Source organism: Pholcus phalangioides, unplaced genomic scaffold, assembly GCF_987345545.1.
Source record: "Pholcus phalangioides strain wild (caught in Gottingen) unplaced genomic scaffold, Ppha-v1.0 ptg000015l_1, whole genome shotgun sequence".
In the NCBI taxonomy this organism is placed as follows: domain Eukaryota; kingdom Metazoa; phylum Arthropoda; class Arachnida; order Araneae; family Pholcidae; genus Pholcus; species Pholcus phalangioides.
Genome location: NW_028301608.1, coordinates 82,110,257 through 82,224,113, shown reverse-complemented (window position 1 = coordinate 82,224,113; position 113,857 = coordinate 82,110,257). Strand labels below are relative to the sequence as shown.

General features: G+C 37.2%; 4 protein-coding genes across 5 annotated transcripts; all 4 read right to left on the bottom strand.

Annotated features, from left to right (window-relative positions):
• Positions 1 to 237: 237 nt before the first annotated feature.
• On the bottom strand, positions 238 to 1,100 carry LOC149076823 (uncharacterized). Its single transcript, XM_089244524.1, has one exon. The coding sequence runs from the start codon at positions 990 to 992 to the stop codon at positions 351 to 353; it is 642 nt and encodes a 213-aa protein (XP_089100650.1). The 5' UTR covers positions 993 to 1,100; the 3' UTR covers positions 238 to 350.
• Positions 1,101 to 4,491: 3,391 nt separating this feature from the next.
• LOC149076822 (VIP36-like protein) lies at positions 4,492 to 37,229 on the bottom strand. 2 transcript variants are annotated; one of them, XM_089244520.1, is made up of 9 exons: positions 36,959 to 37,229; positions 27,302 to 27,417; positions 24,586 to 24,700; positions 23,156 to 23,238; positions 22,892 to 23,059; positions 21,013 to 21,127; positions 20,842 to 20,894; positions 19,009 to 19,072; positions 4,492 to 5,008 (listed from the first exon to the last, which is right to left on the bottom strand). In XM_089244520.1, exons 1-9 carry the CDS (start codon positions 37,068 to 37,070, stop codon positions 4,563 to 4,565), a joined length of 1,272 nt encoding a protein of 423 aa, XP_089100646.1. In that variant the 5' UTR covers positions 37,071 to 37,229; the 3' UTR covers positions 4,492 to 4,562. The 2 variants fall into 2 exon arrangements, with proteins under 2 accessions (XP_089100646.1, XP_089100647.1); XM_089244521.1 differs by having other exon boundaries at positions 19,009 to 19,069; positions 36,959 to 37,210.
• A 7,119-nt stretch (positions 37,230 to 44,348) lies between these two features.
• Positions 44,349 to 76,837, bottom strand: LOC149076821 (uncharacterized). Its single transcript, XM_089244519.1, has 14 exons — positions 76,689 to 76,837; positions 68,761 to 68,849; positions 67,102 to 67,135; positions 65,262 to 65,368; positions 64,321 to 64,389; positions 62,158 to 62,223; positions 58,922 to 58,940; positions 57,785 to 57,868; positions 56,402 to 56,541; positions 55,763 to 55,916; positions 51,970 to 51,994; positions 49,182 to 49,272; positions 47,040 to 47,180; positions 44,349 to 44,596 (listed from the first exon to the last, which is right to left on the bottom strand). Exons 1-14 carry the CDS (start codon positions 76,702 to 76,704, stop codon positions 44,471 to 44,473), a joined length of 1,161 nt encoding a protein of 386 aa, XP_089100645.1. The 5' UTR covers positions 76,705 to 76,837; the 3' UTR covers positions 44,349 to 44,470.
• An 8,927-nt stretch (positions 76,838 to 85,764) lies between these two features.
• LOC149076820 (uncharacterized) lies at positions 85,765 to 113,570 on the bottom strand. Its single transcript, XM_089244518.1, has 11 exons — positions 113,284 to 113,570; positions 110,221 to 110,301; positions 109,234 to 109,327; positions 108,212 to 108,284; positions 104,454 to 104,568; positions 100,119 to 100,266; positions 98,564 to 98,663; positions 97,025 to 97,146; positions 88,084 to 88,232; positions 87,171 to 87,472; positions 85,765 to 85,941 (listed from the first exon to the last, which is right to left on the bottom strand). The coding sequence occupies exons 1-11, from the start codon at positions 113,302 to 113,304 to the stop codon at positions 85,857 to 85,859; spliced, it is 1,290 nt and encodes a 429-aa protein (XP_089100644.1). The 5' UTR covers positions 113,305 to 113,570; the 3' UTR covers positions 85,765 to 85,856.
• Positions 113,571 to 113,857: the final 287 nt, after the last annotated feature.

Sequence of the window (113,857 nt, the reverse complement as noted above, 5' to 3'; positions counted from 1 at the left end):
GATTATCCTGTATTTTACAAGACAGACAATTTTCTCCCATATTACTCAGCTATTGGGAGGGGTGATCACCCCTCTGGATCCACACTTGGGTATAGGCCATTCACTAATTATTGGGGGGGGTGAGGCTAAGCCCCTTCGCAAAATATATTGGGGTGGGGCTCAAAATAGTCCCCCTGGTTCTGGCGGCAATAGGGGGTCCCAAACGGAATTCACAAGTAAAATAGACAATAGAGCTGGTAAGGCAAATAAGGATTTTTATAACCTTTTCGCAATCCAAGAAAAATTTGTTATACTCTTGAGGGAATTATTTATAATCTACACAAACAGCAGCGAGAAAGCATATGAGATCCTCACACGAAGAATCCAATCTTATAACCGCCAGCTTTCTCAGCTGTTTCCACTATCTCCGGAGAAATGAGTTTAGCGATGACCACCAAGATACAAAACAGGATGGTGACCATTCTCCTGTAAGGGTCGTTTATGTCCGGGTAAGGATTCTCGGACACTGGCTTCTTCCTGTATCGCTTGGCGCTGTCGAAGTATTCGTCGTCGAACCTCTTCTTGGCTCCCCTCGGAAGATCCCCGCCAGCGGCGGAGAAGTCGACCGTCGCGAGCCTGCTTTCGAAGAACTTGTGGTACTTGAGCTCCCGGACGGTGACGTCTCCCGGCGGCTTGTGGCCCCGGATCGTGTGCAGAGGGATGTTCATGTCGTACTTCTGTCGGAGGAACGTGTTGCCCAGGATCTCGTAGGCTTCCGACACCTCGCGGAATCGGCGAGCTGCTTCCTGGTCGCCCATGTTCTTGTCCGGGTGGTATCTCAGCGACAGGCCGTAGTAGGCTCTCTTGATGTCCGACTGCGACGACGACTTTCCGACTCCCAGGGTGCTGTACAAATCCTGCTGCGACGGGATGACCACCGCCGTGCAGAAGTGCTTCCCGGCGAGCAGTCGGGCGAAACCAGCCGCTCGTTTCACAAGCAGAAACTTGTTCATTTTCCCATTCACAAATCACAACACAAGTCCTGAAATATTGCGTTTTTCTATCGTATGGAAAAACTTTGTACACAACACACAGAGGTCAACATCAGCAAGTTCAAGTTATATCAGGAGAAGGGCTGATAATCAGTAAATAACTTGATAATTACCGTAAATCATCGAATATTTCTTTTAATTGCAGCATTCAATTTTCGATATGTTTTGAATGCATAATTATATGTATGAATTTTCATATTATTACTTTTACATTTAAAATACAATAAAGAGCAAATACTCTTATTTGAAGTATCAAGTGAGCTGACCATATTTTTTCGCAAAATAAATGGGCAATTGAGATTTCAAATACGTGACATCGCCAATTATTGCCAAGAAGGATGCCAAAAGTAAGCAAATTGTCATCAAGGGTTGCACGAAGCGGCTTTGTAACTATCAATGGTTGGAAACCCCTGATCTAGTGCTGCGTCTGATTTTTCAGTGATTCCATCTATATTTCAGAAGGGAAGTGTAACGATTGAATATTTATACCGTTTGTAGGCCTGTGACGAGATGGAGGTTTAAAGGGAAGATCGGCTCGCATTCGTGCCTCGAAGTTGGGAACCACGGAAAACCAATTTCAGCCCAACCACCACCATGGTGATGGCGGGGCTCGAACTCGGTGTTGGCACATGAACTTGTACCACGAATTCCGAATCATCTTGCATGACGGAAGGCTGTGGCGATGCGGTCGTGGGTAGAGAAAGAAAAGAAGCAGAAGCCACAAGCGTATATATTTTCTCCACCGAGGAACCCGAGTACGTGTAGTGTGAAGGCACCTTCTTCGATGAATAAAACAAATGGTATATATATAAAAGGGTGATGTTATCCACCCTTCCAATTTTTTTGCATCAAGACCAACAGTACAGTCAATCGATTTTGTGAGGCCCTCGACAAGGGTGAAAATATTGTGTATTAGATTAAATTTGTGATCATCACTTGAGCTTTTGGGTCCAATAGCAGACTTCCTGATTAATGAACTACTTACATTTATTATTTTCTGGTGACAAAAACCATGGCCCCCACATCCTAGAGCCCTTAGGCTGGGATCCCCGACAAGACTTTCACGGGGGCCCCTTTATGATGAATTTATAGCGTGAAAAAGCAAAAAAAATTGTGAAAATTGTCCCGGGGCTGGAGCCTTTTCAGCCCACCCCTTGGGGGGGGGGGGCCATGACAAAAACCATTTACAATGTTTTCACCATATAACTTTTTCGAGCACACAAATCGGTCATAAAGTTTGTTATTGGCATTTTTTTTCCCTACCCCTCGTTGGGCAAGTTGGATGTTGGCACGCCTTTTATCTCAATAAAGCTCCTCTCGAAATCTACCGGTGCGCAAATCGATTCATCGAAATAACCCATGCGGTCACTCAAGGTGACGCTGTAGGGAGGGTGCCAGATCATTTTCTTCATAAGAAAAAAAATTGCAGGGGAATTCGGAAGAAAAATTTTGTAATTTTCCGTATTTTCCGGAATTTTCCGTAAAATTCAAACTATGAATGTAGTAGATGGAATAATTTCCAGAAGAAACTGAAATTTCTGATGCAGAACCAGATAAATATTAATTAAGTGTCAGTTTAAGAAGTGGGAGTGAACAAAAAAAAGCCTATAGGGTAAAAGTTTAACGACTTAATTTTCCGTGTTTCTCCATGTTAATTACTTCATTTACAAATTAATCTATAAGTTTTCCGGGTCATCTTACTAGCGTGGCTTATACGCCAGAAGGAAAAGTAAGGCCCGCGACGCTGCAGCTGACCACTATGTTGACCCTCAAACAGAAGGAAGTTGACAACCCCTGCTCTTTAGGCGTTCCATGTTTTCCATGTTGACAAGCGATGTTCCCGTCCTGTAAAAATTTTTTCTCTCATATCCACAATAGAAGTTCTTGGGGATGGGGATGGTAGGGGTGGTCCGGGGGTCTCCCTTCGCGGGGCGTGTTGGGGCGCTGTGGACCGCGCCGGCGGGGTCTTGTCACGGGTGTCGGAACCATAGGCGGAGATAGACTTGGAAGTCTGGGGGGGGCATTATTGCCGGGGGGGGGGCACGATGATGATGATGATGTCAATTCATATATAGATATAAACATTAGATCTGTCCACTCCACTTTTGACGCTGGGTGGGGGGGGGGGGAGAGGGAAATGCCCCCCCCCCCCCCGTATCTCCGCCCATGGTCGGAACAGAGGGGAATCGCACTCGCGGTGCTGTGCTAACTTTGTCGAGTGGTGATGCGCCCGGGGATTGGGGGTTTGGTGTGGTTGTGCTGCTTGGGGGGTTGGCGGGATGTTGGTCCGAACCGGGTGTGCTTTCCCGGCCGGCTTGCCAGTTTGAGTTTTCTCCGGCACACCCACGATCTCACGATCAATGAGCTTATATCGCAAAAGTGACAGAGCCTGGGCGTGCTCGGTTCTAAACTAAACTAAACCCATACTCTGTAGGAATCGGAAAAGCGAAACTTGGAAACATGTCCAACAAGCACTAAAATCCGAAGTAGGGATATAGTTCAGTGAAATATAAACGCCTTTTATAGACACCTTAACAAGCGCAAGTCCTCACTTCTGACGTCATTTCTCCTTTACCGCAAAAGCAACACTCATTTGCAGTGCCGTATGAAAATAGTAAACGAACACCCTATATTGTAGTAGCATCAGTAATTTCGAAAGTCAGTAATTTCGGTTTTGTAACCGAAACGTTGTCATTCGGTCTTCCTAAGCTAACCAAACCGCAGGCGATGAAAGCCTTAGGAAAATATTTGAAAACAGGAATTTTTATGAAATAACACATTGAATACTTAAAAGTCATATGAATTGTACGTAGAATGAATTACGTAGTAAGAATTGAGTAATTAGTAGTAAGAATTGAGAGAGTAATTAGTAGTAAGAATTGAGTAATTAGTAGTAAGAATTGAGTAATTAGTAGTAAGAATTGAGTAATTAGTAGTAAGAATTGAGTAATTAGTAGTAAGAATTGAGTAATTAGTAGTAAGAATTGAGTAATTAGTAGTAAGAATTGAGTAATTAGTAGTAAGAATTGAGTAATTAGTAGTAAGAATTGAGTAATTAGTAGTAAGAATTGAGTAATTAGTAGTAAGAATTGAGTAATGAATACTTACGTAACTACATTACTCATCTTAAACGAAAATGAACCTCTTTGATAGCTCAACGCGAGTACTAACACATTTTTTTCGGTTCTGACTTAAACTTTAGAAACGTATTGATGGTTCAAATCTCCGTCACGTAGAAGGTTATATGATCAATTTCCTACCGTTTCAACCCCACCCCTCCCACTTTCTGTAGGATCTAAGTTGTTTGTATACGAGCTTACCTATCTGATGGTGCATGTGAAGGTAGTGCGGACATCTATGTTCTGAATTTTGAGTGTAGGGTTCGAATATTCGTACCATTTGGGGGGGGGGGGGGTCTGTTGCTTTCTGACAAAAAAATATACAATGAAACACAGGGAAGTAGAAAATGTCCATTTTTAATAAGAAAATTAATAATATATTGGTTACAAATATTAATGATAGTGGCACCGCTCAGTATAGCCGCTTCCTGAGTCTTTCCTTCCTTCTTGCGTTATAGCCGGCAAACCATCGTATGGCGAAGAAACCGATGGTCGTTATCATCGCGGTGTACATGATCAATTTCAACCAGGACATTTTTGCTGTTGGTTCCTCTTGGGTCACCTTTTCTTGGTGTTTCTCTTCGGTGAAGACTCTCTGTCGCTGCTGCTGCTGCTGCTGCTGTTGATGAAGGTGCTGTTGTTGGTGATGGTGATCTTCGTCTCTCTTTTGCCTGTCAAGCACATTTTCCATTCTGCCGAAGTCTTGGTCCATGTGCTGTTGTTGATGTTGGTCGCGTCTCTCTTCTCGGAAGAGCTGTTCCTCGGGTGTCTGGTGTTGTTGTTGTTGTTGTTGTTGCGGCACCTCCTGCATTATTCTGTCCACTTCTCCAGGAACAACTAAATCTTCTGCTACTTGTGCTGTTGAGAGTAAGTAAAAAGAGTAATGAATGTTTACGTTATAGAACGTGAGAAAAACATACGTGAAAAACGTGTAAACATGATACGCACCCGAAAATAACCTCACCCTATGAACTCATTTTTGACTGACGTTGCATTTGCGCAACGCTTCGTTTAAAATTTTCTTCAAATTTTTGCATAAAATGAACATTTTTGGGGAACTAGAAGGTTGAATCCTAATGACGCACAGTAGTGGTCGGCTGAAGTTGGTCTTCTGAGGTTTTTCCAATTTCAAGGCGTGAATGCGAACCAATCTCCCGTTTAAGTACTCAAATGTCTATATAAAAGTCTCTCCGCTTACAGCAGGCAGACCTACAAGACGATACTGACAAAACATGAAAATTCAAGCATTAACCATCGTTCCTTCAAAATATGGAAGAGAGAGATGGTAGCACCAACACGAACACGAAACAAGCCCAGCTCTGATAACATCAATATGTTATGGGGCCACACACACTCAGAACGCACATTCCGGCATGAACCAGTCCGTTAAAAATTCGAATGTGCACTAGGTGCATGTACAGTTAAGTAGTAGCTTCCCTCAACTACAGCAATTTCCACCCCAGGTGGCGATAGTATTAATTGATGTTTTTCCAGCTCGAAATATGCGTATTTAACCGTACATGCAGATGGTACACATTCATTTGTGGAATTTCTAACGCATTGGTACATGCTGGAATATGTGTTCTTGCTGGCGCTGCCATCTGCCTTGCATATTGCGAAATACAGATGGGAAATGCTTGAAGCTTGAATTTTCATGTAATGAAAAGCCTCTCTGCGGGAGACTTTTGAATTGGAGACCGGCTCGCAATCACGCTGTGAAGTTGAAAAACTGCAGAAAACCAACTTCAGCTGACCACCACTGTACCGCCAACGGGGTTTGAACCTGGATCCTCAAGATGAGAGACCAGCACGATGCCCACAAGACCGCACAGTGGTTCCGAAATATACTGAGAAATGTGATTTTCTGAATATTATGCCGAAACGAATCTTTGGAAAGAAAAGTGATTTTTAACCTCCTGGATTCGAACCCACGAACCCTTACATATCGGTTCCGATATAAAATCCAAAAAATCCTATTTTTCAATATAACCTATCCTATTTCTTCAAGGGAAAAAAAACTGAGACACATCGGGATCCTAAAGAAATTGATCGCCAAAAAAGTTGCCAAGTATCAGCAAAACTGCCAATTATTGCTAAAGTCAGTAAAATTTTAACCAGTAACGGGAAATGAACGGCTGCTGCGAATCTGCAGCAAATGAAACTGTATTTCACCAGTTCAAAAAATGCTGAAGGTTAACAAATGAAAAATATATATAGGCCTACACAGTGAAATATTACTTAGCTGGGATCTTTTGCGGGGCCCCCGACGAAACTTCCACGGGCCCCCTTTATGATGAATTTATAGTGTAAAGAAACAAAAAATGGTGAAAATCGTCCCGGGCTCCAGGGCTGGAGCCTTGCCAGCCTACCCCTTGTGGGGGGCCATGATTACTACAACGATACTCGAAAAAACGATAAATCCCTCTACAACGTTATGTTTTTTTAGATCTTGCTTAGAATCGCCTATAGTCTAATGTTAAACTCCTCTCGATACAACGATAAAATCCTCCCTCTATAGCGATATTTTTAGGAGATATTAGAAATCGCTGTGTGTGTTGTATGTGCAAAACGATATTTTTTTTATATTTCGCTCGAAGATATCCTACAATGTACTGTATTTTCAAACTCATATATTTTAGTTCTTCCGAAGACGTCTAATAATATCGGTGAGTAGAACAACCTCATCACCGGAAGTGTTGTTGAAGTTTTCGGTATCGCTACTATTTGAGTGATACACCAAAGTGTGTTGTGATAAATACACTTAACCCACAGGGACAATACATATGACAATCTTTTTCATCAACTAATAAATTATAATTATTATTGTTATTTATTTCCGCTTTTTCGAGGCTTAGTTCGTCCTGGACTGGAGTATGCTGTAAGGTTTTGGAGACCATACCTACAGAGGGACATAGACTTGGTTGAAGGGGTGCAGAGAAGAGCTACGCGTGTCCTTATTGGCACACAGGGCTTGAGTTATGAAGAAAGACTTCATTTTTTGAATATGTTTACATTGGATGAACGCAGGTGTCGAGGAGATATGATCGAAGTGTTCAAAATTTTCAATGGGATGGATAGGATGGACCATGAACTTTTAGTACACCGCCAATCGACTGCTTTTACAAGGGGACACCAGTATCGATTGGTGAGGGACAATGCAAGGTTATGGTGTCGCAGGGAATTTTTCTCCAATAGGGTTGTTAATAAATGGAATAGCTTACCCCCGGAGGTAGTAAATTGTAACACAATTGACACGTTTAAAAAGAAATACGATAAACATGTTGGGGTAAATCGGGAAGCTATCCATTCTTAGAATAAGACAACCATAAGTATTCTTTATGGGCATTGTATAATATTTTATCATGTGTATATATTGTTTGTAATTTGTGTTAATTGCATTTTTAATTGGGTTGCTGTATTTTTGAAACATATGACAACCATATTTTTATGGGCATCTTTTTATCAGCCACCTCGTTGGGCATTTTGCCTGTTGTGGTGTTGTATTTGTATTTGTATTTGTATTTGTATTTTTTTGTGGCGAATGAATACTCAAAAGCACATTTTTTTGGTGATACTAACAGCGCCAATTCAGAAGAGTTTTGCCCATGGGCGGAGATACGGGGGATCATGGGGCCCCAGTGTCGAAGGTAAAGCTAACTGATATAATGTATTTGCGTATATATGATTTGACATCATCATGTCCCCCCCAACAATCATCGTGCCCCCCTCCCAGACTTTCAAGTCTATCTCCACTTATGGTTTTGCCAAAAATTTCATAAATTTGGTGGCGCGAGATGATAATGGACTTCTCTTCGCGCTAATGCTCTCTTCCCATTCTCATAGTCATTTTTCCGCTTTTTTGGGGCTTAGTTCGTCTTGGCCTGGAATATGCTGTTCAGTCGTACATGCCAAGTCAACCTAGGGACCAAGTCTCTTTCCGTAGTTGTACTATTCGCCGACGGTATGAGGAGGGCGGGGGGGCGTATGATTGAAGTGTTTAATATTTTCAACGGGATGAAGAATGCAAAGGTTTCTAACAGCTGGCTGATGCGAAGATATATTTTTGAAAAAAGGGGGAAAAAAGATATGATGGAGGAGAGACAGAAGAATAGAATGAATGATGATGCGAACTTTCAAACCAATTCCGGGACGGAGTGTCATCAAAGAGGAGCGATACGAACTGCCAATGTAGCTTTATTATTAGTGTCGATAGCAGGTTTCCGCTAACGATGCGCGTACAAAAGTAGATGACACTTCTTAAAACAAGCCCGGAAGTGGTCATCCAGGCACGCAATCGGAAGGGTGTTCGTGCAGGCTGGAGGAGGAAAGGCCTGGCACGATATGGAAGAGGTCCGTGCAGGTACCAGGTGGTGGAAGGTTACAGCTTTTGACACGATGAGGAAGAAGGCCGCCCTGGCACGAAAGTAAATAACGCCAATTTAGACCTGAAGTTTCAATACAATAAAAGTAAATTACATCCACTGATTAGCGTGTATTTAATCCGGTTGGAATACTCCCCAATCACCTGAAACTGCTTTGTCATTTTCTCCAAGTTACTGGTTGCCGTGGTCCTCCGTTTTTGAAAATAACTAGCCTTGAAATTTTTGGTCTTTCTTCCAGTACCACAGAAGACGCAAAAATGTCACGCCGAATTGAAATGATAGTTTTTTGCAAATTATTGGTTTGCGTGGTCCTCCGTTCTTACAAAAAAAATTAAACGAATTTTCTTTAAAATTTTTCATTTTGTGAATTCCAACGAGAATGGGAAAATATTTCTGAAGTCGATAGCGCACACTTCCGACAAGTGCCGCTAATTTTCGCTGTGGATAGCCAGAATGAGTTTCAAAATAAAAATCGATTGGAAATTATCTTATGGCAACTAAAAAGGGGATGATGGAGCAGTGACAAAAAATAGAATGGATGATGATGCGAACTTTGACACTAATTGCGGGGCGTAGTGTTAATAAAGAGGTGTCAGACGAACTGGTAATGCAGTATTAGTGTCCGGTATGTTATTTGCGCTAACAATGCGCGTACCAAAGTGGAAGCCGATCACTTCTAAAAACAATCCCGGAACTGTGAACAATAGCTGCTGCCCTTGCACGGGATGGGATTCGTGCAGGGCGAAAGTAGGGTGCCGCCCTGTCACGAGACCGGAAGGGGTCCATGCTGGTTGGGCAAAAGTGGCGCCTTGGCACGAGATCGCAAGGTTGTCCCAGCAACCCGAAGTGGTGGGTTGCTGTAGGCCTCGCCTTACCGTGGCACGAGATCGAAGGCATCAGCGCGAGGTGGTGGAAGGCTGCAGCCCGGGCACGAAAGTAAATAACGCCGATTAAAACATTAACTTTCAATACAGTGGTGGCAAATAACCCCTGGTTTGCGTGTATTTGATCCAGTCGGAGTACTCAATCTGCTTTATCGTTTTCGCAAGTTATTGGCTAGCGTGCTCCGCCGTTTTTAAAATAACTGTCCTTGAGAATTTTTATATCTTTGTGGTTTTTAGAATATCCAGAACACAAATGTGTCACGTCGAATTGAGTGATCGTTTTTGCGAATTACTGGTTACCGTGGTCCTCCATTTCTACAAAACAAAAATATTTAAACGAATTTCCCTTAAAATATCTGATTTTGTGGTCTCACGAAAATGGGGAAATATTTCGGAAACCGATATTACACTTCGGGGAAGTGCCGCCAATTTTCGCGGAGAGTCAGAATGCATATTTAAAAATGAATAAGTTAACTTCCGGCAACTAAAAAGAGTAACGGAGGAGACACAGAAGAATAGAATGGATGATGATGCGAACTTTCAAACCAGTTATGGGACGGAGTATCATTAAAGAGAAGTGAGAATGTAGCTTTATTAGGGTCTGATACCAGGTTTAGCGTTCTAGCGGTGGGCGTACTAAAGCAACTACTGAGTGGGTGTCTTAAAGCAACCCCGTAAATGGCGTACACACATCCGACAAATGCCACCCGTTTTCGCGGTGAAAAGCAAGAATGAATATCAAAATAAAAATCGATAGGAAGTTGGCTTCTGGCGACTAAAAAGTGTATGATGGAGGAGAGAAGAATAGAATGGATGATGATGCGAACTTTCAAACCAATTACGGGACGGAGTGTCATTAAAGAGGAGTGATACGAACTGCCAATGTAGCTTTACTAGTGTCCGATACCAGGTTTCCGCTAGCGATGCGTGTAGGAAAGTATATTACGAGCACTTTAAAAAACATGGAAGTGGCCATCCAGGAACGCAACCAGAAGGATTAGGCACGAGGAGGAACTATGTCTGTACAGGCGGGAGGAAGAAGGACCTGGCAGGATATGTAAGAGGTCCGCGCAGGCACCAGGTGATGGAAGGTTACAGCCCTGCCACGATGAGGAAGGTCGCCCTGGTCCAATATCGAAGGCATCCGTGCAGGCCCGAGGTGGCAGAAGGTCGTCCTGGTACGCGAACGCAGGCGGAAGGCTGCAACCCTGGTACGAAAGTAACAGATTTAAGCCAGAAGTTTAATGCTAGTAGATAATATCTGATGTTCATATTTTTAATCCAGCTGGAATGCCGCCTAAAGCTGCTTCGTCGTTTTCGTATATTGTTGGTTACCGTGGTCCGCCGTTGTTTTAAATAACTAGCCTTAAAATATTTGATGTACTGTGGTTTTTCCCCAATATCACAATTATCGTTTTTGCAAATTACTGGTTACCGTGGTCCTCCATTTCTTGCAAAAAAAAAAAAATATATATATATATATATATTACACGAATTTTCCTTAAAATTTTGAATTTTGTGAAGTCCCACGAAAATGGGAAAATATTTTTGAAATCAGATTCTGAAAAACACTTCCGACAAGTGCCGCCGATTTTCTGTCAATACACAGAATGCGTTTCAAAATAAAAATGGGGCGCGGTAGTCCAGGTCGATAAGATAATCGCCTAAAGTACCGAAGGATGTTGAGGTGTCGCGAGTTCGATACTCGGTTCGTCCTTGTCAGAAAACTTTCCTAACACAGGGGTACAACAAACGGCGACTTGACCGCAGCAAAAAATTGCTACCGTAGGGAGTTCCCCATCGAGGGGTTAGCGCACCAACCTCTCGATGAGTATAAAAAACAGGTCTGCCGTTCGGAATCGGCAATAAATTGCAGGTCCCGGTCTAATTAGCTCTCGTGTGCAGAAAATAACCGTGGTGCGACAAAATGATCAAATGATCAAAATAAAAATCGATTGGAAGTTCACTTATGGCAACTAAAATGGGGATGATGGAGGAAAGACAAAGAATATATAGAATGGATGATGATGCGAACTTTGACACTAATTACGGGGCGGAGTGTCAATAAAGAGGAGTGAGACGAAGTGTCAATGCGGCTTCAGTATTAGTGTCCATTATATGACTTGTGCTGACCATGCGCCTACCAAAGTGTAAGCCGAACACTTCTAAATGCAATCCCGGAACTGACCGTCTAGGCTTGTGAACGAAAGCTGCCACCTTTGCACGAGATGTGATCCGTACAGGGAGGAGGTATAATGGCGCACTGCACGAGATTGAAAAGGGTGCCGCCTTGGCACGAGATCGGAAGGGTGACTGTACCTTTACGAAGTTGTGGGTGGCGGCAGCACTGGCATAATAATGATGAAGGTAACACTAAATCGAAGGCGTTCGTTCAGGCACTAGGTGGTGGAATGGTACAGCCTTGGCATGAGGAAGAAGATCGCGCGAGATCGAAGCAGGCATGAGGCGGTAGAGTGCTGCAGCCCTAGCACGGAAGTAAATAACGATAATTTTAACTTGAAGTTTCAATACAATAAAAGCAATTTGTATTGCATTTCCGTATATGCAATAGTGTTGGAATACTGAATCTGCGTTGCCTTTCCCAAGTTATTGGTTACCGTGGTCCTCCGCTTCTTGTAGAATTCGTTCAAATATTAGTTTTTCTTTTCAATTTTGTGAAGTCCCACGAGAGGGGAAATATTTCTGAAATCGATAGCACACATTTTCGATGTGCCGCCGATTTTCGCGGTGGATAGCCAGAATGAGTTTCAAAATAAAAATCGATTGAAAATTGACTTATGGCAACTAAAAGGGTATGATAGAGAAGTGACAAAAAATAGAATGGATGATAATGTGAACTTTGACACTAATTATGGGGCGTGGTGTCTATAAAGAGGGGTGAGGAGGAACTGGCAGTGCAGCATTATTAGTGTCCGGTATATGATTTGCGCTAACAATGCGCGTATCAAAGTGGAAGCCCGACACTTTTAGAAACAATCTCGGAACTGATCATCCAGGCATTAAATAAAAGCTGCCGCCATTGCACGGGATGCGATCCGTGCATGGATGATGCCGCACTAGATCGGAAGGGGTGCTGGTGAGGTAAGGGTGTAGCTTTGCCACGAGATCGAAGGGGATCATAGAGGCATGAGGTGGAAGACTGCAGCCCTGCTACGATGAGGCTGTCACCTTGTGGCAAGAGATCGAAGACATCCGTGCAGCCATGAAATGGTGGAAGGCTACAGCCCTGATATGAAAGTAAATAACGCCAATTCTGAAGTTTCAATGCTCTAAACGCGAATTATATATACTATTTTGCGTGTGCTTAATTGGGGTGGAATGCTTCACCCAAAACTGTGTTTAAAACGCTTAATGTGTGAAGTCGAATTAGATTTGCTGTTATTGCAAATTATTGGTTACTAGCTATAATACCCGGCGTTGCCCGGGTTTTTTTCAATGAGGCTTTTTTGGATCACCTGATATCTCCCTCTTTCTTTGAGGGACATGCAAACCGTGTCCAAGTTCACCAATATGGCGACTTCCTACGCGACTCATGAAATAAACAAATCTAGATTTAAAGTAACGCAAAAAAAAAATATTTTTTTTTTCTTTTTTTAAAGGGTGCCAGGTATTTCGATCCCCCTCCCCTTTTTGAACTTCAAGTTATCCATCTCTGCCTGTTTCTGCTTCAAAAAATGCTTACTTAAAGCTGTGGAATTTTTTCGATGTACTTTACGGACCCATAATTCATTTTCAAATATCTTAATCCACATGAATTTATGCAGTTCAATATTAAAAGAAAATACGGAGACATTAATTTTCATGCTTGAGAAGATATAAATAAAAAGTTGAAATCAATGTTATTGCATGAATGTCCAACTCAAAAGTAGTTCCGGCTAATTGCTTCATATTTAAACTCCTGGGCTTCGTATATCTCTAAGCGAACTCAATATTTCAAAAATCGAGTATTTAATACAATTTTTAAAATCATTGATGTGACAGAAAACCTAACCAAATTTCCTCATTTCTACAGTAAAATCGGCAATTTTAACATTGATTTCTATAGGGGATCACCCTTTGCCTTACCATCAAAGTGATGCTGATGATGGCGTCTATTCAAAAAGCTCTCATTACTGGGAGGATTGAATAAAGTGGCAGACCATTATAAAGGCATAAATATTATACATATACTGACAGCGTTGAAGAAATGACAAACCATTGTAAAGGCATATACACGTTTTAAACGCATTGCTAGGGAACCACGGTAACCAAAGTAAACGTTCGGAAAGTGATTGTTGAGGCCCGAAAACCATTGTTGCCCGACAGTGTTTTGCCCATTTGGGGCACTTGCCCTACCCTGACGAAATTTTAAAGTAGCCTATCGTTTAAGTTGGGTCCCATTTAGTATATATGCACAATTTGGCGACGATCGATCTAAAATTGTAGATTTGTATAGAGAACATACACACACACAGACACACAGACACACAGAAAATCAATTTTATATATAAGATTGGTCCTCCGTTTTCCAAAATGGCTAGCCTCGAAATTTTTGGTACTTTTTTTTTTTTTAAATATCGTAGACGCAAAAATGTCACGTTGAATTATCGTTTTTGAGAAGTACTGGTTACCGTGGTCCTCCGTTTCTTAAACAAAATATATATGTATAATATTTACACGAATTTTCCTGAAAATTAATCTAAATTCAGTATTTAATCCGGTCGGAATACTGAATCACATAAATGTGCTTTATCATTTTCGCAAGTCATTGGTTACCGTGGTCCTCCGTTTTTAAACTAGCCTTGAGAATTTTGGTATGTGGTTTTTTTCAAATATCGAGAAGACGCAAATGTGTCGCGTCGAATTGGAATTATCGTTTTTTGCGAATTACTGGTTACCGTGGTCCTCCGTTCCTTGCAACAAAAAAATATTTAAACGAAATTTCCTTAAAATCTTTGGTCCTACGAGAATGGGAAAATATTTGTGAAATCGATAGCACACACTTCCGACAAGTACCGCTAATATTCGCGGTGAAGAGCCAGAATGCATATCAAAATAAAAATCAATAGGAAGTTGGCTTCTGGCAACTAAAAAGGTTATGATAGAGGAGAGACAATGCAGCTTTATTACTAGTGTCTGCTACCAGGTTTGCGATAGCGGTGCGCGTACTAATGTGGATGCCGAACGCTTCTTAAAGAAACCCCGGAAGTGGCCATTTAGGCGCGCTATCGGAAGGTTGTCCGTGCAGGCGCGAGGTGATGAACGGCCGCTTTAGAAATCGAAGTGGTCCGTGCAGGCACGACGAGGTGGTAGGCTGCAGCCGTGTCACGACAGTAAATAACACCGACTTAAATCTGAGGTTTCCATACAGTGCTTGCTAGCTGATAGAACCGATTAAATGCGTGTATTCATTCCGACTGGAATACCTAATCATCAAAAATTGCTGAAGGATTTTTCCAAATTATCAGTTACCGTGGTCCTAATTTTTTCAAAACTTGGCTTAAAAATTTTGGTATTTTGTGGTTTTTCCAATTACACAGACGAAAACATGTCACGTCGATTGAAATTAGTTTTTGCAAATTTTTGATTACCGTGGTCCTCCATTTCTAACAACAACGACGGCGACGATGACAACAGTAATAATATTTGAACGAATTTTACATTTTGTGAAGTTCCCACGAGAATGGGAAAATATTTGAGAATCGATAGCACACACTTCCGACAAGTGCCGCCAATTTTCGCGGTGAATAGTCAGAATGAGTTTAAAAATAAGCGATTGGAAGTTTGCTTATGGCAACTAAAAAGGGGATGATGGAGGAGTGGCAAAGAATAGAATGGATAATGATGCGAACTTTGACACTAATGACGGGGCGGAGTGTCAATAAAGAGTAATGCTACGAGCTGGCAATGCAGCTTTAATATTATTGTCCGCTATGCGATTTGCGCTGACAATGCGCGTATCAAAGTTGAAGCCGAACATTTCTAAAAACAATTCCGGAACTAATCACCCGGACTTTTGAACAAAAGCTACCGCCCTTGAACGGAATGGGATCCGTGCATCGCGGATGTAGGATGTCGCACTAGATCGGAAGGGGTCCCTGCATGCTGGTGGGACAAGGGTGCCACCTTGCCACGAGATCGAATGCGATCGTAGAAAAAGGATACCGCCCTGACATGAGATCGAAAGGGGCCCCTGCATGCTGGGGGGGGGGCAGTGTGCCACGAGATCGATTGGGCTCGTCGAGCAAGGGTGCCACCCTGGCACGAGATTGTAGTGGCGCGTGCAGGGAGGTGGTGGAAGGATGCAGCCCTGACACGATGCGGACAAGAGGTCGAAGGCATTCGCGGATGTGCGACGTGGTGGAAGGCTGCAGCCCTACCGCGAAAGTAAACGCCAATTTACACCCAAAGTTTCAATACAATGAAAGATTATATCCGCTTATTTGCGTGCATTTAATCCCGTTGGAATACTGAAATTGCTTTGTCATTTTCCCAAGATTTTTCCCATGGAACTTGTAACATAAACGGAATGTTCTTCCGTTTTTAAAGCCTTCGGAGCCTTAATAAGCTTCGGAGTTTTTTATCATTGTGGTTTTTTTTCAATATCGCAGAAGACGCAAGTGTGTCACTTCGAATTGTAATAATTGTTTTTGCAAATTATTGGTTGCCGTGGTCCTCCGTTTCTCGCAGAAAAAAATTACCTAAACGAAATTTCCTCAAAATTTTTGTCTAGTCCTACGAGGATGGGAAAAATATTTCTGAAATCCATAACACACTTCCAAGTGTCGCCAATTTTCGCGGTAAAAAGTCAGAATGCGTATCAAAATAAATGGATAAGAACTTGGCTTCTCGGCAATTAAGAAGGGAAATGGTGGGGACAGGAATGGACGATGATGCGATTTTTGATACTAAATACTGGACGGAGTGACCACTAAGAGTGAGAAAACGAACGCTTCCATACCGGCACAGGAAGGCAGCCGAACCGTCACGAGGATCGAAGGTGACCCTGCAGGTATGAGAAGAAAGACTACTGGCCCGTCACGAGGATCGAAAGGATACGAGAAAATCTCGGTTTTCTTAAAACTGAATTTTTTGGGAAACGTCAGCATAGCACCGTAATTCGATTCCCGAAAGCGCCTTTCGATTTCGAAGACTGACATTCTCGCTGAAGTTACTCTTTTTTCGAAATTATTGGTTACCGTGATCCTTCGTTTCTCCAATAAGAAAAAAAATGAATTTGCATTAAAATTTTTGGTTTCGTAAAATCCAGTGAGAATGAGAAAAATATTTCTGAAATCGAAAGCACACACTTCCGACAAGTACCGCCAATTTTTCGCGGTGAATAGCCAGAATGTGTATCAAAATAAAAATCGATAGGAATTTGGCTTCTGGCAACTAAAAAGGGGGGTGGTGGTGGAGGAGAGACAGAAGAATAGAATGGATGATAATGTGAACTTTGAAACTAATTACGGGGCGGAGTGAATACAGAGTTCGACGAAATGTCAATGCAGTTTCAGAATTTGTATCCACAGGTATTTGAGCTAACTGGGAGGGGTAGTCGCAAGGATGCAGGCCTGACACGCAATTGACTGTCTGTGCTGGTACGAGAAAGTCTCTTTATATTTATAAGAACGTATCCTTGCACGAAAAGGGGCTGTCGTCTTGGCACCAAATCGAAGGGGCACGAGAAGGAAGGCTTCCGCCCTGGTACTAGATGGAAGAGGTCCGCGTATTCACGAGAAGGGGAACTACCGTTCTTTAATGAAGGTGAATAAGTGTTTCTTAAAGCTAAAATTTTCATAGCTCGGTAATATCCAATGAAGTATGTCTTACACTAAAACATCACATTAAACTAAAATATGATTTTTAAATTGTTGGTTACCGTGGTACCCCGTTTTATTCAAAAATTTTCAAAATTTACCTTAATTTTTGTATCTGGGTTTTGTGGTTCATTGCCTTTGCAAATTATTGGTTGACGTGGTCCTTCGTTTCTTCACAAATTTTAAGGAAAATTCGTTTAAACATTTTTTTTCTTATTGGTTTCGTAAAATGATCCGTGTAAGCACGATCTCAAGAGCAATCGGACACTAAAAATGAGGAGGGTGGAGGAGAACTCAAAGGAATAGACTGGATGATGATGCGAACTTTGAAACTGATCACTGGGCGAAGTGTCTCAAGAGGAGTGAGATGAACGGTCGAAGCTTTAGTATGTGTTCGCTAATAGTGCACGTACTGAAGTGGAAGCTGAACATTTCTAAAAACAAGCCCGGAAGTTACTATCTAGGCACACGAACGAAAACTGCCGCCCTGGTCTGAGATAGGAAGGGGTCAGTAGAACCCCGAACAACCGCCCTGCCTCCTTGAACGAACTGCCTCCCACTCACGGATCGAAGGAGTCCGTACGATCTGCGAGAATGAAGAGGTGGAGGCTATGAAAATAACCCCGATTTTTAAACCTGAAGTTTTCAGAAAACGCTAGCCCGGAAAGTAATGTCCAGTGGAGAGTGCGTGTGCTTTTCCCATTAGAGAGCATTATTACCTCAAGCTGCAGTTACCGTTTTTGGAAATTATTGGTTACCGTGGTCCTCTGTTATTTCAAAAATAATTTACCTTAAAATTTTTGGTATCTGGCTTTGTGGTTAGTTTTTCCGGTATCACAGACGACTCAAAAATGACACGTCGAGTCGAACTGAAATTGTTTTTGCGAATAATTGATTACCGTGGATTCCCGTTTCTTACAAAAAAAGTAGTATTTGAACGAATTTTCTCCTTAAAAGCCGTCGCCCTGGCACGATCTCGAGAGGGTCCGTGCATGTACGAGATGGGAGGCTGCTGCACTGGCACGGTCTTACGAAAAAATAAAACCAGTATTTGAACGGAATTACTTTCAAATTTTTGACTTTGTGATATCCCACGAGAATGAGAAAATTATATTTGAAATCGACTGGACAGACTTCCGACAAGTGCTGCCAATATTCGCCGTCAAGGAAAGAATAAAGTCGATCTGAATTTGGCTTTTCGGGAACTAAAATGGGGGGATGGTGGAGGAGCGACGGAAGTTCGTTGGGAAGAGTGAGAACAGCGCATGAAATAGCGCAAAGAGGCGAACTGTTAATACAGTATTAATGTCCGCTGTGAAATTTGCGCTAACAACGTACGTAGTGAAGTGAAAGCCCAACACTTTCTAAAAACACGCCTGAAAGTGACCATCCAGACACGTGATCGGAAGCAGGGCCGTCTTAAGAGTATCATGGACCCCCGGACCAAGTGGGTTTTTGGAGGCTCTACCCGGTAAATCCTAGAAAATTTCAAACGGATCTCATTTTTGTGAGGCCCATCTTCCCTTGAGGCTCCCGGGCCCATGCGTTAAGACGGCACTGATCGGGAGGGCTCGTGTATCGCCAGGGTTGTTTTGTAACCCACAATGTATGTATATTTTAATCGGTGGTACATGTTTTAATGGTGTACCGTTTGATTTGTATCCCGGGGGGGGGGGAATCCCCAACGAGTTCACGTGAACGTAAATGAAACTGCTAATAATGATACAATAACAATGAAATAAATATTAGAAACATGAGGTGACGTGAAATACCGTCGAGATCGTCACTGGATTGCTCAGCCTCTGCGTAGACGTTGCTGCCATCACTGATAGTCTGCTGAGAGATCAATCAAAAATGAGCTAAGGTTAAAACCAAAAATAAAAACAAAATACAAGGTAATGAGAAATTGAATTCTCTGGATGTTATGCCGAAACTAAATATTTGGAAAGAAAAGTGATTTTTGTCTCTTCCGCGAATAGAACCCGGGTCTTTTTACATTCCGGGCAAGTGCGGTAACCAATACACCAGAGAGACACTTTCCGATTCCTTATACGTGTCTCTGGTGGTTAGCGCACTTGCCGGGTATGCAAGGGGACTCTGGTTCGATTCCCGGAGGAGACAAAAATCACTTTTCTTTCCAAATATTAGTTTCGGCATAAATCCAGAAAATTCAATTTCTCAGTATATTTCCGGGCTGAAAAAATCTACTATCTCTTAGTACAAAATACAGGATGTCCCATAAATTCGTAAATAGTTTAAAAATTCATGAAAAATTGAGGGAATTAATAGATATTTGAGCGTGATTTGCAAAAAAGTTATTCTCAAGAAAAGGGAATTTTTTTTCACTTAGTTCAGATTTTTGAGGGAGCTGCACGAAAGCACAAATCAATGGAAATATGTAAATCAGAGTCCTACAAAATTCAAGGTGTGCTATTTAACACTTCATTTCTGAAAATTTTCCTGTTACTACTACTTCATCGCACACCAACTCTGGTCACACACATCGCCATATAGCAATTTACTACTGATAGAGTAGAACCGGAAATGAATGCGTCATCCATCGGTGGTCACCTCAGACTTATCGGGAAAGAACATGTTCTACCCAAGGATCGAATCCGCGGACCTGACGAAAGCCTTCATGTTGGCAGACGAGCATCTAACAACTTAATAATTTTCCTTTTCCTCCTCCTAACCAGATCATGTCTCCCTTCCCTCGCTCTGTCTCAATGAAGAGATATAAGCAGGTTGTCGAAGAAGACCTGGGCCATGCTGGAAGCTGTGCGTGCATGTGTTGTGAACCTAATGTGAAGTTTGCTTCCGTGTAATGTTTGTTATGTGTAGTCCTGCCATCAAGTTTTCTATGAGTGAAGTGTAATTATTGAACCGTTGAAGAGGCAGTTCCGTAACCAGTCATTCCTCTGCTCTGTGCAAGAATTTGCATTTATGCCCCTTCTAGTCATTTCTTGGGTCCAGAATGCCCCCCTCCTTCCAAATGGGACCTGTTCGGGTGCACCTGCCTAGTTACAGCACTGGTTGTAGACCTGTTGCTCTCAGTGGCGAGCCTTTTTAACGGGGTGATCAGATCTCATTCGTGCCTCGAAGTTGGAAACGCACAGGAAAACCAACTTCAGCCGATCACCACTATGATAGGATTCGAACCCGGGTTCTCGCCATGCGAGTCCGTCATTATTACCACTCGACCACCACAGCGGCTTCTCCTATCACCTACCTTCTTTTCAGAAGGTTTTTCCCTTATGATATTGACATTGGTGGATGAAGAACTACTGGTAAAGTTGTTATACCTCAGCCACGAATCACAAGCTTTTGAACATTTTGAACACAGAAGATACTAAAAAAAAGTTCAGGTCCAATCACTTCTGCCGGACTGATTTACCAGTGTCCCCCTATCGACACAAGTTTGAACGAAATTTTTTCTGTACCAAAAAAATTCCCATTTCGCGAAAATATTTTTTTCGCAAAACAAACATTCAAGTATACAAATTCCTTCAATTTTTATGAATTTTTAAACCATTCACAAATTTACGGGACACCCTGAATATTTACAACAAAAACAATAATAACAATAATTGAATTGAATGTTTTACCGTTTCCAGTTCAGTCATGTCCAAGGTAGATATCGTCATGATGTCGTGAAAATCTGTCAAATAATGGGGGGTGGGGGGAGAAATAACAAGAAAATTAGTATCTCGGAAAAAAGGGTCATCATCATCATCTCATACAATAAAGTGGAATTGGTTTTTCCGAACGTTGCTCACCCGTGAGCCAACTCGTGCTCGCCGAAACGCCGAAGAAGTATCCGTTTGGTAGATGCACGTTCTCGACTCTGAAGCAGGGCACCCATTGCATCAAACCCTCTGTATCCGTGAACACCTTGATGGGAGAAACAAGATATATTTTCACATTTCATGTGTGAACTCATCGAATGTTTGAAAGATATGTCATTGTAAACAGGGACGGGCTCAAGTATTTTGCAGCCCGGTGCGAAAACAGCTTTGCGGCTCTCTAAAAAAAGTATTTTTCCTGGTCCTTCAGTGTCCTCGGCATGGTCCCCACATCTTTCAGTAGGGCTCCTAGGATGAAATCTTTAGCGGCCTTCACCAAACCAAACTTTTCACGGGGCCCTTCTATAGTGAATATATCACTTTTTCATGAAAAAACAAAAAAAATGATAGTAATTGTCCCGGGCCACACTCTTGCGGGGGTGGGGGGGGGGGGGGGTCATGATAATCGGCCAACACCATCTACAGCAAAAAGGCCTCCGCGCGAAGCTCGTCACTGAAGAAGGTCATCTCACCTATAGCCATCGGATATAGGGGACCAACGCATGCTCCATCTTTACCCATTTTTTACAATATATCCAATGACTATAGGTGAGATGACCTTCAGTGACGTCACGAGCTTCGCGCGGAAGCCTTCTGTTACAGATAGTGTTGTTTTGGCACCCTGGCACGAGTCGGGTTTATATTAGCATCCGACACTATCAAACTAAACTGTATGTCCTACGTACTATTTGTGTGATTACGAAAACCCACTTCACCCAGCGATAAAAATTGTAATTGTGGCCCACTTGAATGTTGAAAACTACTACATTGTAATCCCAGCCCAGTAACCCCGGAGTGATTTTTATTAATTTTGTTTCTCACTTTTTAATTCACTATAGGGCGGTTGGTGAAAAATATCTGTCCTGGGGGTCTGCCAAAGATCTCAGCCTGGAGACCCTGCTGCAAAATGCGAGGGGGGGAGGCATGTGTGTGTGTTGTATAACGTATTTGTACACAGCGCACCACAATGGAAGGGCTGTCAGGGATTGACGACGTGTTATATCTCACTCCCTATACCCAGAACTTCAACTAAATACTTTTTCATCCGGAACATAGCCCATCGGTTTGTTCCATCACCACCTTCTTCAAAAAATCACCTTCTCATTGTTCCCCCCTCCCAACTCAATCCATAGGTTCTTATAATAAATCCAAAGCTTGTAATGCCCCGGTGGCGATATTGCACCCTTTGGCAAACACTGAGCTAGAACAAGAATGCATTTTTACCGCCATCCCCCACCCCGTGTGTTGTACATCCACGCTAAGTTGGCCTCTGGCTACGTCATGAAACGTCACGATGGGCGATTCTATTTATCTTTTTTTAGGTAAGAAGGTCGTCGGAGAAAGGAGCAGGTTTTGTGGCATTTTCCATTGGCGTCTGTTGCATTATTTTAGCGAGTTTTATCCCCCCCCCCTGGAAAATTAACCCTCCCTTCGCGCGTCAAGGTCAGAGTCCAACTCAGTATGTGTATACAATAATTTTAAACGAGTCGTTAAAGGGAGAACTCAAGCACTCTTTCGGGTCCAGTTCCAGGAGCGTCAAACCCACGTGCACTCTTGGCTCGGAGAACACGTGCCCAGGGCCACGAAATTGACTGCTTTTTGCATTACAAACATAGGACTCTCCCCACGCCTCTGCCTCCAAGAACACTGCATACATAATAGTGGGGGGGGGGGGTTTCTCCGAGAACTCCCATGATGCACTTTGGACGGACCAGTCTGGGCCTGTGACACAGGCCCATATGTCACAACATCATATATTTTTTGTATTAATTTACTGATTCTTTAATTTCAACAATAATAACGTCATACTCACAGTAAGAACGTTCTGGATGTAAGAGATGGCAATGGCCGTCGGAATATGTGGTGGCTGATTCCTTGCGGTGATGGAGCATCCTCCCAGCTGATGGGACGTCCCTTGCTCGTCGTGCTCGTAGTTCAACGTCCCGTCATTCACCATCGCCGATACGTACGGATGTTGGTGCTGAAACGAGGTTAAAAACACAGGGTTTCTAACACCGTACGACTCTCTCATCTATAAATAAGGTTACACTTATACGTAATTCGATTCGTTTCTTACTTCGTGGGGATGAGTCTCGTTATTTTGAGTGTCGATGAATATTCCCAATCCGGTGAATTGGTCCTTGTTTCCAAAAACAGGGCCTGCAATGCAAAGTAAAATCGAAATTTTACGATCTCCAACTCTCTCGCGAGTTGATCTCCGCGAGAGCAGGCTTACAAACAGAGCAAATATTCAATCATTCCACTTCACTCACTTAACTTCTGAAATATAGATGGCAGCACTGAAAAATCACACACACAACACTAGATACGCACTCAGACTGTTAGGTACACGCACACGTACACTTCCGGCACAAAACTCACTAGGTAGTAAATTGCCCAAGGCGATACCTGAGTTGTGTTTGGTATGAACAAAGAAGTACATAATCGAGAATCACAAGGCAAAGAAGAGGAAGATGCCACTCAACGAGAGGTGCGAGATTTGAACAAAAAAAAATTACCTAAAATTAGTAGTAATAATTGTATTAGTAGTATAATTGTTTTAATTTCAATCTGCTGACTTTCGCTATCTGCTAATATTGATGCGTTTATCCCTTTTTTTTTATTTCCCTCTTTTGTGGAGAGGTCGTCATCATCATCACACCCTTACATTTCACAACCCATCCTGCCATTTTCTCTATCCTCCTCCCAGTGCCGTCTTAAGAGCATCATGGGGCCCCCGGGCCAAGTAATTTTTCTGAGGCTCTACCTGGAAAATTCTCGAAAAATCCAACTACTTCTCGTCTTTTCGAGGCCCCTCTTCTCTTGAATCTCCCGGCCGTGCCCGGGTGGACCCATGCGTTGAGATGGCACTGCCTCCTCCTCTTTAACTATGTGCGGTCATCTCTTCCTACCAGAACCAGAATTAGAATTTTGCGGGGATGCCTGCCCCTTAAAGCGGGCCATCTATCACCATACAGGCTGGGGGCCCTTGCGTCCCCCCGATGAAGAGAAAGACAAGGGAGTAATGCATGTGCATGTAATACGCTGGAAAGTTTTTTTTTCGTCACAATCAGGAAGAAGTCATTAAATGGTTCTTGACTTACGATTAATTTAATTTTAACGATGGTAAAATGCCGCCACTGCCTTACGTGGTTACTATTATTATTATTAGCTTCGCTGTGTGAAGAAGCCCGGTCGGGCAACGTTTTGATCTCGTTGCTGCTCGTCATCTCTTTTAAACACCTATGCATATTTTTCTTCCCAGTCGTAATTCTTGTAACTCGTACCGCTTCGCTCCACTATGAGCGCAGCCTAACGCCTTTGCTATTGCGATTCGACCACACATTGCTAACCAAAAATGCTTCTTTTGGTGCCTTATATCATCTCTTAAAACGACCGACCACCTTTTTTTTCATAAAAAACAGGTGGTTGATCGTCCTATGAATTTTGAATCGTCCTGTAGAGATTATGAGAATACAGTAAATAATCAGCAATAATGATGGTGACCTGAATGCAAGGCTTCTTTGGTGTACCAAATGGCGATTCCATCTCCGCTTTTAGCCGTCTCTTTCCCGAATATCCTAAAGTGAACTTGGATCTCCCAATCCTTCATGTAAGTTGCCTAAAAAAAAAAGAAATACGTCCATGTAATCGTCGACTTACGACAGGTCGTTAATCGATCTTCGTTTCAGGCCGGTCGTCCACTGGAAGCGACAACACGCGGCAAGTAACGCGAGCGACAACAGCCGACTAGGGTGTCGGACTGCCTTTACACGCTATTGAATTTGCGACTGCACTTTGTGCCGACGAGTGTGTTCGTTAATAAACTTGAAGGAATATTGAAAAACTGAAATATTTGAGAAATACCATCCAGAGAACCTATACTTAAGTCCATACTTAATGAAAAAGCTCACACAAACTCGGAGAAGGCGTTCGTAATGTGAATAAATAATATTATTTACAATCGATTACTATTTGCCGTAGCGATTCGTTAGTGGCAATTATCAAATTTCAGCTTCCTTGTTCACGCGGGAAAGGAGGGAGAGAGAGGACTTACCAAAGGAGAAAATAAAAACAGGTGATCGGTTGCAACACCAACTATAGAGAAGTATGTATGTATCTATGCTATAGAGGAGAGTGTTGCCGATCGTCTACTGCTGTCGCTGGGAAAGGTCATTTCTAGTGGACGACGATCTCGTCCTCTCTGTACAATGGGATCAGTCCTGGGAATACAGAAAGTTTCCCGCGACTTGTTTATCGCTTCCAGTGGACGACCGGCTTTATACGAGCACTCTGCGTCGCCAGTTGATTTTTCTACTTTATAACAGAAATATGTGACATAAAATGATCAACATTCGCATAAATTACATAAAAATGAAAATGAGAGCATGAAAAGACAAGTTTGTGTAGTTTGTGGTGCCAAAGGACAGACTATGTCACTTCGTTATTTCATGCAGTGCCCCACCACTTATCTACTAAAACTACTAAAACTACATTTATCCTGACGATTTTGATTTCATTAAACGGCTGATTTTTATAACGAGCGAATCAAAAACTAAAATTTTCGAAATATATATATATATATTTTACAGTATTTCCAGAGAAAAATTCTACCATGTAAAAATATAATGTACTCTATATTGATGAATTTACACTCGTGTTAGTAAGTAATTTATTGAATTTTTTCCCCCACAAACGTTTGCAGTTCCCTTTACGGTAGATAATAATGCAAAATATTCCGGCCCGCGGGCAAAATGCGGCCGTATCACTAGTAAAAGCTTACCCCCATTTCCTTCATAAAACACAGAAAATCAAGATCCATATCCGTCGTTAGTTATTTGTCGCCAAAAACTGACAAAAGCAATTAAAGTTGCCATTTATGACCAAAAAAATTTTCAAAAACAGGGTAAAGGCAGGGGCGCTTATGCGACGGTTGCAAGGGGTGGGTGTGACCGGATGGCAGCTTAGGCTTTTTAGTTGGGCATCAAAATTTTTAAAATTTTCCTATAGTAAAAATTCAATGACATCAATAATTTCAGCCGCACCTTGACGACAGGGATGTTGAGAAAACTTGAAGGAACAGACACAGGGCCTGGAATTTACAGACCAACACTGTGCCGCCTGTGTGGATCAATTACGGGTTCTCGCGATACTCACACGGCCGCATACCACATCGGCCGCAGAAAATGTGGTTGTTTGTTTTACCAGTGAATATTTTCTTTTCTGAATGGTGGACCAAAGGGAAACTCTGCTGGATCTGAACCTAGCTTCCCTCTCCAATTAACATAGTCTATAGATATCGATAGCTCCAGTAGAGTTTAAACAGGAGATACGTCTATATACAGTGCAAAGCTAACTCCCCCTTGCCGCAAATTCCTTTGTTCCAAACCGTTGATCCTAGAAACATACTTCCAATTAGAAAAAGTATCCAAATAACGCGTAGACCTCAAATACGTCATTCATATTTCAAGGGGTTGCATAGTTATTAAAATAAAAATGTTAACTTTCTATACGGGTACCCTGTGTTCAAAAACCCAATTAAAAAGTTGTTGCCCTGTCCCTCCTGACCCAAACAAAAAAAATTCAGTTTCTAGGTGCAATATTCGCTGAGATATTTGAATTCAAAATTTGGAGAGAAAAATTGGGAAAGAACAGCATAAATGAGGGAAAGAAGCGTTGTCCATTAGTTTACGCTGTTTTGCCAAATTTTCTGATTGGGATTTTTCGAACATGGTGTCCGTATGAAAAGTTAATTTTAATAACTATACAACCCCTCGCAATACGAACGAGGTATCTTAAGTCCACACGTTATTTGAATTTAAAAATTGCTACCGCAGGGAGTCCCCCATCGAGAGGTTAGTGCACCAACCTCTCGATGAGTAAAAAACAAGCCTGCCATTCGGAATCGGCAATAAATTGTAGGTCCCGGGGGTCTAATTAGCCCTCGTGTGCAGAAAATGACCATGGTGCGACAAAAATGATCAAATACTATTTGAATTCTTTTTTCGAAGTTGAAGTATTCCTCCAGGATCAAAGGTTCGCCACGGGAAATTCATAATTTAATTTACGGCAAGAGGAGTTAGCAATGTACCCTGGAATATATTCGACCTCAATGCTCACCATGGTGGGGGTGGGGGGGGGGGGGGGGGGAATACAGAGAGAGAGACAAGGAGCCTTAAAAATATGAATAAGTGATAAAAGTTAGTTTTCGAGAGGCACTTACGTGTGAGCACCAAATGGCACCCTGCGTCATTGGTTCTTCAGCCGTCAACCTGACAAAACCCTCGTGCAAAGTAGCGGATCCCGTGAAATACCAGTTTCGGAAGATGTCAGTTTGACCTGAAAAAAATCCAAATTATTTGTTTATTCACAAGAGGGAAAAAATAGACATATGGTATGTGCATGCATTGTTTGTTGATTTGGAATTATTTTGATTTATCGATAACATCATATGTACGGTGTACCTGGCTCAACAGTTTTCTTTGTTTGAAACAAAAAAAAAGAAACAAAATTATCACCTTTACTCCACTAACTGTTTACAAATTTTGGATGACCATAAAACCCGTATTTCTCGGGACATTTCAGTACATTCATGTATTCTTTCTTCGCCAAGAACAGTTAGTCAGTTTATTATTCGATCTGCACAATAGCAAAGGATCCCGAACTGTGAAAAGATGGGGGGGGGGGGTTCTTTAGAAACAAATACAGTATAGTCTCGTATATCCGACATAAACGGGCTGCTGGAACGTCGGATAAGTCAAAATATCGGATAATAGGAGGCTGTTGAGAAAAAGCTTATTAAATGTCAAACTATATATGTTATAATTTTACATATTACAAACCTAATGATCATGTTTTACAACAAAACAACAGAAAAAATGAACTTACAATTACAGAATATTCTGAAGTTAAACACAGTTCTTAAAACGTTCAGTCCTGTGATGATTTTTTACGATCGAGGACGTAATACTGCGTCCAAACGCCAGTGGAATAAATTCAATCGAGTTCTCTGTTTTACTTCCTCTCTCCCCATCATCGCGAGGCTTTGCTGTAACCCTATGAAGTTGTTCTTTTTACCTTACGTTTCCTTCTATACTCCTATTAGTAAATTTTTTTCCGCATATGATGCATCCTTCTACTGTATACGCATAAGAGCGAAAGAGAACAGGTAGGGTGAGGGTGGAAAGAGATCTACTTCGTATATACACGCCTACTCTATTATCTCTATCCTCTCTCTTATCTGGACTTAACTATTGTACTGTTTTCCTTTCATTTGTTATTTGTTGTTGTTTTTTGCTTTTCTTCTTTATTTTCCTTCACCTCCTCTTCCTTTTTATAACGTGCGGATAGGTTAGGACAAGGTTACCATATTTATCGCCAATTCGTCAAACAGATATAATCCGAATTTCTCGCCAATAGCTTGTACGTAAAGGAGTTAAAGAAATTTTCGATTGTAGCCTGCTTTCATGACGAGTGCCGTTTCTTCGCGGAGAAGTCTCGCCATCTTTGCAGTATCATTATGTCAATTCCTGTAGCTTCTTTTTGTAGCTCAATGTATTTAGTTATAACAGTTGGCGCTTGATCTTGATCTTCAATTTCACTGTCATCGTAATTTACAAGAGCGACAATTTCTTAATCAGTTATTTCATACCGATTCTCATCCTTCATCAAACTTTCAATTTCTGGTAAAGCTGCGTCCTCACATCCAGGGATGCGTTGCGCTAAAGATAGAATGGTTTCTTCGGTTTCATCTGTACTTTCCGTTTCCACACTTCCATTATCGCCTAGCACAGATATCTCCAACCTGTTGCTCCCCGAAGTACCCAGAGTGCTCGATGTTGGTATTCAATTTCGTGCTCTCGAGCACTTGGTCAACGTTCCAATTAAAACAACTGGTAAAAATTGCATTCAATTATTGAAATCATCTTGACTTTTCATGCATTCCTATGTTAAACTTAAGGGTGCTTTTCTTTTGCTGACGGGTACAGGCAGCGCTCGCGACTGGTCAAAGTTTAAAGACCTTCAGCCAAGACAGCTTCTTCCATGATTTGACAATTGTCGGAGCCCTTTATGTCAATCCAGGCCCTTGCAATCCAATAAACAACATCCTTTACATTGATGCATTTCAATTTTTCCGTCAAGTTTTGTCCTTCTTCAATTTCGATACATGAATTCCTTCTTCAATCTTGACACATGCGAATGACAAACACATGAGTCATAGTGTGGAAGGGCGCGCCACTGTATAGTCGTAGTAACTAATTAGCTGCGGTGGAGTCGAGAGCAACAAAAAAAAAAGACTACGCTCGCAACTTTCAGTTCTTGTTGCCGATTAATGCCTTTTTTTTTTTTTTTTTTTTTTTGCGATGGGACGTTGGATAAAACATAATGTCGGATAAGCGAAGGTCGGATAACGGGACTCTACTGTAATTGAAAGTCTCTTTCCTTCAATCTGAGCTCAACTCCGGATTATAGCCATTGGGCAATTTACTACCGAATGAGCAGGCAATGTGCACGTGCACCAACACGCAGAGTGCGTATCTAGTGTTGTACGTGGATTTTCATTGCTGCCATCTATATTTCAAAATACGAGTGAAGTGTAACGAGTGAATATTTGTACTGTTTTAAGCCCGATGCTCTCTGTGGTGAGACTTTTTAACGAGAAGATCGGCTCGCATTCGAGACTCAAAGTGGGGAACCACAGAAATTTGAAGTCCATGCTTTAAGAAGTTGGCGCTAATTAATTGAATTCATGAATTACGGAGCACAACCTCGTTCTGTTCCCCAAAAAATCTCAGTCCCTCCAACGTTTTTGACGCAGTGTTACGTCGGAAATTTCATGGGAGAAATATAAAACACCGTTCGTTGGCATGTCGAGTGTATGTGCCGATTTGAGAAATAACAAAGTAAACCTAGACATCTCTCCTTCACTCATTTCATTGTGGTAACCGTGCGTAGATTCCATTTTTGGCGAATTTCTGCAACGAAAAAAATGAAATGCATTTCACCGAAAAATGTTGAAGAAATTAAAACAGGGGTTGAGAAAAATTCTTCTGATCTTGAGAAATTTACCTTCAAAATATTTATCCTTAAATTTCGAATGGGATCAAATGGCGTTTGTGATTTACGCGCGGTAATGTCGGTTCCACCTATCGCGTAACTTTGCGGTATCGCTGCGATTCCCCTGGTCACATGATAAATCAATGAAAAAGAATCAGGAAAATCTCGACCCGAATATTTGCACCTGCCGATTGAACACACACGCATCTTGCGATCAAAGACATCAGCACACACTTATAAGGAAGTACTGGTTAAGCCAATAACTGAATCACTCGCATACGTATGTGCAGCAATTCGTCACGTTGGCAAAAATGACGTTATCAGCCGAGAGTTATGGCAATAAAATTCACCCAACATGCCGAGTGCCAAAAACTGAAAGAGAAGAAATTGAACTCACTCAATTGAATTCACTCACTCAGGGACAGACTAACTTTCATTTTATCCTCATGCAATATATGATTCCCGCAACGACTTGAAGAAATAGAAGAAAGCCACGAGACATTATTACCGGGTGTCCTGCAAGTCTTAATTCGGCCTTTATATCATCAACCGTTAGTCGCAGAGGTATGGTTCCAATTTAAAAAATGCTCTAAATGTGCTCAGAAATCACGCTGTACCAGTTCCAAGGATGAAAATACAGTATAATGTACAATACAGCGAATATTGTACTTAAATACGTGGAATTTTTTTTTTTTTTTTTGGCCTCATCAGAGACGGGGCAACAACTTCCTAATTGGAAGGTAGAGAACGGGGGACTGGTTTCTGAACCCATTTTGAGCATTTTTAAATTGAAGCCATACCTCTACGACAGCGGTTCTCAACCAGCGCTCCGTGGAGCCCTTGGGGCTCCGTGTGCACTTCCCAAGGGCTCCGCGGACACTCGAGAATAATAAAATAAATCAAACAAAATAAAAATTTGATAAACAAACAAAAAAAGGGGGCCTGATGGGTACCGCCATATAAATAATATACTAGAAAGGGCTCCTCGAGTTAAACAGGGCTCCGCTATAGAAATTATACACTTGAAAGTGCTCCGCGAGTCAGAAAAGGTTGGGAACCGCTGCTCTACGACGAACAATTGATGAGATAAAGACCACATTTGGACTTACAGGACACCCTGTTTAGCTTGAGTATGCACTTTACGAGGATTGCTCCCCTATACCCCTATAGTTTATGGCAAGGGTGCTCACCCTTTAGGGAAGTGCGGGAGACTTTGTTAGTTTGAAAACAGGTCGCGGGCCACTTCAACAGTACTGCTGGTCACTTAAACCCTTCAAGCGGTTTTTAAAATTTCCCTAATCCGCATAATAACTGCCACAGTAGAAATATCACTAAACCTTCTAGAAATTGCCACCTATATTCAATAAGAAATATTTTTTCAATTGGGCGCGTGAGCTGATAAACAATTGAGCCGATAGATGTCCCCCTACTCACACCGAAACTAATAATAATAATAAACTATGGTTTTCTGTTATTTATGCTGTCCCCAATAATACAATGCTTCCCCGAAAGGGAAAAAAGAAAAACATCGTCTCTCTCCCCTTCTGTTATCAGACTTCGGTCAAAAGCTGACTCCGCCCACTGAAGGTTGATTGACAGGACGGGGGGGGAAGAAAAATGTGTTATCAATGAAAGACTGTTGTACAGAACTAGTTGGGCTCGTCGATGCCGAAATAAGAGCGTTTTAAGAACCCGAGATATCTCGGGATTGCCAATGCAAAGGTTAAATGACCTGGGAATGTGCCACGGGCCATTCAAGTGATCTGAAACTGTGCCGTGAGTAACATAAGCGATGTGGAACTTCACTCGGGGCCGCTTAAATGCACTGTGCTGCAGATTCCCTTAACTAATCTGTAAATATGTCACGGATCACTTATTTAAGTGATCTGTGAATGTGTCGCCCCACACACACACACACACAGCTGCTTGAGTGACCTGGAGCTGTGTTGCAAGTGATTTGAGTGACGTTGAACTTCACGACAGGCCGCCTAAGTGCTCTGTAACTTTTCGCGGGTTACTCGAGTGATCTGTGACTATGTCGCGAATCACTTTAGTGATCTGAGAATGTGCCGCAATCCACTGAAGTTATGTGAAATTGCACCATAGGTCACTTAAGGGATCTGCAAATGTGCCGCGAGTGCCGCTTAAGTGCTCTGGAATTATGCCACCAGTCACTCAAGTGATATGTAAATATGCCGCTGGTTCTTCAAGTGATCTAGAACTGTTCAGTGGATCACTCAGGTTATTTGTGAATATATTCCTTAAAAGATCTGGAAATGTGCCGCTGGGCCACTTCAGTGATGTGGAACTGTATCGCACAAGTCATCTGTAAAAATGTGCAACTTAGTTCATTTTTACAAAATTTAGATTTGTAGCTTTTAATGGGAGGGGAGCCGATATGGATATGCGGATAGGTATATGCCTCGTAGGTGTGAACCTGATTTTTGATTTTTTTCACACTTCAATTTAGAAAGAGCCCGTAAGAAATATGAGCATGGTAGGGTCCCCCAACTATTTGTGGGCCCTCGTTATGCTGATTAATTTCGAATACGCATGCGTACCTGTCTGAGACGGAATCAAAACCAGTCGACATTTATACCACGTTAAAATCAATCTTTAGCCATTGCCTGGAATTTGATCGGATTCGATCTAGATTCACATATTTGCACGTGGCTACCTCAGGGGCTTCCAAAATTTGCACGTGCAGTCAGTCCTATGCCCAGGGGCGTCGAAAACATTTCAGAGCTATGTTGAGCTTCAACCACCTCACGAAGCTTTGGCAATAAATTTGGATTATCTCTATGTGGCGAATCTTTATTTGGTGATAAATTTGATCCTAACCTGGAATGCACGTTAGGAAAAGGAAGAAGGGCAGAAAATATAGATAGAGAAGAAAAGAATATAAAAGGAGAAACAGCATAATATAGAATAAAAGTAGGTGAGAGAGTATACAGTTGATTTCTCTTTCACCTTCATCCTAAGTGTGTTCTCTTTCCCTCTTACGTGTATACAATTTTTATGAGAGAAAAAAATCACTAAAACAGGAGTATAAAAAAAACGGGGTCGAACAAAAAACAGCCTCGGTTCATAGGGTTGCAATAAATCTTCGCGATGATGAGGAGAGAGGAAAGAAAACACAAAGAACTTGATTGAATTTATTCCATTGGCGTTTGGACGAAATATTTCGTCCGTGATCGTAAACGGGTTAAAAGGGAGATTTTCTGATATAAATTCCGTGGGTGTTCGGCAGCTAGAGACTACTTCATACATTACTACTATAATACTTTTACTAGAAACTCTCACTTCTTAACCGTACGTGCTGCACCTCGTACACATTCCTCTACAGAATTTCTAACGAATCGGTCCACGACGAAATGAATGTGTGTTCTGAATGTAAGTGTAGTGTGGTCCTAAAGTATTTACGTTATTGGAATTTTGCTTGTTTTGTGTTCTTGCTGGTGCTGCCATCAAGTTCCATATTTTGAGGTAAAGATGGTAAATGTGCTTGAATTTTCATGTTATGCCAGTGTCGTGTGGTAGGTCTGCCTGCTCTCTGCGGAGAGGCTTCTTTTAAGTGGAAGAAGTATTCCACGTCTCGAAGTTGGAAAACAGCAGGAAAGCAACTCCAACCGACCACAACTTTGGCGTCAATGGGGTTTGAACCGGGATTCTCACGAGAGTCTAGCACGATACTTGTGTGTATACAAGGTGTAACTAAACTGATGCTCAGAACTGTAAGGGGTGATGGAACTCGCCAAAACAAACAACTTTCACTATAAAATGTGGGTTTGGAAAGCAAGCGACGAGCCACAAGAGGGCGTTTAGGCAGTGAGTGAAACGTCTCATTTCGCAGAGCCCATCATTCAGCTGCTATCCGTCGCCGATGTGACGCCTGCATCACAGCTCCCTTTCTTTCTAACCGAGCACAACTCGGGTCTATTGCCATGGACAATTTACTACCTAGTGCGTCGTACCGAAAATATAAGTGTGCGTACCTAACGTCTGAGTGCGTATCTAGTTTTGTGTCTGATTTTCTAGTGCTGCCATCTATATTTCAGAAGTGAAGTGAGAAAAACAACTATCACTGTATAACAGCTGGCATATTAGAGCATTCGTTGTAAAGTTTTCAATTATAAACTCTTTTTATGCTTCATTTATTCGTCTTTACTGGCCCTCCATTTTTACAACGCAGGCGACCTCTCGCGGCTCGCCGCTTGCTTTCCGACCCCACATTGTAAGGTGAAAATTGTTTGTTTTGGCGAGTTAAGGCTATGACCCCTTACAGTTCTGACCATCAGCCGCTAGGGTGGTCGAGTGGTCGTAGTGACGGACTCGCATCGCGAAGACCCGGGTTCGAATCCCACAGTCGCCATAGTGGTGGTCGGCTGAAGTTCGTTTTCTGTGGTTCCCAACTTCAAGGCGCGAACGCGAGCCGTTCTCCCCTTTAAAAGTCTCGCCACAGAGAACAACAGACCTACAAACCGCACAAATGTAATTCAATCATACCACATCACTCACTTCCCTTCTGAAATATAGATGGCAGCACTGAAAAATCAAACACAACACTTCATATGCATTAGGTACACACACAGTTACACCTCCGGCACAACTCACTAGGTAGTAAATCGCTCATAAATGGCGATAGACCTGAGTTGTGCTCGGTTTGAAAGAAAGAAAAGTTCTGACCATCAATTTAGTTACACCCTGTATAGGCGTGGCCCGTACGTATTTATGTTGTCAGAGTTTTGTTTTGTGTGGTGCTGCCATCTGTCTTGCATATTTTGAAGTGCTAGAATTTTTTTATTTTTTTTTTACGTTGTTTTAGTATCATGTTGAATGTATAACTTCTCTTCTGAGGACAGACTTTTTCAAATAAGAGGAGACCGGGTATGAACTACTGCAACACCTCCGGCTCACCCAACGAACGCCACCTGCCCCACTCATGCTCTACTTTTTATCAATATGGCGTCAAGAAAAATTTCTCAGATTTCAAAAATCTTGCGGCTCTCAGGAAGGAACGCCTCACAATCTAGAGACCCATGAATCTGATCCTCACTCCAGACGAATCCCCTCCCACCCCTAACAAATTCAAACATCGAATGACAAAGAATTTTTATGCATGCAATTCCCTACTTTTTAGCGAAGTGTTTTTAGGCCAGGTATTTTGGTAGGCCCCCGGACTACTTTTTTAATGGGATCTTATTTTATTTTTTTAGTGGATTTATATAGACTTGAAAAAATTAAATTGTATTTGGTGGATTCTAAGGTTTTTCCAAACTAGAGCTGCCCCAGCCTCTTCCTTGAGGTGGTATATTGTATTGTAGTTCTGGTAATGTTTCAGAGATTCCTCTACGTAATGGTGGGTTCCCTAATTATTTTAGTTGAATTATTTCATGTATTCCGCAAACATAGAAAGAGAGATGCTGCTCCTGTCAGTGGGGTTGTCTTAACACATGGACCAAGACATAAGCATTAGTGGATACAAACTCCTCGACAGGAGGGGGGGGGGGGATGTCCACCTCCGCCGTCCCACCTATGCCAAGAACACTACTTTTCACTGAACGGGCAGGAGCTTTTGTCCCCCTTCGTATAACCCCCCCCCCCCCAGGACCGAAATTAGGTGAAGGAGCAGGCGGATCTCGTGCCCCGGGCGCTGGACCAGAGGGGGGGCCCAAATTTTATTCCCAAACCTCTCCTTCAACATTACAAGGGGGCGCAAAAATGCGCACTTGCCCCGGGTGACCAAGCATCTCGTTGCGGCCCCCCCCCCCCCCCCGCCAGTAAATGCCTGTCGGCATGGGCTGGTGACCTTTTCCCTCACAAAATCATAGGGAGCCTTGTGATAATTAGATTTGGTGTGGTATAGGTTTTTTAGAGTAAGTATTTATTTAAATTGGTAGGACTTTTCAGCACGATACGTACATAACACGGAAAATTATAAGGAAAATTTCTCATTTTTACTTCAAATTAAGGAAGACAGATGGCTGCACTGCCACAACATGAAATACTTATAATCCTGACAACATAAATACGTTAGATCCACGCATACACACTCACACAAACACGTTCCGGCATACAATCAATTCCCCAGATAAATCAAGGAAGGAAACAAGGGGAGAGGTTTCCCCCCCCCCAACTCCCCACATATTTTGTTCATGAGGTACATGTGTACGGTTGAGAAGTGGTAGACAGACATTTTCAGTCTAGTAAGGGCCCCCAGAACTTCCTTCTGGCCTAGAGCTCATTAGGCTGTTGAGACGGCCCAAGACATAAAAAACTTAATAATGCATCGAAAATTTGATAATAATGATCCTTCAGTTCCCTATGTTTATCATGTAAACCTGAGGCTCAATATATGGGTCGCGACCTAAACTTGGGCAGCATGTGGCTTCCGGAATCAGTCATTCAAATTCACTAGCAACCAAGGGCTCTTAAAGTAGGGTCCCTACCATAACTTGATTCGCAGGGGCTTCCGAGAAGGAGCTTACGAATCATTTCTTGGGCAGGAATTCTCGAGCTATAGGTCACAACCGAAACTTGATTCCCACGGGCTTCTGAAAAGTGTCGTGCGATTCCCCCTTACAACTATGGATATTTGAGCTGTTTGTCACGACCCAAACTTGATTCGCAGGGACTTCCAAGATGGGTCATACGAATCCACTTGCAGTGATGTTGTAAATGCACTTATTGCGTCATTAGTTTTTCTACTTTCGAAAAACAAACAGTCCCGTTGGTCACGAAGCTTCATTGACGCGGTTGGAAAAATGGTTAAGAACCCTCCCTCCCCCACGATGTAAACAAATTTCACATGGGTGCAACTCACCTTCGAAAGGAGCAGCGAAAGAATGCTCTTTCTTGAAGACGATGGATTCGCTGGTGGATGCGCACAAAATCAGAGCCAGCAATGATACGGCGGCAGAACTGCTGCTCCCCATGTTTCTGTTGTTATTCTTCTCGGGTTTTCCCAAGTCGAAGAGTTTCCGTCGTGTTCCGTCCGTCCGTTTTCCTCAGCGCAGAAATAGAGAAAGAAGAAAGGCAACACACCATCCAAGTCGAACAGAATCGGAAGAAAGGAGACAACACAGACGAAGATAGAGATGAGATATTAAAGGGAGTGGCTTCGACGACGATTCCACGTTGATATTCGCCATGTGTACTCAGCTGTACACCCTGCTAAGCTACGAACGCAAAAGAAGAAAAGCCCGTACACAGTAATCTACAGGTGTCGTGTTATACCCGCCGCTCAGCTTACCTACAACCGAAGGCGAGATTTTCCTCCGGCTAAACGTAATTAAATCTAGAGGCTATGAACATATTAAGAAAAAAAATGGGGTTTTTTTTCTTTCCCGCATATATATGTACACTACCTAGATACACGTTTCGTGTACATAACGTGCAGGTTTCACGGAAAAAATTTCCATCGAGGTGATGAAACTTGCCCGAGACAAGATCTCTCGAATTCGTAATAAAAAGCTGAAAGAAGTCCACGATGTGTGAGATATTGAAGAACGAAATGTGAAAGAAAGCGCCGTTACATAAAAAAGAGAAAACGTTTCCAGACCGGACCAGAATTAAATTTTTGAGTCTTTGCGAAAAAAAATGCCTGTGTAGACTGTCTGACGACTTACGGGCTGCAGGGAGAGGTCTGTGAAGAAAGATAGACGAGTCTGTGCATGTGTGTGTATATTTGTGTGAGGTACGTGCAGGTATGATTACGAAAAACGTGAAGCGCGATTATCAGGGGGTGCACAACCTTCGGCACGGGGGCCAAATGCGGCCCGTCAAGGTTTTCCATCCGGCCCACGAATGGTGTGTTCCGGTAAAAACGTATCAGTAGTAAAAGGCTCTCTGATCGTATTACCTTAAGGTACCGAAAATATGGGAAATTAGGGTTCAAACGCACCATTGCCAATTATCGCCAAAAAAACTGCAAAGGAAAAATAATGTTGCTAATTGTAGTTATAATAAGGAGCTAAAACTCCATGTCTTTGGGCTATGGGTTTTAGCTAAAACCTATAGCTTAAAGTTTTTAATTTTCTCTCGTTTGACGGGAAGGAAAGTTTTTAATTATAGCCAAAAAAAAATTTCAAAGTTGAGTGAAGTTGCCAACTATCGTTAAAATTACTGAAAAATCGCTAGTGGGGGGGGGGGGATGGTCTACTGCAACTCACTATTTTGGTTAACCCCTTAACTGCTGAATATGTTTCGGAAAAATGCATCAAAACTGGAAGTCTTCCCCCGTTTAATATCGTGCATTATATCAATAACTGCTTTTGGCAACAAATTTGGCCAAATCTCTATTTGACGAATTGACGATAATTGGTAACCTTGTACTAACCTAACCAAACTTTAGGAAAGGAAGAAAAATAATAGAGAAAAGAGAAAAACAATAAATAGAAAAAAAAGGAAGAAACAGTAATATATTACAGACAGGTAGATAATAGCGTATACCGGGGTTCTCAAACTGTGTGTTGCGGAGCGGTGACCCTGAAAAAGGTTTTTCGAAAATATTCTTTGTTAAACATCGATCTCTGGGGAGCCGGCGGAAGCTCACGGATGCGCATTAAATGGGGGGGGGGGGGAGGAAGGGGCACCGTAAGTAGAAAAAGTTTGAGAATCCCTGATAGATTTCTCTTTTACCCTTACCCTACGCGTGTTCTCTTTCACTCTTACAAGATACATTATAGCCCCCGTTCACATGTGCAATGAAACATCCCGGGAAGTTCCCGTTAACGGGGATTTTCGCTACAAACCATTCACATGAGGTTTAGTTTATGCCGGTAATCCTCCCCCCCCCTTCTTGCCAGAAGGCGTCACTGGTTACGTGGGTTTAACGGAAGTGGTTGATTCAAGATGGCTGATTGGCTGATGAAGGAGCTTACAGTAGTTTTCGCGCCGAAAATGATTATAGGAGAGAAGGTCGGTGTCGACCACCAATTCACCCCAAGAAAGATGGGGTTTTTTTTGTGATAACAGGGCTTATATGTGAGGGGGAAATCACTAACAGAAGTATAGAAAAAACAGACAGGAAAAAACACCTTTGGGGTTATAAGGTCACAATAAAACTTCGCGATAGCGAGGGGAAGAGGGAAAAAAACAGATATAAAAGGATTGAATTTATTCCAATGGCGTTAGAACGAAATATTTCGTCCGTAATCGCAAAGGGGGTTAAGGTGGAAAAAAATGCCAATTTTCATCGCTGCAAAAAAAAAAAAAAAAAAGAACCTGGAATCACAAACATTAAACTTTTCAGATTCCCGCACCCAGTTCAGTTGATACGAATAAGGGGGTTAAACTTATAATTCATTAAAAAATAATATGTTCAATAAAAATATGTGAAATGAAACGATTGATAATTATCATCATAATCGATTTCATTAAAAAACAGAAATCACAAATCTACAATTTTAGATCTATCGTCACCAAATTTTGCATATATACCAAATGGGACCCGACTTGAACGATAGGCTACTTTAAAATTTCGTCAGAGCAGGGCAAACGCCCCAAACGGGCAAAAAACTGTCCTGCAACAATGGTTTTTTGACCTCAACAATCACTTTCGGAACGTATACTTTGGTTATCGTGGTTCCCTAGCAATGCGTTTCAGACGTGTATATGCCTTTACAATGGTTTGTCACTTCTCTAATCCTGTTTAGTATTTGTATATATGTATAACAGTTTATGCCTTTATAATGGTTTGCCACATTTACTCTCAGTAATGAGACTTTTTGAATAGACGTCATAATCATCATCAGCATCGCTTTGAGGGTAAGGAAAAGGGTGATCCCCATAGAAACCAGTGTTAAAATTCTCTTAGATTTTGATACCGTCGTGAACACGACTCGGGGAAAACGTCAAAAAATTTAGACAAGTGTCAAAGAAACATTTATAGTTGTTGTGGGTGGAGTCAAATAGTGAAGTTGAATGAATGAAGTTGCAATGTGAATCTTTTTTCTTCCAAATATCAAAAAATGTTGAAAATAACTTTTTCTTTTGGTTGTTTTTGAATAATTCACCAGAAAAATAAATAAATAAAGCCAAGATTAAATATTAGCCACAGCCTAAAAACGCATTAAATAAGTAATAGAATTTATATTAATTAATTAATTACATGAAAAAAATGAATTTTCTAATATTAAAACATTATCCAAGGGGATGCGAGAAGGTAATTCGCATTGCATTGGGGGTGCAGGAAGAAAAAGGTTAAGAACCACTGGTCTACGTTAGACTCTAATATAAAATACCTCTTGATCAACGATAAATCCCTCTAAAGAGCCGTCTTCAGAGCACCATGGGCCAAGTGATTTTTTTTCTGAAGCCCTATAATAATACACGAAAAATTTCAACTATATCTCACTTTTGTGAGGACCCTCTTCTCTTGAGGCCCCCGGGCCGTGCCTGGGTAAGCCCAGTTAAGACGGCACTGTACCTCTATAACGATATTTTTTAAGAGATTCTGAAATTACTACAACGATATTTATTATATTTCGCGCAAAATCGTCTTGAATTTAATTTCTTTTACTCTTTTCGTCACTTGTTTTCATTCTTCCAATAACATCGGTGTTTTGCACCACATGACCACCGAAAATGTTTATAAAAAGCTGTTGATATTGTCTCTTTGTTGTAAGACACAATAGTGCGATATGGTAAACTTCTTTACAGGGGCAACGCATCTCAAATTAATTTGATTAACCAACTTGATTAGTTTTTCGCGCGCACCCTCAGTGACGTCACTTTTCCCAATTTTCACCACAGATGGTGCTACTGTTCTGACCAATAAAACCGGTCACAACAATTTTTTCCCAACTAAAACAAAAAATTCTGGGAATTTCGACGTTATTGGTCAATGGAAAAAAACCACAAAACACTCATGCATCTCCTGAAGAGATAAATGTTTCAAAGTTGGAAAAAAACAATTCCCAAGTAAAAAATAACAATTCCAGAAACCTGAAAAGAGCACAAACGGGCGAATTTTGTGAAACGTAGAAGAACGCTTGAAATGACATCAGGTCCTCCACATGACTCAGGTCCACATCTGACTGGTAACCCTAACCAGACGTGAAGTTTGTTTCTGTGTAATGTTTGTTAACGTGCTGTCATCTATTTTTCGAAGAACTTTCGAGAGACTACTGTACAGTAATTTTTGCAGATGCTAACAACCACTGAAATACCCTACCGCAAATTAAAATGCAACACCTTGAACATGTTGCGCTATATGTTTGAAATTTTTACTAGAAATGGGGTAAACGTAGATGAGTAAATGATCACAAAATTAAGAGAATGTGCTTTGTTTCATGTTTTACAGAGCGCTCATTCCGTAACAAATAGACAATAAAAAGTTGAAAATGAGTTGTATGATTGAATCAGTTTTTTTCGGGTTTTTTTTCTTCAATAGCTGTGATGTGTTGTTAAATTTTTTTTTTTAAATTCATGCAGTTCCACAAATACGCGAGTAGGGCATTGAAAGTTTGGATATTTCATATCTCAGCAGCACCAGTAAAAGCAGAGGCGGATCTATGGAGGGGGGTGATCACTTTCCCCCCCCCCAAGCGAAATGCGATAATTTATTAACTTTTCGGAACTTCTATATGATAATATTACAAAAAATTCAAGAAAACTTCAACTAAAAAACTTGTAAAACCGTTTTTTAGACTAAGTTTTTTCATCAAACTTTTTTTTCAAAAAAGGATGAAGAGAAAAAGGGGTCTACCAAGGAAAATATGAGACAAAATGCGGGACATATGACCACCAAATACAAATACAACGCCACAACAGGCAAAATGCCCAACGAGGTGGCTGGGAAAAAGACGGATCTCCTATATTTCCAAAAAAAATATAGCAACCCAATTAAAAATGCAATTAACAAAAATTATAATCAATATATACACATTATAAAATACTATACAATGCCCATAAAGAATATTATGGTTGTCTTATTCTAAGTATGGATAGCTTCTCGATTTACCCCAATATGTTTATCGTATTTCTTTTTAAACGTGTCAATTGTGTTACAGTTTACTACCCCCGGGTGAGACTGACTGAGCCCTCTGTGAAACATAAGGTTAAGCAGATTTCCTTTTGATTTTGTGATCATTTTTTTCATCTACATGTTTACTATCTCTGGTAAAAATTTCAAACATATAACACAACACGTTCAAGATGTTGCATTTTCCGGTAGCGTAGTTTTCATTAAACAAATTGTCCTTGCAAATGCCATAAAATCTTGCTTGATATGCATCAAAGAAACTTACTGGATATTAATGCTGAGGTGAACTTTGGGTAGAAAAGTTTGCTGTCTCCTCCTGGATGTGGACTCTGCAATACGGGCAAGTGCACTAACCAGTATGCCACAGAGACACAACTAATTCTTTCCTCATTATAAAATAGTATATCACTAATAGAAACATAATATTATCACAAAAATTAGAAACTTTGCCTGGTTCTAATTTATACAAAAATTGCCACGGTTTGAAGACAAATAAAATTCAATTGGTCGAATGGTCGGCGCATTTCTGCTCTTCAATGGAGAGCCGTCATCAGGACCTCATGGTCAGAATTCACACGAATGAGTCGTGGATCATGTTTAAGTCTGGTCGTCCAAAGAGTTCACCTTCGTATTTGTTGCATCCAAGTAGTCTTTGGATGCGAATTGGAGAGCCATCTGTTGCAAAGTGTTGAAAATTTTGCCTCGACTGAGGTTAATAAAGCCTGTCCAAGCTGAAACATAATAGCCTTCCTTCAACTCAGCAATAGGCTTTCAGGAGGCAACAGTAAAAAGGAAGATTTTTCTTTTTTCTCAGCAACTTGGCATTACAGCACAAGGGGACCTGGGTTCAATTCCTAGTGGAGACAACAAATATTTCATTCCAAAGTTCATCTCGGCATTAAAACCTAGAAAGTCTTTATTTCATGTACTGTAATGCTAAGTTGCTGAGAAAACATCTCTTTCTGGAGTGATTGGTGACAAATACGAAAACAGGCTTGTAGAACCTGTTGATGACTGTTTTAGAATGGACATACTCATGTGACAATTGCTTGTCTCTGAGAATTTAGCAAACACAGATTTTGATCATTATTCAAATGTGACCATGTGTGCGTACTATTTTTTTTTCTTTCCAATGTCTATGGCAGAATTCTGTCGAATAAGAAAGTGACATCATTCGGAAGGGTGTAGGTCTGCTAATAAGAAATGTGAATATTTTTATTGGCTCTTTTACAAAACTTTTAATGAACCCCTAAATTAGTTTTGAAATTTTAATGAATTCAATGCATTGTCTGCTTAGATATAGAAAAACAAATGGACGATAAGATACCATAATGAAAATACATGTTTTTTTTAAAAAATCTTGAAAGGAAATAGTACAAGAATCTTCAAAGAAGAATCTTTTCATGAAGAATGATCCAGGTTTAGGCAACAGTAGTACAAGGTGGACGAGAAATCCTAGGCACATTTTAAAAATGAATAACAAGTCAAGCAATTGGCATAAAAAGGTAGGGGTGTGTGTGGTTTGCACTTAAATACTTGCCATGGCCTAGATTTTTTTTCATCAATTTGAAGAAAATTATCAAATTTTACTCACAGGTGGTGCTGTAAAATGAAAAACTCAACATAACACAAACAGTGCATAATTAATGTTTATGATCATTTGTGTAACATAAAACTCTCACATTAGCACCCCTTTTTAGCTCAGGCTACATCTAAACGGGTGGAAGAGTGCTCATATTGAAGTATGATAGTTTTATGTAATGCAAATTGTCATAAACATTAATTACGCACTGTTTGTGCTGTATTTCATGTGTTATGTCAAGTTTTTCATTTTACAGTGCTACCTGAGTAAAAATGAAATTTTTTTTCCTTCAAATTTATCAAATAAAAAAAAACTTTAAGCCACGATAGGTATTTTAGTGCAACCACACCATCTTATGTCAATTGGTTGGTTTTATAAATTTTTAAAAAATGTCCACCCTGTATTAAAGATAAACAAAAGAATTTAAAAAAAATTACCATTTCAGTGCGCCCGTGATGAACTAGTAATTATCAGTGGTCCCAAATATCTCTCCAGATAAGCATGATTTATTTTGTACAATGATACAAGAGGATTCATTTCAGCAATCGATCAATGTATATGTAAATTCCACTGCAATTACTATAAAATTCTGGTAACACCTCAAACACGCACACACACAAAAAATTAAAGTAAATAATCATCACACCATTTTTATAATAATATTTAATGAAAAACTTCAAGGACAAATACTTCAGCTGAAAATTAAAACAGCTTTGGAAGGTGGCAGTTAATTTATGTAACACTGGGGAAAGACAACAAGAATGTTCTTAATCCAACTGGAATTCACCTTTTTGAACCAGTTTACCTATCACTTGATTAAGAGGTGTACCAATTCTCATGGAACCAAATTTGAAGAGCTCATCAGCAAAAGAATGATCCCCATCAATTATTTTCTGTGAAAGATTATAAATAATAGATGCAAATATAAATACTGTAAATATTATATATATTCAAGTTATAAAACATCAAAAAGGTAAACAAAAATATGACCACAGATAATAGAGGGCAGACTCCAGATTTGGTTTAAAAGAAAATTTGCCACTGAGGATCGACAAATCAAAAAATAATTTAAAAGCCAATTGACCAGATTCATGGTTTTTGGGCTAAGATTTTCTCAAGGAATCTATGCTATGTATGTACATTAAAAATATAACATAATCTACACTAAGCAGTTCTATTCTAACTTTTCTGAAATTAAAAAAAAACATGATCTTAAGCTAAAAGGAAAAAAAATCCAGTTTTAGAACACTCAGTGGAATGCAGCTGCACAATTAAATATTTTGTGTAAAAAAGAATTGGAGCTGGTCAACACTTATTTGCATCTGGGTTTGTTTCTGTTATTGCTATCAATCCATTTTCGTTATCAAACCCCCAGAGTCCTGATGTGATCACACTAAGTGGCATGCACTGTATATACCATCCCACTTATGCCAGACACATGAATGCGCAAATTTTTACTTTTTGGGTTTACCAGCAGGTCAGATAACTTATTTTGCAATCAAAGTTTTTCCAGAAGCGTCAATATGTATTCCCCTTTTGAAGAACATGTTACAAAACATTTTAGGAAATGGCATTCATAGAGAAGTGTGGGTAGAGTAAACTTCACACTAACATCATTTCCAAAGTTTTTGTAATTAGCACATTCATGTTTCTGGCATAAGGGAGAAGATATATTAATTGCGTGAATTCCTTTTTTTTTTTTTGTAATAAGAAAACAATGTGGCTTTACTTTATCTGTAAAAACATTTATAAAAATCTAAAGAAATCAGCCAAAATTATCTGTCCCACAAAAGGGTCCAGCAGTTATTTTCATAACAGGCTTCAAGTCATAACTGGGTCCAAGTAAAAATGGACCCGGTTAGCAATGAATGAATTCGCCATTTCACAAAAAGCAATTGGAAAAGACACAAAAGGAACTCATTCATGGGTTCCCTTCCCAGAAGAAGGAAAAAGTATTCCATTAGAGATAAATATAACTCTTGTTCTACTTTCACATGAAATATTTTACATTGAAACTGGTTCCATTTTCTGGGGAAAAAGCATTCAATATTTTCCAAAATATAACTGTTAATATAACTATTAAATTACGGAAAAATCGCCATTAAATAAGAATTTAATGATGGTTTGGATTTTGATATCAAATGCCACAAGTATCTTTAGAGATGAATATAACGAGAAATGTATGAGTGCAATAAACATTATGCCATAGGTGTAACACAACAATCCCCTTAAAACAAACTCATGTATTCCCATCGTTTCCATATTTTATCATTTAAAAAAATCCTTCCTGACATTATCTAGACCAGAGGTCTTCAGCGCATGGCCTGCGAGACAAATGTGACTCACCGATCATTTTAAGGAAATGACTAAAAAAACATTGACAGATGATTTTTTTAAAAATTGATTCTATGAAGCTTGTATTTCACCATTATTAACACTATGCATCTGATACAGTAGCGGAGCCATATTAACAAGTTGAGAGAGAGAAAATCCAATACACTTTTTGAGGCCCTTAATTTTATTATCTCTGGAGAGGGACAGGCATCTAAGAAAAGGAATATGTAATTACTTAATTTACAGAAATGCTTGAAACCTATTGATGAAAATAATAATTTCAAGATTACTGAAAGACATCATTTCAGAATTGAAAAAAGAAAGCATGATATTTTATATAAGAATTAATAACAAATAATTTCAGAATTGGAGACAGAAATATTTTCAGAATGTGAAAGGAAAATTTTCAGAATTAGCAACAAAAATAATTTCAGAATTGGTGGCAGAAACATATTTAGCATTACTGAAAGGAAGAATTGCAGAATTAGTCAAAGAAATTACTTCAAAAATTTATGAAAAAAATAATTTCAGAATTGAAAAAATTATTTCAGAATTGATGAAAAAATAATTTCAGAATTAGTTACAGAAATATTTTCATAATTAGTGACAAACAATTTCAGAATTGATGGAAGAAATGATGTCAGAATAAATAAAAATCAATCTCACACACATTCGGGTCCTTGTTTTTACTTGAGGTCATTATGGGCAATTTGATAAAACACCACTATACAAGTCCTTGTCGATATGGATTCCACCATACAATTTTGAATGCACAACTTAATGTAGTGGTCTGCGGGCATCATGGAAAGTTCAAATTTGGCCCGCAATGTCTAAAAGGGTGAAGACCCCTGATCTAGACCTTATCCAGGCCACATGCTTAAGGTTAACATTAACCTTAGTACTACATTGACCTTAACATTAACCTACTTCCTACGAGTTACTAAAATTGATAGAAAAGTATCAGATTCTTCATGTGAATGAGACAAAGCTAATACATCTCACCTTGTGAGTATCTTGCTGAACATGGGCCATGGCTCCATTGACACATGCTCGCTTCACATCAGAGCGCATTTTTTTTACATTTTTCACGTGGCTTGCTTCAAATGCAGGCTTATGCAATTCATTCGCAAAAATATCTTCAAACTGCAAAGAAGAGATAAATTAAATCTTTAATATTAGAAAAATATAATGCTCCAATCAAGAAATCTACTTATCCATTATTAACTATTTCTGATTATACAGCAAAAATCAGTTGTACAGCAGAAACAGATATAATGATGGCACAATTTTTTTCTCCATGACTTGGGGGAGGGGGGGGGGGAAATCAAATTTTATAAATGTTGCGGCTAATGTATGAAGTCTGGCCAGTCTCTTATGCACATCAGCCAGACTTCAAGCGCTGGCCACTTAATGAAAATCTTACATTTCAGGCATTGGCCATAACATACATATGGTAGCTTTTAATGATGACCACATCGAAGACCAATGGAGTCTGATCTCGCTCAATAATAACAAAAAAAACCCCTTTTTAAATAAAATACTAAAGCATAGAGTCCAGCTACAGACTTTTATCAACCTTCTCCAAAGAATCCATACCAAGCACTGCTAATGTCAGAATCAAAATTCTCCAAACTCTCTCATTTTTTGAGCACTCATATTTCAGGATCTATTTGCATATCTTTCTCCTTTCTTAAAACTGCTCTATAAATTCCCACTCTTAGTAAGATCCATATTTTAGCTAGGAGCTCATTATCAACGAAAATGCTAGTAAAAACCATCACTCACTAAATATGTTTTTAAGTAAAAAAAAATTGAATTTCAGAAATTAAATACCTATAGTAAGCATGAGTAGCAGTATATTGTTACAAATAACCATTAACCCCATGCATTCATTCCCATTCGAATGACAACAAAAGTATGAGAGACCTTTTTGTTAGACCATTTGATTGGCATACACCTCTTGCTTAAGGACATCTACTTATTGTAAAAATATTGAAAGAAATTCAAAAAGTTCTACAGTTGTTTTTGCATTTACTCGTTAAATCCAAGATATTGAGAAAAACTTGCTTGCTAAAATCAACAGGGTAAATGCAATTAACATGATACCAAAACAAAATACATTAAAAAAAATCCTATGAAAGATGTGTGACCGATTAATCTGAGATTGATCATGTGTCTCGGTTACTAGAGGCTGTTAAAATTCAGGTTTTACTGTGGCTCTAGGCAACAATATGGCCTTGCAAAGTAATAACTGGGATTACATAATACAGTGATACCTCGGCTAACGAAGCTGATTTGTTCCAGAATCCCATTTGTTAGCTGAAACAAGATTTCTCAGAGATTTCTATGAAAAATAATTTAATTTGTTGCAGATACTGCCCAAATTTTAAAGATAATTTTTTTGAAACTGCAGAGGAGCGCTATAAAAAATACGAAAACTGATTGAAATGAAGAGCTTCAAAATTGGATGAATGAGAATTTACAGGTAGATGAGATACTGAAAAGATCTTTTTATTTTACACTGTACATCCACCAACACCAGCTTCAGTCTTTTGAAGGTGGTGTTAACACAACCCAGTCAATTTCGTAGGTGTCCCCATCCATTTTTGATTTGGTCAGATCATTTCAGAGCTGATACATGCAGATGGAAAAGATAAACTCCTACAATGTCCAGACTGCTCAGTTTGATGCTGAGTCTTTCGCTGAAAAAATGTGTGCTCTGAAAACAAGGGCTTTTTTCAATGTATTTTCTACTACATAATAGTTCAATTTCACATGCAATAGTTCAAAACTTTCAGAAAAAATAGGTAAGGTAAGAAAAAAAGGTACATCTGGAAAAAATTCTGAGAAGGGCACGAGTTAATCAGGCTCAAGTGACAGTAATTCTGATGATCATCAGTGCTCACTACACATCTGTTTTATGTTAGCAAATACATCCATATCAACAAAAATATTTGTTAGCCTAATCCGCATTAATCAGCCAAGTCAGAAAAATCATGAAAAAAGCTTTGTTAGACAAAAAATTCACAAGTAAAGACATTCGTTAGCTGAGGTACCACTGTATTACGATATACATGTTCAAATGTTCAAACCTCAATTTATATAATTTGTTCAACTGTACCAGAGCAAAATAAATACACTCACATGCATTTGTAACACTTCCATTTTATTAACTCCTGACCATGTCTTGATATTGTCCACCACATACTTAAATTCCTCTTCAGTCATTGAAACACTAAATATAATCAGATAAATTTCATAGGTATTTATTATTAAAAAAAAAATCCATCAATGAATCATGGGGAAAGAAAAAGAATCACTTGAATCAATTTTGAAATAAAATACAAATTTAGAATTCAGGGTAATCCTAAACTTAAGACACTTTTTGCCCCAACTTTTTCAATTACATTTCAATCAAAAATTAATCACAGATTTTAGTAATTTATATTCTTGATATTCATTTAAGAATCCAAAAAAACTCTTCTCTAGCACAATATCCACATGACCTGCACATTTCAATTTCTCAATTACTATTTTTTTAGAAGACAATAACAAAATCAATACAAAACTAAACTTGAATGTAATACATTTAATTTATATACATGAATAATTTGAATTTAAAATATTAGTGCCCCGAAAAGATGACAGACAATTAGAAGTGATTTGCTCCAAAAACATTGTTTTTCCGAATTCAATCAAATTTTTTTGTTCATTTTACATTTTTTTTGGTTCTATACCAAAATTGGTCAAACCTCTTTAATGAGTCACTCTCAGGAGAGCAAAAATATGACTTAGTAAGCGGAGTGACTCGTTAAACGGAGTAAGCCATAGCTGTGTTAGTTCCTGCCTGAGAACAATTGGGACTTCCAAAAAGCGACCCGGTAAGCGGAGTGCCGTGTTAACTGGGTGACGCACTAATGAGGTTTGAATGTATATATAACATTTTTAAGCATTTAGAACAACTTTTTTACTGCAAACTAAACAATGTTTTTCCTCGAAGTTGTCTTTTCTTCCTACATGTGTGCTATAGATGGCAGTAGTTGTCCACTAAATGGTAGTTTGCAATGGTAATAATTGCAATTTTTCACATGCACAACCATAATGTAAAGCCTGTATGACGCACGTATGATCAGGCACCCACAGTATTTTGTAGCACATCTGAGCATCCCCCCATATTTATTCAGAAATCAAAATCCCCCATGTGAAGGTCAAGTCAAGCACCCACAGGTGTAAAACACTTCAGACAACTCTGATCAATACTATGTTTGCTGTAAATGATTAGCATTCAAAAATATTTGATTACAATTTAATTAATCAATTAAAAAAATTTTTGATTAAACAATATCTCTCACACATCAGCCAGATTTCATGCCCTGGTCACTTTGTGAAGAGCCTATACAGGGCGATTCATAAAAGATGGGGAAAACTTTAAGTGGTGATAGTACACACCAATACAAACAGTTGTCATCAAAGAATGCATGGTCTAAAATGAAATTCAAACAGCCGCTTCGCAAATGTTAAAACGGCATTCCTGTTGAAATTTATCAGGAGAAAAAGAACACAATGCATACAAATGTAACCTGGAGAAGAAGAAGAAATCGTATGCAAATCTGCGTCACAGTGAATGAAAGGTGCGGACTCAACATTATTAAAGTGCACCATTATCTCATTCGTTACAACTGTTAGAACAGTTGCACGTTGGAATAACTTCATAGGGCTGGTATCCGTGCCTTTTATTCACTGTGACACCGATTTGCATATGGTTTCTTCTTCTTCCCCTTCTTTGCATGCACTGTGTTCTCTTTCTCCTGATAAATTTTCAACAGCAGTGCTGTTTTAACATTTGTGGAGCGCCCATTTCGAAACGTGCTAGCGCATTTGCATTTCATGTTAGACCATGTATTCTTTGATGACAATTGTTTGTCCCATCTTTTCTGAATCACCCTGTATTTCAAACATTGGCCACAACATACATAGTTACCACATCCTACATAGTAGGATCTACATTTTAGCAAAGACCTCCTTATCAATGAAAATGCTAATGATAAGTGTCTCACTAAATTCTTTTTTCTTTTTTTTTTTCAGAAAATTAAGTACATAAGTAAAATTTGTAAATAAATTTGTAAAAAAATTATTTTTGAAAGATTTATAGATGACATGTAGATGCTATAGCAGCAAAATCAACACTTTTTCTACAAAAAATACAACCAAAACCCTCTTCCATTCCTTCATATTTCAACATTGGTGAATGAAATTATATGATGAAATTTTTTTTCTTAAAATAGTGAAAATTACATCTGCAGATTACAATCTGCTGCAAATTATGTGCAGGAAATAATGGTGGTAAACAATAATTTGAGAAGGGTTATAACACTTATTACCTTCATAGTGATAATTGATAATCTTAATTCAATTTGTAATTGCAAAGAGAAAATAGTACAAGATCTACCATTTAGAAACAAGAATATTTAATTAATACGCACCTGATAGCAAAAACACTTTTTATAGTTCAATATGCCACCAACTTATCAATTAAAATCGATTTTAGAAACTGCTTTCAACAGAATTTTAATGAATATGTTAGCAGTATATAGAAAAATTTCTGGAATGATTATAGTCAATTAGTCATCAGTCATTGTTATTATTATAGGAATTTTGAAAAGCCATATGGAATCAAAGTTCAGAATTTGATACAAAATACTGTGTTTGAATTGCAACACTATTAAAAGAAAAATAATTTTTGCACTAGCTTAAATAAAAAATCAAATTATTTAAGAGTAACATGTAATGAAACTGTCAGATTAAAAAATTTATCTTGCCTCAAATCAAGAGAAAATTGGAAGAAAAGATAATAAAAAAAAACTAACATAAAAGAGAAAAATACCCGATAACAATGACAGAGGGAAAACCAAAAAAAAGCAGCAATACTTACGCTTCTCCATCTTCTACATCCATTTCTGTGGAAAGAATGAAAAGATTATAACATTATGAACAAGTATGTATGGGACTAATTTAAATTCTTTTACATCAGTAAAAATGTACCCTTATGTTTGATTGGTTATCCATCGAACAGACTAATAAATAATATTACAACCAACTTTGAATATTAACTGAAAAAAAAATTATTCTATTATAAATTTGCTTTTACATTTTGCTGCAATGTACAAAAAAAAAACCTGAAACTTTTGCTGGGAATTTTTTGAAAAATGTCATTTGTTAAAACTCATTGCATTTTCATGCTTGCCAACATAAACCAAGCAAATTTTGTTTATTTAAAAAAATAGTGCTTCAACATATCTTATTCCCACAAAGCACAGAGTTTCACATTTTTCTAAAATGTGCCCTCAGCTAACTAAAAAAATGTCCAGTGGAAAAAAACTAAGTTTTCTGCACACAGAAAACTTTCTTTTTCCTCTTTTCTTAAAACCCTTTCCAAGATCATTTTGCAGCAGGACTGGACACATTCTGCCTGTGATGTATATATGCAGTGAAACCTGACGGACACTGTATGAGACGGCAATCTGTCTTAAACGGAACAAATGTGAATAATTAATGCTTTTTCAATCATAGGAAACCTCTTTAAAACAAAAACTGTCTAATGCTGAAATGAAGGGCACATTTAGTCTATTTGTAGATACAACATCTGCTAAAATGGAGACTTTTTGGCCAAGTGCAGTTTTTGTCCTTTGGATGGGAGGAAAGTTAAGTCATTCTGATCCCCTTTTTGTTAGGCGAACCCTCACTTCTTGCAAAAACGATGAATGGTTATTATCTTTCTGAACTGGTTCTGGGGGTCAGGCTTGAGAGGAAGATGATTTACGATTCAAAATTTAGTAAAAGCTTTCTTAGCATTTCATTTATGATGGAAATGGTGACTTTTGTTAGAAAATACTCCTATTTCTTCAAAAAACGTTTCATAATTTCGGAAGAGTGTAAAACGCGAGGAAGACTGATTTATTGTTCAAAATTCAGTAGTACTATGTTTTGGATACTGCAGAGATTTTCATTCAATGCAGAGATGGCCACCAGCCACTAGAAAAACGAGTATTGAATTTGAACACAAAAATGTAGAATCTTTCTTTTACAAACGTTATTGGTTGTTGATCTCATTGTCACTGTTTTTTCAAGAGGTATGCAATTTCTCAATTTTAATTTTAAATACAGTGAAACCTCACTACAACGATACTCTTTATAACAATATCCTTTACTACGCTTTTTATATTTTTCTCAAAATCACTTTGAATTTAATTTTAACTTTGTTACTTGTTTTCCTTCTTCTGAAGGCATTTGATAACATCAATATTTTGCACTAAAAATCACAGAAAGCTAAAGTTATTGGTATTGCTACTTTCTGTGCATGACAAGTACAATGCAGTAAACTCCTTTACAGGGGCAAAGCATCTTAGTGAAGTTTTATAGTAAATTAATCAATTACAATTTTTTGAGATGAATAAATACATAAAAGTGCATTTCTGATGGTATTAACAATGTTGATGTAGAAAAGATGACAACAACAGCATAAATTTAATCACACGTAAGAACAATTTTGCCTCTCGAGGTTTTACTGTATTAAAAAAAATTTCATTTTTGACAAAAGTAAGAGTTCATTCTATTGCTATTCAGGAGAACGTTTTATATTGAAGTTTAACTATTAGCGAATTAAATAAATTTCAAATGTGTAGTTATTTGAAACAGCAAACATGAAAAAATTCAAAATAATGATATGCATATCTCTGTTTAACATTCGTTGGTTTATAGAAATTAGGGGTTATGTTCTCAAAACTTAAGTTTTGTAAACGATAGAAATAAATCACTGCATATATTTTTATATGCAAATTCTATGAAACGGAAACCTGTCTAGAACGGAAAATAGTTTGCCTCCTAACCTTTCGATACAGGTTTCACTGTATATATTCATATTCTGCATTACAATCATACCATCATAAACCCATTTTAGAATATTCTTGTTTTTTAATGCCATTTACCTCAATTCGGAACAAAATTTCTTGTTAATTCGTCGTTATTATACATGATATACACACATTTCAAAAACACCTCAACAGAACATCTCGAACAGACTGACTAAACTGAATAAGTTGATATGAGCCATATGCTACGGCAGTGGTTCTTAAACTTTTGTCACCTGAAGCTTCCTTGCCCTTGCATCCCCAAAAATAGTCTAAGAAAGTATTGAACCGGCACACATCAATATCACCAACTGACCATGATGCCCCTAGGAGCCAAGATGCACACGCTAAGATATATACGATATAACATGTCACATAATGATAATTTGTTCCCCGGGATTCCCCCACTTAGAAAATGATCAGCAGCACCATTTTCACTGTTTTTATTTTTCTATCTTACCTTAAATCAGTGGTTCTCAAACTTTTGTCACCTGCGGCTCAATAGAATATGGTTTAGTAGATATTTTCACTTATAAAAGAACCATTTCAAAGCACAGATAGGCACAAAAATCTTCAGCTTGCCATAATGCCCGACAAAAGTTGGCAACACTTTAGAGAAACACTGTTACACGTTACACCTTGAGAAAAACAGCCTTAATGCATGATGAAATGTAAAGCTTCTATATTTAAAAACAAACAGCACAAAAAAATTATAGTCTATGCTCGTTATAGCGACCATTCCATTATAATGACCGGTAGGAAAATTTCTTCATAGAATGACTATGATATATATCAGTGTTTCCCAAAGTGAGCAATATCACCCACTGGTGGCTGAAAGAATAGTTGGGGGGAGGGGGGGGGAAAGGTAATAGAAGCTATGGATTTAACATAGGGTCCTATAGATTCACTTGAGCTGGGGGGTGATGAGAGGAAAAATTTTCTGATGAAGGGGCGATGGAATAAAAAGTTTGGGAAACTATGATATACATGTTTTACTTTCGATATAACGACCCTCCAAATATAATGCCCGTTTCGAAAGTACAGAGAGGGGTGTCATTATATCGAGCATCAACTGTATTTTGAATTTGAGAAATGGATAAAAGTTGGTATTTAAAAAAGCCACCATAGGAAATCTTGTTTGCTAATCAGCTAAGGCTACATTAAAGAGAAGTTTCCTCCTCAACAACAAAGAAAATTATTACAAAAAGTTTAAAATTTGAAGAAAAAAAAACTACAATAAAATTTCCTCTAACAGCTAAATTTTGTTCGAACCGAACACGTCTCATAGACCTAACATTACAAGAAACCTCTGAACAACGATTTCCAAATAACGGCCACTTTGGACATGGATTTGGGACAAAATACACATATTGCGATGAGAAAAATAATTTTTGAGCTGAGTTTTAAGAGAGTTTTCCCACTCCCCAAACTGTAGGGGAAAAAAGATTGTGTATGCTTTCTTTTCCTGGGTAGAAATGTTTGATAAGTATATTGAAGACAGTGGAGAGGAAAAAATTAAACCTGAGCACTGCAAGCCTGAATTTTTAGATGTCATAATAGCACTGTAGATCGACTAATCAATTATTATAAAATATAATCATATATTTTAATATAATCGATTATATAACTATCGTAATCAGTTACAAAATGGATTGTCATTTCACATGCTATGTACATAGATTGCAAAAATTTCAGTTGGTTTTTTTTTTTCAGAAATAAAACTATCACTCCAAATAATGGCCATATCCCAATAGTGGCAACATTTTTCGCGGCCCCATTAGTGGCTATTGTTGGGAGATTTTAATGTACTTAGATCACCTTCCGATGGATCCATTTCTTCTTCTACAATCATAGTTCCACGGCCGTGTTCCCTTTCAACACGTGTAGCATAATACTCTGCCCTATCAGATTGGCTGCTCCGCTTCTCTGCACAATTGCTTATAGACGTAAACACATCAGGCACATTTAGTTTCTGCAAGCATAGCAAACAAAATTAAGCATTAACAGTTACCAACATGCAAAGATATTTTTAAAAGGATTCTTCATATATCCTGTGTGACCACACAATCTTTTTCAATGCATGTGTTACTTAAGAGTGCATGTTATGCATAGTAATGGTTTATTCATACAAGTTTGAGAATTCCTTCCAGAAAGAAAGGAAAAAATATTTTCACTCTTGTTATACCATCAAGTTGAATTTGTATTTATTCTTTAAACTGCACAAATAATTGGAGATGTACCTCTTCATTTGTGCAGAGAAAATTTTCACCTTTCTTTCCCATATAAAGCAAATAGTCAATAAGCGAATAAGCAGTCTACTATGCTCATCACTTATGAACAATGGGAGCAGTTTAAAGTAATTAAATGAATACTTGCATTGTCTTGTCGTGCCTGATTTGAAAAGGTTTTTTTTACCATACCACATAAACAAAACGATGTAATGAAAATAAAACTTACCATATATGACATCCTGTGTTTCAAGCCTGTGACATGCCCAATAATACTAGACAGCTGACAGTCCGCGGGGCATAAAGAGCAATGATACACTGGATCTTGTTTCTTATCAAGACGCAATATTTCAGTAACATAGGTTAGACCTACAGATGTATAAAAACATAAATCTCATTTTAAAAAAATCTATACATATTGGGAGAAACTGAAAACATTGTGAAAAAAAATGGAACAAACTTTTTGTGGAGCTTGGCTCAAACACATAATTAAACACTGAAGTCCATATAGGAATCAAAGTTCACATTAAATTCCCAAGGCTCATAATATACAGTAAAACTTCTCTAAGATGGCCACTCAGTATTCAGCAAAAAAGTGGCTGTCTGCAGAGGTGACTGTCAAATAGAGGTTGTTATATGACAGGAAAAACACATTTCAGGGAGCATATCGAAACAACAGTTTTCAATGTTACAAAAAATAAATCTCATGCTCAATCTATTCACAATGCCAAAAAAACAGATACATACACAGTGAAACTTCGCTACAATTGCACTCAATATAGCAATAAATCCTACAATGGTATTTTTTCAAATCTTGTTTGTAATAACCATCTCTTGGAATAACCATATGTCTGCAATATCCTCTCAATACAACAATATCCTTTACTACATATGATAAACCCCATTGTAACAATATTTTTTAGAAGGATTTTGAAATTGCTATGTTTATAATTTTTATTTTTCACTGAAAATATTCTTTGGTACATTTTTACCTCATCTCAGTTTCAGTTCTTCCAAGGACGCCCAATAATATTGGTATTGGGCATCACCTAATCACAGAAAGTGTCCGGAATCACTACTTTTTGTGTGATACACCAAACTGTTTTATGATAAATCCCTAAATGGGGCAATACATATAACTGAATTTCTTTTTCAGCTAATCAATTAAAATATTTTGCATCAAATGAACCGTCAACAGAATACATTTTTTGGTGATACTAAGAACATCGATTTAGAAAAGTTAAAAACAGCAGCATAAATTTCATGACAAAATCCTAAAAGGTATTTACGCTTATTTATAAGGATCATAAAGTTATACAAAGAGAACTACCAGCTCTAAATGCATTGGGAAGAAAAAAAAATGCCCTAAAACTTGTATTTTTAAACTCTCAGCTATAAGGAAATGGCCGCGGACAGGTTGGCCACTGACCACATACAGAGGTGGCCACAGAATAGGGATAATAGGGTTTCATTATGTCGATGGAGCCTATTGTCCGTTCTGAGAAAAACAGGCCGCATAGGGAAGTTGGCCAGGGAATAGAAGTGGTCACCTAAGGAAGTTTCCCTGTATATTTAAAAAGAATAATCAATAGTATGAAAAATATTTGTTCACCTATAATTGGCTGTTTCTCTTTATCAATAGCTTGCTGAATCTTTGGCGGTTGTGTCAGCTGTTTAGTTGCCAGAACTTTATGTTCTGCAAAACAAAAAAAGATCAAATGCTATGGTATGAAAAGACAGGCACATAAACACAACCGATAATTCAACCATACACACGAGAGCAGCTCAAGATACGTTGGATGGGGATGAATTCATTTCCTTGAAACTCATCAATCTACTGCAGCAGTTCCCAATTAGGGGTGCCTGGACTCCCCGGGGTTCTCATCTTTTTTATTGCGGGGCCATGGCCTAATCGTAAAATTAGAAAAAAAATTAATGCTAAGTGGAAGAAAACTAAAAAATATAAATAAATTACAATGTTAAATTAATGTGCAAAAGTACTATTACAACATTGGTAGACTGCAGTAGTAATAGGGTTGATTTCACAAAAATTGTTCGTGTGCGGACATCTATAGTTAGGAATGTGAAACACTGTTTTAGTTCTTTTGCAGTCCAGTAGATGGTATTGCTATTGCATCACATTTACTAGTAGTGGATAGTATGTCTTTCATCATTCGAGAACATTCTCGCTTGTAGATGACTAGTTTTTGCTGCTATAAATGGGGGGACCATGGCAAACACCAGGATTTTCAGGGGGGGTTCACACACGACTAAAATTATTCGGGAACTGCTGAAACACTAAACAATAAATTTTAGTCTAGATCTATCCAAAACTATCTCGATCAAGTAATATTTATGTATTCGTAGGCAAAATTATACAGACTTGCACAATTACCATCAGTCCAACTATTAATGTAACTTTTGGGTGTTGCTGTATTAATATATTGCTTTACCAGATAGGTTTATTGCTCTTGTTTGAAATGCTCTTGTTTCATGTTCATTGCTTGTTTTAGTTTCAGTGTTTTACATGTAAAATTTTGTTTTTGTTCAGGCAAATTTCATTCTAAGCATGCAATAACTATGCAAGCCAAATAAAGTAAATATTATAAAATTTAAATATCAGTTAATTTTACCTACAAAAAAATATATGAATAACTATTGATATCACTGTTCAATGTGCTGAATTTGAAAATTCATTAGTGCTGCTCTATCTAAAAATCCATTTTAATTCTCAAACAAAGTCACTTACCACCTCCGACCCTTATTTCCTGAAAAGAAAAATATATATTTTTATTACACACACATATAAACATCATATCAAAAATCTTGTACCCATTTAACACATTGTGATGTGCAAGGAATGATCATAAATATTGAGACTAAATATTACACCCCTCTTTATGCGATGAAATCAGAAAAGAAAAATTCACTGGGCTTACATTTTGCCATAGTCCAAGTTGAAAAAAATTATTACTTCTGGTAATTTGCAGGAGGTTTACTGTACAAATAATATGTGCATGCTGATATTTTTTTCCCCTCAAATTAAGAAAGAGTATGTTCTGTCATGTATATGAAATGCACTAAAACTGTGTTGCTAACTAGTGTTTCTGTAAAGGAAAGTCAGCTAGTATTTGAGTCATGAATTTCGGAATAATAGAAAACTATTTTCAGCAAGTTGCCATAAAAGAACTCTTACTTTAGTGCACTAGTAAATCAATATATAGTTGCACTAAGTTATATCTAACTGTATATAATCCTTCACCATGTGAAGCCAGCACACTTATCATGTTCCTGAACAGCACTGCCACCAATGAACTTGTTCATCATGGCTAGTATTTTAAATAATACAATAAATCTCATCTTGTTAGATGAATTTCTCCATTGAGAATTGTGGTTCATTAAGAAAAAAATATTCTTGATTTACACAAGTATTTCTGGTTTTTCTGGGAATCATAAGAACTAGACATATATGGGTGGGTGGTTCCATGGAACTTAGAACTGTGACCCCAGAGGTCTATTGTACTACTATCCCTTCCCCCCAAAAGTCCTTAGTAGCCAGGGTTGTAAAAAACACTGGTTTTTTGGGAAAATTGGGGAAAATTGAATTTCCTATTTCCCCCACAACCTATAAATATCTAATTTAAACATGTATGTACGTCCTTTATGGGTACATCTTACATTATGTCTAAATATACACTTTTGGTCACGATAAACTATGTATTTGATTAATAAAATTTACCATACAACAGGGGAATAATTGTTCACACACAAACACACCCACTTCTGCATAATTGCATCTGAACCTCGAGTTGTATGCAGAACTACAGCAAGAAAATTGTTTGTGGTAAAATGAATGAATTTAGATAATGAAAATTCTGAGAAACCAGGATGGTGCCTGAATTTTTTTTCTCCAAATTTTTCAAACTCAGCAGAAAATGTATCCAAAAGTGTTCAGATACATCAAAAATAAAAACTTTAGCTATGTAACAGAACCATCGTTTTTTTTTTTTTCTTTTTAAATCGAACCCAAACATTCAGGAGCTAAAGTCACATGCTTCTCTTTTTCTTGAATTCCTCACTGTTGAAGAATATCCCTGCTTCATTAAATTAAATTCTGAAATATTTTTAAAAGAGCACAGTAACAATTAAAAAATGATCTGGTTAAGAGGAGGATTAAGAGGAGGAGATAGCAGTGATTCTGAGGATTCATTACTCTGGAGGTTTTTCCCACTTGTCCAAATTAGTCATTTTTGGGAACTTAAAATTACAGAGTAACTTGAATTATCATTAAATACAAATGTCAGTAATATTGTTGTCAGGGTTGTAAAAAACCCGGGTTTTTAAAAAAAAACCCCAGCCCGGGTGGGTTTTTCTAAAAAACCCGGGTTTTTTTGGGCAAAATGGGGAAAATCAAATTTTCTTTTTCCACAACCACAAAATATCTAATTTAAACATGTGTACATCTTACATTATGCCTAAATGTATATTTTTAGCGCATGTTGAACTATGTATTTGATTAATAAAATTGGGAATAATAAAATAAGAAAATAATTGTTCACTTACAGCCCAGGCAGGATTTTTGGGCAAAATGGGAGGAAAATTGAATTTTCTTTTTCCACAACTTCAAAATATGTAACTTAAACATGTATGTACAACAGGGTGGGTTGAAAAAAAAAATGAAGTTTCATTTTCAAATTGCTATAGTGCAGAAAAGTTGCCTCTTTTAATAAGAAGAAAAACAACATAAAAAATTTTAAAATCAGTTGATATCTTCCGGTCGTACATAGTACTTGAAGATTATGAAAATTGATCAAATTGAACATTTTCTTAATTTTTTATTACTTAAAATTTGACGAGACATGCAAAAGTTTGTTATGCTTATTTTATGGTTCAATAAAGTAAAATAAATTAAAACATCATTGATATTTCAATGTTTATCGGTCGCGTAATGTGTTCGAAAAACTGGAATTGACCAAATTTTTGCAAGTTTCATTGTGCAAAAGTTCGACTTTAAACATGAACACTTGGAAAAGAAACAATAGAAGAAACTGTAAACCAGTAAATCATAGTCAATTTTGGTAACTATAATGTAAAGTACATACACTCTCCTACTTTGGATGGTTGATTGGATAGAGTGTAGGTGGAACTCAATGTGCAGCCACCTCTTCATGGTTAATTCTGGGTCATTTTGTTCTGACAAAGTATGCGAAGAGCTGTACAACGAAACTTGCAAAAATCTGGTGCAGAATACATTTCATATTCACAAAGAAAGTGAGTAGCTGTTTCTTTCTTATATAAAAAACCTCTACAGGTTGAATCACTACTAACTCCTACGACATTAAGGTTTAAGGTGCTTTTTAAGAGTACAGTGACCAGTAAGTAGACCAACAGCTCAACGAATACCATTTTTGCTGAGCTTCATCAGATCCTTCTGCCTAAAACTAGGGTAGTCATAATTTATCTCTTTTGCCTGTCGCTGACCATCAATGTTCAGCCAATCTTGGCACTTTTTTTTCCTGAATGAGTTGAAAACAGTATCAATTCCAGTGAAATGCCCAAAGCTGGTTCAGAAACAATGAACAGAATCCCAGAACCCCTTCTAGACAGTGTGTCAGCCGATTCATTACCTGAGATACCTGAATGACCAAGCACCCAGCAAAGCTTAGCTCTGTTGTTGTTGGATAGATTACAGAGTGCAGTGTAACACCCCCAGACCACATGATAAGTAATCAGACTTCTGAAGAGCCAATCGTAAGAACGAACATAATACTTATAGTCCAGGGGTGGTCAAACTATGAAGTATACCTCCTAAATATTTACTCTTTTCCAGTATTATTTCGGTAGAAGCTGAGCCTAAGGAATATGGACACAGAATTTATGAGCTTGGAGGGAAGCTGCAACAGCAACAAGTTTAAACTTCTGTTATAGACAATATAACTTAACAGGGCAGAATTAAAAAACTTGTTTAAGAAAATAATAGCAAACCTGCATATTGGCATGACGTGGGACTTCCACTTGAACATCGGCAACAAGACGAACAGTAGCCAATTTCTGTGCACATAAAATGAAAGAAATCTAGTTTATTCAAAGAATCTAATTCATTCAAATTTTAACTTAAGTGAGTTCAGTCCTGATTTCATAGCGCACACATAATCTTTGAAATCAGGAATGAAGTCCAAGAGGTCAAAAAAAAGAATATCTAAAGCAAGAAAAAGCAAACCCTCCCCAATTTGTACGGGCAGGGTCTGAAAGGGTTAATGTTGTAATCAAGTTTGAATCACAATAAAAGCATTACTTAGCAACTAAGATTTTTCAAAATCACTGTTTTGGATATTTACCAATACTATTATAAAATCTCCCCCCCCCCTTCACATGGGTTCCTTTATTTTCAAATATTTATACAAAATTCATCACTACAACCTAAATTCCTTTATCATTCAACCACAGAGGATGCCCAAGATGAAGTACATCCCAACTAAAACAACTAAAAATGTAAAATTTTTTGTAAGAATTTTTTGGAGAATAGTCCCCTGGAAGAGCTACAATAACAAAATAGCTTTAACTTCTTTAACTTGTGAATTAATACATAAAAAAATACTTTGTTACATGCTTAGGAATAAATCAAAAAATAATTAATAGTAATAATTACACTACAAGAAAAATTAACCGCACAAAGCATAACATTACAAACATTAGTTGAACATTGCTAGTCTCATAGCAATGTTCAACTCATTCATCCAGCTCATTAGCATTGTTCAACTCAATGTATTCAGCAGTGCTCTCAATGTGTTAAGATACAATTTTGCTGCGTATCTGAAAAATTCATGATTTGCTGAGTCTTATTGTGATATGATATATATTAGAATACAGTGAAACCCCTCTTAACTGACACCCCTCAGATGCAGTCACCCCCTCTTTTAGAGCCAGATAATAATTTCCCCTCGTATAATAAAAGTGTGTGTATTTCAAACCCCCTTATTAACTGTCACTCTTCTTTTACAGGCAAATTTTTTTGTACTGCCGGCGTCTGCAAAACACAGGTTTTGCTATATCAGAATCTGACAATCAATATGGCTGTCAAAGCATATTTTCTGAAACCAACAAAAGCATGCAAAATCTTTCATTAACTTTACTCCTGAAAAATGAAGAGGAAAGTAATACTTTGTATAAAATCAATAAGAGCTCTATGACACTAAAACCTATCCACCATGTTTCAGATATTTTGGATCCAAAATTTTCTATGGTGTGAGGTTTAGAAAAGATAAGCATGAATCTGATTTCATACACCACTTGGAAATTATGAAAGGTATGCCATAAGAGGGAATTCTTTCAGAACTTCCCAAATATTGAGAAAAATGGACTTTTTTGGAAAGTCATGTCACAGTCTACAGAAAGCATTAATTCTGTCACGTAGTTGGAAAGAAACATGTATTCAGCAGTTTGACAAAATTTACCTTCTAAGACTGCTACAACAGCAAGAAGTTTCGTTACATTATGACATATAACAGAAATGAATTCATTGTCAACAGAAAGAAGTGGAAAACTATAGAAAAAGTTTGTAGCCCACAATATTAATCTTTTAAAGTAAGGAAATACAATCAACATGGCTCTACGGAACAACTTGCAAAGAAATACGAGTGATACAAAATTTGTGTATGTGTTTGTTTATTGATGAAAACAACAGTTCTGTATCTTCTCAGATTGAAAGTGATCATAAGAATAGCTTCCTTTGTCAATCAACTATGATTTTATTTCTTGCTTTAAATTCCACAATACAAACGTAATTAGTAATTTTTTTGTATTGTTTGAAAGAAAAAAGAATATTCTTGATTATTTTTCAAATTTACAGCCGGGAGAATATTCTCACGACAATATTCTTGTCTCACATTTCCACTCAGAACCAATCAAAAATACTTCAAAATTTTCCATTTGAAAACCAAAAAAAGGTCCCATCTTATCAAAACAACGACAAGAATTGTGGAAACTCACTCATTTAATGATACATACATTTACAAGTTTTTATTTTCTATTATTTTACGGTTTTGTTTAGCCTTATTTTCTAATCAAACTGAGAAATGCTCTTATTTAGTTAGTAATTTAATTTGGATAAATATGTTATCTGATTACGCCAAAAACAAAAATGCTCACCTTCTGATGCCTTTTGCCTCGTAAATGCATATTGTAGGTATGTTCAGAGTTCATGGTTGATTCACAGACCTATAAAAAAAACCAGAAGCATAAGAGCAAAGAATAATATTTAAGAAACATGAAGGTAAACCCCATTTCACAACAAAAAGATTCACCTATGAATAAAAAAAAGGCTGTAAAGAGTAGAACCTCATATTTCAGGCGTCTTGAGACGGCCCCATAATTTACTCTAGCATCATATCGTAGCATAACCATGGTATAATGGGGAGGTGTAAAAGTGCATTTGCTTCATATGGATTATTCGATAACATGGAAATTACATTAAAAGAGCATTAGATCTATCACAGACTAAACAGTGTCTGTGATAGATCTTATTCACTGGCATTACAAGAGTTCTATTGTAGACGTATTACTCATTTAATAACATTATTTCTTGAAACATCACTTATGGGAATGTAATAATATTTTACTGTGCTTCAGTCCTAGGTTATGATTCTGGTCAGTTAACTCAGACGACCATTGGCCCATTTGCTTTTGATGATAGCTTGGAATTTTTATTTGTACTTGTGATTCAAAGCGGCTTTTTTTACTGTCAAAACATTCCCAAACAAGGCTAGTCCAGTTTTGTAAAGCCAATTTGGTCATTCTGATAACCAACCAGTCCTAAAGGGTTATCAATATACACCTCCAATGATGATTTGCTTCCTTTGTACACCCAGTTTTAGGTTACGAATGAGAGGAATCATTTTTCGGGGAGAAAAACAAATTATTTTGCAAGAAAAAATTATTTTGAATCATAACCTTCATTTGCCAGACCACAGGAAAAACTTTGACGGATTAAAATTAACACGACAGAAAAATAAAATATTAAGATCATGGATAACAATTTGATTCTATGGAAATGCAGTAAATTACAAGCTAGGTTTAGTAAAAAAACTTACTTCACAATAGTAGGCATCCAGATTAGGATCCCATTTACAATGGGGATCTGAAATTTCAACTTCAACAGGAACAGAATAATTATGGAGAAACTTGAATTTCTTCTCATCTGCAATGATGAATTTTCTTTTATACATTGAAATCAAATAATAAATATTGAAGATCACCCATTGAGCACTACTTCAATGTTAAAAAAAATTATTTTTATTCACAATTTAAATCTACCAAAATGAGTACTGATAGTGATATACCACATTTACTCGCATATAGGAAGAGTTATTTTTAGTATTAGTATAGTATTAGTTTTTAGAAGAGGATTTTTTAGTAATTACTGGTATTTGCCTTATTTGTTGACAATTTTTTGAGTATTATTAGGTAAAGTCATCTACTCTTCCCTATAGGAAGAGATTTTTATTCAATTTTCACTTCAAAAACCTAGGTCACCTTATATGCGTGAGCAAAAGATTCGTTAGTAATTTTTTTAACTCTCAATAGCACATTATACCAACTCCTACAACATTCCTCTGCAGAATTCCTAATGAATTGGTACATGCTGTATTCTGTGTTCTTAGCCCTTAAAGTAGTTTATGTTGTCAGAGTTGTGTTTTGTCTCGTGTTCTTGCTGGTGCAGCCATATGTCTTCCATATTTTGAAGTGAAAATGGTAAGTACCGTATACACTCGTGTATAAGTCGACTCGTATATAAGCCGATCCCCCCACTTCAGGACCACACCAAAACAGCAATAAATTGAAAACCTGTGTATAAGCTGACCCCTAAAAATCAATGCATTTTAGAGAAAAAAAAATTCTTATATTTTCATAGAAAATGAATAGCTTGCAGAAATTTACAACAGAAAATTATTCAAACTTTTTAATCTATTTCTTCTGAGTCTGCAAGCTCATGGTAATCCATCAGACCATCATAGGGGGTGCGTATCCTCATCTGGGTTGTCATCACCATTGTCACTTTCAAAGTGGATATCATCTTCAGTTCCATCCATCGCATTGCTGATGCAACACTTTTTGAAGGGTCAGTGGAAACACGATTCATGTTTTTCTAGTTTATTGATCATCGGAACTCATCCATTCGTTCCACAAATTCCTCAAATAGTCTTTGAGAGGCTTGTTGATACTCACATCTAAAGGCTGTACAAACAACTTTAGCCCACCTGGTATCAAAGCCAATGATGTTTTTGATTTCTTTGCCTTGGCTTTGACATCGGTTCTGTGGGGTTTGAACATATCCCATACCAATGATGTGGGGGTTGATATTTTCTCATCAAAAACTGACCAGAGTATAAGCCGGCCGGCCGGCCGACCCCCCCCCCCCCCCCCCCCACTGGAGGAACAAATTTTTCCACACAAAAGAATTATACACGAGTATATACGGTACTTTAATTTCCATGTGATGAAGTATCATGTTGTAGGTCTGTCTGCTAACTGTGGAGAGACCTTTTCAAATGGGAGACCAAGTTGCATTCGCGGTTTGGAGTTGGAAAACCATGGGAAACCCCTGGGGTTTAGAGATTTCCATTCAAATAGAGATTTTGTTTTCAAGATAGCAAGCAGAAGTATGAAGATTGAAACTGTGGCCAACCAAAAATAGCTGATTTCCTAAAAAAAATTAAACAAATTGTGAATGAATAAAAAAGATTAAAAAATACAAAATTTGATCTATAATTCTTAGACTGTTTCTTTTTTCCTCTGGAGAAGTCCAGATTTTCCAGATTTGAGAAATTCGACAGCATTAAAAACATCGTCTTTGGTGTAGGTTGATCACAAAAATCTTAATATAAATATTTAAATGCATTAAAACTTTAAAAAATAAAATTATAGCATTACCTGTGGAAGAGGCAATAGACTCCTTGTCCAATTCCTAAGAAATGATGAAAAAATAATAATGATTAGTGATAAACATGATTTTATGGCTTCCTTAACAAGAAAAATATTATTCCAAAAATTTTTCATTCGTGTTATCATCTTATGAAGGGTCAAATGGGATAGGCCAAATGGCACTTCGCCCCTCTCACAAAGAAATTTTCACTTATTTTTGTATTAAAAAAATTCATAACAAAATAAATTCCTAGGCACTCTTTCTTTTCAATCTCACACATTTTTCATAATTTTTGAAAATTCTATTATAGATTTTCGAAGATGGCTAATTCAGCATTCACATGAGAGCTATGAAATGATACCAATGCATCATTTCTACTGTTTATCGACAATATTTTGGACAATAATGTGATTTATAGTGCTTTTATCATATCATTTACAAGGAATGGAAAAGCATATTGATTGACTTCTTAAAAATGAGCACAAATAACTTTTATGCAAGTTTTCTTTCATTTTAATTATTCTTCTTATTATTATTTTTTAATATATAATATTTTAATTTCCTCTTCTTTTTTTTTTTTAATAAAAAAAAATATTGATTGTTTATTACTTTATTTTAATGCAAGTAACTTTTTGGCCGTAGAACTGAAAAGTATTTTTTATCCAGATGACCCATTCTTGAGGTTTTAATATTTAACAATTTTGGATGACTGGGCTAGTTAAAATAAATAATGAGCATCTCAACAGTTAAATTGGCAACTTAAATCAACTATGAAGGCTGCACAAAAATGTGATTTTCTATGCACAAATGCACATTGTGCAGGAATGAGAGAGAGGGGTAGTAACAATAAAATGGCTTACTCTATTTAGCGGGTCACTCTGCTTACGGGGTCATATTTTTGCTTTTTCAAGAGTAACCTCTTGACAAGATTAGACTGCATTTCCAGAAATATATTGAAATTTGTAAATATATCTCTAATTTTGTGCCATAATTAATGTTTTGCCCTTTTGTATTATGCAACTCACTTATTCCCTGCCATCGCAGATTTTTTTTTTTTACATGCCATGAATGACTCATACTGTCAGGAACCACTGACATAGAGAAGTAATGGTTGGTAATTACAGTGACCAGTTCACTCTGGCCACCAAATTGTTTTGTCCCAATTCCGAACAAGTGTAAGTTTCACACCAATTCGAATCACACAGTACACAATTTTGCTTGATTAGATTAATCAATTAACCAATAGCACATCAATTAACTATGTAATAAGTCGACAATGAGACGAATAAAACCAAACAATTTAGTGCAGTTTTTTTTTCTTTTTTGAAACATCAAATCTTGCAATACATGAGGTAGACAGGGCAGTGCATTTCAACTGAAATTATTTTCAAAAAACATAAATTAATGGATTTGTGAGCATTCCAGAAACAAAATTTTGTTATATAGCAGGGCTGGACAAAACAGAGCCTGACATGCCAGAGGCAGTGAAAATTTGGACCAGGAATGTATTTTTTTTCAACCACATGTGCCTGATGCTAGCGTATAGAAATATAGTCAGTATGTACTCTCAGCCACCTTGTTGGGCATTTTGCATGTTGTGGCATTGTTTTTGTATTTGTAAATTTATGGAGATTTGTCAGCTATATAAGAAAAGTATTAATACATACCTGTTCTTCTTCGAAAGGTGGAGGCGAACCTGGCGGTGATGGATTCCTGTATATATCCCTCATTTTCCATGATGCTATGTTCTTATCCCCTATGAAATCGAAAACAAAAGGTTTACTTAGTCAACAATTAATAACAAGCACATGGTATAAGGATTTCATTAAAACTCCATTCCAGTGTTACTACAATCGTTCTGAACGAGGGTGTATGCCAGAGGCATACAAAAGGTATACCCCTTGTTGCCGGGACCAGAATCTATTCTCCCCCCCCCCTTGTTATTTTGAATGGAAAAGAAATAAACCTTGTGGCGTATAAACAAACCCTACATTCCCACGCACCTACATTATAGAAATTTAGTGCATTGTGATTGGTTGAAATGAGTGATGAACCATTACATTACTCATATTGAAATATTTGGCTGTGTGAAGTTGAGTTTTTTCTTTCATGCCTTTTTTCATTGGTGATTTTTCTGAGTGGGAAATGGAAAAAGCGGGTTTTTAAAACGGACCTCAAGGATTTTCACCAAAACCCATTTACATGGACCAGCACCTTAACCCCCACTTTACAGAAGTTTTCAGAGTTCAAATGGGTTGCTGGTTCAATTCCCCATGCAAAGGTTTATAGAAAAGGAGGTTACATCCCTCAAACATTTCCAATAAAAAAAAGCAATAGGCAATTCCGCACCCTATTTCTTTCCCTACAAGGGAGAGACAGTCGTCAGGCAAGTGCTACCAATTCTCCCAATGCTACAGCAATACTGCACATGTAAACAGGGCTTTAGAGATAGAGGCATATTCATAGGGACTTAGCAACCTATAGCCTAGGGTAGCAGTTCTCAACCGGTGCTTCGTGTGCGCTTCCCAGGGGCTCCGCAGTGACTCAAGGAAAATAAAATAAATACTGTATATACTCGTGTATAAGCCGAGTTTTTTTGTGGAAAAATTTGTTTCTCAAGTGGGGGTGTCGGCTTATACTCGGGTCAGTTTCTGATGAGAAAATATCGACCCCGCAATCAGTAGTCATTTTTGTAGCAGTGTTTGAGAAACCGGCATTATTGGTAGGAGATATGTTCAAACCTCACAGAACTGATAATGTCAAAGCTGAGGTAAAGAAATCGAAAACACCATTGGCTTTGATACCAGTTCCGCTAATGTCAATCGTACAGCCTTTAGATGTGATCATCAACAAGCTTCTCAAAGACTATTTAAGGAATTTGTGGATCGAACGGATGAGTTCAGATGATAAACTACAAAAAGTGGTGCCTTGAAGAAACCTGACATTGGCCTATTGTGCCAATGGGTACATGAGGCGTGGAATTAATTCTCTTTCCGCCAAAATTATCTTCAGATCCTTCAAAAAGTGTTGCATCACCAATGCGATGGACGGAACTGAAGATGATATCCCCTTTGAAAGTGACTGACAATGGCGATGACAGCGTAGCCCTCATATGGGCGATGCCGCACCTTATGATGATCTGATGGATTACGATGAGCTTGGAGACTCAGAAGAAATGAATTAAAAAGTTTCAATCATTTTCTATTGCAAATTTCCATAAGTTATTCATTTTGCATGAAAATGTAAGCATTTTTTTCTCTAAAATGCAAGGATTTTTTGGGGGTCGGCTTATACACGGGTTTTCAATTTATTGCGGTTTTGGTGGTCCTGAAGTTGGGGGGGGGGGTCGGCTTATACACGAGTATATAAGTAAATTTGACAGATAAATGGAAAAAAGAGGCCTACAGGGTTCCGGCATAAAAATTATATACAAAAAAGGCTCCTAGAGTCAAACAGGGCTCCGATATAAAAATTAAGTACTGGAAAGGCCTCCGCGCGTCAAAAACGGTTGAGAACCGCTGGCCTAGGGCATCCAATTTGGAGGAAATGAGGAGTTAAGAAAATTTGACAAAAAAGAGGGAAGGGTGGCAAAATTTGAGTAGCCCACGAGCAGCAAACCCATAAATCCTGTTTTTTCATCACCATTTGATATAAGTTGTGCTAAGATATATATGTTACTGATGAAGAACAAGTGTGACCAATTTGTAAAATGGCTGAGAAGTTTGGCCAGTCTGACTTTCTGAAATGATTTGGGCTTTAGCCAACTGATTTGTAAAGTGGACGGCCAAAGTTTGTTTGATGTGCTGATGTAAGAGAATCTGGGAGATGCCAAATCCATTTTTTTTCATCGCCGAGGTGTGAAACATGGCTATACATAGTAAACGTATTGGATTAGCTCCATGCAACAAGAGAAATGAAAAGAGGAATTTGAGAGAGAGGAAAAACTATATATAGACGATCCCACTTATAACATTCTAACTTTGAACATTTTCCTGCTTAGTACTTATGATTTCGCTTTAACTAATTCTCAATAAGATTTTCCGTTTAGAGAGTTTTACCGCTTACATTTTTCATGACAGGTATTTCAAAAACGTTATAAGCAGGATTCACTATAATAATAATTTAGCATAAGGCTGGTCAAATCCCAGGCGCCAGGTTGCCATGGTGACTTAAAAAAATAATATTGGTGCCTAAATTTTTCTTTGTGTAGTTACTAAATTGCAGACTGAGTAAAAAGAACCATTATTATGGACCTTTTTCTTCAGATAAAAAAATTTTTCTGATGCCCACCTAGATTTTTCTGAAGTGACTCGTTGCAGTGTTGAACATGTTGCTGCAAATGTTAAACATATTGGAATGCACATTCACAAGATTATCAAAAAATAGGTTGCTACTCTTCATTGGTGCCAACTAACACATATGTTTACATTTTATAAACTTTATTGCAACTCTACATGCTGTTTGTCAATGGTACAATCAGTAATGTCACGTGTTGTAACAGTGCGGGTCCCAAGTTCTAATCCCTATTTCGCTACTCGCAAACTTTTTTCCCACCTTTTACCTTCAGTTTTTTAACAGTGTTTGATTTATCTTTCTTCATCGTAATCTTTTTTAAACCACTGCACAAGTGAAATGTTCATTGTTAAATGCTGGCGTTACCAAGTTTATGTTCACTTGTTCTCAAAGCTGATATTAAACGTCCCCAACATGCTGGAGGGGTGCATGATACGCTTGCTGCATGAGTGTGGCGGAACAACAAGCTGTCCGTCATGAGTCATGACATTAAAACGAAATTACATCTCGCTTATCTCCTTTTTTTTTTTTGGGAGTGTTCATTCATGAACTTTGTTAATTTGAGCAAACTCAACAAGAAACTCTCGCACTTGTAGATAAGTTGTGGATGTTCAATGCTCACCACTGCAGGGAAACTCCTTTTTTTGAGATTTGTTAAGCCCTGATATAGAAGGGCTTAACAGTAGCATATTATACAATGAAAAGAAAGGACTTAAGAATATTGAAAATCACATCACATAAAATAGCTTTTGTTGGTGTTTTTTCGTCGATTCATGCAAATTTAGTTTTACGTCACAAGAGTGGCGTTATTTTCTTCCCACAAGCCTTGTGTATATATATATATACCTGTTTTTAGACTGAATAAATATACATTGCTCTCATTCGCTTTTTTGACTCTGGATCGTTTTTTGTAGTTGTTTTCACTGATAGTTACGAACCATGAAAGTGGTCGATCCTCAACAATTGGTAGCAGAGCGTGGTTTTTTAGTTTTCGTGGTTAGGAAGTACTAAAGAAATCTGTACTTAGTTTGTAAATGTGAAAACTCTGTTTTTTGGAAAATCGTTTACTTCTCGGAAGCAAAGCTGACCTTGGAAAGTGAATGGCGTCGGCGGAAGAAACGAGTGTATTCAAATTTCGAAGATTAAATCGTGATAATTTCAAGGAATGGAAATTCAACATGAAGATGCTTCTCATGAACTATGATGTGTTTGCCCTTGTGGATGGATCGGAGCTCAAGCCTCAAAAAAAAATGAAAAAGAACTCAGAGTGTGGAGAAAACGAGACTCGAAAGCATTGTCAACTATATGTCCCCTCATTAACGATGATTTAAAGAACTTGGTGAGTGAAGCCACAACAGCTAAAGATGCCTCGGACATTTTGTGTGGTGCTTTTGCTCCAACGACCCATGCTAGAATTGCCACTCTACGAACTGAATTCATGAACTGTCGACTGAAATCTGACGAAAGCATGTCTGTTTTCTTGGGTCGCATTTTGAGAGCTGCTAAAAAATTGGAATCGGCGGGCAAGATTGTAGCAGATGACGAAATTACGTATCAAATGTTATCCAACTTGCCAGAAAAATACGACAACGTTGTAATACAAGTGCATCAACTATCGGATAAGGACTTTACATCCGAAAACGTACGCAAAGCATTGATATCGGAGTACGACCGTCTTCAACATCATGGAAATCAAGATATTCCGAGTGACTCTCCGCAGACAGCATTCCCAATGGAAAATCGGAAATTCAGATTAACCAGTTTTAGATGTGGTCAACCAGGACATTTGATAAGACACTGTCAACAGTCTGGAAAACGGCGGAAAGTGTCAAGACGTGGGAGTGAATTCAAGATGAGGCGTCGGCAAGCCTGTGAGCCTCAAGAATAGAATCGTGCTACTGGTCCAAGTGCAACTTCATTTCTAGCTGGTGCATTATCGATCGACTCAAACACTGTAGGATTTGCGGTTGATACAACAGCGACTGATCATTTCTGCAATAACAACACATTGTTCCAAAATTTTATAGATCTCAAAAATTCAAAGGCTACAATTGCAGAGGGAACAACAGAAATATGTGAGCAAGGAGATATCAAGTGGAGGTTCATCAACGTAAAGGTAAATAAATTTTACTGCTCAAAAATGTTTTGTATGCCCCAAATATGACTAGGAACTTGATTTCTGGTAGATTAATTGACAAAACTGGTTATTCGCTTTTTATAAGGAATGGTAAAGCAATGATCAGAAAGCCAAATGGCAGATTTTTTCTAGAAATACCTTTAAAAGATAATTTATATATTTTGACTGTGGGAAATGCAGACTCGAAATCAGAAAGCTATACAGCTAAAATAAATGATGATTTAATGTTATGGCACTGTAAATATGGCCACCAAAACTCTAGGGCTTTGAAACAATTTTCGAAAGAAAATTTTTGCTATGGTATCAAAAATCTGAATGGCAAGTTTGAATTTTGTGAAGCTTGTAACTTAGCAAAATCGATGAGAGAAAGCTTTAAAAGCATAAACAGCATTGTTACAAATGATGTGCTTGAACTTTTGCATTTGGATGTGTGGGGACTAGCCCCAGTGCAGTCGTTAGGTGGTTCCAGATATTTTCTTAGTATAATTGATGATTATTCTAGATACGGAACAGTGTATTTTATGAAACATAAAAATGAAGCTTTTGAGTGTTTTAAAGATTTAAAAGCTGAAGCTGAAAGACTGCATGGAAAGAAAATAAAATCTATTCGTAGTGATAACGATTTAGAATTTACCGCCGATTATTTTAAAAAGCACTCAAAAGAGCAAGGTATCAGGGTTGAGCGAACGAATATTTACTCTCCGGAAATGAACGGAGTTGTAGAAAGATTCAATAGAACAATCATGGAAGGTGTTCTGACTTTTCTGTACGAAACAGAGTTGCAGAAATTTTTGTGGGCTGAATTTGTGCATACACAAAATTATCTGAAGAATCGTTTTCCTCACAGTAGTCTAGACGGAAAAGCCCCCGTGAATGTCTGGTTAAACAGACGTTTTTCTGTCAAACATTTCAAGAGAATCGGGTGCATAGCGTATATGCATGTCCCAAAACAAAGAAGGGAAAAATTAGACCCAACAGCGAAAAAAGGATATCTAGTTGGTTATGCCCGGAGAACGAAGGGATACAGAATTTGGGAACCTAGCGCACGTAGAGTGATAGTAGAGAGAAACCAAACATGTAAGATTTGATGAAAATAAATTCAAATACAAGACTGGAAACTCTGCAAACAAAGTACACATTAAAAATGTAAATGAAACATGTGATGATGAAAACTCGAACATAGACTTGTTTGATCTTCATCCAGTGAAAATTAAATAGGTGCGAAAAATAATGACCCGAAAAACTGGAAAATCCGCAGGAAGAAAGGACGTTTACTATTAACCTGAGCCAAATGTTAGACTAAGAAGCTTAAATGAGATTAAGCAATATTGTGAAAGTAATTCTCTAAATTTTGAACCTAAACACTTTGATTTTTCAGGGAAAAACTGACGATCAAAGTGAGAATGTGGTTAGTGATCTAGAATCTGAAACCGAAATAGTAAATGAGGATGAAACTGAAGCTCATTGCGCAAATGTGAAAATTCCACTATCATTTGACGAAGCGAAAAATGGACCCGATAATGTGAAATGGTTTGAAGCAATGAGTGAAGAACTAGAAACCCTTAAATCCAGTGATGTGTATGATCTAATTCCTAGAGATCAAGCCAAGAAAATCTTAGACAGTAAATGGGTTTATAGCGTAAAAACTGACTATAAAGGGAAAATAAAAAGATACAAAGCACGACTTGTCGCCAAAGGTTTCAAACAAATTGAAGGTATAAACTATTTTGACACATTTTCGCCAGTTGTGTGTTTTACTTTAGTGAGATTATTTTACATCATTTTGGTGTTATTGAAAAATTGGAGATATGTGCATGCCAATATTAAATGTGCTTTTCTTAATGGAAACCTATCGGGAAAACATTTACCTAGAGCAACCGCAAGGTTTTGTGGAACAGAGTAAAGAACATTTTGTAATGAAATTGAAAAAAGCTTTATAGGGGCTGCACCAAGCAGGTCGTGAATGGTTTCATAGGCTACACACAGTTCTTTTAGAACTCAAATTTGAAAAACTCTCAAGCTGCAATTGCGTGTACCATTTAAACTGGAATGTAATAGTATTGGTATATGTAGACGATCTTGCGATTTTTGCGCCTGATTGTGATTTAATAAATTTAGTGATCGAAAAAATAAGATCCAAGTTTGATATTAAAGTTTTGGATCCGATCGAAAAATTTCTAGGCATGGAGTTTGAAACGAGAAATAATGAAGTATTAATGCATCAAAAAGGTTATATAGAGAAATTGTGTGAAGTGTTTAATGGTATTCCAGTCAATACTAAAATTATGATCCCGATAAAAATTGGTATTGTTGTTGAAAAATGTGATAAAAATGAAATTATTGATAATGCATTATATAGATCTCTAATCGGGAGCCTTTTATTTTTAGCAACAAGAACTAGGTCCAATATAATGTTTGCAGTATCACTTTTTTATCTAAATATTGCAATTCTCCATCTGAAAAACATTTAAAATTGTTATATGAAGTTTTTCAATATGTTGTTAATACGAAAGACTATGCTATAAATTTGTCTCTTGCTAAAAATTTTGATATTACAGCTTATGTCGATGCTAGCTGGTCATCTGACCAAGATGACAGAAAATCTGTCAGTGGATTCGTGGTTTTGATTGGTGGTATTCCTTTTTCTTGGTTATCATCAAAACAAAATGCTGTAGCGCTTTCGAGCATGGAAACTGAATTTATAGCTCTTTCCGAGGTTGTTAAGGAGCTTCTCTGGTTGTCACGAATACTGCGTGAATGTGTAAACCTAAAAATTAACTTCGAAAAACATGTCATATATTGCGACAGTCAAAAAAGTTTTTTTTCTAACTAGATTTTGCCTCGGCTCTTAAATTTTGAAAAGGAATATTGCAGGGCCGTAGCGTACCTTCTCGCGGCAGACAGTTTCTTACGGGGGGGGGGGGGGTGTACCCTTTTTAAAAAAAAAAAAAAGTATGCAAGATAAGTGTACATTTTTTCTGAGGCCCCCATTTGGCGCAGTGTCCTGGTTGCCCCAGCCTAGTAAAGGACGTGGAATATCGCTCTATATTGAGAAGTTTCTGTTTCATATCATTGTTTCTTTTACTGCATCTCCCAAATACTGAAGTTCATTACTTAAGAGAAAAAAGAGAACTAAAGTCCGAACCACGACAGATTTCAACTTACTGCTACATTCAACCATTTTCTCACAGATTGAGCGGCCTAAGAACAAGATCGAGACACAAAAAGATCACAATATCCACATTCTGTGTGAAAAAAACAACGGGGTTGTGTGTATTCAAAACCATGGAGGAAAGAATTGATTCAAAACACACAAGCAAGGATAAGGATGCCTTTGTAACGGCTAGCATCGCAACACCGGTGCCTTTTCTTATCGTAGTTAATTTCTTTTGCTATGCCACTGCATTAGCAGTGCTTTCGTGTCATTCACGATTTTTTCCTTGTCAGATGGTCTTCTTATGTTTCGACCGAGTCTAAAAGCAACACGTGCATCTACATCTGGAGGCTCGTGTAGGTACATTTGGCAGCGTGACAATTCAGGACAGTGTAATAGAATGTGTTCTATGGTTTCCTCGTTCATCCTGCAGAGAGGACATGTAGCGACCATGTTCACAGTGAACTTAGCAAGACGGTGGTTTGTCTCCAGTGAGCGAGTTCGAGCTTTGAAGAAGAGTGTTGATGGAAGAGATCCATCATACGCGCTCTCCCAGGAATAGGCTAACTTCCTGCAATAGTAGTTCAATGATGATTTCTTTAAGTACTTCTTGCAGCATCCAGAGATAATAGAACACTTCCATTGCCTTTATAACGACTGGTTCGACAATCGTCCAAAGCTGTAGTGCGTTTTCTTACGGCCGTATTCACCAACACAGTTTAAACCAAAGCGCTTGTAGAGAGCTTCAAGCGCTCTGGTTTAAACTGCAATCGCAGGTGAAAGGATTGAAGATCGAAACGGATTGGTGAAATTGAGGATTTTAACCAATGCCGTGTCGATCGCTAATCCTTTAACCGTCTGGGGGGGGGGGGGGCACGATGATGATGATGTCAGCTCATATATACATTAGATCAGTCTAAGACTCCCTCATATACGCCTTCATCTGTGTATTAAGGAGTTCTAGATCAGTCTAAGACTCCCTCATATACGCCTTCATCTGTGTATTAAGGAGTTCTAGATCAGTCGACTCCACCTTTGACGTTCCCCCCCCCCGTATCTCCGCCCATGGTCCCTACCAAAGCCTCCTAGATACTAGTCTCTCTAGGACAGTGTTTCTCAACCGCCGGGTCGCGGCCCGATACCGGGCCGTGAGTGTGATTCGGTTTCATTTTTTCCATTCATTTCTCGTTAGTTGTATGAACGGGCCTTTCACTTACGCAAAAGCGATTTACCGGGCCGCGGGCTTCCAAAGTTTGAGAACCACTGCTCTAGGAGGCTTTGTCCCTACCCTATTTCTCTTCTAAGGTTCCCCCCTCCCCAACGATTAGACGCCACTCTAAACAGAAAGCTGGTTTTGCCACTCTACAACCTTATTCTCCCAGGAGCAAGTTTTTAGCGACGCGTACAACGTGAATAGCCCAGTACGGCACGCCGTCAGTCACCAACAAGAAAAGTAGTATATATTTATCAAGGTTTCTAGAATGTAGAGCCTATATTTACGTATTTATGACTGTTTTCCTACAAAGCGCAAAACGCGTCACACCACAATAACGCTTTACGTCGAGCGTGATTGGCCGACCGATTCTGGAGGAGTCAAATGCGTCATACGCTAAGCACATTTCGCCGATCTCTGCATTTTTGTCAAAAATACGTGGATATGCAAACGACAGAACAGCTAATGCGCCACGCTAGGAAAAGGCGTAGCGTAATAAAGTTACACATTGCTGAAGCGAAATGACCATATTCTATTCACGCGGTGCAAAAATCCTGCTCCTACGATTTCTGGCATTACCTTCCAATATTTTTGACATTAGCTGCCCTCTAAATAGGCCCGCGGGGGACCAATATGAAGATGACTATAAGGGTAGGGTAGGGCAAATTTTTCGGGTCTTTTTTTCACTAAAAATTCACTAGAATAAAGATCTCAGCCCGGATCTAAGCAACACCACCTATGTGGTGTGGAACATAGGTGGTGTTGATCTAAGACGTGGGACTATGGCGATGTCAGCCAACACCGTGTCAGCTCGGTATATTTCAAGTGCCTGAAGCCGTGTTTTTCCCCTAGAAGCAGGTTTATTGCACCGCATGAACCGAATAGGAACATTTCGCCTCGGAAGAAACGTGTAATTTGATCTCGCTACGCGTTTGTGTTTTCCTATCATGGTGCACATCATCTGTAATATTGTCTGCATATCTCCATTCAAGTGTTCGATTTCTGTGAGAATAAAACAAAAGTGCAGCGAGATCGGCGAAACACGTGGCGTACGACGATCAATCACGCCTGACGTAGAGCGATGGCAGATGCCTTTGCACCCGTGAAGGACGCGTCGCACTGAGTGATTCACGTTGTACGCGGCGCAAGAGACCTGTTCCAAGAAAAACAAGGCCTTAATGGTTTTTCCAGAAGCTATAAAGGCATTTGTCTTTGTTTCAGTCACATTTTTCATAAGTTAATTTACACATGTTTACACATTTACGAATTTTCTTTATAATGAAGTTTTTAAGTGGAATTGAAGAGACTTTGTTAAATACATTATAGACCTCACTATATTTAATGCCCAGGTCATCCATATATTCATATGCATCCTTTTTTTCATCTAAAATCATAGAGGGGGCAAAACTAGATGTTTGCCCAGATACTAAAAGCATTTTTTGTTTCTAATCATGTACCAAAGGGACCCAAAGATCCAAATCAAACAGGGGCTGCAAATGATTGAAAGTTTCCATCAATTCTGGAATTATTTCTCTTGTTAATTTGGAATATTTTTGGGCAAAAGGGGTTCTAAACATTTTTGGGGCTCTCAAAATTGTCAAGAAATTCCAGCAACTTCTTCTACACAAAGACTACTGCTGATATCTATATTAATTAAAAACCAGACAGTAATTCTTTTTATTTTAAATAAGTAGGAAGGAGGTCCAATGAAACTTCCAGGATATAAGGACACCTCAGTCTAGATAGATATAGAGGAGTGGGGCAAAATCCCCACCCCCTCCAATAAAATATTTGTATTATTAGTATAATCGAAGAAATCTTTCCCTTACAAACAAATGAGTAAAAAATTAGTCATAAATTATGAGTAAAATTAGTGTGACCACAGAAAGATGACCTCTGCGTGAGTGTATGACCTTGTATGATCTTCATGGCAAAAAGAGAAGGTTTGTTCTCTGGGCGAGATGTGGGGGGTGGGGGGTGGGAGGATAAAATAAACATCCTCAAGGATTGCTGCTAGAGTCCTTCATCCTCACATGAAAATCCCAAACCTGATGTGCTTTTTCCCTCAAATAACTGTTACCATGTCCTGTAAGATTTTTTGGGATGCTTGTACAAGCCCTTTACAATATTTTTTCTTGGTTCAAAGTTATTCTTGTTCATGTTGCATCAAAATCTGACAATACTTCATATTTAAAACTTAAATATAATAGGCAAGGCCTCAAATCACATGACTTACAACTGCTCGACTAACAGTTGTTAACTGTTAACTCGACAAACTAATCTAAGTTCAAGGATGATGTCACTCCCTGCTTTCCATATAAAGGTTTTTAACAGCTGGTAGAATGCAAAGATGCATTTAGAAAAGAAAGAAAATTCAACTGCCCCTGCAAGAAATTGAACCCACATCCTCTCACTTGCTGGGTGAGCACCCTAGTGCAGAGAGTGACATAATCCTTGGATAAGTTGCCATCTGATGGCAGTAACAGCAATTGTGAGCTTTTGCTTGAGTTAGGTCCGACCGCTTATGCACGATCCCATTCAGTACACACGAGCTCTAAGGAAAGATTGAGATTTGTTGCCTTTGTAGTCTAGTCGTCTAGGACACTCACCCGGCAAATGAGAAGACATGGGTTTGATTCCCTGCAAGGGAAGTTGAATTTTCTTTCTTTCCTAAATTCATCTTCACATCTTACCTTAATTACAGGAAAAAAATTGCAAAAGCAGGTGCACATGGATCATAGCAGCTATTATGACCTGATTAGGACATTGTTAACTGAGTTCAGAAATTCTGGTCAATAGGGAGGGCCTTCTGACCTCCTACATAGTCTTGTAGATTGATATTAGCATATAGGTATTGATTACCTATTGAATATTTATGCTAATATTGATAATATTAGCATAAAAAATGAGTCAAAATATGCAAAAAGAAAAAATTTCAAAAGAAAACATTTTATAAAACATAAATCATAGTCAGTCAGTCACACACACTCTCACTCTCTCTCTCATAACTATAAAATAATTTTTCCCATGTTATGATATCGGTCTGGTCTGCACTTTAGCAAAAGTAACAAAAATACCCAAATGATAACATTATCCATCATGATTTTAATAAGCGGCATCTACTGTATATGCATAATTTGGGGAGTTGGCGGAACTGCAACTAAAAATTGAAATGCACTGTAAAAAATGTGACACTCCTTCAATATTGAAAAAAAATTTAATTTACTTTCACTATATATGTAATTTTTGATGTATCAATAGATTTTGGTATTGAGATGCCCTGAACCTCCTCCCTTCCGGGGGGGGGGGGCAAAGAGCTTACATTGCTTCTTGGGACAGAGACTGGGTGTCTCACGGTTTCTCCAGTTTCTCCAATATTGAACAAATGCTTAAAGGAGGGCAGAGGGTGAAAATGGTACTTCTCGAATCTGCTGTATGTTTTATCATTAACAAGGCTCATTCATATAAGTTGAAATGTCTGATTGCATAAAATTAATAAATAAGTAATTCAATAAAGGTAGGTATTTTAAAAAAAAATTCTCTGTCATTGCCACGCGAATATCTTACAATAAAAAATTTTTCTTCTCATCAGTTACAACTTTTCATTCATTTCATGAAGCAACTTTCCTGAATGAATCAATTTCTCTACTTCAGGAACCATATATTACTTTCACTTTGTGTATATGTTACTGCCAAAGCCCGAAATTGGCCAATTTGCGAAGTGGCCAGTAATCCCTGGCCAAATTCTGATAACAAAAGACATGATTTGGAAACACAGCTAAGTTGGCATATTTTTTGGTGATAATTATGCCCACATTAGTTATAGCAACTCATCATACAGCAGTCACGATGCAGTAATTATTTTTCTCTAAAATTTGGCAGAAAAAACTACATGTTTAAATAATTATTTTTACAGTTTTTCTCTCAAATTTCACTTTTTCTCTCATAACATGAAGCTAATCCAATACAGCTGCTATATATATGTATAACACGCTGGCAATAAAAAAAATCGATTTGGCTCCTACCGGGTCATCTTACATCAGCACATTGAGCTTTGGCCAGAGATCTCTGGCCACTTCATGAAATGGGTGGCCAAAGTCCTAATAATTTCTGCAATTTGGACTTTGGCCAAAGCTCTTCGTCATTTCATGAAGTGCCTGGCCCGTAGCAAATTTCCTGCATGTCAGGCTTTGGCAGTAACATATACAGGGTGTTCTGCTAATGGACTGACAAACTCAAGGGTTGTTAGTAGGCATCAAGAACAAAAATTGCAATGGAACATGGTGTCGCAAACCACGTTGAGGGTGAAAATCGCGAACATGCATGCAGGCTCTGAGTCCAGAGGAGACAAAAGGTGGATGTCAGTTGATCGCTGAATGCGTTCATGGATTCACTCACCATATTTCACGAAAGCAGCGTCGTGAAACGCATACACTGGGGTAAGATCACATGCTGCGGACAATGTAAATTATTGACAAGCAGACAAAAAGCTCTCGGTTCCCCACTTTTCCGCTATCTGTGGCACGAAATCTTACAAAAAATTCCGGCCATGTATCAGAGGATGATGATGACGCCAATTCGTCTGGTGAATTGTATTGTACTTTTTGTCGTTCCAGCGTGACGTCGAAACCTACATGAGTGTTTCGCGATTTTCACCCTCTTAACGTGGTTAGCGATACCATGTTCCATTGTAATTGTTGTTCTTCTTGAAGTCTACTAACAACCCTCTAAGTTTGTTGGTCCATCAACAAAACACCCTGTATATGTTACAGTAAATGTGATAAATTGAAGATTATGCATAATCATCAATTATGTATAATTGCTAGATTCGTCACATTTACTGTAACATATATTTTTACAACACAAGATTCTCTACCCTGTCTCCAAGTTTTCCCTGCACAGTGGTACTTCAACTTATGAGTGTCTCAACTTGTGAGCCAAGATTCAACTTACGAGCATGAAATGTACAAGATAAAAGAAATAATTTATAATATGAAGTCTCAAGCACTTTGAATAAGTTTAAAATGATAGCAGCATCAGTATATTCTGTGTACTGTATCCACCTTGTTAATGATAAGACTTATTCTGCAGAAAAAATACCTTGTTCTTTATATATATACATTATATATATATATATATATATTCATATTTTAGGAATGCAGAATGAATTGATAAAATATCCATTATTTTATATGGGAAAATTAATTTCAGCATAAGAATTTTTCAAGATGCAAGCAATTTTCTGGCTTAATTTTACAAACATACACATTTTTATGACCTAGTCCACTGGTCTATAAAACAATGCAATTTTTTCAAATATCTTTCCAATTTTCGATGTTATAAACTAAACTAATTGTTCAAGTTTATAAAAACAAGGTCCATTGTATATTGGTGTGTTTCTCCTATATGTCTTTCAATATTATTTTTTCAAATTTTCATTAGATGTGATTGGTTTGATAGATCTTTGTACATTAAGCATAGCTTACTGAGAATAAAAATTCGTAATTTCAGAAAACTTTCTCTAGTGCTACTTATTTCACCACAAGCTGAAATTATTTATCACAAATTTTCCTTTTTTATAGTAACTTAGCTTATAGTATTAACTATATATGCATACTCTAATAGTCCATAAAATCACATCCGATTAAATTTAGCAAAAAGGCAGGCAATATTATAATTTAGCATAAATTCCATTCATAGCATCTCATATAAAAGTCCTTATATGAAATGGGAAATTTGCACAGTTATTGTTACTAATTTTATGTGTGATACACTTCAAACTAGGCTTAGTTGTGACTGTTCATATACAAGACATTTTGAAATCATAGATTTGTGTCAATTAACTTTTTGTGACTGCAGAATTTCAATTCATGAAGTTGACAATATGACTCGATTTTTAAAAAATTCTTCCAAATAATATTCATCAATTTTATTTGTTTGAAATTATTAAAATGTTTTTTTCCTTGTAATGGAATTGGAACATATTTTTAAATCATGCAGAGAATTTAGAAATTATAAAAAAACTATGCTACTCCAATATATTACATATGTTAATGTACAATCGAATCCCGTTATAACGAACTCCAAGGGACTGATGAAATTACTTTGTTATAAAGGAATTTCCAATTTTACGAATTTCAGCACTTGCTAAAAAATTTTATTGTAATGGAACTTGATTCCAAAGAAATATTACTTATTAACGTTCTAGGTAATAAAAAGAAGGAAGTTAAATTTAAAAAATAATTCAAAGCAACTCAAATCAATTAGGCATTGTGATTTTTTTTTTTATAAGTTTTACTTACTTAGCATATTTGAGGCAAATGCATAATTTTTTTTTGTTTGTTTTTGTACAAATATTGTGGAAGCCAAAGAAAAGAAAAATTCCTCTAAAATATACATGTCCTCAAACATGGGCAATACTTTAAACAAATGCTTGAAAGATTTCGCATCCAAAAGCACATGCGAAGTCTGTAGTTTTTTCTCATATGAGTGGACTGGTAACTGGCACATTTCGGGAACAAATGTCCTGGTAACCATGTGTGTTACTGGAAAATGGCTTACAAATGTCATGTAAAGACTATACGCTCACATCTTGAAAATTTGAAAGTCGTCTTTTTTCTATGAGATCCTATAACTGCTTTTGAAATTGAAATTTCAATTTGATCCGACTTTTCAAAAATGTTGGAAGAGGAGATGGGGATATGCCACATTTTAATGTCACATTGTTTCCATTCAGAAAGATTTTAAATTTTTCTTTAATTAAAAGTCATTCCTTGATTTCTTTCCCATGCAGTGTATTGGTTAAAATTTCTTCGCACAAGTCACATAGAAGTTAATTCTCTGAAACCGATTCTACGGGATCATTTTTGGAACTGAAATGAACTGAAAAAATTTTTACTCTTTTGTTGATTTTCAGAAACTTGTTTTTTATTTTGTTATAGCGAATTTTCGTCGGAATTCGCAATACATTGTTCCTATGTAGACATATTCAAGGATTAGAAAAGTTTTTGTTACGAGATTCGTTATGACGTATTTGTTAAAACACGATTCCACTGTATTTTTCCCCTAAAATCATCATACTGACACAAACTATTTTGTTTTCCCCCATTTGTGTATCAACAAAACTTCACTCTTATTATTTTGATTATTTAACAGCATATAAAAAACTCTGTTTCTTCCCCTTGTGGCAAACAGCAGAAATAATATTGGAATATTTATTAGTTTAAAATAAATTGCTTATTGGATTGCTTATTGCTTATGTCATACATCAGTTGGACATTTCTGTATTAAATGCAGTGAAACCTTGCTACAACGATACTCAATGCAATGATAAATCCCTCAACAATGATATTTTTTTTATCTTGTTTGTGTGGATATGCCTAATATTAAACTAATATTTAACAACTTCCTCTTGATATAAAAATAATTCCTTTACAATGATATTTTCTGTGGCCCCCCCATAGTATCGTTATATCAATATCTCATTATATTCCATATGCAGAAATCACTAATTACATTTTCACTCCCTAAGCTGAATAATGTGCAACTGTCAAACAACACACAATTCAGGCTCTATCTTCAATTGACAATGTTATTGACCCTATTAAAGGGCGGGAATAATTTGAGAATGGTGACTGTTCTTATTACTAAGCATGGAATAATTCATGAATTTATTTCACACTATATAAAAACCAGTATTGTCATTAATAATATGATACAAGACTACCATTAGTTGCACACAACAAAATGATGGTGCAAATATCTGAAAAAGTTATGTTTTATTCAGGACAAAAATTTTGGTATATATAATAAAAACCTACTACTAGAATCATTAACTATATATTTTTTCTATGTTAAATAAATAAGACATTGACTCAACAGGGAAAATACTTTATTTTGAATTGTTCTGATATAAGGAAAAAAGCCTTACTGTTTATTTATGATGTACATGTAGGTTTAAGCTTGGTCAAGGATATTCTTCATCAGAAGCATCATGATCTTCACTTAAATGTTGTTCCTCTTCAGAAAGAGAGAGAATTTCTTCCCAGTTCCTGAAAGAAAAAACAAGGTCTAATTAGGTCAGTGCTATTTAAAAATTTGAATGATGGCATGGTACCAGCAAATTTTCTGTTTTTAATATAATTTTAATAAAGTATTTGACAATTTCGATTGAAACTGGTTTTTAATTCCTTAGTCAAAAGTTCATGAATTGACTAGATATACCTTGGCAAAAAAATAAATAAATATAATATTAATATATAATAATAGACTAAAAGGTGGTGAAAGCAAAACTTTGCATGCATGACTAATGTTAGGAGATACATTTAAATGATTGCAATGAATCAGAAGAGATTGACTATTTATGCCTAGATGATGGCATTTGCAATTGAATGCTGGGCACGGTCGTGTTTGGAGAAACTCTGGCTCTGTATTAGATGAAGTAATCCCCTCTACTGCAAGTGAACCTAGGAGTGAGTCTAAGAGTCTAGGAGCTTATTCATCATATTCACATGTCTTTACAGATACACTACTCCCAACAGATCCTAACAACTTAGCGATAATGGCAAAGTTAATGGAAAATATGTCTAGAAATTATCTTACTCTTAATCAGATGATGTGAACCCTTTCAAAGTACACCAGTTGAATAAAAGGTGTTTGACTGTGTTGATGATTCCAAGACTGTCTTTTCAGTATTATGGAACCACAGGGGAAAAGGGAGATTTTGAGGCTCCTATCTGGTTAGAAATACCACCTACTAATGTATCTACTTTTTCTTGGGAATTAATTACAGATCTCTCTCACATTATCATAGAGATCCCTATACAACTGAGGTGCCTGGGAGAGAGAGGCCATCAATAAGATGACACTGGGTGGTGCATCTTCAGCTATTAACAATGTTTCATCAAGTGAAAACAGGAGTATAATGCAGAAAAGCAATCTTTGACAAAGTTTTATAGAATAAACGGATAATTTCTATTTTGAGTGATGAGAATATTTGCCTTATCCTTTAGCAAAACACTTGTATATCTACAATGTGATGTAACTGCCTGCTAAATTTTTGTAACAACAAGACAGTCCCTCTTGAGGTATTTTTTAATAATAAGAATAGAATGGTCAGTCAAAAATTACTTTATTTCGGTTCATATGTACATTTCTTAATGAATAAATTTTCCTTTTACATCTATGAAATTACAATGAAGTCTCAGCAACTGTAACTATGAAAAAAATCAAATGTTGTAAATAGGCAAAATCTCAAATCAGGGGGGAAAGGCCAACATACTTCATATTGAATCCATCTTCTTTTGAATAATCTGAAAGTTTGGATAACATTTTTTGGCATTCATCAGATGAATTGGTGTCATCATCGTCCTCTGATACATGGCCGGAATTTTTCATAAGATTTCGTGCCACAGACAGTGGAAAAGTAGGGAACCGAGAGCTTTTTGTCTGCTGATCCAACTCTTTTCTATCACTTAAGAAGTTTGAGCTCGAGACATATGATGAAGTAGACTTTAAGTTAGAGCTATGATGTTCCTTGCCTCTGTTTCTACATGAATTTTCAATTGTGCTGAGTGCGGAAGCCTTTAAAAAAAATAAGAGAACCTTATAACAATGTTAATGACTTTAATAATTATAATAATATTTATTAATAGTTAATGTATATAAATAGAATAAGGCATAGAGGGTGACATAATATGTATGTGTATGCATGTATTGACATCATCATCATCATCATGTCTCTCAGTCTTAATCTCCACTTATGATCAAATAGCAGTTGGGAAATCTCTTTGCCTTCAACATTTTCATTGGTAAGAGAATAAAAGACTTAAGCAATAATAACCTAATCACTAGAACGAAAATATCAACATCAAAACCAATGTTGGTTAACAGAGTCGATTGACAAATGGAAAATTGAAGCTCTCTAGTACTTTAAAAACTAATATCTTTTCATTATTATTATTTCCAAATAATAATGAATATTTTTATTGTATTTTCAAATTTTTCAATGCTAGAATCAGAAATGCAATTTTCAAAACCAAAACATTCATTTTAAATATTTTTAGTTTTTCAAAAAATAAAAAATAATACAAATATATTACTGTAAGTTCAAAGCTGTAGAAAAGTTTTAGATGTCAAATGAATTAGTGAGGGGGGGGGGGATTTATATTAGTGATATATGTTGACACACTTGCCTTTTTCTTCGATACTAAAGTTGTAGAAACATTTTGAGCTTTAAGACATGGATTAATTATTTCAGAACACTGTGACGATGAACACTGCCCTCTAGAAGCTGGTAATTTTTTTATAAATGTCTTGCTGCTGAACTGGCTTTGCACAGAATCTGCGGAATACATAAAAATCCAATTTATAAAGGCATTAATTTATATGTATCGAAATATTAGAAGTAAGAACTCAGAAATGTTGTTTAAATGTTAAACTGCCAATACAACAATATTACTCTGGTTCTGATGCACTTTTCATGGAGCTAATATATATTCCAACTATAACAATAAATCCTTTATAACTATAAATTTATCCAGTCCCTTGAGTGTCTTTATATACGCATTTCACTGTATATTCACTCAACATTTAATATTTAGATCAATAGTAAAATCTATAAAAATAATATTTATGAATAGAGTAAAATTTAAGCTAATAACAGCTTTGTTACAAATGAGCCTAGTGTGGTTATTTTTAAATGACACAATTATATCAGATAAATTTAGAAATTGGCCTTAAAAAAATCCAAATTTCTTCAGGGGAATATAACACTGGAGTTATACACAGTGTCCAGTTATCATTGTCCGACAGTAAACTCCTAAATCATTAGTCTACGAGGTAACCATCAATTACAAGTTTTTTTTTTTTCAAATACAATAATACAGTGTTTCTCACCCTTTCTGAGCCTATGGACCAGTAAAATGTCTGAAACAATTTGACGTTCTATAAACTTACAACATGATGGTGTCCTGTATTTTACAGCTGTCAGAATGGCCAGATTTTTGGTTGTACTGACTATTTTATACCTGCTCCATTTTTTTCAACAAAGCTTATTTGAATTTGTAATGATTACTAAACTCATTAATGATAATAGTTTTTATAGCTTATAAATCATATGATAATTATGACTATATTTAAATTACCAGCTATTTCTAGTATTCCTTCATTTCCTAGGAATTTGTCATTTTTCAGCAATTTTAACAACTATTGTTGATTTATGGCTACATTTTGCCTACACTTATTGCAATGTTCCGGTATTATGCCGTACTAGCTATAACACCCAGTGCTGCCCAGGTTTTCTTCAATTGCTGGGAGAACTGAAAAGGGGACAAACCATTAAAGGCATATACATGTCTGAAATGCATTGCTAGGGAATGATAACCAAAGTAAACATTAAAATGTGATTGTTAAGGCCCAGGAACCATTGTTGCCAGACAGTTTTTCTCCCATTTCGGGCATATTTGCCCAGCTCTGAGGAACTTTTAAAGTAGCCTATCGTTCAAGTTGGATTCCATTCGGTATATATGCTAAGTTTGGCAATGATCGATCTAAAATTATAGATTTGTATAGTGAACAGACAGACACACACACACACACACACACACACAGAAAAGCAATTTTATATACATATAGACTAGCTATAATACCCGGCACTGCCCGGGTTTAATGAGGCTTTTTGGATCAAGTGATATCTCCCTCTTTCTTTGAGGGACATACAAACCGTATCTAAGTTCACCAATATGGCAACTTGCGCGACTCGTGAAAGAAACAAATCTAGATTTAAAGAAACATAGAAATGAATATATTTCTCCCCTTTTTTAAGGGGCGCTAGGTATTTCAATTCCCCCCCTTGAACTTCAAGTCATCCATCTGCCTGTTTCTGCTTTAAAAAATGCTTTTAATTAAAGTTGAGGAATTTTTTCGATGTACTGTTTACGGGCCATAATTAATTTTAAAATATCCTATTCAAGACAATACGGAGACATTAATTTTCATGCTTGAGAAGATATAAATAAAAAGTTGAAATCAATGTTATTGCATGAATATCTAACTCAAAAGTAGGTCCAGCTAATTACTTCATATTTAATCTCCTGGGCTCCGTATATCTCTAAGCGAACTCAATATTTCAAAAATCGAGAATTGAATATAATTTTTAAAAATTTATTTATGTGACAGAAAACTCCACTAAATTTCCGCATTTATACAGTAAAATTGGAAATTTTAACACTGATTTCTATGAGGATCACCTTTTTCCTGACCCTCAAGGCGATGGTGGTGATGATTATGACATCTATTCAAAAATCCTCATTGCTGGGAGTATTGAAAATGTGGCAAATCATTATAAAGACATAAACTGTTACAGGGCTCAGCACGGATCATGGCCTCAAAACTAGTGAAAATAGTGACCAAAATATTTAAAAAAGTGACCAAATAGTGACCAAAATGTTTGAAAAGTGACCCAATAGTGACCAAAATAATTTTAGAAAGAGACCAAATGGGCAATGAATTTTGATTATTACCAAATTGAATGAATTTAGTTTTCACTAAACTTTGTATTTCAATGGAGCTCATCGAAATTGCTTTTTTTACATATAGCAGTGTGAAATAAATCAAACTCGAATGCATTCTGCTAACCAGAAAAGTTTTGAATAACTTATCAAATTTATCAACAACTATGTGTGAGAGAGTAACATTACATCCTTTCTAAGTAACAGTAGTAATGCCTTTCCCCCCCCTCCCCCCATAGGGGCCGTTCAAGTATTACGTCATCACATAGATGGGGGGAGGGGGTTTCCGATTTGCTGACGGGGGGGGGGGGGTCGAAAATGACTAAAAATTTGCTTATGTAATACTTGAATGGCCCCACATTGCTATCCACAACCCATCTTAAAATCAATTTAAGCAGGAAAAACTTCAAAACGGGAAAAAATTTTCACATTCAAAGAAGGAAAAAAAAATGAAATAACACAAAATTTGATGAGAGAATTTGTCCCATCTACATTCTAGTGGATTTTTCATTATGTTATGCTATGAATGACAGTATACAAAATGTACTCAAACTCTTTTTTTTAACTAAGTACAAATTGATTTACATAATTAGGTTTGTATAACATCTTCCAACAAATTTTAAGAAATTTACTATAATGATTGATTTAAAAAAAAAAACTAAAATTACATTTTTAACAATATTATTTTAAATTATTAAATTAAAATATTACTTAAACTACTGAATTAAATAAATTATTTAAATTAACTAAATTATTTTAATTGTTAGGGGCCGTTCAAGTATTACGTCATCATCGATGGAGGGGGGTGTTTCTGACTTGCTGACTTTTGATGACAAGGGGGGTTTCGATAATGCTTACGTCATCAACCACCCTTTATGAAAATATGAGTTAGGATTCAGAGGGGCAGAGCTGATGACGAAATTTTGCTGACAAGGGGGGGGGGGTCAAAAATGGCTAAAAATTTGCTTACGTAATACTTGAACGGCCCCTTATACGTTGAGGGAGGGCAATCCATCCCCCCCCCCAACGTCAATGGCAGAGCCTAATGATGTATATCAATTGTCATCTGCCGCATCTCTAAGACCTTCAAGTCTATCTGCACCTATGGCTGGAGGACTGGGAAGGGTGGGTGGGTCTACTCTTTTACAGGCGGAGGAGGCTCCAAAATAATACTGCCCTTGGGTGAGGGAGAAAACAAATCAGTTTTGAAATTGTTTGGTTTTTGAGAGAAAAATTTTTAAATATATATTTTCCTTTTTTTTTACACACAACATACACCCTTGCAAAAAAAACATTTACTACTTTACCCAGAAACAATATAATTTTGCCCCCCCCCCCGTAATTTTTAACAGAAAAAGACTCCGCGGTCTTCCCCGGTAAATTTCCCATGAACCTTGTAAGCACCAACGTGGCGACTTTTTTCCTCGCCAACCAATCGCCGTTTTGCGGCGATCAATTCAAGATGGCTGACAAAGGGCACATAAAATTACAAAAAAATATATAATTTATAACATGAATCAACCAAATATGCGGCAATATGCGAAAATCGATAGAAATATATCGGGAAATACGGAAAATTAGGATAAAATGAACACAAAAATCGAATCAACGACATACGGGGTTTATAAATGCGGTTGATAGAGTTTATGGATGCTGCTGTCAGGGCTACTTATTTTAGCGCGAAAAAAAGTCGCCACGTTAGCTCGGACTCCTCCCGTAATTTTCAAAGAACAAAAGCAGTGAATTCGCCCCCACCCGGGGCACCCGATTTACCATGGCCGTAATACGATATTTTTTCTGGAGAGGAAATGTAATTTTACTGCCCCTTGACTGTGAAATTCGATAATTTTGCAAAGGAATTTATTTCCTTTTCTTAAATATACCATTCCATCAAAAATTCCATTCGAGGCATTGCCCCCCCCCCCCCAGTTTTGGATTTGATCACGGTATGTAGCAACCCGGGCCGCAAGTACGAACGAAAATTTACTATCGCCCGGGGCCGGTATCCATTTTTAATAACGGAAAAAAGAGTAAACTCGGCACCCTTCCTCGTTCAACACCCGTGGAACCAGACCCCGCCCTTTCCTATTGCGGTCATAACAGCGACTCGAGACAAAAACGTTGTAATAACTTCCGAGGTCTGAAAAGGGGATTTTTTTTACACAACACCGAGAATGGAGCGCAATATGTCGATATTAAGTCAACAATCAGCATCGTGAAGATGCTCTAAATTAAGTTACGGCCAGAAGCGGATAAAGGTCAGTTGTTGACGGCCCCGGGCATAAAAAAAAATTAATATTACGCCCCTTAAATTATGAAAAAAGTATAAAGTAGGGGCCAAAGGCGCGGTCGCTGTGCCCACCGTTAAATCCACCTCTATGTACGGCTCGCATGCACGTTAACTGAGTTTTCATCAGCCTGATGACCAATTTTCATCTGATTTGGTTAAATAAACGTTGAATCCGAAGGTTTTTAACAACTGGCTGTTGCGAAGATATATTTTGGAAAGAGAGAAAATTCAACTGCCCCTGCGGGGAATCGAACCCACGTCCTTTCACTTTCCGGGTGAACGCACTAGACTACAGAGGCAACGAATCTCTCAATCTTTCCTTGGAGCTCGTGTACACTGAAAAGGACCGTACATGGACGGCCAGACCAGACTCAGGCCAAGCTCACAACTGCTGACGCTGCCACTAGATGGAGACTTATGGAAGGATGACGTCACTCTCCGCTACCACACGAAGGTTTTTAATAACTGGCTGTTGCGAAGATATATTTTGGAAAGAGAAAATTCAACCGGAAAGTGAAAGGACGTGGGTTCGATTCCCAGCAGGGGCAGTTGAATTTTCTCTCTTTTCAAAATATATCTTCGCAACAGCCAGTTGTCAAAAACCATCGTATGGTAGCAGAGAGTGACGTCATCCTTCCATAAACGTTGAATTGCAGGATTCTGTGATCTTATAAACAGTTCTCCTTTCGATCATATCTGGGGCTACGGTTTCTTGCTGAGATTTAAATCCAGTTAGAAAAATAGTACGAATTTTATTTCTAGATAGATCGCGATTTTCAGTCGGATGATTTTTTTTTTTATTCTAAGTAAATTCAAAATACTTGCGAGCTTCTTTAACGTTGGCCAGCTACAAGAGTATTCTCCAAAGCGTACTAATAATACGCTTAATACGTATTAATAGTATGCATCTTTAATATGCGCGCTTTGGTATTCTCCCGCTGCGCGTAAGTTAATTTCTGCACGGGCTCTCTTTATAAACTCGCTCAATGTAAATGAGCCTTTAAATCGTCATTTCAAATGTTAAAAAAAATTAATAAAAGTAACGATAGAACAAACAACAAATGTAACTTGCTCGATGCTCCAAGAAAGGAATTCGGCCCTTAGGACAAACTTTTTAAAACTAATAAAATAAAGGATCAATTTTAAAATAAGATGAAAATGAAAGAACGAGTGGGGAAATAAGAAAGAATGGTAGTAGAGGAGGGGAAAAAATTCTTTGTTGTAAATACGCTATTTTTTTCCGATCGGCTTTTCCATAAAATGACGACTCTTAACTATAAGGAGCTTTCTTTCCAAGCGCCTTGAAATCAAGTTATGCTGACGTCACACGGTATGCTCCCGGGAAGATAAAGACGCCTTCATATATATATATATATATATATATATGGGTTCCTTGTACGATCGTAGTTCAATGAAGGGAGGGAGAAAATTAGCGACCTTGAACCGGTAAAGTTCGTCCTTGAAGAAAAGAAAAACACTGACACCCGAAAAGCGCGCGAGACCGAGGTTTTTTTGCTAAAAAAAGTGGAAAAAGTGACCTGGGCCCGAAAATAGGTAATAAAAGTGACCAGCTTCTAAAAAAGTGACTTTTAGGGGAAAAAGTGACCCGTGCCGAGCCCTGCTGTTATACATATACTGGCAGCGTTAAAGAAGTGACAAACCATTGTAAAGGCATATACACGTCTGAAACGTATTACTGGGGAACCATGGTAACCAAAGTAAATGTTCAGAAAGTGATTGTTGAGGCCCCAAAACCATTGTTGCCCGACCTTTTTTTGCCCATTTGGGGCATATTTGCCCTGCTCTGATGAAATTTTAAAGTAGCCTATCGTTCAAGTCGGGTCTAATTTGGTATATATGCAAAATTTGGCGACTATCGATCTAAAATTGTAGATTTGTATGGAGAACATATATATACACACACACACACACACACACACACACACAGAAAATCAATTTTATATATATACACTGCTGGCCACCCAAATTGCAACACCAAGAAAGACAAGAGATATCGCAACAATATTTATTTTGTAGATAACATGTTGACCAAGCATCAAATGATTAAATTTATAGACTTCTGTGAAGTGTGGTTCCTGCCAAAATCAGTAGCCAGAGTAGCCGCCATTGTTGGAGATCACCGCTGCCACACGCCTCAGCATTGATTCAAAGATACTTTGGATGTGTTCTTGGGGTACAGCAGACCAAGCAGCTTCCACGCGTTGCCAAAGTTGATCTGGTGTGGCAGCTGGGGATGTAATCTGGGTCAATCGTTGAGCAACCATGGACCACATGTTTTCTATCGGTGAAAGATCTGGAGAGCGAGCTGGCCAGAGAAGCAATTCAATCTGGCGATTGACGAAGAACCTAAGGACAATGCGTGCCACGTGTGGTCGCGCATTATCCTGTTGAAATATGGCTGTGGGCAAGGCCTGAAGGTAAGGAAGGACAACTGGCTCCAACACCTCGGAGATGTAGCGCTGGCTTTTTAAAGTACCGGCAATGCGTACTAAAGGAGTGCGAGAGTGATATCCAATACCGCCCCATACCATAATACCCGGTGCAGGACCAGTGTGGCGGTGCATAACGCAGCTGTTCAGCATCCTCTCTCCACAGTGTCTCCAGACTCGAATCCGACCATCGTGGTGTTGCAGACAGAAGTGTGACTTGTCAGTAAAGACAATTTCATTCCATTGTGCCGTCCACATCCTTCTTTCATCGCACCATTGGCGGCGGAGACGTCTGTGGTTCTGAGTCAAGGGTAGACGAAGCAATGGACGTCTTGCGGACAGACCACTCTGCTGTAAACGGCGTCGAATGGTACGCGCAGACACTGGATGATGCGGTACAGTCTGAATGTGCTGTGCTATGGTTCGTGATGTGGCTGAGCGATCTGTCACTGCCATACGCCTGTCATCACGTGAAGTGGTGCACTGAGGTGGATGCGATCGAACACGTCGGTCCGTCGTACCCTCCTGCATCCAACGATCACATATCCGCATTACAGTTGTTTGGTTTCGTCCAACACGACTACTGATTTCCCTGAAAGATAATCCACAATCTCGGTAGGCCACTATCCTTCCTCTGTCGAACTCGGATACTTGATCAAAAGATGATCGCTGTTTTCTACGAGGCATAATTGATCTTTTTTTTGAAAAAACCCACAAGAAAAACACAATTGCCGTACTTCAAATCGTCGAAATCTCCAAGCCTTAAATAGCGCTTTGAAGTGGCGCCACAGGCGCGCGTGATGTGCGTCTGCGCTGAAATTCTAATCATTTGCATATCTCACCTCCGCTAATGCATGTTGTAAATTTCATATTATTTGCATACTTCCTTCAGGGTGTTGCATTTACGGTGGCCAGCAGTGTATTTAAGAAAGATTCTAGTTTCCCGTATTTTACTTAATGAAATATGGTTACCAAGTCAAGACGAATGTTTGTTTCATAAAACACATCTTTTTTACTGTGTTTGAACAGTCTATTTCAGCAAATTTTGCAATATTTAGCAAATTTGTTGTAAATTGCATTTTTGGCTACAATTAGTGATATTTTGGGTCACAATTCACTGCATTTTTCTTGATGAGATATGGTGGCGCCAAGTATGAAGCTATAATTTTATTTGAACCCAGAAGGATGTTACTAATATCAATTACACCAATTGAAGAATTTTACAATTGATTTGGAAGTAAATTATCAAGTCTGCCCGTTGACCACCTGTACCATCGTCATGAACCATAGGTGGTCCGCAGGCCATAGAGAGAAACACTGCTATAATACATAGTCTTAAAAGTAGTTTGAGAAAAATAATTACTAGTGACTGATTTAGTTTTTATTCATTATGAGCAAGCACCCTAACAACTTCTAGTGCCATCAAATGCAATCTGAAGAAAATTATATTGGTTATTAGATATACTAGATATTATTAATATATAAGTGGTTATTATACATATGTTTATAAAGCCTCATTGAAATTTGGTCACAATGAGACTTTAGAGGAAGAATATGCCTGAAATTACAAAAATTTCATAATATTTTAGTCTTGGTTGTAAAAGAATGGGTTTTTTTCTCATGTCAATGCATGAAAGATTTTCTCACTAGTTATAAATTATAGAAACCATGGACCATATAAAAATTCAAATTTCATAATTTTCTCAGATACGAATTAGATGTAACTGCTAAGACTAATATCTTAGGAATTAGCTATCAATGATAAGAGTAGATATTCTGCACATTAATATTATATGAAATTTTAAAAAAATCTGAAGATAATAAATATCTGATGAACATTTTTTAATAAACATTTGATTTATTTATGTACATCAGAAAACAATACCTGCAAAACTGCTTGCACTTGCTGACTGCCGACGAGAAGTGCAGCTGCCATAATCAGACTGAACAGAAGATAGACTGCTACTCTGATTAACTGTTGAATTTTTCAAGCTTTCATTTCTTTCACTGCATAAAATTCAAAAATACTGGATTTAATCACATACCGTTTTATTAACTACACTCCTTTATAAACTTGTGAGATTGGTTGAAATATGCTCTTGGACACTTATTAATTCACCTATAAGATTCATTATAAAAGCTCAAGATTGCATTATTAATATGAAAAATAATGATAGTGGGGGGTGCGATTATAATAAAAAATTATGAAAAAGTCAGATCTTGGTATAAGTTGGTATATATTGCCATCTTTCTGTTAACCAAGTGCTATAAATATGGGAAAGACAGGAGAGCCAATTTCCTTTTTCACCCCTTGGCTTTGACATCCCTACCTTGATATATAGAGTGAGAAAGTGTAAGGAGAGAGAGGGAGACAGACTTTATTGTCACACACACATTTTCATACGTATAAACACAATACAAAGGCATGACACAGAAACAACACAACACTGATGAAAATTGCTTTCATTTTCTTATCTAAAAGCATGGTCAGGTCAGTCCTCACATTCACTATTTCTAAAAGACATCTTGCTTACCTACTTTTTTGTACAAATTTTCATTCCCCAGCTGATCATTGAGCAGACACAACTTTCAACAGGCACATGTTCTGTTGAAAATTGGGCTCCTAAAGTTTTGTTAAGGCATCTACTGAAGCAATGTGGTGAAATGTAGGTTTTTCTGTACAAATAACCACTGAGCATAGTAGAAATCAGAGTGCTTGTGTATGAGTGAATAGCGACGTAAAATCCAACATAAAGCACCACTTCATACTTTGGACAGCCAATTTGTGAAATGGACAGACTTTCAACAAAGGTCATAATATAGGCTACATTTGTTTGCATACTACAATTGAAATTAAATAGAAAATAATTAATTTGTTTAATTTGAAAGTACACAATTGAGCTGAAATTTCATAAATTAGTTAAACAGAATTAATTTTAACATTTGTAAAGTATAAAGCATTTTTTTTTTAATTAAGAGAAAAGCCTGAATGAGGAACAGAACAAAGAGTCTTTTTCAATTTTGCCTTCTTCAGTGAAAAAAAACTCTGCAACTCCACTGACTCTGTAGGTTTCTAAACGTTTTTTTTATTCAAAGAAACATTAATGCAACAAACAGATAAACTACTTTTACTAGAAAGCATCCATGTCAAAGTATACCTTCATATTATAAGGTGTTTCGAATTCCTTTCACTAACTATTTTATTATTTATCATTTTTTGCAACCCCTCCCTTTGCATAATATTCACTTATGGTCATATTAAAATATCATGGAGGGAAGGGGCCAGGTTAAGAATCACTGATATACAGTATCTTTCAAATCAGTATTTTGGAATTTCAACATGTCATCTGAAGTAATTGCATTAAGAGCAATGAATTAATGATGCAGTAATTATGAAAAAAATAAGACAAGAGAACCAAATTACCATAAGTAGTTTCTGTTTATCATGAAAAACATCTGAGGAACATTCATGGGAAAATGACACTGCTTTGGAATCTTATGCAAATATCTTTCTTGCCAATGTCCTAAAAATAGCATCAAAAGAGTAATAATGTAACACTCATTACTTACATACAGAATGATTTAGTAATACATAGTATATTTAGCACATAGAAATGAAGTCAGATGCGCAAGCTAATGAAAATAAATTACATTGAAGTTGTAAATGAATTATTTTAAAAGTCCACGAGAAGCACATGATATTCAAACTTTTCGTTCAGTGGTTTGTTGTACAACATGATAGAAAAAAAATATTTTATGAGCAGTTTTACTTACAATAAATCCTGCAAAAAAAACCACTTTATTTCATGAAATATTTATGAAAATCAAATATATTTTACACCAATAAAATATTACAAATAATATTTGAATTTTAAACAAAAAAATATAAGATATTCCTTCAGACAGTTTTTGTGGTGAACTTTTAGCAATCAGTTTTAGAAGATGAATTAAGATTTCATCAACGTTTCATTCAAGATTTATTTAAAAACCTTGAATTTCAGAATAAATTGTAAAATGTTTAAATCTGATTTAAAAAATTTTAAGTATAAAAAAATTTTCATTTATGTTATAAATTAGTTTGATACCTGAAAAATACTTAATTTGTTTTTCTAAAAAAAAGTTTAGATTATCATTTTATTTTTTGCAAAAAAATTATTAAAAAAATTATTTGCCAAAAAGCATATAACTTTATATTATGCAGTCAAATTTCAAGGAAGTATATAACCAGGAGTTTGCGGTATGCAATCCATGAGAGAGAATGTCAAATCCAAATAATTCATAAAAATATTAGAATATAAACATAATATAATTGTTAAAACATATCAACAGCAATAACGGTTGTAAACCTCAGCAAAATATAATATGATAAATTTTCATACATTTTGAGGTTTGTTATGGCCATTTAAAATAACATTATATGTGTAGGAAACCTGATGGGCCCAAAAATGTTTCTCACTTCTGAAAGTTCACAAAAGGCATATGCTCGATTCGCTACATCAAATGTTGATTGTACTAGCTTTTTGGCATTCATTCATTCAAACTGATCACAACTCTAGTCTATCGCCAAGGGCAATTTACTCTCGACTTAGATGTGCCGGAAGTGTGAGTGTACCAAACAGTTTGAGTGCCTATATAGTGTTGCATGCGGATTTTTAGTACTGCCATCTAAATTTAAAATTGCGATTGAAATGTAATGATTGAATATTTGTACCATTGTAGGCCTGTTGCTCTCTGCAGAGAGACTTTTTAAAAGACTCGAGATAGACTCGCATTCACGCCGGCTCAAAATTGGAAACCACCGAAAACCAACTTCAGCCAACCACTGCTGTGATGCTGGTGGGGTTCAAATTTGGGTCCTCATGATGTATGTCCCTCACTATGACCACCACAGCAGTTAGCTTTTTGACGTGCATTCACTTTACCCTCACTTTAATATTCTGATCATGGATATGTGAGAAACAAAAAACAAAGCAAATTACCATTCTTGCTTTCGAACATATCACTGTTCATTGTATAAACCTGCCGTAATTTACAATTTCCTCCGATGGATATAGAATCAACACTCTTGTATTCTTCATTCCAGAGCTCACTCACAATATCAGGAAAATAAATACACAGGTGAAGCCACTAAATAATGAGGGAGAAATAAATAAATATTTTGTTGTCATTAATTTGATAACAGATAAAATAGATTCAATTTTCATGTGACTAATTAAATGAAAGATGCAAAAAGTTGGACTTGAATATAGTGAAACTTGAATAAAATAGAATATCAGGGGACCAAAGTAATTTGTTATATTGGGAAAGGGGTACATTTTTTAATCAGTACAAATATACAAGGTTCTAATGAAGGTGCCCTATAGCAGTGTTTCTCAACTGCCAGGTCCTGACATCATTCATACCAGGCCACAAGTGATTGGCTATTTCATTTTCACCCATTAATTTTCTCTTAGTTGTCTATTTGACTGAACCTCTATTTGCAAAATTAATTGAAACCAGACCACAGGCTTACAAAGGTTGAGAACAACTACCCTATAGATCAATGGTGCGCAAACCGTGGGTTATGACCCCCTCCCCTACGGGGTCACATCAATGAGCTGGGAGGAGGGTCACAAGAGATTCTCCAAAATAAAAATTTCAAAATAAGAAATTCATTTTTATTTAAAAATTTGTCAAAACTAAAGAATGCCTTTATATAGCTGAGCTAATTACTATATATATAACGTGTAAAATGTAATTTTATCTAATTCTACTTGTACAATAATCAATATATTTGCTCCATCGTGATTCATGCCAGAATCACGAATGTGCAATGTCCTCGCAAAAAAAAAGAACGTGGGAAATGACGTTTGAATGTTTACTCTACCCATGTTACTCTATGGAAGTTATTTTCCTAAAATGTTTTGTAATGTGTGTTTCAATAGGGATGCACATTCACGTTTCAGGCATAGCAAAACAAGATATCCAAACAGCTGATAAAAAAAAGAAAAGAAAATTTGTACATTCATGCTTCTGGCATGTGGCAGACGATATCAAGTTAGTACTTTTACAAGGTGACTTAGAGAGAGAGAGAATCTCTCAATTTTTCAAATTTGTATATTTCTTAAAAATTAAAAACACAGAATAGAATGATAAGTAATACGTGGATATAAGAGGAAAAATATGTCTACGTTTAATGAATAATTTTTTTTAATGGACGATTTCAAGTGTAGAATTATCATTTTGAAATCGGATGATTCTTATTCACCCTGTATACGAAAATCAAGGACCAACACTTCACTACACTTCCATCTTACATAAGGGACACTAAGTACATCAAAAACCAAAGTAAATATTTATATTGTATTAAAAAATTTGTTGAATATCTTTGGAAGTCAATATACCCTAATCAAAATCAAAACAAGCATTCCAAAAAGGGCTTTTGGGACAGCATGATTGATGGCAAAAAAATCAAAATGTCCCGGAATATCCCAGTTTTCCAGGACATATGGTCAGCTAGTGTAGGGGTCAGTGATAAATGTTTCAGTCAAAAGGGGGTCGCGCTTTAAAATGTTTGTACATCACTGCTATAGACAAATAATCAAAATTTACTGAGTTTGAAGGTAACTTTATAATGTGGGTGTTTTAATTGGCCAGCATATTAATTGCATTAATTGTTTAAAGGCCGAACTATGAACAAAGTCACTTATTGTATTGAAAATTGGAATTCGAGGTCCTTTTGCATGCCTATACATAGATCAACTTTGAAATTTAAAGTAAAAACTTTTTTCTTTGTTTTTCATGATGTTCCATAAATGATAGTGAAACTTGATGTTCCATGAAAGAATATGGAACATCAAGGCACTTGAGTGGCACTTGGGGAGAGGTGAAGTGGAAACTGGTATCGCCAATATTCTCACCATTATTTATTTCTGGAGAGCAGTTATCACATGAAATTTTCTATTTTCTACTATAAATTCAAATTTGCAACACATACCGATTTTTTAAACATAAAAATGAGTGCAGAAAAAAAATAAAATTTTTTTTTATAATGTCCGTGATAAAAGGAGGAAAACATATATATTTGATGGACCTGTTTGTCACATTGGTAGCATTTATACATAGTGTTTTTTTGGCAAACCTCACACCATCCTCGCAGAGACAATATAATGGCCATCAGATAACCTGATAGCTTTTTTTCAATTCACAACGTGGAACTGGATGAATAATTAACACCCTCCTTACATTGTAGAAGGTCCATTGTCACTTCTCTTCGTAATTCCTAATAAGAAATACAATCTGCTTCTCGCAACTCTGAATGGATTATCCAACGTGCTATAATGGTCATATGGCAAATTTTTTCCAATGGAATCCAGATATGAGGTTTTCATTGGATTCTAGAAAGAATTTTTTTTATCCCATGCAATAATTTTTTTCGGATTGCTTAAAACTGTCTTGCCTTTTCTTGAAACTTGAGTGTTGCACTTACGTTTTGCTCCTTTTTCTGCCCTACATCTTTTGAAGAACACGTTTCAGGAGTTTTCTAACACCCCGTCCTCGTTGTTGCAAAATTGCCTAGCATTTCACATACATCAGTTGGAACTGTTGATACTAGATCATTTTTAACAATATCATCTTCATCCATGATATATGTTCCCATTTTCATTAGCACATAATTGGCATATATCTACATCCTCTAATTCTGAATCTGAAAGTTTCTACATATCTTACAGCTTCTTCTAATGTGAGATATCTTTTTGATATGGTTACACTAAGCTGAACACAAGACTATCTAAGATTGTCAAACTTGGTTTAATTAGTCTGCAGTTTGTTAAAATATACATTTCTAAGAATGCAAGAATAAAAACGTACTCACCCAATATAAACAATCCACCCCAGAAAGCACATTCCTCTGTGTTATATTACCCAGAATTAGCCCCCCCCCCCTATCGAATGATGACAACACCCTGGGGTTCGAATGGGAAATCGAAGCAGCGCACTCCCCATTAGATATCCCTAGAATCCCGCTCTCTTGAAAGGCCAATGTTCCCTAAATAGAACATGCATTTTTGAAGGCGAGTAGCTCTAACGTTTAACAGTACAAAGAAACTAATTGATTTTTACTTTGATTGATATATTAAGTGGTAGAAACATACAAAATAATTTTCAATTTAACTTCAAAATTGAAATTTTGGCAAATTTTAATCGAAATCAGGGAAAAATGACCAAAAAATGTCAAATTTCAAAATTCTGACAAAAATGTTGATATCAACTTGAAGTTTCCTAATTTATTTTAAAAAATACTTTGAACTCCCCTCTATAGACAAAAAAAAAACTGGAAATGTTTGAATCAATTTTTATCTGATATTTTTGTAAATAAAAACTATGTTCCATTTATGGAACATTGGCCTTTAAACGGTTAATATTTATATATAGCTGCCAACATTGGAGAATGAGAATTCAGGAGGTTTTCATGTGGATACCAATTCCGTACAAAAATAAATGTAAAAGGGATCTTTTAAAACATTTTAGGGTTTCTTTCAGTAGTAGAAGGGAAATTTTCAGGATATTTTCCCATTGCAAAAATCGTGACACTGTGCAAGCCATCGCTAATCATGGCCAACCATTAGGTTAAAGTCCTCTGGGTTAAATTACCTCAAAAATATTTCGCAAACCAAAAAAATCTCCATCGATCCCAAAGTGGGACATACGGATAGAGCAGATACACGCGATCATGACAAATTTTGAATTTCAAAAGGCTGGATTGATGCTTGTTGATTGGAGAATTTTGTTTTCCCCCCAAAAATGAAATATTTTTTTGCGATACGACGAAATGGCGACAATTTACACAATGCTTATGAAGCAGCAGTTTTTTTTTAAGGGTAAATTCTTGGGGAATAATTTTTCCTTAAATGTAGGGATTTTTTACAATTAAGGGCAAAATTCAGGAGATAGAGCCGAAATGCGGGAGCTTCCAAGAAAATCCAGGAGACTCGGCAGCTATGTGAATATATTAATACTGCATTCAAAAATAATCATTCACACACCACATAAAGTATATATATATATATACATTTATTTTAATACTTGACAAACCAGGAAAAATATGCACAATTCTGATAATCTTTCTATTTTTATTAATGGGTTTCTTTAAAAATCTCATTTGTAGAGATAGTGATAAATAATAATAAATGACTATTATTATGTTTGAGATGAAAAATAAAACACAAAAGGAAAAGATGGAATCACTATATGTAATTCTAATTTTATAATAAGCACATTTAGTAATACAGACAAAAAAACAATCAATTTGATAAACAACTTTAAAAACTTACAGATTCATTTACAGGCATATGCAGAGGAACAACGGAAGACAGAATTGAATGTTTGATATTGTTCTGGATAGAAGAGAATAAGATACGTTTCCGATCACCAGATTTACATGATGTTCTAAAAAAAACCAAACACTGCAAATGACCAGATAAAACAATTCAACATTATTAAATCTGAAATTAAATGCAAGCAATAGCTTTTGTATTTTCAGTTATGAGTTTTGGTGTTTAAAAATAATACATCTGGGTGCTACAGATGGCCAAGATAATATAATTGACAACACAGTAGTAGTCAATTAATTATGCTTCTATCAACTGAGGTGAGTTGTCAGACCAAGTTTGGCCAGTAACATGTAACCTACTTTTGCTTCTGAAGAGTAATGAAACCAGCAGTAAGAACGAAAACCAAACAAATCAATCATGTGAAAATATTTCTGTATAATGTTTACATCCACTATCATGTATCAAAGCTCAATTTTTATTTGTTTGTAAATATATTCACCTGTAATTCACTACGTTTTCATATTTTCAGATATCATCTCTATTAAACAAGGATCTTGCTATCTTGGGTGAATCCAGACTTATTTTACCCCCAGTTAATTGAAATTTTATCCGAACCTCTGTAAGCATTCCTATCCGATTGTAAAAATTAATATACTGCGCTATGAAGATGGATCTTGGTCCTACAATCAAACCTTGTCTGACTATAATGGATCTTATCTCACAGATGCAGAAAGCTCCTGACAACTATCCTTTGTTCAAATTTTGAAAAGAGGGGAAAGGACAGTGTCTGAAATAATTCTGTTTTTCCTTTACTTTAGCAAATTCAAGTTGGTGAAAAAAAATTTATTTAAAAATATTTTTATTGATTGCACAGGGCAATTTAGAATTCAGGACAAACTTTAAGAGGTGATATAAAACACTTAAACAAGCATTTTTGGTCATAGAATCTGTGGTTAAATCATAATAGCAAAGACATAAGAGGTGCTTTCAGAGAGTGCACAATAGCACTTCACCAGTAGCAAATACAGCAGAAATATGTTAATTCGAATTTTGGATAATTCAAATTTCTACGAACTCCCTTGAGTCTTCTAATTCAATATTAAAATTACTTATTTTCGAAATTTTTGGGTAATTCGAAGTTAGAGGGAAAAAAGTCATGATTTTTGCATGAGCAAATTTAGTTTGGAAAAATTCTACAAAAAGCCAGACTTTGCTTTTCTTGATCAAGTTGTTAAACAACAAATTTTTAAAGACTAATAAAATTTTGAAAATTCTGTTTTTCCCTTTTTTTTTTTGATAATTTAATGCCTATTTTAATATTGTTCAGCTGGAGTACATAGAAATTGTGTGCCATTTAATATTTATTATGCTTTTCACCTATAGGAACGTATATACCCTTTCACCTATATCAAGGTGTAACATTCAAAATCAATCTTTTGGTCATCATTAAGAGTACAGTCGAATCCTATTTAATGAATAGCGAAAATCCTGTTTTAATGAGCACTTTTCTAATCCCCAGAAAAGATTACATCAGAACAATACAAAAACCTGGAATTCTTTTATAATGAAATTTTGTTACAAAAAAGTGATTCCTCCGGTCTCTTGGAGATCATTATAATGGGATTCAACTGAATATGGAAAGATATAGATATTAAGAGACTACACAGAAAGTATCAGAAAGATTTACAGAATTACAGAGTCTAATACGTCAATGAAAGTATTGTTCCTGATAATGCCTCTCAAACAAGTCCTTGAAATGAGTAGAAGATGAAACAATTTGCAGGATGGCACAGATTTATTTAGAACAGCTATTATTTACACGTATTTACAAGCAGCAATTTGACAACACACTAAATAGAGAGCCTCTGACATATGGCTTCTCATAAGCACACAAGAGAGTGCTATTTTCCCTTATGCTTCATATGCTCTTCTTCATATGCTTCTCTCCCATACGCTCTTCTCCCTTAACTCAATTTGTTGTCTTAGTTCCACCTTGGGGCACTTTTTAAGGCAAAATATACCTTCTAGAGTGTTCTCTATGATTCTCACGAGATCTTTATATTTCTCTTGGCACTATGACCTCACCAAATCATCGGAGCTGTCATTAAGTTTGTTGCCAACTTGGCTATATTTACCGAGATGCCTAATTTTCATTTTTACATAAAATAATGACTATTTACAGTTGAAAATGACATAAGTGATAAATAAGAACGATTTACATAATTTTTTGTAACAATATATTTCCTTGATAGCATAAGACTGATAAGCAAAATTTGGGAAACAGTTTCATTATGGATGATCATAAACCGTTTCTGTAAATCAGGTTTTGAACATGGTAATAGAACATAGAAATTCTGCAGTGATACTGATTCCAGAATAGTGGAATAATGTAGCAGAGCTAATATCAATTATTATAACTATAAATTATTACAATTTCAGAAACAGTTTTAACTGATGATACAATTTTAATGTTTGACAATTATCATATGTGAATGTTGATGATTAAATTGAAATCTGTAGTCACTTTATAGATCCAGGATAGATTAATTGGATAATTCCAATTTTGGATGATTCAAACTTTTTTCAGTGACTTTGGACTTTGAATTAACCAGTAAGTTTGACAGTATTATATTTTTCCAATGGATTTACTGTGATATGTGCTACCAACTATTCAAGAGTGCAGGGGGTTGTAATATGGTAGGCCTCCCCATGGTGCAATCCGGGTAATGCAAAATCTACCACAAGTCATTCTACCCCTCGTCATAGTCACCAGAGCCATGGGGGGGGGGAGCTACGGCTATTCTGTCCCCAATAATTACTGGATATGCAATGCATCCCTCTCTCCTGAATACAGGCTCGATTCCTCTATATACAGGACACCTAGCAACATTCAGCAACCCCCCCCCCCCCCAATATTTTTCTTCATTGGAGCCTCTGCTACTTGTAATTGTTTGGCGCGGGTCGCTCTAATTTGAACCAAAATTTAATCCAAGGAGTGCCTGCGGTTCCAGTAGATGGAGGGTTCATTTTTGCAATGAAATACAGAAAAATTCTAACATAAAATTTTTTGCTCCAATGGATTGGATATATGTCGAGCCCATTACACAGAACTTGCCTCTCATAAACTCTCTCTCAATTTCTTTTTGTGGGTCCATTTCCTGGGCACTGTCTTCGCGATTCCTATTGAAACCTTTGGGGACCTTATCGCCAAAATTAGTGACATTAATGACAATCCAATGCGTTTTATCACAGTGTTTGCACCCCAACTTCATATTCAACCCACATTCTGTGACAAAAAATGCTTGTTTGGGTATGTTTTATCACCCCTTAAATTTTTTCTGAATCACCCTGTATAAAATACAAATGTTGCAATTCTGTGGAAACAAGAAAATTAAGCTTAACATAAACATAGAAAATAAGTTGTGTTTTTGCCTATTTGAGATACTTTGTTAAACGAAATGATTTCTCTTGTTTACTGCATTACAGGGACAGGACAAATTGCCAAAAATTATGTGCAAAATTTAAAATAATAAATGCCCAAATCAATACTTTATATGCCGGTGTCGACTATTTGGTTGATATAAATACATGCCTTGAGCATGTTGGGCAATAGATTTATCCAGCCCTGCTGCATCAACCATCATATTAAATTAATGAAATCAACTTTACTAGAGATATGAATGATCTACGTACAAGTGTAAGGCAAAAATCCATGTACAAAACTTTTACAAAATGTGATAAGAGAATGATGGATTTACCTTACTTCCAGAGAAAACATCTGACTGCTTATTAGGTATACTTGCAACACAAGATATGGTTGAGTAAGTCCCACTAAAGAGTAAAAATAAACTATGAATCTGCTATATGTAAAAACATTTGTTTTGTACATACGTAATGAAAATAATCATGGGCTAGCATCACAACTAGTGGTTGTGTAAACAAAAATGTATCCCGCATGGGGCAAACATTCATTCTGGTGCCCGGTCCCTTAAAGTTTTCAACAAACAGAGAGGGTGAATTTATTACCTGGAGCATTAGACACACACTCGATTGCTTCCAGTTGTGGTCCTACAAGGAAGTTCTTTTGTGAAACAAATAAGTTTCATTATATACATTTTATATTATTGTTTTTTATATTTTATTTTCATAATGAATGTTTCAATGCAATTTTTGAGAAAGGTTGAATTCTGTATTTAATCAGAAATAACTGAAAAATTAACACAGTTTAGCTCTTAGGGAATAAAGATAAAACACATTGTATTTTTTTTTTACGTGCACATTTTTATTTCTATGGAAGAAGTAGATAAACTTTGCTCAATACTCAGAAAATCACAAACAAGTAAGGCAAATACAGAACTTCTAATGTAGTTCGACATGATGTGGGTATTGTCTTCAGGGGATAATAATATTGTGCTGAACGAGGATCCCACTTGAATTAGTTGCCAAATCTTAACTCTTGGTTGCTCAGCAGAAAGAAAAATATATGTCTGTCCAAGTCCATCACCACATTCTGGCCACAATGTTTGACTTGGACAGACAGTTTTTTTTTCTTTCAAGCAACAGTGAATTAAGATTTGGTAAGCAATCCAAATGGAATTCTCGATCAGCGTGATATTCTTATTATCTGAAGATGACACCCATAGCATGTCGGAATGCATTAAAAATTTTGTATTTCCCTTGTATTTGCTTTATTCATTATTGATTTTCTAAGTCTTTATTTCTAACCAAGAAAATAAAAAAAAATATTTATTGCATTGAAAAAAAAAGATGTGATACTCACATGACATTTTCCAATCTTTTGGTATAAATAAATTTTGTGAAGCTGACATGTTTTTGATGGAATACACATATGTTTTAGCAATTTTATCGAATTCCTACATAAAATCAGAAACATAAATAATTAAGCTTTTCATAATTCTTCCCATATTAAAAGTAATTTATAAACAGGCAATCATAATAACCACATAACGTAAAATACACAATCAACTTTCAAGATAACTATCACTATATCCTTCATAGAATTTTCAAAGCTATCTGAAAAAAATATTGTAGATTCATGAATTTCTCTGAAATGACCAACTGATCAAGACAAAGTAAAAAAAATACAACAAATATTTTGCACATTTTGGAAGAGTAGTCACAAAGTTAAAAAGAGAGTAAAAAGGTTGATCAAAAATAATTGAATTTAATAATTGCAGACGACACAGTGCGTAACATCAAGCTCTGTAGCCACCTGCACTTGTGATTGCCCTGCCTCCAATCTACCTACGATTTTCCATCTCCTTCCATCATCCATATGTTTGTGGCTACTCATTTTACCTGACAGCTTATAAAATTTACCCAACTCTTGCGAGAAACACAGCGAATGTTGCTGAGGAGTACGAGCACACTAATCGTGGAAAACGCCTCATGCCCTTATCATCCCCTCTGTGGTCACAGCTCCGCCCACACACATGTTTACACTTACGTATTCAAGATAATATTTGTATATTTCTTCAGTGGCATTATTAGTACCTTTATTTCAGCACTTTTTGTGAAAATAGACACAATGTGCAAATTCTCTTAATTTTGCACAAGAGTGTACAATCGACGCTCCTTATAATGACTTCCCCCTTTCCTCTGCTAAAAACAGACGTATTAGTTGACCCTTATATCAAATGGAAAACATATAGGTTAGTCTTCATATAAACAAATTTAGGACTTATTGTACTAGTTGTAGTAATGGAACTGTCACATAGAGCGTATCACAACACAATAACTTCCTTACTTTTTTGGCACTTTTTGGTATAAACCATTTGGATACCAGATCTTTATTCAATGGAGCAAAAATAGTCACACACGATCCTCCCTGCAATGAAAAACATATATAATATGTAAACATTCACATTCGTCAATTCAGAAAATTGATTGATTTCAGGATAAAACTAAAATGTGATGAACAAATATGTGTAGTATGCAATGATGGCCGCAAACAATATGCCATCACTTCAAATAGAGGTTTTACTGTAGACCTGCGTGCAATTAATTTCACACCGGTATCAATCTCCCTAGTTCATCCGGATTGTCTCTCAATCTGCTGACTAATAGCCCCAGTTGGGCTGGGTGAGAAAGGTGATAGTGCAGAGGCAGTTTAACAGCAGACACATGCCCTGGGTTATTAAAAAATCCTAACTCTATATTTTTTTCCAATTTAAGGGGCCCAACATTTTATTTTTTGCCAGGGCCTGAACCGGCCTTAGTCCGCTTGTATTGGGGGGCACTAAAAATTGCATAATTGATTCCAAAGGTAGTCACTAATGTAACTGTAATATATAAATTTAATTGGTTAGCACAACATAGACCACAGATGTTCAACCTTTTTTCACAAGCCAGTGCTTGTGACTAGAAACTGCCTGTACCCATCAAAAGAAAAGCACCCTCATGACAAGTTTGACATGTGTATGCATGAAACTGGGTGATTTTAATCTGTGAATGTAATTTATGCAAGTTGTTTAATTGGGACAATGAGCACCAAATCAAACACTAGCATAAAGCAGTATGGGTGCTTTGTGAAGCACCATAGTGATCGCAAGCAACAGGCTGAACACGCCTGACATAGTGTTATCAGACATTCTTCGTTTTTATGTCATTTCAAGCATCCTCCTTACGTTTTGGAAAACTTGCCCTTTTGTCCTTCTTTTCAGGTTTCTGGAGTAATTGCCTTTTTTTTTAAACCTGGGGGATTTTTTTCTCACTCTGTAATAGCTTTATTGACGTGAGTGTTTGAGTGGTTTTTTTACCCCACATGTTTAGACTTGACTAATCGCAGTAAAATTCCCAGACTAAAAGAACCCAAGTTGCCTCCAAGCAGGGCAGATGCTGTTGCAACCATGGTCCAGCTTGTTTCTTAATAATATGAAAAAAGACAGTCTGAAAAATAGCTCTGAAAGAAGAAAACTCTTAACGTATCAATTTTGTGACTGTAATTGTATGCTAGTTTATGGCAAACACTCTTCCATCCAGAAATAAAAATAGGATGCCAAAAAAGGAAAACACTCAATGCTCTGATTCCTTGGAGCCTACACTAAAGGTAGAGCAATAAATTAACCCGAGGAATTATTAATGGAGACATTTGTTCTCTTTTTGCTTTTTTAATATGTTCTGTTTTTGTTGGGAAAAATTACTGTGATATTATAGTGGGGACTTTATTATGGGGTTTTTGTAACTTTAGTGGCGCCATCTGTTGTGAAAATTGGGAGAAATGACATTATAGTTTATAATAAAGGGTATTCTTTTTTTCAATTTTTGAATCTAGTAACCCTAGACATAGGCTCGTCAGGGCCAGATTAACCATTAAGCAAAATAAGCACATGCTTAGAGCATCAAGAGAAAAGGGGCACCACAAAAAATGATTGAATAACACTTTTTTTTTAATTAAAAAATTTTTTCGGACATCAACATCAATTTTCCGGTAGAAAATCATAAAATTTTGGGAGCACTTGATTGTGCAGTTGAAAATCTTTATCGAAAAGATAGGGCAGGGGATGGGAGAGAATGGGATCTGGTGCCCGGGCACTGGACCAGGAAAGTGCCGAGTTCCCTCTGTTTTCAATATAAATTGTGGGGAAGGAGGCACCAAAATGGATACAGATTCCCTCCAAGTAATGGGGAAAATTTTAGTTTTTGGTTACGGCCCTGAGAGTGACACAAAAGCAGAGAAACTAAGTTAATGCTAAACAAGAACTCGTGACAATGCTCAGTTTTTGAATTGAAATTTGCTCTGTTAACTATAAAGTAAGCCCAGAGCCGTTTCAACAGCATCATAGGCACCTGGGTAAAACAAATTTTTCTGAGGCCCCCATCCCAACCCAGCTATAAATACGCCTATCAATTTCCGTACTTACTCTCTCCTAAACTTTAACCAGATCAAATTGTCATGAGGCCTCCCTAGCATACGGCGCTCTTGAGCCATGGGATAATAGGCCTTGTTGTGTGAAATGATTTTTCTGAATTCCCCCCTCCTTCACCTTACCAATTTACATACTATTCTTGAAAACTGTAACTAGATCTAATATCTGGACAGTTATTAGATCTGGTTACAGTTTTCAAGAATAGTATGTAAATTGGTAAGGTGAAGGAGGGGGGAATTCAGAAAAATCATTTCACACAACAAGGCCTATGATCCCATGGCTCAGGAGCGCCGGATGCTGGGGAGGCCTCATGACAGTCACGAGGTCTTGAGCCACTCGTTGATGTTAGAAGTAAAGGGGAGCCCAAAATCGCTTCTGTGCTTAGGGCCTTAATATGGGTTAATCAGGCCCTGAGGCCCGTAACTAGACTGGGACAACCGTGGCACTGTCCAGAGCCAAAAATAGAACTTCACAAAAAATTTTCCCATTTTGCATTATAATCCTGGGGGCGCCCAAGAAAAGGATCTCCCAGGGCGTCTTAAGAGCATCATGGGGGCCTCGGGCAGTGATTTTTCTGAGGCTCTACCTGGCAAATTCTGGAAAAATTCAACTATTTGTCATTTTTCTGAGCCCTCGCCCCTCTTGAGGTGTCCAGGTGGGCCCATGCATTAAGACAGCACTGGGCTGCCCCACCCAGACATAGACAAACTACATATTTGTAAAAACTAAGTACAACAAATATTTATGTATATATACATTTAGGTGCTATATAAGCCTATATAGCACACACATAAATATTCCAGCCATGTAATTCTGCACAAAATTAGGACAAGTTTAATAGAAGCAATTTGTTTCTATAAAAATTTTCGTTCATGACACTCACTAATCTCTCACTAAAAATCTCGTTATTCAAGAATGGAAACAATATTATTTTAACATACTTGAAAATTCTTCTTGAACATACTGAAACTCTTTTATTTCAGCAGAACCATCTTGTATTCAATTGAAAAAATAAAATAAAAAATGATTGAGAATCACGAAACTAATACACAATAAGCTATAATAATAAACAAAAACTAGATAAATGAAAAAACGAAAATGATTCAAGAATCCCGCCCTTCAGCTTCCTTGATGACGGCTTGTCCAGTCATATTGAAACTTCCGGAATCTCCTGCACGTCTCGGTGGCGGATTTCATCAAGGGATTTCATGTTGAAAATGGATTTCTTATTACGGATTGTAGATCATTGCGCATTTATCTGCCGTTTTATTTGTCTGAAAGGTTGAAATGAAAATCAATGTACAGAGTGTCCCATAAATTCGTAAATAGTTTAAAAAGTCATGTAAATGGAAAGAGTCTGCAGTATATTTAAATGAAGTTGACGAAAAAATTGTCACGAGCAGGGATTTCCTTTGGCTTAAGAAAAAAAAATTAGTTGAAATTTTTTTCCACTGGAAGACCAGGGAAATCAATCCGACAGGAAAGATTAGGCTTGAACATTTCTTCCATCTCGTG

Coding starts and splice junctions, on each gene's coding strand:
- LOC149076823 (XM_089244524.1), bottom strand. CDS start 992: ATGAACAAGTTTCTGCTTGTGAAACGAGCGGCTGGTTTCGCCCGACTG.
- LOC149076822 (XM_089244520.1), bottom strand. CDS start 37,070: ATGGGGAGCAGCAGTTCTGCCGCCGTATCATTGCTGGCTCTGATTTTG. Junction 27,418..36,958: donor TTTCGCTGCTCCTTTCGAAG/GTGAGTTGCACC, acceptor GATTTTTTTCAG/GTCAAACTGACATCTTCCGA. Junction 5,009..19,008: donor ATCCAGTGACGATCTCGACG/GTATTTCACGTC, acceptor TACTCTCAACAG/CACAAGTAGCAGAAGATTTA.
- LOC149076821 (XM_089244519.1), bottom strand. Junction 65,369..67,101: donor GTCTATTGCCTCTTCCACAG/GTAATGCTATAA, acceptor TCATCATTGCAG/ATGAGAAGAAATTCAAGTTT. Junction 64,390..65,261: donor TGGATGCCTACTATTGTGAA/GTAAGTTTTTTT, acceptor TTTTTTTTATAG/GTCTGTGAATCAACCATGAA.
- LOC149076820 (XM_089244518.1), bottom strand. CDS start 113,304: ATGTTCAAGAAGAATTTTCAA. Junction 109,328..110,220: donor TACCAAAAAGTGCCAAAAAA/GTAAGGAAGTTA, acceptor GATTTTATGTAG/GAATTCGATAAAATTGCTAA. Junction 98,664..100,118: donor TATGTTCGAAAGCAAGAATG/GTAATTTGCTTT, acceptor TGCTATTTTTAG/GACATTGGCAAGAAAGATAT.